The 144179-nt window shown below is 39.0% G+C and overlaps 2 protein-coding genes and 1 pseudogene across 15 annotated transcripts; 2 read left to right on the forward strand and 1 right to left on the reverse strand.

Moving 5' to 3' along the window:
- The first annotated feature begins 22084 nt into the window (after positions 1-22084).
- Positions 22085-59266, forward strand: LOC109674661 (H-2 class II histocompatibility antigen, E-S beta chain-like; annotated as a pseudogene).
- Positions 59267-71334: 12068 nt separating this feature from the next.
- LOC109674665 (H-2 class II histocompatibility antigen, E-D beta chain-like) lies at positions 71335-118371 on the forward strand. 14 transcript variants are annotated; one of them, XM_074082477.1, is made up of 12 exons: positions 71335-76900; positions 81034-81101; positions 83211-90354; positions 92451-92632; positions 98529-98719; positions 99629-99904; positions 100441-100517; positions 108840-109100; positions 110566-110847; positions 115951-116061; positions 116503-116526; positions 116833-118371. In XM_074082477.1, the coding sequence occupies exons 7-12, from the start codon at positions 100451-100453 to the stop codon at positions 116844-116846; spliced, it is 759 nt and encodes a 252-aa protein (XP_073938578.1). In that variant the 5' UTR covers positions 71335-76900; positions 81034-81101; positions 83211-90354; positions 92451-92632; positions 98529-98719; positions 99629-99904; positions 100441-100450; the 3' UTR covers positions 116847-118371. The 14 variants fall into 14 exon arrangements, 11 of the variants coding, with proteins under 11 accessions (XP_073938578.1, XP_073938576.1, XP_073938575.1 ...); XM_074082475.1 differs by having other exon boundaries at positions 83211-85366; positions 86058-92632; XM_074082474.1 differs by having other exon boundaries at positions 83211-83302; positions 84095-92632.
- Positions 118372-124149: 5778 nt separating this feature from the next.
- On the reverse strand, positions 124150-128072 carry LOC109674664 (HLA class II histocompatibility antigen, DR alpha chain). The gene is made up of 5 exons (XM_020151599.2): positions 127913-128072; positions 126454-126699; positions 125700-125981; positions 125291-125456; positions 124150-124637 (listed from the first exon to the last, which is right to left on the reverse strand). Exons 1-4 carry the CDS (start codon positions 127992-127994, stop codon positions 125302-125304), a joined length of 765 nt encoding a protein of 254 aa, XP_020007188.1. The 5' UTR covers positions 127995-128072; the 3' UTR covers positions 124150-124637; positions 125291-125301.
- Between the last annotated feature and the right edge of the window lie 16107 nt (positions 128073-144179).

Consider the following 144179-nt stretch of genomic DNA (forward strand, 5'->3'; position numbering starts at 1 on the left):
TGAACTACACCCCTGCCCTTCTCTGCACTTATTAAAAATCTGGGCTCTGAAGTATCACTGGCTCAGGGAGACATGAGAGTTTTATATCTTTCACTGCAGTGCTATCATGAGGGTTGTCAAGGGGGGAAAATGTTATGTTCAGAGTAGATCTGGATTACTAGTGTCCTCTGTGTTCTGCAGGATTCCTGAGCTGAAGTGAAGGTGATAGCAATGAAGGGAAGACCTCTCTTCCACTCTCTCCACATCAGGACTGTTGTGGGAGGTTGCTATCTGAGATACAGGACTCTGAGGCAATAAGCAGGAAGCAATGTTTTATTGTGCCAGCACAGACTCAGTGGACTCGTGTCCAAAGGCTGAGCACTGAGAACAAAGGGGTCTCACCTTATATACTCTTGCAAGCAGGTTACAGAAGCAAAAAGCAAGGTCTAATCCATATATGGTTATATTTAATTTTATTGGCTACTTTATCCTAGAGCTATGTGACTTTCTCCTCCCTAGTGCTACGTGACCTTCCTCATGTTTAAATTTCTCAGGTTTTATGTCTCTTCTATGCCATCACTACCTCCCTGCTACTTTCTCAGAACTCAGGCCTAGTCTGTTTTCTTCTGATTCCCCGCCCTGCTACATCATTCCCCACTTTGATGTTCAGACCCACTTAGGGTCAAAGAGCATCATCTTTATTTAGGGGTTTGTATTTTTATAGCATTATTATATGTGTGACCTTTTTTTAAATAATGGCTTTTATAATACTTTGATAAACCACAGCACCAGGGGAACCAGGCAGGGCAATATTAAGCATGTTTTTAGAATTAGGCCTATTGTCTCTATCAAGGTTTTGAATCCACCTCTGGCAGAAAACCATCCTCCAAACAGGTCATTGGGATCCCATCCTCTCCAAGTCTGGATGGGGATATGGGCAAGTTTTTTTAATTTTGTCTGTGATCCCATTTATAACCTTTTTTATCATTAATTTGTAAGTAGCAGTTGTTTAGGTTAAATGTTTTATAAACTTTTTTCCTCAGAAGCAAGCAAATAGTCTAAAGCCAAGTGGTTCTGATAGATGGCATTGCACATCTTACTGCTTTGTTTTGTCAGCAAATTGAGGGCTCTTGCAGTTTCATTAGTTATAATTTTAACAATAGCCTGCAAACTGATGATGCAGTTGAGCATCTATAGAGAGGCACAATAGCCCCAGGACCGTCTTTTGCCCAGGTGGCAGGACCATAGTACTGGATGATTTACTCAGGAGGCCATTTGTCATCTTTTTTCCAAGCCAATGGTCTCCCATGGTGGTCCCCCCACAAACATAGCATGAAGTGACATTTAGTGTCTGGGCTGTAGACTCAGCCAGTGAGAGGAACAAGTTTTTAGCTTTGGCAGAGATGGAAGATTTACTTTTCATCTCCTTATAAAAGGAATGAAAAACTTGTTATGAGGAATTCTCATGGGTAACAGTTACTAATTTGAGGTGTATCAGACTCTCAGAGTCAAGACTTTTTATCTACTTTTATATTAATTACTTTTCCCTGTGTTTAATCAGATGTCTTAAGTACAGTGGAATTTACAAGGTTACAGGCACCACTGGTGTAGTTAGGGGCAGCTTTCCCCTTGTGAAGGGGGTGTATTTGATCCTCTGTTAAACCAGATCAGTAACAATAAACATTATTATGCATCCTGCCCAAAAGAGATAGAAGAGAGAAAATAAAAACCTTTCACCATGAGAGCAATCAGTCGGGGACGTTTCTGCCAAGCCTATGGTGAAGACTAGGGTGAGAACTAGAGCAGCAGATACAGACAAGGGGTGACAATGCATTGCAGTGAGATAAATGAGGTTAAAAACAACCTGTTTGTTCTGTTGGAGATTTGACTCTGCGTGTGTATAGATTAGTCAGCTTCCAGTGGTGACTAGCACAGGGCTGTCATTCCATTGTTCTTGGTCCTCTGTTGTTTCCTGCGAAGTGGAGTCCTGCTGAGGGAGGGTGCGCAAGTTCCAGAGGGTGGTCTTACGTGGTGAAGCCAGATCAGGGATGCACTCCCACTGGAGAGAAGCTGGCTTGAGTTCACTGTGGTGGACCCAAGGAGCTATCACTGCTAATTTAACTATGGTGGGAGTAGACAAGATAACAACAAAAGGGCCACTCCAATGGGGTTTTTAATGGTTGGACATTTTAGTTTTAGGTTTTTTTTCATTCAGACAGTATTTTTTTTTAACTGAGTAGAATTACCTTGGCAACAATATACTATTAGTATATATGCCCAAGAAAACTCATTGTTTAAAAAAAGTTAAAACCACCATCTTAAGAATTAAAGGACATGTTTAGAGCCAGTAAAAATAGTTATTTTTTTTCTCTATTTAAGTAGAAGACCCTGTCTAAAAATATGAGTTTGTGTCTAGAAGGGCATTAATGCCAGATAGCCACACATGCGTAAGAACCATTTCTTTAATCCTCTTGGTCTTGGTTATTTTTGAGAGGTTTGGCACCAATGACTCCATTGGAACTTTGATGGCATTCCCCCCTTTGTCTCCAAACTGTCTCTGAGCAGTCTCTTCTGAAGATCTGTCTTCCATCCAAGTATTAACCAGGCCCAACCCCGCTTAGCTTCTGAGATCAGATGAGATTGGGTGCGTTCAGGGTGGTGTGGTTGTAGACTGAAGATCTTTCTTGATTGGTCATCATCAGGATTTGCTTTTTCCTGATTTTGTTTGCTTGGTTGGTCTTGGTCCCATGTCAGGGTGGGGGGAAATAACGAGCAGGTCAGGTGGGAGTCAGTGCTAACTAGACCCTTTTGGCCAAATTTAAGCAACAAAGAGGCTTAGAAGGAGTGGCTCTTAGGGAGCGGCCTTCTAGACAAAGATAATACAAAACAATCATCCTTTTTTTTTGGCAGTACTGGTGTTTGAACTCAGGGCCTCACGCTTACTAGACAGGTGCTCTACCACTTGAGCCATTCCACCAGCCCAACAATACAAAACAAAATCTAACAAAAGCAGGTGTCTAAAAAGCTAACCTGCTAAACAAATAAGTAGTTATTAGAGTCATTTTTTTATGGACTTGATTGTAAATGCCCCAGAAGGATCAGAACTGTAATGACAAAAAACTTAAAGAGTCATGGTTAAAATGTTGATGGACAATTTAGCAACTAACAGAACAGTATATCAGTACCATTAACTTTTTAAAACCATGTTTATCTAAATGTTGTATTTTAGAAGGCTTGATATACTTGAAAAACATAAATACAGGAACGAGCAACAGCATCACAACTCTATAGAGGTTATATATACATATTAGCTTAGTTGTTCTTTAAGTAAAACCTTAGATTTTTTATCAGTCGTAGGGGGAAAGAACAGTTTTAGTAAGCCCAAATAGCCCAGTCACAGACACATATAGGGTACCAACTGTATTAGAATCACCCAAGACAACAGTTGTTTAACCATGAGGTCATCTAGAAAATTTTATAAAAATTTATAATAAGAGGCATGGAAGGGGCAGAGAGATGGCTCAAACACCAGTACAGGGTTTATTGTTTAGGCAGGAGCCCTGTGGAGGGAGACCCCTGCAAGAGACCTAGAACCCATTGCCATACAGAGGCTTAGGCTAGAATATAGGGAGGCTAGTGGAAAAGTACCAGGAAAGTCACTAAGGGATATTGTTGCTGGACAACCAAGAAAGATAAGTTGTAGTTAGGTCACTGTCTGCCCAACTGTCCTTGGCATCTATCCAGGGAGATAAAGGTAGGCCATCTGTAAGGGGGAGGGGGTCTAGACCTAACCTGGCTGTCCTCATTGTTAACCCCTACATAAATTAACTCCTAAATGAACATGACTCGGTTAACTTAGTAGTTAAAACCCTGACAAAAGTCACCAGAGAACACAAGTAAATATTTATGGGGACTGAGTGTTAGGAAACATAGTGGCCAAGAATCATGTCTCAGATGTTGATAAGGATCACATCCCAGATTTTGACGTTATCAGATGGCTCATGACATACAGCAGGATCCCACCAACCTGTAGTCAATGGAGCCCCCCCTAAAAGAACTGGCCCAATCTGGCTATCCCATGGCAAAAATTCCCTCCATCCAACATCTGAAAGGAGTAGGATTTACACATTTACTCTGTTGAGTCTAATAAAAACTGGAGGTTTGACTTCCAGTGTATTGCTCTTTTTGAGGTTTTTTTTTTTTAATCCTATCTGGAGGGTGCACTTTGGCTTTACATAAGTAAATCTATCTCAATCCTTATATCAGTGCAGCAGTACTCCCTGTGTTCAGCTGCCTCTTGCTTTTCTGTGTTTTAATAAACTCTTGCTGTCTTGCAAATGTATGGATTATCCTGTTGCACCAAAAATTCCCTGACAATTATCTTGACAAAACAAAAACTATTTTAAGGCAATTTTTAAAATAAATGTTATCAAGAACAATACAATATTTTAAAGATAGCCTTGTTGTTATGAGCTTAGAGAATTAAGTTTTTCATTTAACATCAGTACATTAAATTTTGACCTTACAAAACCTTTAATGTAACTCTAAGATTTTAGTCAACTTTATCACTTACATAACCATCTATAAGCTCCACACTTTATCACTTACATAACCATCTATAAGCTCCACTCTTTTATGACAACTTATTTTGTATCCCCTGGGGGAGCTTGTCTTTATTTTTATTTTATCTAAAAGTATTTTTTTTACCTTTTATTTTTTAAAAAGCATATCCTTAATACCTTTTATATATTTTTGCTACTCATTGAAAATAACTCACAAAATCATTAATTTAGAGCCTTACATTTGTATAAAAAAACAAGAAAGCAAGCAACCTTGAAATTATTTTTGTATAAAAGCAAGTTATAGGGGGGTGGAGGGAAAGGAAGAGGGTAGGGGGGGAGGGAGGAGTGACCCAATCATTGTATGCACATATGAATAAAGGAAATAAAACACACACACACACACACACACACACACACACACACACGTGCTCATTCATTTACTGCCATTAAATAATAACTATGATTTTCTTTAAAAAAAAAGCAAGTTATAAAAAGTCCATTTGTTAATAGACCCATGTATTATAAGGAAGAATTAAATTCCAGATTGTATTTATGGCAGAATGAAACATGCAAAGTTCATTTCTTTAATTACCCAAATTCTAAGACTTTTGCTGCAAGCTATGCCCCGCCCCTTTTTTTTTCTTTTCTTTTTTTTCCTCCTCTGGTCTGAGCTGGAGTGTTAACCTCTGAATGCCTGTATCTTAGTGAACCCTGATTGAAATAAGTTTGATAACCTGTGTTTTTAAAAAGTAGCAGCAGAACAAAGTAATAATTTTTACAATGACTCTATAATAAGAACTGTTCTCAAGATGTTTACATATTTATGTGTAAAAGCCTAATCATTTTATAACAGATCTTTAAAATAAATACCCTGTTTTTTTGTTACCTTGAGTATCATATTAACCTTATAGCAGCAGTTTAAGAACCATTTTGAAGATGCTTACACATACATACACACTGTGAGCACAACATTAGATGGATGCATAAACTGACCAGTCATTAGCAAGGGAAACATAAGCATCTCATGACTGTCTCAATAACAGACCAAACCTACTGCACCAACCAGTTTTTTTTTTAAACCAGCAACAGTTAAAGTCGTTTCATTTTTTTACCCTTTAGGTAGATTTTCCCTGATTATGCTCCCTAGAAGTAAAGGTACCAGCAAGCTCAGTATTTCTAGCATATTTTAATAATCCTAATTTTTTAATTTACTTTTTATTTTTAAGACATAAAAGCTTAACAGAAGGAGTGTATTAAACCTTTCATCCTTTTCTATCTCCAAACATTTCATGACATTTTCCTTTTTTTCTCTTTCTCTCCTAATTTCTCTCCTTTTTCCCCCTCTCTCTTCTTTCTCTTTCTCTCTTCATCCACGAAGACCTCATCCCAATTTTGTTTTCATTTCTCCACTTCTCTTTCTCTACATTCACAACCCTTCTGCGACATTCCTTTTCTTTCAAGTCAGACCAGATCTTATGTGTCAGTGGAAGTCCATCCTTCATGTGTTAATTTTTGTAAGGGCTCAGTTAGTGCTGAGCCTCAGTCTCCTTCAGGATGCCCATTAAATTGCTACCTGAATTTAAGTAAACAACAGAGTCTGGTTTTTGAAGACCATTTTTAGCTTCTTGGCTTTTCCCATTCTCTTGGGTGTTAGGTTTTTTTTTTTTTTAAAAAAACAATTACTCTGTAAACGTTATAAACTTCATTAACCACAGTTTTATCTAGTGACCTTTCCTAGAGCCATCCTACACCCAAAGCAGGCCAATCTTCTTCACAAAGGACCTTTAGCTTGTTAGGAGTTAGCTCCGTAGTTTCCATTAAATCCCTTTTTAAAGTTATTAATCATACACTCCAAGGGAGTGTTTTTACTCTGATTTCCACACATCTCCTCCTGTTACCAGACTGCCAAACAGACACAGAGTGGGAGAGAACTCCTCACTCACTTCGCAGCTGGGCTGCATCTCAGCTTGCATTTTCATACACTCTCATACAGCACCATACTTCCATACTGCTCCCTGGACCAGAGAGACATGGTTGCACCCCAAAAATGGAAGTTACTAGGATGTCCCATTGGCAGGTGATCAAGCTCTCCTTCTGCCTCCTGGGGCAGGCCTGAATTCAAACCCAAGTTCTTACCGGTCTGATTAGCGGTGCTCCCTTCCCTTGCTGGTTCCTGTGCCTCATGGGTTCCATTGTGCATCCGAGGCCCTCACACCAACTCGCCAGGAGGATGAATACCCCTCTGGATCAAGCTGTCTGTTGACACCTGGTGCAATCTCCTCCTGGTGATAACTCACCATCTCCACAATCCCGGATAATGAGCCCCCAAGAAATGTTGCAGGAGTTTGCTAGCTGAGATACAGGACTCTTGAGGCAATTACCAGGAAACAAGGTTTTATTGTGCCATCACAGACTCAGTGGACTTGTGTCCAAAGGCTGAGCCTTGAGAACAAAGGGGTCTCACCTTATATACTCTTGCAAGCAGGTTACAGAAGCAAAGCAAGGTCTAATCCATATAAGGTTATATTTAATTTTATTGGCTACTTTATCCTAGAGCTATGTGACTTTCCCCTCCCTAGTGCTACGTGACCTTCCTCATGTTTAGATTTCTCAGGTTTTATCTCTCTGCTATGCCATCACTACCTCCCAGCTACTTTCTCAGGACTCAGTTCTAGTCTGTTTTCTTTTGATCCTCCTCCCTGCTACATGACAAGACTTCCTGCTTGGCTCTCATTCTTCCACAGTGAGGGTGGGTTCTCAGGACCTGGCTCCTTCCTGGTTCAGTGACTCTATAGAATATGTCCTCAGATGGTTTTGATAGCCCCTGTCCCATCCTGGAAGCCCCAGTACAGACCTTAGCACCTTCTCTTCATTCTCCCTGACCCCCTTTTCATCTAACCCTTACTGCCTTTCATGCATGTGAACTTATCTTGTGCCACATTGCTTTGCTACAGTTTTTTCAAATAACCATGGTATGAAACATTACCTGCTTCACAGAGTTTTAAGGACAAGATGTTGAAAAAAGAAAATGTCATGGGAGGATAGCATCAAATTGTAAAATTCTTTTCATTTATTTATGGGAAATATGTTAGGTAATGCATATGTTTCACTTCTCAATTGAGATAATTTTAAGAATCAAAATTTAAAAGATAATGCCTGAAACCTCAGAACAGACTTATAAAAATGTATATGACGAAAAAGCACATGATTGAATCAAGTTAGAAATGTTAACCAAAGCATTTTTGGTCGCTTCCCCAAAATATTGTGTAACTATAACTGCAAGTCAGTGTCTGAATCTAAACTCCATAGAATTCCCTCATAGGCTACTATAAAGCAGTTGTTTGGTTTTCAGAAAAAGGGATGTGAACCAGTTGAGAAGCTGAAGTTACTGCTCTTGTGTTCCACCAGAAGAGCCTCAAATTTAGGTCAAATCAAAAAGCAAATAATCAATTAAGTTTGAGTAATATTTTACTGTAATTTCTCTGCTGTCAGAGACAGCTGCTACTTATAAGGAATTGAGAATTGGTATCAACCATATTTTAAGTTTTCTTATGCATAATTCTTGCAAAGTATACTTTCTTATTGGATTTGATATGCTGGCATTGATGTCAGCATTTGATATGATAGCATTGCAATGAAAATTGCAAATTTTCTCTGACTTTGTTCCCTGAAATGAAGAAATGAATTGTCTCAATTTATTTGAGACTGTGGTGTGCCAGTATGTGATAGAATTAAAAATATGGCACAAATACACCAATGAAGATGGTTTCTGTTGAGAATAGTAGGAAATGCAGTATAATTGACTTTATTTTTTTTTATTTTTTTTTTATTTTTTAGATACTGTATTCTTTATTATCAAGAATAAAAGCCATTTGTCTTTAAAATTGTCCTTAGTGAAGCAATAAAATGTTTTTTTTTCAAATCATCACCCTTGATCTCACATATCCTCAAGAAAGACTGAGTTACAACTTTATATAGTTTTTTTCTTTCCATTGAATCTTAAGCACTGTGCCATGTGTTATTAAAAATACTATGTGATAGAATTTTCTCTAAGAAGTTTAGAATCTAATTGGGAATAGAGAACTGTATAAAAATAGTGATACTCAACAGCAAGTGTGGGACTATGCTGTGTAAAAACTTAAAATTGAAAGAGGTGGTTTTGTAAGACATTGAATTCCAAATAGACTTTGAAGTGATAGAATTTGAGTAAGACAGAAGACAAGGCATTCCTAGTGAGATGAGTAGAACACAAAGGCTTTACAAATGAGATCGAAATGGAGCAACAGACAACTGGCCTAATGTTGAATTGCAGACAGTAAGATTCATTACTACAGCGGAGTCAACTTGGAGGAGTTTAAAGCTAAGTCAGGGAGTTTATATTCAAAAGATAGTGAATAAGCAATTATCACTAAGTTTTTATACGGAGATTATCTGGTTAAGCTTTTTTTAAACCTTGCCTTTCTGCAGTAGTGTAGGGAATTCGATAAATGAACATCTATGTTAGGCTACTCTGAGGACTTAACAGCTAAACCTGTGGTTTCTCACTTATGAAAATAGGCACTAGGTTTTGTTTTGTTTTTATCCTGTAAGCTTCATGAGAACAGAGATGTATTTATCTTGTTCACCTCAATATTTCTAGCATCTCTTTGATTGTTCTTCTGTGTATTCCACTTACTCCGTTTTTCTTTAGTTGTTGAGATGGGCCTTTTATGATCTTTTTTTTTTTTTTTCATTTTTCTTTTATTATTCATATGTGCATACAAGGCTTGGTTCATTTCTCCCCCCTGCCCCCACCCCCTCCCTTACCACCCACTCCACTCCCTCCCGCTCCCCCCCTCAATACCCACTCATTATACTGTAACTCATTATTGCCACAGCATCTGGCTCCAAGGTAGAGCATCTACAGGCTGCTCAGTCAGCAGGTCAGTGACATGTCCAGTGATCCTGGATCTTCATAGCTCATTCCTTAATCATTCACAGCATGTCAGCTTGCCTGAGTTGGCAGAAGAACACTTACTGTTACATATTCTCACAACTTCTAAAGGCAGGAAAAGGAAACTGTTGATTGTGCACCTGCTTAAGAAGCTTAAAGCTCTGTGCCAAACCTCAAAATGGAAAAAAAAAATGATGGATGCTATAGAAAAGAATAATGTTAGGGTAAGGAAATGATACCTCATGATGCCACTACACTGTTAGCATTTTTATTTAACTTCTCATGAAGAGTTACAGATTCATGATAGGCATTCTGAATCATTTTCAGGCTTTTTGAAACATTGAATATTTTGTGCCAGTCATTCATAGGTTTTGTTTTTTTCTTTTCTTTTTGGTAATGGCATGGGATTTGAACTCAGGGCCTTGTGTTTGCTAGGCGAACACTTTACCAATTGAGCCACCTCCAGCCTTTTTTGTTCTCCCCAATTTTTCTTGGAGACACTGAGGTTTGAATTCAGGGCCTCATGCTTGCTAGGCAGGCGTTCTTATCACCTGAGCTACTCTGCCAGCTGAGTCATCCTGAGAATGAAACAAAACACTGAGAAAGATTGTTTGTTTTTGTACTTAATATGATGCCATGGAATTTTATAAGAAGATAAGTTGTCCAGTTATATTTTTGAAAAAACTAGAATGAAGTACTTTCTTAATAAAATACTAAGACTTATTATCCTGTACTCTAAAGATGCTTCTGTTATTCATTCATCGTTGATTCAATACAATAGCAAAACAGAGGACAATTTAGATCCAAGCAGTTCTGATTTGGTTTGAGATACATGGAGAGGTGGGTGATGTGGGACACGTGTACAGTCCCAGCTACTCAGGAAACTGAGGTAGGATATTGACAGTATGAGGCCAGCAAGCGGTCATGGGAAGTGTCAGCCTCCCTGAAAATCAAACCAAGGCAAGAGGGTTGGGGGTGTGGCTCGAGTGGTAGTTGCCTAGCAAGTTCTAGGCCCTGAGTTGAAACCCCAGTACCACACCCACACCAAAGCAAAAACCACTTGGAAAGTTTCAAGATGTTGATATCCTATATTACTAACTCAACAAAACAGATCTCTGACTATTAAATTCATACATAAAAAGAAGGTTTAAAAGTTCAAAACTCAGTTCCACACACACACCCAAAAAGAAAGAATAAAGAGGTCTGTCAAAGCCAAATCTAGAAGATACAAAGAAAAATAATTTTAAATGTTTGGAAAAAATTATAAATTTCTTTGCATGGAGAAAAATAACAAAATTGAAACAAATACTTGAAGCTCAGGAAACACTATGAAAAACACGAAGATTTTCTGCTGACATTTTTTGTGTGGCAGTAAGGTTTGAATTTAGGGCCTTATGCTGGCTATGCAGGAACTTTACCACTTGAGCTATTTTGCCAACCCTGTTTTCTATTTGGTATTTTTGAAATAGAGTCTTGTGAACTATTTCCTAACCTGTTCTATGCTAAGGGCTGCACATGTGGAGCTCTGGGGGGTGAATGAGAGGCTCGCCTCACCCATCCATGCCTGTCCCAGGATTTAAGCTGCTTCTCTAAGGGGCTGGGGATGCATGGCCTCTCTGGCCATGCAGCTGCCTGGGCCTGGTCAGAGAACCAGACGCGCGATCTCCACACAGTGGCATTTTTGCGAGAACCAATCATGCAAAAAAAGGAGAGCGGAGCGGGGGAGAAGAAAAGGGGGAAGGGCACTGCCGCTAAATGTGGCCCTGTCTACTGGCGATGTGAACCACGAGTCTCAGAGCAAGCTAGGGGCTTTTCCTGGAGTTATGGGACTCAGGGACCATTGTCCCAGCGTGAGGGTCCTACACCACCCAACTCATGGGTGGTGTTTGGTTCTGAAATACCAGGTGGAGGGGCAGAGGGCCAGAGCACATAGAGTGATGAGTTAGGAGAAAAGAAATCATAAAAATAGAATCTCCAGGTGGCCCTTTAACTCCTGCCTGGCTGGCCACAAATGTTAATGGCAAAATACTTCCAGAAGATCTTGGTCCTTGCTCTCTGGTGTGGCAGTAGCCAAGCAGAACACTTGGATGTAAGTGGAGTTTATTAAAAATTAGGGAAGGGAAATACAGGTGGAAACTGGGCCGCAGAGAGTGTGGTTCTCTTCTGCAGGTGCTTTAAAAACCTACTTTAACCTGTGGTAGGGGAAGAGCCAAGTGGTTCCCCTTCAATAAGCAATGAGTGTGGAGGTGCATGGTTAGTTCCCCCTACAGCTGAGGGTGGTCGAGCTGTCCCTGGGCCAGGCCTACGTAACTTACACACACAGATGATATTAAGTTATATATTTTCTGTGAGTCCCAAACTTTCCCTAATTCTAGCCTGCCTCACTTATGTAAGGAAAATAAACCAATTTATTGTTCTGTGTCTTGCTGAACTGCAGAGACCATTTTAGGGGAAATTTCATTATTGCTCATAATGCACCTGAATGCTCTATGGCAAAGAGTCACGTAAGAACCATTGTATAGAATGGATTCCTGTTACGCATTAGTCTTTCCATATATTTAACACTGCAGACGTTTAGCATTTCTGACAGTTCTCATGCCTCCCTTCTGCTGTGGTAATAAGAGAGTACTTTTTTGCTGGTTAATGCTGCAGCCATTTTTTGTTAAAAGCGCCTTGTTTTTTGAGCTATACATGCTGGCAGCATGTCCTTTTCAGCCAGATCATCTGAGAAGATCTAGAAGGTTTTATTCTTGAGTCCTGCCACAGGTATGCCAAAGATTCCTCAGGGTAAACATATCAGAAGTAGTGTAGGGGAAAACCAAAGGTCAGGAAGACCAATAAGGATTTTCTGATTGTTCTGCAGACATTGTAAACAATCAGATTTTCTCAAATACACACAAAAAATTATGCTCTGAAAAAGCTTTACCATGCTAAGTTGCCTTCTCTTTAATTCTTTCAATATTTCAATAAAATGCTGCTTATTGATGAAGCATTAGTAAATTCTTTTGTGATCATTTGCACTGACCATGAGTTCCTAGTTTAAAAATCCCAGTTGTGAATGAAATCTGACTGGGAGAGGTGGCCTGGAGAGAAAGTGTCAGTGAGATGAGAAAGTTGAGTCTCCTGCCCTGACTCAGGGCTACTATTGGCTCTACTGGATGCTCACTCCAACTCCAACTGAACCTGTGGGAAATAATCATTCCTCCGTGTTGAATGTGCCGAGAATGGAATTGGAAGGAACGATGTAGGAAGCTACTGTGGTTAACAAAATGAAGGCTTTGCTGAAGAAAGCAACTCTGGAATTTGGAAAGTGACTTGTGTATTGTAATACAGTCTGCCAGGATAGATTACAAAGGACAAGTTTCATTTCAATATATTTTGGTTTAAGCCCATAGTTCTGCTGAACCTACTAATAGAATCAAAAAGCAAAATAACCTATGGATATGTTGGTGTTTTGTTTGTTTGTTTTTGGAAGTTCTGGGGTTCAAGCTCAGGGCCTCATGCTTACTGTGTAGGTGGTCTACCACTTAAGCCACACCCACAGACCCTTTAAAAAAATATTTCATTTTTAATTAGTATACATTAATAGTACAAGGGGGTTTTGTGGTGAGAATTCCATGCATGTGTGCTTTATACATTGAACAAGTTCACACTATCCTTTATATTCCCTTATCCCTCTTCCACCTTTCCCCTTTCCAGTGTTGGGTTTTATTGAGTTATTTTCATATGCATATACAGATATAGATGTAGGTACAGGTTTATGCAAATATATATGTAACATGCTTTTATCCTCCCTACCCCTCAGTACCTTTTGCTTCTTCTGCAGACAGTGCCCCTTTTACATTAGTATTCTATTATTGTTGTTATCATCATCATTTTTGGTCAGGATTCCACAAATGAGTAAAACATGAGATATTTGGCTTTTTGAGATTAGTTTATCTTCTCTACATGATGACCTTCGGTTTCATCCATTTTTCTGAAAGTGACATAATTTCATTTTTCCTTTTGACTGAATAGTACACCATAATATGTGTTTAGATATATGTGTGTATGTATATATATATCAATTATCATAATCCATTAATCCATTTTTGAGCTCCTCAACTGATTAAACTACTTGCTTATAGTTTCCTTCTTTTTTTTTGTGGTGCTGGGATTTTGAACTTATGGCTTTATGCTAGGTAGGCAGAAATTGCTTGCCTCTACTGGAAAGAGCTGTAATAAACATGGCATGTAGGTATCTCTCTTGTGTATTGACTTACACTCTGTTGGACATATGTCCAGAAGAGTGCTTGGGAGGGTCACAAGGTAGGAATGTTTTTGTGTTTGATGAACCACCATGCAATGGGTACCCTAGTTTGCATGCCCACGACACTGTCTGAAGGTTCCTTTTCTGCCTGCACGTTAACCAGCATTTGTTGTTGCTAGTTTTCTTGTTGATGGCCATTCTGAATGAGGTGAGATGAAATCTTAGTGTACTGGCTAAGGAGGTTGAACATTTCTTCATGTATTTATTAGTGATTTATATTACAGTTGGATAGTGAGAACTGTCCAATTCATTGGCTTGTTTATTGGCTTATTTGTTCTTTTGCTGTTTAACTTTTTGGTGGGGAGCAGTACTAAGATTTGAACTCAAGGCCTCACATTTGCTAGTTGGTCGCATTACCATGTCAGCCACTCCAACAGCCTTGCTGTTCAAGTTTTGAGCTTTTAGTATATTCTGCATATTAAACCTTTACTGTTGAATAGCTGGTGAGGATTTTCTCCCATTTTCTAAGTTTTTTCTCGATTTTGATAATTGTTTCCTTTGATGTGCAGAAGCATTTTAATTTGATGCAATCCCATTTGTCTATTTTAGCTCTTATTTCTTGGGTAATTGGAATCTTGTTAAGAAAATAATCACCTATGCCTTTATATCTTTCAGCGTTTTCCCTAAGTTTTCCTGTAGTAGTTTCAAAGTTTGGGATCTTACATTAAGATCTTTGATTCGTTTGGAGTTGTTTTTCATATAAGGTGAAAGATAAGAGTCTAGCTTCACTCTTCTGCATGTGGATAACTGGTTTCCCCATCACCATTTGTTGAAAAGACTGTCTTTTCTCCAATGCATGTTTTTGGCTCCTTTATATAAAATCAGGTGGCTATAGCTGTGTGGGTTTATTTCTAGTCCTTCTATTCTGTTCCATTGGTCATTGTGTCTGTCTTTGTGCAGTCCCGTGCTGTATTTATTACTATGGCTTCAAAGAATAATTTGAATCCTGCATGCTAATAGCTCCAGCATTGCTTTTTTTGGTCAGGATTACTTTTGCATTTCAGTTTCTTTTATGCTTCCATATGAATTTTAGGAATGAATTTTCTATGTCTGCAACAATGACATTAGGATTTTGATGGGCATTGCATTGAGTCTGTAGATTGATTTTGGTAGTATAGCCAGTTTCACATTTTTAATTCTGCCAATTCATGAGCATGGGAAGTCTTCCATCTTCAATTGTCTTCTTCAGTTTTTTTTTTTTCTTCAAGGCTTCATTGAAGGGGACTTCTGACTTTTTAGTTTGGTTTATGCTATTTAAATTTCTTGAGATTATTGTGAATGGATTTGTTTTTCTCATTACTTTCTATGCCTGTTCATTGTTGGTGGTAGAAAAGCTATTGTTTTCAGTATGTTAATTTTGTATACTCCTGCTTTGCCAAGATACTAGTCAGATCTAGGAGTTTTTTTGGTTGATCTTTAGGATCTATAGGGTCATATCATCTGCCAAAAAGGATAATTTGACTTCTTCCTTCCCTATGACTCCCTTTTATTACTTTCCCTTGCCTTATTTCTCTGATTAGGAATTTTAATGTTATATTAAATTAGAGTGTGGAGAGTGGACTTCCTTGCCTCATTACTGACTTTAGAGGAAATGATTTCAGGTTTTCCCCATATAATGTGATATTGGCTTTAGATTTATCATATATAGCCTTTATTATGTTGAGGTATGTTTGTTCTATTCCTCGCTTATTCAGAATTTTTTTTAAATGAGGAATGGATGTTGAATTTTGTGAAAGGTCTTTTGCATTAACTGATAGGATCATGTGGGTTTTTTTCCCCTGGTTTTTGTTTCCTTGCTGCAATCTATTAATTTATTTGTGTATGTTGTACCATTCTTGAATCCCTCGAATGAAACCACTTGATCATGGTGTGTGATCTTTTCAGTTAGACCATTTTTGCTTTGGCATTTCAGAGAAGGTCTTATATGTTCACTTTTTGCCTGTGGTTAACTTCTGAGCACTACCTTCCTATTAATGCCTCCCAGGGACCTGGGATTACAGGACTACACCACCATGCCCTGGCAACATTATGTTTTTGAATTCTTAATTAGTTACTTTAAAATAGTTCTTTCAGAGGTGGGTATGTAGCTCAGGTATAGATTGTTTGCCTAGGTGTGAGGATGTCAGTTCCATTCCTAGCAATGGCAGAACAAATACAAAAAAAATCCTTTTTCTTTCAAATACAAAGTCTTTTGCCTAGCAAGTACAAGGCATAGGATTGTTCCATAGCCAAACTAAAACAAAACAAATAATCAAACAAACACCCCCAAAAAATCCAACAGAAACAAAACCTATTAAAGATATCACATCATCAATTATAAAGTCTTGGAAAGTCTATTTCTGTTACAATGTAATTACATTATTTGTTTCTAAGCGGTTCTTTAGAAATAGGATAAAATTTTAAGAACATGACAGTCATCTATGATTAAGAGTGTGGCTAAGGAGAAATATAAGTGTTAGATTGTTTTGCATCCTTACTATTTCATAATGGAGGATTTTCTCTCCTTTCTTGTTCATTGCATAAGTATAACAGTGAAGAAGGAAGGCAAGAATTTTCTCATAGGACTACCACATTGATGGTTAGTGTTCTGTGTTCTTTCCAGTGCTGGTGTTTAGAAAGGGTCGCTCTGATACACTTGTAATTAAGCACTCAGAGTATAATGTAATTTTGTCTTTGATGTTTTAAAAATTTGAAGTCAGACAAGGAAGGCTCACTTGGAAGTTAGGAACAAGCGATGATCAGCGTGTGGATGGAAGAAGAACAGAAATAACTAAGGGTGGTGATTGAATCCATCACAGATGCATCCTGCTTCTACCAGGAGTAGGATGTGAATTGTAGAAGGCAGCAGGCCAGGTGTCAAAGTTTCAAAATGTATTGCTTTGCAATGAGTCTTAATGCATAGTAGATGAAGTACTCTGTGATCAGGGGACATCTTCAGACTAGTTATATAATAAGTTGTAGCACTGTTGCCATTTTTTTGTTTCCCAGTTGTACCCTAAGAGAGATTGTTTGGACTGGAGACTAGGGAGCAGGTGAGGGAACCAATGGCCCAGAATCAATCTTAGCTTGGTCTGACAGGTAGGTTTTAGCAACTTTCTAAATTCAGCTCTTTACTTGCAAGAATCTAAAGCGATGAATCTAGTGATGGGAAATCCTTTAAGAAAACAGAAAGCACCTTAGTGGTGGTGACTGTTATAATGTGAGAGAATTTGAAAACTAGAAAATGAATGAATGAGAAAACAGAACTAAGTTACATGTCACAAGTTTGTTATTCAATAGCTAGATACCATTTCTATTATACTCTGAGACTGAGAGGGTCTTTGGAAGGGAAATAAGGTCCAGCCAACAACCACCCAAAAGGACAAAAAGGAAGCCTTCCAAGTCTTTTTGAGTCTGATAAACATTCTGCTATTCTGATGGCTGTTGTATCAGATGAAAGCATCCTGGTCCCCTGTGCATTCTACCAGTATCCAGCTACTCTAAACCATCCTGCCCAGTTGATGAGACATCCTTCCCTACTGCAGGTTCTGCCAGGCCCTCCACCTCTCATCTTCTTTCACGTCTGTCAAATGAATTTGCACTAGCTTATGTTGGGATCCCCATTTTGCTTCAGAGTTGACTTTGTAAGCTAATCCCCTGTCCTGTCCTTTTCAGGGAAACTCTACTATTATATACAACTTCTTATCCTACCCATTTATTGAAGATGATAAATCTTAAACCTCTGAGAATCTGGGACATTGGATCACATGATCAAGCTGAGTGATCTTTTTATTTTACTTCTCTGAGTGTAATCTTTCTGGTTTCTTAAGCTTCATGGTGTGAAATTCCTCCCCCTATTTACCTGCCCCTCATTCCTTTAATATGGGAGACTCACCAGGAAAGTTAAGTCTCAAGTGTAATTGATTTCAGCAAAGACAGCTGGCCTTTTTAACATGGGAAGAAACTTGTTAACTCAGTTTCTTCATCCGTAAAATGAAAGCATTGGAGTCTGATCTTTAATAAAATTTTACAATTTTGGTAGTTTAGGCATAAATATTTCTGATACTGTAAAATTCTATCCTTTGATCTGTTCTGTTACATCACCTTACGTTGTCTTGTTAAGTTTCTTTGCACAGAATAAGTGCTACTGGATGACCATGTTTCCAAAAAAAAAAAAAAAGAACCTGTAGGCTCCAGACCTCTGTTCCTCTCCAGTGAGACAAGATGATCAAACTTGCACCACATCATGCTCAGAAACCTGAAATAGTGGTAAGGACTATACTTTGAAATTAAGAATTTGGGGGTCTCCGTTATACATAATAAGAAGGACATTAGTGCAAGGACTTGGGTGTTACTGCATAAGATGAATGCAAATCTTATCATTTTTGGAGGACTGTAACAAAGGCAATGAAGAAAATTGCTCAAGGAGGTAGAATTGCTACTCAGCAGGTGCACAAAATTATATAAAGTGTTACCATATATTCAAGGGAATAAAGTGATAAAATAAGTCTAATATTGTTATCAATATTATTTTGAGAAATCAAGCATGAGTTTGAACTTATGAGCATATAAAAGTTGTTTCAGTCAAGAATGTAGCATTTGGGTTGGTAGTGTGACTCACACAAATGTCCTGCACAGCAAGTGTGAGGACCTGAGCTTGAACTCCAGTACCAAAAATCTTTTAAAAATTAAGAAAGAATCTGCCATGTATAAGCCAGGTATTCTTATAAAAACTCCCATCATTATACCCTCTGAATCAATAGGGATACAAGTGGTACTGAACTTACTGAGCTGAAGTAAGCAATAAAAATCTTATGTGAAAAACGTTAAGAAGACATTCCTGATGAAAAAATAAAATTCTCAAAAACTCAATATATTCATTAGAGCATAGTGGCTGTCATGTCTCCTGAAATATTGAAGTATGTAAACAATAACTGCTTATCAGAACTGAGATGGATTATAAACTTATGTAGAACTTTTTATACGTAATTGTCTCATTAACTTTATTCTGTATCTGAAAGATTACACATATTAGCATATTGTGTGATAATTGTCTAAAGTAGAATTATATATTTGAAATTATATGATTAAATTCAATGGTTTAATTCATAGTTCTCTATGCTTTCCTGTTTCCTGAACATTCAATGCTTTATTCTGTTCTCATGTCAAAGCAAAGCAAGTGAAGAAATAATAGATGGACATATCTTCAATGAAAGGAGAGAATTGTAATGGGAACTAGAAGGGACTGAAAACAGTTTCTGACAATATATTAATGATTCTAAGGCAAAGACAAGTGAAAGTCTGAATTGGAGTTCTTTACAGATTCGCAGTCCCTATGTACTTTGATGTAGACAGTGGCCTTAACATGTTATTAAGTTGAACACTGTGCAAAGTTACTTTTGAGACCTTAATTCCACATGGATGGCTTCCTTTTGGCTCATTACCTGAATATATTCTGGAGGTGCCACTGAAATCAGTGAGAGCTTCAGGAGACAAACTTGGAACACACTTATATTCAGGTAAGTGACTCAGGAACTTTGAGTTTCTTTTAACTTATATCAGAAGTGTCCCTAACAACAAGGAAGACAGATTCTGCTCCCTAATCAACAGTTCTAATTCAGACATATCATCAGTAGCCAGGGGATCCTGGTTCTTGAGGTGTCCACAAAAATCTCAGGATTTTCCACAAATGAAATTCCTGAAAGACTGCAGTACCTTCATTTAACTGTGAGAAGCTGTGCAATTTCCCCCTCCTGTATACTACCAAGTTGTGGAATAGTGAGGGCAAGACTAAAGTTGTTCTAACTTGCCATCATCTTCCCTCCCCAACCCTTTATTCCTAAACACCACACTATATGCAGCTGTCCAAAGGGCACTGTCTTCAAGGGAAATGTCAGTGCTTCTACAATGCTGGAACTTGTAAATGCATCACTGACCAGCACAGAGATGACTCACCATAGTAGCTCAGTTAAAGTGTTTTTCAAATACAACTGGATCAAATTTTAAAATACTAAATTCGAGCAATGACTTAAAGAGGGAAAGTCTAAGTTTCAGCAGAGCACTTTCATACTGAAATTCTGACCATCAACTGATGCTGCTACTCACTGCTAATGCTGATTGATTTTCTCACACTCTGATTACCCAACCAGCATCAAAGCAATAAATACCATGCTTCTTATTATTTTGGATGTGAGTGGAGAAGAGTCAGTGAGCCTTGTCTTGTCAGGCTTCCATTCTCTCTTGTTCTCCAGCATGATATATTTGTGGCTCTCCAGAGACCACTGCATGGCAGATTTGACAGTAATACTGATGGTCTTTTGCCTTTCCCTGGTTTTTCACATAAGTGCAGAACTTAGGTGCTGAGCTACTTTTTTGTGGGAGCAAAAAGGGAGTCAATTTTGCCATTGTTTCTAGAGTCCTTTGGCTCTTAAATTATTTCCTCACAATAATGGGTGTGTATCCTATCTATGAGATGTGCATATTGGGACTCTAAATAGTCCATTTATTCTCAGTTCTTCTCTAGTGAAACCTCTCCAATATTACAGGACATTCCCTAAGGTTCTTGAGAGCACTTAGAAACATGATGTTAAAATAATTCCCCATTCATCACTACCCTTGCTTGTGCAGTGATTCTCCAGAACACTTTTATGAGGATTCAAAAGAATTAGAAAGGTCTCTCCTACAATTGCTTATGTTTTGCCCTTAAAATCCCACGATATTAGTTTCTTTAATGTACTTGGATTACCTCGAGGTGTCATCTGATGTCTTCTCTCTGACTTACTCAACCCTAATGTTTATGTGGCCTGTAACTGTGTGTTGCATGTGATCTGATGTAAGGTGGAATGAGCGCTCCAGTATCCTCCTTTGAAAAGCATCCTGCTGCTGAAGTATAGACTCTAATACTTAGAATGATCTCATACATAATGAATATCTATGGGTTATTCTTTGGTTCTTAAAGTACTAAAGGCATATGATGAAAATTTTTGAAAGCATAATATTCTATGAATCTATATGAATCTTTCTATACTATCATTTTGTCTACTTTGTAGAAGTTTCAAGAGGGAAGCAAGTTATAGAGGATATATTATATGAAATTCTGCCTTGTGACCCCAAAATAGTAAAATATTAGGAATTCCGTATTTGCAAAAGTATACAGATGAGCAGTGGTTAGAGAGAATGTGCATGTTAATAACACCCCCTTGTGCTGAAAGCCAATAATTCAAAGATACTCATTGTCCCACAGATCTACGTTAGATTTAATAGGTCTTCTGCATGCCCTCCCTTAGAGTTATGATTTTTGTGGTTATATTTAGTCTACAAAAGAGAGACTTGCATGGAAGCTATGACACAAGGCATAAAACATATACTTAATCATTTCCAAGAAATTTTACATGGAGTATATGTAATAGTTAAATGCTAGGACACCATAGCCAGATTTCTCAATTTCTAAGACTTGTTTGACCTGTCATGACTATGTGACTGTGGACAGGTGACTTAGCCCCTCTTTGCTTTAGTTTAAATGTAAATCAAGGAAGAAATTATCTACTTCATAGTTACTTTGAGGGTTAGAAGATATTATCTACTCATAGAGTTGTTTTGAGAGTTCGAAGAGAATGTGCACAAATCACTAGGGATAACGCCTGCCATGGTACACTTCCGTGCAGGCTGTTATCATTCACCCAGCCATGGGTTACCACACATGCTGTCTCCAAAATACTCTTGGTACACTGCCTAGTGCTAGCTGTCATCCTTTGGAGATGATTTCAGTAGCCTTCAAATGTGTCACTTTTCTTTGAGCTTTGCTTTCTTATTTATCAAACCATTCTCTATTGTCAGTGATGTCTCCATACATATGCAGATACCAAACTACATTTTTGAAACTTGAACTGCTTTGGAATCAAAATTTTTGATTTTACAAAAGTAATAGTTCCTGTTAAAGCCGATTTATTAGTTATTACCTTTGTATTAAACTCCAGCAACTGAATTCTTCAGAAAGCTGTAGGTTGTTAGGTCTCTTTAAACTGCAGTAAGCATAGAATTTAAAAACTTTTTTGCACCTCTTCCTTATGGAACAATAATCTTAGTCATAATATTTCAATGCAGATGTTATACTGGGGAACATTAAAAGCTCAAGCCTTATCAACAAGGCGGTTGTCACCTGTAATCCCTACTACAGGGAGGCAGAAGTAGGAGGATCCAGGTCTGAGGCCAATCTGAGCAAAAAAGTATGAGATACTATCTAAAAAATAATTAAAGCAAAAAGGGCTGGAGGCATGGCTCAAATTGTAGACCACTTGCCTAGTAAGCACAAGATCCTGAGTTCAAATCATAGTATTGTAAGTAAAAGAAAAAATAAAAGCCCAAACCTCCCTTATCTGGCCCCATTTCATTTAGGTTGTCCTCCTGTTCCATTGATAGATCTAGACTTCTCTTCTGACATGTCTCATTCCTGGATAATTTCTGGAATGTTTGGCTTTGTCTCTCACTTTCACGAATTTAAGCTATAGGAGGAGAGTGGTGGTGTCTTCTTTTCCTTCTTTGGATGTCAAAGGCAGCACAGGCTTGTGTCAGGTCAGCACTAAGGGAGATTTCACAGAATGCTCCAGATGGGTCCTGTTTAAGGAAAGGGTGAAGAGCTGTAGCTATGAGAGTCAGGAGTCAGGAGTGGGGTCTTTCCCCTAGAGGCTCCAGCAGAAGGTGGTGCAGGCAGTGGTGAGGGGCAAATCTTGGTCTGGCTCCTACTTGTTGGTCTCCTGCCCAGCACTGAGGGGAAACGGTCCCTAATGGCAAAGATACAGAGGGGTGTCCCCACCCCATGGGCTTCCTCTGTCTCTGCAATATGAACGATGAACCTGTAGGGAGAGATGTTCAGTCTTTCTGGTAAAATGGAGAGCTTTTTCTGCATTGAGCACCAATCCTTTTTTTCTCCTTTTATGGGTCCTTCATGGCAATTGTCAACTGTCACGCACTGCCATGTGTGTCATGCGTGCAGATGGCATCATGTGAAGGTAGAGGACGTCTGGGTCACTCTGGCAGCCATCTTAGGTTCAGCAGGTTTGGACTCCTGAAGAGAACTTGATCCTTCAAGCACTCAGTCCTCAAAGATAAGCAAGATTAGAGCCAGTAACAGTTCCTGTTTCCACAGCATGTTTCTTGGAGCAAGTTAAAACATGAACGTTACTTCTCCAATGGGATGAAGCGGGTGCGGGGGCAGTACCTGGTGAGATATGTTCGCTTCGACAGTGACTTGGGGCAGTACAAGGTGGTGACCAAGCTGGGGCGGGCAGATGCTGAGTACTGGAACAGCCAGAAGGACTGCGTGGCGCAGAAACGGGCTGCAGTGGACAGGTTCTGCATATACAACCACAGGATTGGCGAGAGCTTCACTGTGCAGAGGAGAGGTGAGCCTGGTGTGTGTGTGTGTGTGTGTGTGTGTGTGTGTGTGTGTGTGTGTGTGTGTGTGTGTGTGTGTGTGTGTTGACCTCTGTGGAGAATAAGAGTGAGTGGTAATTTCGGGAAAGAGAAATTTAGTTAATGTGCTTGGGGTGAAGGTTTCAGATAGGAGAGATGAGGGCTGAAAATGGCTAGGGACAGTGTAGGGAGGTTGGTCACACATTGTCCTCGATATTCACTGTTCTTAATCTTGAAGTAATCCCTGAAATAAAAGTGTGCTGTGTTGTTTCCATAAACAATTCATTGAGAATACAGTGTCAGACTAATTTTCATGTGTGAATCTGAGGGTGGGTAGGTAAGGTTGTGTCCTGTGAGGCACCTCTGACCTTAGGTTTCTTTATGTTTAAATTTCCTGCTATTTTTTTTCATTTGCTATTTTAGTGTATTTTTACATAGTTGAAGTAATAGTGTACTGGCCTTAAAATTATTATTTTTAATTTTTATTATCATATTATTGTTGCATTGGTGGTACATTGTGACATTTACAAAATGCTGATAATAATTAAATTCACCCCCTCCATCATCATTCTCCTTATCCCCTTTCCTGTTTCTTAGAATAGTTTCACCAGGTCGCATTTTTCCTTTTTCATACATAAGTACATGGAATTTCCACCATACTTACCTCCTTCACCCTTTCTTTATAGCCTCACCCCTCCCACTGGTATCAGCCCCTAGACAGGACCTGTTTTACCTTCTTGTCCTTCATTTTTGAAAAAATATTTTTACTTAAGATAGAAATGCAGGAAGTTTCATTATGACATTTCCATGCATATCTGTATTATATCCAGAATTAGTTCATCCTCTCCATTTTTCTGCTTTCTACCTTAGTCACCTTCTTATGGAGATTTCAACAGATTTAAATATTCTGTATTGATTCTTGTATAAAGGATACATAAACCATATTCACCTTCTTTTTTCTTTTACCCTTCCCCTTCTGTTAGTGCTCTCTCCTTACTATGACCTGTTTTTCATTTTTGTCCTTCCTTATTTAGGTGTCTATTTGTTGTTCAGTGGAATTTTTGTCATGGTATTACACTTACTGTACATGCGTTGTACTTAAGTCAGTGTAACCCGTCTCTACTGCACTTTCTCACTCTTTCCCCCATCCTGGTTAACAGATTTCAGCATGTTTCATTGTGTCTTGTTCCTACACATATGTGATGTATTTCATTATTATTTGCTATTTTTCTTTCCTTCTTTTCCTACTCCCTAGTCTCTACAAGTCCCACTTTTGGGTTCATGTTCTGTATATATTTGTATGTATATGTAATATTATTTGTATTTGTATTGGGCCTATATTCTACATATGAGAGAAAACATTCAGCCTTTGACTTTCTGAATCTGGCAAATATCACTTAAGATGATGTTCTCCAGTTCCATCCATTAACCTGCAAATGACAAAACTTCATTCTTCTTTATGGCTGAATTAAATTCCATTGCATATAAATATCACATTTTCTTAATTCATTCATCAGTTCTAGGCATCTTGGTCATTTCTATATCTTAGTTATGAATAATGTTGCAATAAACATGGTTGTGCAGGTGTCTTTATTACAACCTCAGTTACATTCCTTTGGGTATATCACAGGAGTGGCATTGCTAAATCATATGGTAATTCTATTTTTAGTTTTTTGAAGAACTTAAATACTGTTTTCTGTAGTGGCTGTACTAATTTACATTCCCACCAACAATGTATGAGGATTTCTTTTTCCCCACATCTTCACCAACATTTGTTGTTGTTTGTGTTCTTGATGACAACCATTCTAAAAGGAGTGAAATGGAATTTTAAAAATCTTTTTATTTTTTTAATTAGGATGTATTCATTGATCAGGGGGTATTCATTGTGGCAATTCTGAATAGCCTTACATTGAACATTGATTAGATTTCCCTCCCCTTCTTGACCCCACCCAACCTTACTTAAAGCAATTGCAAGAGGTTTCATAATTCTATTTTGTATATGTGTATGAAGTCCATCAATCATATTCCCTCACCTCCATCTTCTTCATTCACCCTCCTCCATCCCACAGGTGCCCCCCACATGCTGTACCTATTTTACAGTCCTGTTTTTCATTATTAATTCCCAAGTTGGTGTTCAAAGGGGATTCTTGCTATGAGTATACTTTACTTTGGACAGTTCAACCCCTTCCATTACTGTCCTTTATCCCTTTCCTCCCAACCCTCATTATTCAACAGTTTTCAGTACCTGTCCTACTCCTTACCTCCACAGATGTTATGTATTTTGGTATTGTTCACACTCTATCATTGTATTTTCCTTTCCCTCCTCCCCCAAGTTTCATAGAGAGTTCCACTATTACAAACATGTTCTACATACAAGTTTGTATGTGATCATGTTTGTTTTTGTGTATTTGTTTCTATTTTGCTTATTTGTTTATCATTTGTGTATTTGTTTATTTTTTGTTTATCTATCTTTCTGAACGTGGCTTCCTTCACTTTAACATGATGTCCTCCAATTGTCCTTCCAATCACATTGTATCATTCTTCCTTATGGCTGAATGAAATGCCACTGTATATATATATATACATATATATATATATATGATATGCCACATTTTCTTGATCCATTCATCAGTTGTAGAGTATCTGGGTTGTTTCCATAGCTTGGCTATTGTGAACAGTGCTGTGATAAACATGGGAGTGCAAGTGTCTCTTTTGTATTCTGACTTACATTCCTTAGAATGCATACCCAGGAGCTGTATCATTAAATCATATGGCAGTTCTGTTTTTAGTTTTTAAGGAATCTTCATACTGCTTTCCATAATGGTTGTACTAATTTGCATTCCCAACAATGGTGCATAAGGGTTTCTGTTTCACTGCATCCTCTCCAGCATTTGTTGTAGTTTTTGCTCTTGAAGATGGCCATTCTAACTGGGGTGAAATGAAATCTTAGTGCTGTTTGATTTACATTTCCTTGATAGCCAGGCAAGTTGCACACTTCTTTATGTATTTATTGACTATTTTTTACCTTTTCTTTTGAAAATTCCCTATTCAATTCATGTGCCATTTCTTATTGGGATGTTGATTCTTTGGAGGCTGAGTTTTTTTTAGTTCCCTGTAGATTCTGTGTAGTCCCTTATCAGATGAATAGCTGATAAAGATTTTCTCCCATTCTGTGGACAGTCTCTTAAGTCTACTGATTGTTTGTTTTGCTGTGTGGAAGCTCTTCAGTTTCATGTAGTTCTATTTGTTCATTCTTTCTCTTAGTTACAAAGCCATTAGTGTTCTGTTTAGGAAGTCACTGTCTATGCCTATCTGTTCCAGTGTATTTCCTACTACTTTCTGTAATTATTTCAAAGACCTTACATTAAGGTCTTTGATCCACTTTTAGTTGATATTGATATAGGGGTGAAAGTCAGGGGTCTAGTTTCAATCTTCTATATGTGAATATCCAGTTTTTCCAGCAACATTTGTTGAAGAGGCTATCTTTTCTCCATCATGTGCTTTGGGCTCCTTTGTTGAAAATCAGTTGGCTGTAGCTGTTTTGGTTTATGTCTGGGTCTTTTATTCTATTTCATTGGTCTTCAAGTCTGTTTTTGTGCCAATATCATGCTGTTTTTATTGTTATTGCCCTGTAGTATAGTTTGAAGCCAGGTGTTGTGACAACTCCAGCATTGGACTTTTTGCTCAGAATTGCTGTGGCTATTTGAGGTCTTTTGTGTTTTCATATTAATTTTAGGGTTGACTTTTCTATCTGTGTGAAGAATGTTACTGGAATTTTGATAGGGATTGTACTGAATATGTAGATTGTTTTTGTCAGTATAACCATTTTTACAATGTTGATTCTGCCAATCCATGAGCATGGGAGATCTGTGCATCTTCTGATGTCTTCTTTAATTTCTTTCTTCACTGATTTATAGTTTTCATTGAAAAGGTCTTGGGTTTCCTACAATTAATTTATTCCTAGGTATTTTTTGAAGCTATTTTAAACAGGGTTGTTTCCTTGATTTCTTTCTCAGTCTGTTCATTGTTGGCATATAGGAAGGGTACTGATTTCTGTATATTAATTTTGTATCCTGCTACTTTGACAAAAGAATATGATTTCTAAGATTATTTGTGTGGAGTTTTTAGGGTCTTTCAGGTTTCAGATCATATCATCTGCAAACAGGGAAAGTTTGGCTTCTTCCTTCCTTACTTGAATCTGTTTTATTTCTTGCTCTTGTCTTATTGCCCTGGCTATAATTCCAAAATTATATTGAATAGGAGTAGGGGAAAGTGGGCATCCTTGTTTCCTTCCTGATTTTAGTGGAAATGGTTTCAGTTGTTCTCCATTTAGTACAAGGATGGCTATAGGCTTGTTGTATATAGCCTTTATTATCCTGCGGGACATTCCTTCTATTCCTCGTTTTTTCAGGGTTTTTCTCATTAAAGGGCGCTGAATTTTGTCAAAGGCTTTTTCTGCATCTTTTGATCATATGATCATGTGATTTTTGTCCTTACTTCTGTTTATATGTTGTATTACATTTATAGATTTGCATATGTTGAACTGTCTTTGCAGTTTATGTTGTATGATCTTTTCAATGTGGTGTTGAATCGGTTTGCCAGTATTTTGGTGTGAATTTTATCATCTGTATTCATTACAGATTTAGATAATTGGTTTCCTTTTTTTTTGTTGCATCTTTGTTGGGTTTTGAAATGAGTGTAATACTGGCTTCAAATATTTGTGTGACTAACGGACTCATTTTGCCAAATGTTTCTTTTTTTGAGATAAGTGTCTTCTTTAAGATATCCTTGGTCAGTTCCCAGAATATAGTAGCAATCATTTGTGGAAGCATGCAAGGTCAGAGAGAAAAACCTACTTTTTAAAAACCTGTATGTTGCAGCCAATGGAGGGATTATAAAGCTTAAAAGAGAGAAAGTCGTGCCTATGTGTTTTTAATCAAGTTCTTTACTAATACAGTGTTTATCTCTGAATTTCTGGCTCCTGTTTCTTAAGCTTCATTTTTCCTGCTTTATTCTGCCTCACTTAAACATGGAACCTTCAAATATAAGAGGTCAATGTACACTAAAAACATGTTTCTCAGTTTTCATTTTCTATTTACTTTATTTCTAAGTTTCTCAACATTTTTCAAATTTATTGGCCTAAAGTTTTCACCATAATAAGAATTATCTATTATTTCTTACACACTCTGGCCAAGCCCTTTACCACTGAGCTATAGCTAGCCCCAAGAATTATCTATTATTTCTATCTCTGGGGTTCTACTGTTTTCTAAGTGATTTTAAGTATTCTCTGTTCTGTAAGATTTTTTTAATACTTTGTTGATATTTGAATCAGCACTTTCTCCAGTTTGTGGTACATATTATGCTTTTTAATATTTATTTCCATGTTAAGTATGTAAATGTTTTATTTAGTGAAATATGTGGCAAAATTCTTTGTAGTAATTTCCCATCAATCTTTAAATCTATCATTTTTTGTGGCATTGTGAAAATGCTTCCCTTCAGATTTCCCCTTCTAAAAACATGCATTTATTGAGGTTATAGTGAGAGAATGTCCTAGGCATAGCCGGGCCTCAGTGTCAGCTGCTAAAGAGGGACAGTTGTGACAGAATAGACATATGTGTTTTGTCAAGGAGGATCTTAGTGGGTGTAAAAGTATGACCATTTTAAGGAATGACTTCCCTTGCTGCTTCTCCCTTTATACCTTCAGCACTTCTGCTTCTTCTGGGACTCAGTTCTCAGCCTAGAGAATCAGTTCTGTCAGTCCTGAGACCCAGGGTGGAACTCTTTGTGGTATCTTAAGGTGTGAGTGTGTAGAGGTGGAATTCCTGCAATTCCACACTCCACCTACCCTTCCACTCCGTTGTTGTTCCCAGTTTATCCATACTACTTTGACTTCTCTCCGAGGAAATAATAATGATAAATAATAAATAAATATGCTAAGTTCTAGTTACTGCTTTACATATTGTAGGTGTATGAATCTCATATAATCATAAGAGGTAAATGAGAAACACTATCCGCCTTATATTTGAGAAATTTGGGGCACGAAGATATACAAAAACTCTCTGCAGTTGTACCACAGAGGCAGAGCCTGAATTTGAACCTAGGCAGTCAGGCTGCAGAAATTATACCTCTAGTTAATAACCTATATGCTTTGGAAAGATTTTTATACACTTTAATTCAGAAATGAATAATCATCAAGCTAGGAAAAGCAACAAAAATACATACATAAGCATGTATGAAAATAGAATAATTAAGCTCTTTAAAAATTGTGCAAAAAAGAAAAGATATGGATAAGAAAGTATAATAGAGGGTGAATATGATCAAAGTACATTATATGCATGTATGAGAATACCACAATAAAGCCCCTTTGTACAATTAATATATGCTAATAAAAATATTAACAATTATTTAAAAAATCCTTTCTTCAACATCTCTCAAATATAATAGGTCCTTGTAGTAGGAATTAAATGCAGAGTTCATGACAGTGGCTCCTGTAAGGCTTCATGGCCAACTCTGAGTGTACCTGTGTAACAGGTACTCAAAAGCTGTTTTTGATGAAAAGGTCGGACTCCTTACTTGAGCCCAGGAATTTACTGAACGCAGCATAAAAACTGGCATCACTGTCTCCAGTTTGCATCTGTCTCCTTTACTCAGTCTCTCTCTTGTAATCACCTGGGGTTCCAGGAAGGACAGGGCTAGGGAGATAACATCTTTACAGGTAAATTACCCACAAGGAAAGGAATAGCAGAGCCTCTGCAGGATAGACCACTTGACCAGTTTTGAGACAGTGACCACCTGTGGCTGCCAGCTAAGCCCTCCTATTACCATCTAACACACCTGTGACTGGCACTACTTAATAATTACACCACCTCTCCCCATGTCCTGAATTCTTCCTCTTCTAGTAAAACCTAAAGGAAAAGTCTGTATGGGAAAGATGGATTGAAATGCATATCCTTCCCCATCCAACTGCCTGCCTATGCCAGTCAATTAAATTTTCTTTCTCTGACATCCCCCATTACTTGTTTCTTTATTGGGCATATTGAGGCAAAATGGAAGACCTGACCTATGGAACCCAAGAGTTTAGGCCTAGGACAAATACTCCTGCAATAACTGGAGCCCCGACGCATAAGACTTGGCTCTGGTCACCATGTTTAACTAAATTAAAATGAAATTATGTCATAAGTAGAAAAATGGAAAGACGAATTTATTTGCAGCATTGGCCAAATCTGGGAAGAAAGATATTCTGAATCCATCTTGCCTAGCCCACAACAAAGATACAACATATAGAAAAGCTGATGAAAGTCAGGAAATATGTATACATAAATTTAATTGTGGGCCCCAGGTACCAGAATTGGGAGGTAAACATTCTCCTGGCTACAGTTTCTTTCTTTCTTTTTTTATTGTTGTGCTTGGGGTACATTGTGACATTTACAAAAGTTCTTACAATCTTTCATATATATCATAGTTGAATTCATCCCCTCCATCATTCTCCTTTATCCTCCCTCCTTCCATTCCTGGAATAGCTCCAACAGGTTCATTTTTCCATTTACATACATTCCTAGACAGTATTTGCACCATACTTTCCCCACATCCTCCCCTCTCTGACTGGTACCAATTCTCCAGACAGGATCTGGTCTGCCCTCCTGTTGTCTGATATTGCAAAAAAAAAAAAAAAAGACATGTTTGCTTATTGAAGATAGCTATACAGGGAGTTTCCTTGTGACATTTCCATATAAATATATGTAAAACCTGAATTGGGGTCATCTCTATTTTATCCTTCCACCTTAGTCCCTTTCCTGTGGTGATTTCAGCAAGTTTAAAAATTCTATATTCAGAAGTATAGGAAGGATATCAACCATTTTCACCTTAACCTCCTTATTTTACCCTCCCTCTCTCATATGTGACCTCTCTTTAGTGTGACCTGGTTTTCATAACATTGCTGTATTTATATTAGGCCTATACTGCACATACAAAAGAAAGCATACAGCTTTTCTCTTAAGATGATGTTTTCCCATTCCATCCATTTACCTGCAAATGACAAAATTTCACTCTTTACAGCTGAATAAAATTTCATTGTATATAAACACCACATTTTCTTAATCCATTCTCAGTAGTGGGGCATCTTGGCTGTTTCCATAGCTTAGCTATTGTGAATAATGCTGCAATAAACATGAGTGTGCAGATGCCTTTATTATAACCTGTTTTACATTCCTTTGGGTATCTCCCCAGGAGTGGTATTGCTAAATCATATGGCAGTTCTATTTTAAATTTTTGTTTTCCATTATGGTTGTACTAATTATATTCCCATCAACAGTGTATAAGGGTTCCTTTTTCCCCATATCCTTGCCACCATTTTTTGTTTGTGTTCTGGATGGTAGCCATTCTAACAGGAGTGAAGTAGAATCTTAACATGGTTTTGATTTGCATTTCCTTTATGGCCAGGAATGTTGAGCATTTCTTCATGTACTCTTTGGCCATTTGGATTTCTTCCTTTGGAGAAGCTCTGTTCAGTTCATTTGCCCATTTCTTCATTGGCTCATTGATTTTTGGGAGAGTTTAGTTTTTTGAGTTATCTGTATATTCTGATTATTAATCCCTTGTCAGATGTATATCTGGCTAAGATTTTCTTCTATTCTCTTGGAATTCAATTCAATTTCTCTTCAATTTGGTGGTCATATCTTTTATTGTACAGAAGGTTTTTAATTTCACATAGTCCCATTTGTTAATCCTTTTTCTTAGTTGCTGAGCCATTTGGGTTCTATTTAGAAAGGCATTGCTTATGCCTACTAACTTCAGTGTATCCCCTGCTCTTTCCTACACTAGCTTCAAAGTTTCATGTCTTATATTAAGGTTCTTAGTTGGTTGGCCATTTTCATTGTCAGCATAGAATTTCCAGTATAGGGCTGGTCCTGAAAAAGAATTTTAATTCCTTGAATTTCTAGGGTCCTCATGCATAAGTAGACCTGCAGGGACTTGAACCTTGTTTTAGAAGTGGCAGAAAGGTAGGTGATGGAACAGGATCACTATATCTTCCTGACTTAATTTCTCTGTCTTTTCTCAACTAGTTGAGTCCAAGGTGACTGTGTATCCCTCAAAAACACAAAGCCCTGCAGCACCACAATATCCTGGTCTGCTCTGTGAGTAGGTTCTACCCCGGCCACATTGAAGTCACATGGTTCTGGAATGGCCAAGAGGAAGAGGCTGGAGTTGTGTCCACAGGCCTGCTGCAGAATGGAGACTGGACCTTCCAGACCCTGGTGATGTTGGAAACAGTTCCTTAGAATGGGGAGGTTTATACCTGCCAGGTGGAGCACCCAAGCCTGATGAACGCTGTCACAATAGAGTGGAGTGAGTAAGAAAGTGCATGACCTTATAGATTCCACACATACTATGAAAGGACCTGGTTTTCTCCTGAGTGGCAGGTTTTTCTCCCTACACTGATTTCATTTATTCCACATCCCTCCTTCAGTTCAGGTCACTGGGGCTGGCCCTGTAATGTTTCTACAAATATCAGTGGCCCCTGGGGAGGCAATTATGTCTATCAGTCACTGTTTTTTAAGTTTCTTGTGACATTACAGTCATGGTCACCCTTTGGCCCTGCCTCCAGACTCTGTTCCACAAGTGGGCGTGTGTTTTTGTTGCTCCTGCTCTGTGTGGTTCATTGTGATCTGAGATGAGCAGCAATGCAGGGTCCTTCCTGATGTGAGGGAAGTCCAGTCTTAACTCTGCCTTTTATTAGCTGTCATCCCTCACAAGCTCTGTAACCTCACTGAGTTCCAGATCAACCCCCTCCCACACACACATCAGATGATATTTCAGGCTGTGATATTTGTAGGCCAGAAAGTGACCATGCGGAGAGGAGTGATCTGGCCAAGAGATTCATTGCTGGCCTCGCAAGGAGCGAGCCATGTGGGAGAGAGAGAGGGAGCCACCAGAGTGAGAGAGAGAAGGGCAGGGGCTTAAATACCCCTCAGTGAGACTTGGCATGATCTGATTGGTTAAGATCATATGATTCATGCTGATTGGAGGAAGGGGCAGAAGGGAAATTTAAGCTAAACATGAGGCAGGACCGTGACCTTGGGAAACAGAAACTTAAGGGTGTAGTAAGAACCGAAACCTATCGGCGCCATTATTGCCAACATTCCTCCCTTTTTGTTTGTTTAAGGAAGGGGGGCGTTGTGTTCACTCTGACTTCTTCAAGCTGGCAAGGGGCGGCGTAGGGGAAGGGAGAGTTAGTTGGCAAACAGCGTTGGGGCGGTGAGTCTCATGATGGCGTACACCCAGGCTCCAAAAATGAAAATTTCTTCCTCTCTGAAGTTTGGTGAAGGTCCCTTGTAGCCAAAAGTCATAGAGAGTCTTGAGCCAATCCTCTGGGCTCCATATGGCGGGTATTAACCATCTGTCTTCACGTAGGGAGTCGAGGAATTGTAGCAGGCATTCTATGAGGGGTTCTTGATGTTTATAACCCGATGTCCTGGTACGGTCCATTGTCGGTATCTTCTGGATGTGTTAGTAGGGGTTGGTATCCTTGAAGGAGAAGCTGGTTAAAGGTATGGTTACAGGTTTTGTTGACCTGAGTTCATAGAAACTTTTATAGACAAGGTAGGAGGGTGCAAAAGGCGATTAGCATGAGTACAGGTCCGAGGAGGGGTAAGAGCCAAACAACAAGAGGGGAGTGTAGTAGGTCTGTCAGGCTAGTCTTTGTGGGTTTTCTTAGGAGTTCCTTGGCCAAGTCTGTTCACTTTTTGGTCTCTTTAGCTGCCTCCTGCTGGCAGGGGGTGTTGAATGGGGCAGGATCCTCAGGCTCCTGTGTCCTGGTGGGGGCCCTCAGAGCAGTCCTCTGGACAGTTTTGGAGAGGGTGGTATCCCTGGAGGTACAGCTGGTTAAATTTTTGATTAGCAATAGCAGACATGCAGTATGATACAAGGGAGGAAGCTTAAGAATAGGACAGCAAGAAGAAACTTAGACATTAGGATGGGCATTGACCAGGAGAACACTGTGAAATGTTGTTCCCTAGACAATTTCAAGAGTCCTCCAATTCCCTTCTCCATTTTTCTAATTGTTTCTTGAGAGGTGCTGCCATTGGGGGAACCCATTGAGCTTGACAGCAGTGGGTGTCATGAGAATGACCAGATGAGGGCTGGTCCATCGAAGTCCCAATGGAGCGGGTAGAAGATCCTTTTTGGAGAACAAGATGCCCTGGTTTAACAGAAATTGTTATAGGGTGGGGCAGGATCTGGTTTGCATGCTCTCTGAGAAGTTCCCTGAGAAGGCAGGTAGTCAGCCAGAGGAGCAGAGTCTGTTGGAGGCAAGTTTTCTAAGAGAAAAGGGTGGCCGTAAATTATCTAAGACCCAAATAGGAATATTAGGAGGAGCATAAAAAGGTGTCTGCTCAGGGACTGCATACCTAGGGATCTAAATTCTGCAAAATCCTATAACTGCCAGGAAAGCTGTAAGCTGTCTTATGGTAAGGGGGTTGGGAAACAGAAGATTGGGTTGATGCATTTATGACTCAGGGAGTGAGTCTGTCCCTTTAAGGCCACACCTAGGTAGGTGACCTGTGGGAGGCAGGGGCTGTCAGGATTTAAATGTAACACTCTTGGATAAAAGAGAACTTTAGCTCATTATTTTATATAAATTGACACTTTTAACTTTTTAAATATTTGTACCATATTTAGATAAAGTATAGCATAACACTGTTACAAGGTGGTCATTTAAGACACATAAGCAAATATGTAAATGAACTCTGACTTAATAGTACTTAAAGCTTGATAAGATCAGCAGAAAACACAAATAATTTCTTTGATAAAATCTTTCTTTGTAATGGTTTTTTGTAGATGTTACTCAGAGCAGAACAATATTAAGATAACCTTGTTATTTCATAGACATAGAGGATATGATTTTAGTTTGACATGACCCTAAAAATCTTTTAGGCAACTCTTAGATTATATTCAACTTTAACTTTATCATACACCGAAGCTTTTATTATACATTTTTCAAACTTACTCAGACCTTCATACAACATACTAAACCCTTTGATGGTTTGTCCTTATCCTTCCTATTTGAAACAATCTTTAGGACAAACCCTTCTTTACAAAATCCCTTTTCATCCAAAAAACCATCCTTTTTCCTTTAACTTCTCAAAAAATACATTTATTACCTATCTATATCCTTTCCAGTTGTTTACTTTGTAACTTGTATTTTAAAATTAACTTTTATAAGAATTTTAAATTTATTATAGGTGCTGGAGCAACTAATTAGTAGCCCTTATTGTTTTAAGGAATAGGCATAAGGACTCATCATCCCTCAGGCTTGAGGGGATATTGTTTTGGGTGTGGAAACTGTGAGGGATTTTTGAGTTTTATTTGAATAGAGAGGGCAGTCCTGGCTCACCCTACACTCATTTCATCAGTCCACACTATGGAATCTATTTGTTCCTGAAGGAGGGGGCAGCAGAGATAGCTGCCTGGGGGGGAGGAGAATTTGAGCTTTTAATTGAGATAGTAAATCCTGTCCCAGCAGGGACACTGGAGTTTCAGGTACTGTGAGGAAAGAGTGACAGAAGAGGAGGTCTCTCCAAGAGCAATCCAGAGGCCAAGTAAACTAGTGCTCTGGGGGCTAGCCAGATTTGCCCCGAATGACAACCTTTGTCATTGGATTGGGGACCCAGGAGAAAAAGGTAAAACAGAGAAATGGGCTCCACTGTCTAGGAGGAAAATTACCTTTTGTTTTTCTGCCATTATGGTTCCTCAACATTGATGCCAAGAAGTGGAGTGTGGACAGGAGGCTGGGACCCATCAATCCATAGGAGGTGGCACCTTGCCTTCCATCTGGTGACAGGGGCACTTAGACCTCCAGTGGTTACCCTTGCAGAGGGCAGGGTCCCGGTTGGGGGCAGGGCTGTCTCCCAGGCTGTCCCCCCTTAAGCATTCTCTGCAGAAGTGCCCCTCCTGTCCACCATGGTAGCAAGTTCAGGATACATGCCCCAGTTGGGTGGGGCCCTCTCTGAGAGCAGCAATGAGGCCATGGTGTCTCTTATCTTTTTCTCTCCTGTTAATAAGTTCCCGGACATACAGACATAGCTATAAATACAGACATGTCTAGCTGTATTACTTGGTTCAGTGACTTTTCCCTTCAGCCACAGTCTGAGTTTTTTATGAATATTTGGGGCTGACTGTTAGAAATTTATCTTTGAGGAGAACCTCTCTCACCTGTAACTCTGAGTCCACCATGGTATGCTTTCTGATAGTGTCCTTAATATGCTGTAGAAAGGTAAGAGGATTTTTTTTTAGGTTGTTGCTGTAAAGTTGTTATTTTACATTGACACCTGACACTCTGGAGAGCAAGTCTCTGAACTGTTCTGGGCCTCAGTTTCCTCACTTGAAGAATGAGGGATCTGGTCTAGGTTAAACTACATTTTTCCACTATGAGATGCTGAAGTGACATAAATGCCACTTATCTTCTTTACCATTTTTAAATTTTTTTAGTAATACTGGGGAATTGAACCCAGGGCTTTGCACATGCTGGGTGGACATTCTCCCATTGAGCTAATTCCTCAGCCCCAAATATTATTATTATTATTTTTTACTTTGGCTGTACTGGGTTTGAACTCAGGACTTTATGCTTGTAAAGCGGCACTCTACTGCTTGAGCCATATAGTCATTTCCAACCTGAGTGGCCTGGGCCAGAACCCATTGCTTTTCTAATGAGACAAGAGTCTGGTCTAGTAGAAGCATAATATTCTTTCATGTCAGTTGAAAGGTTTGGATCACAGAGATAAAGGCTTGAATGTATTTGTCTGGGCATCAGTACAGCTGTTTAGATGTTTTTAAATTTCCCTTAGATCTGATAACTGGAAGGGGATATATGACTTGCCCTCTTCCTACCATTGCCTGTTGAAGAAGGAAGCACTCGTTAAGAGGTTCTGAGTATTGGGGTGGCTTAGAAGGTAGAAATTTGTATAGGGGACATCAGTTTACTTTTTTTTACTTTTATAGAAAAGGTCTAATTGGAGTATGGTATTGTAATTTAAGGAACCCTGTGAAGGCCACTTCTCTTGGTCACCCAAGGCATACTGAGGCTGACCTTAGTACAAAGCTTCCAACATCTACCAGCCAGAAGACTGGAAGATGCAGGTCCCATCTAGAAAGATCAAAACATTAGGATCCTGTCTTTTAGCTAACAGCAGGCAGCCTCTTTAATAAAGGCTACCTTTTAAACAAAGAAAACATTTGTAAAGTTAGAGAAGGGCATTCAGAGGGCATTTCAGGCCAATAACAGTACCATACGGGATAGCTAGTGTTAATATTTGGAGGGAAAAATTTATGTTGAAGCCAAAGGTATAGAAAATTCTAAATGAGAAGTTTAGAGACCACAGTAATGTCTATTTTGTTACTTCTGGAACTATAACCTTGAGCTAACAATTGGCTTACAAGGGCTGGGTCTGATGTCCTGAGGTGTGATGTGGGGCTAGGAGCAGGGCTTGTGCAAGGCACCACTCCCTCCACACACACCTGGGACAAATGACCCTGACTGCCTAGGCCTGATCCTGTGGCCTGTCTCCCTTACCCCCTTCCTGTGTACTCTGCGTGCGTTTATTCTAGGGGAAGTGGCAGCGGGCCACAGCCATCACCACAAGTGGCTGGCGACCCAGGATGTACTGTGTCCTCTCTATGGATTTTCTTAGCTATGGCAGGCATTTTTGCTGTGTCCAGGAGCTGGCATCCTGGGCACAGTTGCACCTGTTTGCTTTCCCTCCTCCCCTTGTGGGGGTGGAGTTACTGCATGAGCATGGCAGCTGCAGTTTTTTGTAAGCGCTTTTTGTAAAGCATCTGACTTAAAGTTACTTTAGACTGAGAAGCCTGGCAAGCTAGTTGGAATAACTTAAGTCATAAGGTACCATGCTACAAGTTTTTCATGGGAGGCAGGGTCCCTGTAAGCCCAAGGAGGGGAAGGCAGACAGAGACAAAAGACACATGGTAAGACCATGGAGGAGGCAGAAAAGGTGTGCTGACATCTTAGGTAAGGGAGGGGAAGGCAGAGCCTGGAGGCATGACACACGCTTATGGGATTAGCCATCACCTGTGTCTCTAGGTTGCTCCATTGACTGGTACTGGCACACTTTAAGCAAAATGAAACCTCCACTCTTCGATCGCTGTCTCAGGACAAAGGGACATTAGATGGGAGGGGGAAGAGAAGCAGTTGTCAGATGCCATAATCAAATAGGACTCCACCAATGTAGCATGAGGCATACCTGAATAAATCCAGGGCTTGGTCTCAGCCCACAGGAAGGGAGCATGAGCTCTCCCAGAGCTGGAACTGCCTTGAGGCCAGAATTGGCAAGGAGTGGCTTGCTTAACTCCATGATGGGGAAAGTTTTTCAAGAAGACAGGAGGAGATAGGTATGGTAAGCAGTGCAAGAAATCTGTTTACATGGGGAAGGAGGAGGTTTGGGAGAGGAATTGGCTGATTTAGAAACTGGTTTACAGGCTAATAAAATCTACACAGGGGAACAGAAAGTACAGAGGGAGGGTTTGAGGGCAAGAAGCACATGTTTTGGCTTGCAGGTGGTGCAGAAGGCCGGATTTAGATGGAGGTATGAAAAGCCTGGGCATGTGGAATCTCTCCCCATCGTCCCAATCGCTCACAGTAGTTATATGTCCCATAAAAGGTTGGAATCTAAAGACCCAAAAAGGGGCAGTGACTTTGGTTGTCTAAAGGATAAGTGGGCCAGATCTGAGTGCAAAAGCAGATCAAATTTTTGGTTTTATATCTGGGGTCAAACCCAAGGTGTCCAAGTTATTGAGGAGGCATCTCAGTGGGGAGTCAGACAGCAAAGAGGATGTGGAGGCCCCCATTGTGGGACCCGGTCCCAGAGGGTGATAATGGAAGGATATTATGAATCGCGGGGTGTCCCCACATAGCTCAAATATCTGAGAACAGTACAAGGTGCACGAGAATCAGCCGTCATTGAGTTCTAGTGGCTTGTAGGGCCAAAAGGCCAAGGGCTGTGGGTCACCCAGCACCAGGCTTTCTGGCAGACAGAGAGCACGAGAAATAGACCCAAGCCTAGGATGAGAGGGAGGGGAACCCCTCTACTGTCTGAGCCCCAAAGATAGCCAAAAAAGGGGGAAATGCTTAAACCCCAGAGACACTGAAGAGAGAGACTGCAAAGGGAGCCCAATAAGGGTAGGTGGACTCACCAAAGAATATACAGTGCTGGATGCTAGTGAGGACGATCAGGAGGATGAGTCCTGGCCAGTCGTGTCCTCAGGGTGGTTGTGGGTTGAGTCGGAATTGGACTCAATTTCCCCACTGGGATTAGTGGGGAAACCCGATCCGAGTCACAGCACCAAATGTAGGCCCCAAAGTGACCACATGGAGAGGAGTGGTCTGGCCAAGAGATTCTTTATTGCCTGCTCAGCAGGAGCGAGCGGCATGGGAGAGATAGAGGGAGCCGTGAGAGCAAGAGAGAGAAGGGCAGGAGCTTAAATACCCCTCGGTGAGACTTGGCACAATCTGATTGGTTAAGATCATATGATTCATGCTGATTGGAGGAAGGGGCAGTAGGGAAATTTAAGCTAAACGTGAGGCAGGACCTTGACCTTGGGAAACAGAAACTTAAGGGTGCAGTAAGAACCAAAACCTATCGGCGCCATTATTGCCAACAACATTTAAATAAGCTCATTGTGTGAATCTTGTGGCTGATCAAGACTTTGATCTTTGTTTCTAGGAATGACTGAACCTAATTCTTCTAATGCAGGCCTCCTCCTCTGTGTCAAACTCTGAATCTCAGTGTCTAAATGAAGAAAAGTTGGATTTGGGGTAAAAACTCCTAATCCTGCCTTCTATTTTCAGGGGCACAGTCTGGATCTGGAAAGGGCAAGATGTTGAGTAGAGTTGGGGGCTTTGTGCTGGGTCTGCTCTTCCTTGGGTTGGGGCTGCTCATCTACTTCAGGAATGCAAAAGGTAAGAAAGCTATTGGTGGCTTAGACTTTTCGGGGGGAGGAGGGGGAGAAATGTGGCTTTGCTGAGGTTAGTTCTGAGGATATCAGTGGCCATGTGAGAAGACTTCATTTCCTTAGGCAACCTCAGATTTAAAAGAAATTATTAAAGCCACTGTCTATGGTTATTATGTTGAAGTCTAAAGGTTTGTTGCTTATAAAGTAAGGAAATATTAAAGAGATGTTAGTTTGAGAACATGCGATAGTAAGAGCCAATTATTACTGGCTTTGTGAGACAGGAGCTTTCTGCATCAGCACTCCCACTGTTTGTTCTCTATTCTCTTCATGGCTCATGTGGTTTATGGTGTTAGAGAAATCTCAGGTGGCAGAACTGAGGTTGGAGACATTCCGTTCTGGGACATATTGTCTTCATATATTTGTCTTCTCTTCTCTTTTGCAGGTCACTCTGGACTTCATCCAACAGGTAATGTCCTCTAGTCCTCTTTCAGAGGTAGAATTGCTTTCCCTCCAACACATGAAATGAGGCAGAGATACTGGGAAAGGCTTTGAATCCAAATTTCTGATAAGTCAGAACATTCGTCTCTGAAACTCATTTGTTTCTTTCATTTGTTTTGTGTTCTTGTGGTCCAGGCAATCAAACTGAGGGCCCATCCATGTAAGGCAAGTGATGTACCACTGCACTATCTCCTAGTCCTTCTCTGCAGTTAATAAAAATCTATGCTCTGAAGTAGCATTGGCTCAGGAAGACTTGATTTTTTTTGTCTTCTTACTTTACTGCTATCATGAGAGGCCTGAAGGGCAGAAAAATTCCACATTCAGAGTTCATTCTGAAAACACCACTGTCCTGTCTTCTGTAGGACTCCTGTGGTGAAGTGAAAGTGAGGGCACTGAGGAAGAACCTCTGTCCCTATCTTTCCATATCATGAAAATGCTTCCTGCTTGGCTTTCATACTTCCACAGTGAGAGTGCATTCTCAGTCCTGGATCCTGCCTAGATCAATGACTCTAGAGAATATGTCCACAGGGATGCTTTCCTCAGCTCTCCCAGTTTTGAAAACCCCAGTAGATTCTGCAGCACCTCTTCCTTCTCTCTTGGTCCCTTTTGCAATTCAACCATTACTACCTCCTGTGTATCTGAACTCACCTTGTGCCATAATACTTAGCTATATTTTTTGTCATATAAATGTGGTAAAACATTCTATGCTTCACACAGTTTGAAGGACAAGATATTGAAAAGAAAAAATACAAAGGAAGGATTGCCCATCCGGTTAGTTAAACTCACGTTTGTTAACCAATTTCCCTCTTATAACTATCTAAATCCACTTCTTATTAATTCTGTTGCTCCTGAGACAGTACCAGGCATATGTTAGTACTGTAAGAATTTGCTTCTACATTAGCTTTAATATTCAACTAGGTACAAGAAACAGTGCATACAAGTTTAGAGTAGGTGGAATCTACCTACTCTATAGTCTCCATAGTCAGAGGCTATCTAAGGAGAATGATGAAGGGTATGAATTTAACTATGATATATTGTAAGAACTTTTGTCAATGCCACAGTGTACCCCCAGTACAACAATAAAAAATGATAAAAAAGAGCGTATCTATACTTCTATTGACAAACGAGAGCAGAGTAAGGAATATAAACTGTAATAGGCCCTGATGGAAACTACATGAATATAAGATAGGCTGTTTCATATTACCAAAAGTGGATTATCCATTGTTTAAAGAAAGGGCTGGGTTCCAGTGGCTCATGCCTATAATCCTAGCTACTCATGAGGCTGAAATCAGGATGATTGTGGTTTGAAGCCAGCCCAGGAAAACAGTTCATGAGACCCTATCTTGAAAAAACCCATCACAAATAAAGGGCTGTTGGAGTAGCTCAAGGTGTAGGCCCTGATTTCAAATGCCAGTACTCCTCCCACCCAAAAAAAGTAGGATAGCTCCAATATCTGGACACTAACAAATGAAGTAGGTTCACAACTCATTTTAACCTTATCACCTCAAAACTGCTAAGATGATGGTCCCAGGTCTTCCTAAACAGTGGCAACTAGACTAGAATCTGCTAAATAACTGGCTTCTCAGTGCACATCATGGTTCTTCCTGCTATCATTAACACACAAATGACAGAAAATATCAATCTTTTAAACAAAAACCACATAATGCATCTGAAAGTCCCACACATAAGTATGCTGTGAATTTTTAAAATCTGTTCATTAAGAACCTAAATATAAATAACAAGCATGAAAATACTAGTAATAAAACATGATGGTTTGGCCATTTTATTTTAGCCCTAATTTTGTGAATATATCTAATTTGTTAAGTGTAAAAAAGCAAAAGCAATATCCCAGAAGAATGACAATGACCAGGAAATTCAGACTGTGGCTACTCATGACACTCTTGTACACTAGGAAAAACTCTACAGTAGCACTGACTTTCTTCCTCCTATGGACTTTGAAAAGTACTGAAAATAGGAGACCCTCAAGAGGTAGCCCATGAGACAGCACCAGTCCCACTAGATGGCACCATCTCCCTCCAGCAAGTCACTCTGCTCTCTGAGCAACAAGTGCTGACACTACTCTTGATGTTAGCAAAACTGAAAGCTGTCATCAACACATTGATATCCTTACTGGGAAATTATGACCCACAACAAAAAATTCAAAGCAGGAGAAGAGTTTACCCAAATGCAAGCATTCTATTCTAGCACCATGGCTCCCTCCTGCTCCCATTTCAAATCAGTGGCTGGAGGGGTACAATCTCTTGCAGGTAAGAGAAGTTATACAAAATGGATATTTTCTTTTCCTCTTCCTATCTCTACAAACTACATGCTAATTTAGTTTTCTTTCAGCTTTCTTTGCTGCAGAGAACAATACTTTCCTGCTAGTCCTTGAATAACATATTTATTATAGTAAATATCCTTGCCATAATGAAAGTATCAAAATAATATACAATTAATGGCATAAAAACAACTAGACATAAAAAAGGAGGGATTGCATCATATTTAAAATGATGCAAAATAGGTTAAATTAATATATATATGACTTTTACTTGTCAATTAAAATAATTTTTAGGAATCTTCAAAAATGCCAACACAGTGCCTATAAAGCTCAGAACAGATTTGTTGCAATTTAAACAAAGAAAAAGCACATGATTGAAACAAGGTAAAAAAATAAATCAAAGCTTTTTTAGGCCCTTCTTTAAAACATTGTGTAACTATCACTGCAAGTTAGTGTCTGGATCTAAACTCCACAGATTTCCCTCACATGCTACTATGAGCAAGTTGTGTGGGCTTCAGAGAAAGGAAAGTGAATTAGTTGAGAAGTTGAAGGTTCTGCTCTTGTGATCCATCTGAAGAATCAATTTCAAATTTAAGTCAAATCAAAAAGCAATTAATCAGTTGTTTATTGGAGTAATATCATTTGAATGCAATTCCTCTAGTGTCCAAGATAGCTCCGATTTTAAGGAAATTCACAATTTGTATTAGGCATATTTAAGTTATTTTATGTATAATTCTTGCAAAGCAGATTTTCCTATTGGAATTTGATAAGCAAGTATTGATGTCCGTTCTGCTTGATCCCAATGTTGCAAATTTACTCTGCCCTATTCCCTCAAATGAAGAAATGAATTGTCTTATTTTGGTCTGTGGCATGAAATTATTAAGGAGTTGTTATGAGTATTATGTTTGATGTGTATTAAGCATATTGAAAATTATATAAAAATGTAATACACTGTAAAACCTACATGAAAATAATATTGTGTGCACTTGAAAGCCCTATGATGTAAACACATACCATATGGTGCCTGATATGCAAATCAGCCAACCCTAAGCTGGTGCTAATATGCAAATGAAGCAACCCTAAGGTGGCTCTGATAAACTGCTACTCTACAGATACAACTCCACTCACCACAAGACCATCGCCACTTTCTCCCGATCGACAACACGCATCACGTCGGTCAAGAGCAGACTGGGATGAGGTGGACCCAGACTCTCTGCATGGCCTGTCGGATCCCTGGGCATCCTGGAGGTGTATCGAGACTGAGAACTAGGCAGCCGCCAGCAGACTAAGATCACCTCGCAAGGTGAGCACAGTTTCGGGAAGGCTGAGGCTCTATCAGCTGTCAGGTTGTAACTCCCTGCAATAAAGTGTGTGTATGAGCAACTTAGTTCCTGCCTAAGTTAATTTATTTAGTGCCCGACTGATGGTTAACTTTACACTGTCACCTGCTCATGACAGGAGTATTAATAAATCTGGCACAAATATTGCAATAAGAATGGTTTCTGCTGAGAATAGCAGGAAACCTAGTATAATTAAGTTTAGTTTTCTATTGTTGTTCTCTTGCATTGTTTCTGATCAGAAGATTTCCAAGTTCTTTGTTTCCTGAATGGAAGCAAGCAAGCAAGACACGTGGATATAGTAAGGGAGGTAATAGAGTTTATTAAGTGTAAATGGAACACATCACAAGAAAAAAAAGGTGGCCTCCTCTAGCTAGGTGGGCCAGGTGGAAGGGATAAGCCATAAGCAAAGAGAGAGAGAGTTCTGTCTGTTTCAAGGTGTTTAAAACCATACTAACCTATGGGAGGGGAAAAACCTGGGCAGTTCCAGATCAGCAATAATGAGTAGGTGGGGAGGGATTTGGGCAGTCTCTGGGCGAGGGTGATGGATCACTCTGAACATATTTGCAATTGAAAAGGAGTCCTTGTAATTGAATGGGAGGTTCAGAGAGAGAGAGAGAGAATCCAATCTGATATATAATATGTTAAGTCATATATGTTTAAGAGTCCAGTCTTTCCCTATTTTCTAGCCTGCATCAGTATAACTCATTATCATCCATGGAAGTCAGATTCAAGGTGCTGCATCTCCAGGGCTGCTCGGTTCAGCAGGCCAGTGACATCTCCAATGATCCTGGAACAACATATATAATCCTTTACTCATTCACAGCATGTAGGTGTTTATGAGAGGCTCGAAGGACACCTGCTACCACTTCAGTTTACATAATCTCTTAATAAATTTCTAAAGGCAGGAAAAGAAACTCTTTTTTATGGTGTGCTTCTGTAAGGAGCAGATAAATGTCTTCTAGATTTCCCGGTAGACCCACCTCCTTGCACATGGAAAGGACCATAAGATCACCATGGCAAGCTTACAAATATCCTACCCTGTGTATATGTGTATATGTTACTGGAGGACTGATGAGGAGACTCCCATGGCTTCTAAGTTTCCACACAAAATCACAGGTTCTTGAGATCCACAGACATGAAAATCATTTCAAGGTATCTCACAACAAGAAGTCTTACAAGGTGGATGTTTTAGAAAGGATTTATTTTAGTATAATAGGATAAAGAAGTATGGACAAGGTGGTGGTGGACAAGAGAGGGGAACAGTTCCTGTTCCCCATGCAGGAAATGAGAACAGACTCAAAATGGTGGTTCAGTAACTGTGGTTTTATACTTTCCTGGGATGGGGGAATCCATATCATTCGAAGTCTAGCAACTCTAACCAAGGACCCAAGATGGGTGCTGTTTGTTACTGCAAAATATGGAGATGTTATCTTGGCTTATCCAAAACACAGGGACAATAGGTGAATTTTAGCATTTCCCTTTGCCAGACAAGTCTGTTATTCTACCCATTCAAGAATCATTGAAACTTGTTAACATCTCAAAGAGGAAGCTGGATGCTGGTAGCACCTTTAAGTCTGTCTTTTCATGTAAATTAACATGTAAAAGGAGATGGGAAGGGGCTCCTTGCTGTGACTTTTCAGTTTTTATTTCATAATTCCAATGTCTGAGTCTGGCCCTTTAAATATTTATTAAAATGGTATAATTTCCTTGTCTTCTCATCTATCTCTCCTGCCTCACATTTGGCCCTATGTCATGGGAAGGAAAGGAGCAAAATCTTACCTTTGTTGAAAGAAAGAAATGGTGGGGCCAAGAGGTTCTGATCCTTCTGAAACATTTATAGACAAGCCCAAGTCAGATATTCTTAAGTATTGGGGTCATTTTGTACTTTCCTTGTAAAACTTTATAACTGTTGTCTATTGACATCTTACAACACTTAAGATGCCAGCATATCCCCTGTAAAATAGACAAAATAAGACTTATTAAGTCTAGCCTAGGAGTTATTTTTTTATAAATCTTTTTACTTAATTTGGCTAGAAAGGTCTCAACAGCACTGACTTTAGATTTGACTAATGTGCTATTTCCCCTCCAAGAATGGACCAAATCAGACTTTCTGGAAGTGTTACATGCTGATGCAAATTGTTGCAGGACAAGGGTCCTTGTCTTTACAGGTCAGAGAACTGGCTTGTAAGGCAGATGATTGATGAGCCAAAGCTGGTATAAAAAATGGATTTCCTAGAGAGAAAGGAAAGACTACAGCTAGAGCATGCAGTGGAGCCCAGAAACAGGTAACTCTCTGCTCAGGTAAAGGCTGGGGTTTTTATAGACTTTTAAACTCTGGGTTAGGTGGATTCTTTTCATTGGCCATGGATTCATGGGCTTTCTTAGATGAACTGGTTTGTTTGCCCCTTATTGCTGGAGAGGGGGGGTAGCAAGGTAGCAATCATGAGAGCATGTTGCTCATCAGCCCTGTGGCAGATCTGTCAAACCCTGTATGTACTCTTTAGGATGCAGAAATGTAGATTTATAACTCCTTCTCAGGATGCAGGAATGCAGTGCTCTCCATGGGGAATGGGATACTCACTCATCTGCCTTAGATTTCCAGACCCAACAAATCCCCACTCTGAGACAAGTACCCAATTGCTGTTGGGGAGAGGGGCAATGACTCATCTAGCTGCTTCGTGCTGACAATGGGGTGACCGGGGGGGGGAGGTTGATATGAAAAGTGGTACTTGTCTCAGTGGTTGACCCATGTAGTCTCCAGGGACCCCCAATAGAACAGGATGGAGGGCTCATGCATAGGCAGAGGTGAGTATTCCTTGACTAAGAGCTGGAGTTTGATCCATTGGATCTGTTGAGATATGAATCTGGAGAGAGCATTTGTTATGCAAGACCCAAATAGGAATATTAGTAGGAGCATAAAAAGGGGTCTGGCAAGGGCTGCATATCTAGGGATCCAGATTCTTCTGCAAAATTCTGTAACTCCCAAGAAAGCTCTAAGCTGCTTTATGGTCTGAGGTAGGGTGAGGGGAAGAGAGGATTGGGTCACATAGCTCATAACTAAGGCAGTCAGTCTGTCCCTTTAAAACCACACTTAGGTAGGTGACCTGAGGGAGGCATAATTGAACCTTTTCCTTAGAGACTTTGTATCCCTGGGAGGTCAGAAAGGTTAAAGGGACTCAGTTGCCTTGCAGATAATGGGCTCTGTGACTCCATACAGAAGAAAGTAATCAACATATTGAAGAAGGGTGGCTTCTGGGTAGTGTCAATCTAATAAGTCTCTGGTTAGGGCCTGTCCAAAAAGATAAGGGCTGTCTTTAAACCTTTGTGGCAAAATTGTCCAAATTAGTTGTTAACTGTCAGGATGCAGAAGAATGCAAAAGAAAGTGATCTTTAAATCTAATACAGAGTAATATTGGGCTTTTCTGGGTATTTGAGCCAATAGAGTATGCGGATTGGGAACAATTGGGTAGAAGGGAATGACTGCTTCATTAATGAGCTGGAGGTCTTGAACCAACCTCTATTTGTTTGGTCCCTTGCCAGTAATAGGAGAATTATAGAGGCTAGAACAACTAATTAGTAGCCCTTTTTTTAAAGGAATTTATGATAGGTAAGAGGCCTCTTTGTACCTCAGTCTTAAGGGGATACTGATTTTGGTGTGGAAACTGTGAGGGATCTTTGAGTTTTATTTGAATTGGGGGTGCTGTTCTGGCTCACCCTACAGTCATTCCATCAGTCCACACTGTGGGATCTACTTATTCCTGAAGAAGAGGGCAGCAGAGATAGTCTACTGGGAGGAGTAGAGTTTGAGCCTTTAGTTGAGATAGTAAATCTCATCCCAATAGGGGCACTGGAGTTTCAGGAACTATGAGAAAAGAGTGACAGAAGTGGAGATCTCCCAAGAGCAGACCAGAGGCCAGGAAAAATAGCATTCTAAGGGCTGTCCAGAAATGCTCTGGATGACAACCTTGTTATTGGACCAGGGACCGGGAGAGAATGGTAAGACAGAGAAATGAGCTCCACTGTCTAGGAGGAAAATGACCTTTCACTTCTCTACCATTATGGTTACCTGAGGCTCCTCAGCATTGATGCTAAGAAGTGGATCCTGGACAGGAGGCCTCAGGAACTATCAGTCCATAGGAGGTGGCACCCTGCCTTCCATCTGGAGACAGGGGCACTTTGACTTCCAGTGGTTACCTTTGCAGAGAGGGCAGGGTCCTGGCGAGGGAGAGCCCAGGGCTGTCTCTTGGGCTCTCCCCCTTTTGGGCATTCTCTGCACGAGTGCTCCTCCTGTCCACAATGGTAGTGAGCTTGGGATGTAGGCCCAGTCAGGTGGGGCACTCCCTGGGAGCTGCAATGAGGTCATGGTGTCTTCTATCCTTTTCTTTCTTTTTAGAAATGTCCCAGTTATAGCAGACAGACATGGAAAGATGCATTAGTTGGTCCAATGATTTTTTTCTTCAGCCACAGACTTTTGGAGTTTTCTATGGATATCTGGGACTGACTGAGTTAGAAATTTATCTTTGAGGAGAACCTCCCCCTCCTGTGACTCTGGATCCACTATGGTATGCTTTCTGATAGCGTCCTTAAGATGCTGTAGAAAGGTAAGGGGTTTTTCATCAGGACCTTGCTGTACTACAGTCACATGGGAATAGTTTAGGTGACTTTGGCCCTTTTTAGCCCTTCCACTAGAAGATGGATGAAGTGGCATCGATGCTATTCATCCTCCTCACCATTTTGATTCCAATGTGGATCTGCCAAAGGGACTGCCTGTGCCCTGTGGGTATTTGCACATTTATTCCCTCATTTTCAGGTGCCATGGGTTTTGGAGCATTGTAGATGGAAATCATCCCCAACCTGAGTGGCCTGGGCCAGGACCCATTGCTTTTCTAATGAGGAAAGAGTCTGGTCTAGTAGAAGCATAATATCCTTCCATGCCAATTCAAAGTTTTGGATCACAGAGATAAAGGCTTGGATGTATTGGTCTGGGGCATCAGTATAGCTACCCAGATTTTTTTTACTCTGCCTTAGATTTGATATCTGGAAGGGGGCATAGACTCACTATCTTCCTACCACTGCCTGTTGAAGGGGAAGCATCCATCAGGAGGATCTGAATATTGGGGTGTCTTTGAGGGTAGGGCAGAGTGTGGAGCATTAGGGACAGGGGCCTTGTCACTGGTAAGGGACTTTTCTAGTCTTCCTTCCCCATGTTTATCCTGTGGCTTACAAAGAATGGCCAGTGTTTGAGTATATAGATAGCAGTTATTGAGCCATTTTGGGTGGTCTCTGAGATAAAATAAAAGCTGTGTATAGGGGACCTTAGTCCACGTTTTTCCCCTTTTACAGAAAAGGTCTAATTGGAGTATGGTATTGTAATTTAAGGAACCCTGTACAGGTCACTTCTTTTGGTCACCTAAGGGATACTGAAGTCAAGCCTCAGTACAAAGAAAGATGAAGGTTTTTTTTTTTCTTGAGATTCAAGGTCCTTCCAATGTTTCAATAGATAGGCCAGTGGAGATCACTTGGGTACCGAGCCCAGAAGACTGGAAGGGGCAGTTCCCATCTACATGAACCACAACAACAACAAACGACTGGGTCAGTTCCCCTCTTGTTGAAGTCCCAATTGGGAATTGACCTAATGAGAGCAGGTGTCCCTGTCTTGTGACTTTCTTCACCATCCATCACCAGGACCAGAGAAAGTTACTGCATCAAATTAAGCCACCTGACCAGTGCAGTGAGAGGAAAACTCTAGGATCCTGCCTTTTTGCCAGAAGCAGGTAGCTTCTTTAAAGGGATGCCTGTAAGGTTAAAGAAGTGTATTCAAAGGGGTCCCAGGGCAATCACAGTACCACAAGGGATGACTAGTACTAATATTTGGAGGGAAAAATTTTTATGCTGAGGCCAAAGTATAGGAAATTTTAAATGAGAATTTTAGATGACCACACTAATACCCATTTTGCTGTTCCTGGAAGGTGACATTAGTGCCTGTTTTTTTTTTTTTGTGGGGGGACCATAACTTTGAGATAAGAATTGGCTGCAAGGGCTCAGTTGATCAGGCCTGAGGTGTGAAGTGAGGCTGGGAACACCACCCCTCTCACTCCCAGGATGAGCGGCCCTGTCTGTCCAGGCCTGATCCTGTGGCCTGTGGCCCCTTCCCCATGTACACGTGCCTGTGCACATTTATTTCTCTTCTCATCCCTTTTAGGGGGGTGGCAGTGGGTCACAGCTGCCACCATATATGGCTGGTGGCTTTCGGTGCGTGCTGGGCCCTTTTTATGTATTCTCTTAGCTTTGGCAGGCATTACCGCTGTGCCCGGGGGCTGGCATCCCTGTGCCTGAGTGCGTCTGTTTGTTTTTCCTCTTCTCCTTGTGGGGGCAGAGTTAGGCATGTGTGGCCCAGCTGCAGTTTTTCTGAAGGTGCCTTGCCTCCGTCAGCGCCCAGCGGCTGATTTAAAGTTGCCGTGGACTGAGGGGCATGACAAAACTAGGTGTGGAAGTAACTTAAGAAAGTCATAAGTTACCATGGTATGAGTTTTCCATGGGAGGGTAGGGTCCCAGTAAGCACAAGGAGGGTAAGGCAGATGGGGATGAAGGAGAAGGCAGTGGGAAAAGACAAAAAGTCATCAGGTGCCACACCCAGTAAGGTCTCTTCCAATGTAGCATGAGGCATACCCAAATAAAACCCAGGTTTGGTCTTGGCCCACAGAGAGGGAGCAAAAGCACCTCCAGAGCCAGAATTGCCATGAGGCCAAAGTTGGTTAGGAGCTGTTGGTTTGATACCATGACAGGAAATCCCTCAGGAAGACAGGAACACAGAGAGAGATAGGGTGAGCAGCACAAGGAAGTTTGCTTTTGCTTAGTCCTCAGCAGGGGGTTTCCCCCAGAAGGAGCATCCAGCAGGGTACTGGCCACTCACAGTCACACCTTAGGCATGCCCCTGGTGGTTTGGCACTCAAGTCATACCGACCTTGGTCCAGAAGAAATGTCCCTTCATGCATCACCAAAATGTTATGTGCTGGTGTGAAGTGGGCTGGTGTCGAGGGTCCTTGGCTTTACAGGCCAATCAGCTTATAAAACAGCTGACTGATGAACCAAAACTCTGGTATATGAAGTAGGATTTATTAGAGAGAATGGAAAGGCCACAGCTAGAGCATGCAATGGAGCCCGGAAACTGGTACCTCCCTGCTCAGGTAAAGGCTGGGGTTTTTATGGACTTTTAAACTCTGGGTTAGGTAGGTTCTTTTCATTGCCCATGGATTCATAGGCTTTCCTAGATGAACTGGTCTGTTTGCCCCTTATTGTGGGAGGGGAAACAATCTTGATGAGCATGTTGCTCATCAGCCCTGTGGCAGATCTAGCAGACCCTGTATCTCCTCTTTAGGATGCAGAAATGCAGATTTACAACTCCCTATCAGGATGTAGGAATGCAGGTTAGTAACTCCTTCTCAGGATGTAGGAATGCAGTGCTCTCCATGGGGTATGGGATACTCACTCATCTGCCTTAGATCTCCAGACACAAAAGAAGAAAGCTACTTCTGGTGATGAGGAACCAAATTGGCAAATCAGCAAAATCTTCAGAAGCAACTGTTCAGAGAAACAGCTTAAGAGGACTACAATTTAAAGGACTACATAAATGAGGTGACTTCCTCCAGATGTAGATGGAGTCAATTATGCCAGACCTCTAAAAGTAACCAAAGCCAAGAGAGTTTTTTTAAATGGGTGGTTCTTATGCATGTGCTCTTCTGGTATTAATGCCTTCTAGGCTCTGGCTGCAGGTAAACTCATGCCTTTGGCCAGGGCCTTCTGTTTAAGCAGAAGCAGTTTGACTCTTTCTCCTATCTCCAGGTATGCCCTTTCAATAATTCACACTTATAGGGTTCCTTACTATCTCTTGTTTTCTACCTTGTAATGGTGTTTAACTTCTGCTTAGAGATACCATGAGTCTTCTTTCTGCATAGAACTGATTTCTGTTGATATTTACCCTCTAATTGTACTGTCCCTGGTACACTTGCCCCTGGTACAGCTGGCCCCTAATGTATATATTACCTCCAAACAATCAATTAACTGCCCCACTATGGTGGTGGTCTAAAAAAAAAGGACCATTCAATGGTTAGGGCTAGCCATAGGTATAGACACCAGTAGACTTTTTAAAATTAATAATTAGATCCTTTGACAGATTAAAAAAAATTATAGGCTTTGTCTTTTTCTTAGAAATATGGTGGTGTTTACATATCTTAAGACTTAAAATTGTACATTCTGACTTCAGCACCTGGCAGGACCCCTTCTTGTGCTCCTATCAGTGCTCATGTTTGGACCATGCCTTCTAAAATGGTAAACCAGGTTTATCTCTTCCAGGTTAAAAGCCTTTAGGATCCAAATAATGAGGGAACAGGGCTATCAATCTCTGCAGATGAATGAGATCTCTATGAGCAACCTTGATTGTGCTGGACAAAATTTGGACAATGGGAGTCACCTGGTGTCCAAATGACCCCTAAGGCAGAGAAGTAGGAGAGAAAATTTCTCCTTGTAGGTAGGGTCTTCTGCCCCTTGATGGCTGAAGCACATTAAGAAGAAGAGAACACCAGTCCCTCAGCAACCCCAAAAAGATTTTTTTTTGGATTTTGTCTCTCACGGAGAAGTTGAGGCAAACTAAGATAGGAAAAGTTTGGGACTCTTAAAATATATCTGACTTAACATTCATTGTATTTCAAGTTAAACATTCTTGTCTTTCTCTGAGCCTTCTTTTCAAATGCAATTATGTATATGTTATTTACAACCTGGTTCAGGGACAATTCAAACCAGTGCCACCTTAGCCCAGGGACCACCCATACCCTTTCTATTCATTGATTACTGGTGACTAGGAATCACCTTCCCATGAGTTGCATAGGATTTAAAACCAGCCACGGTTAGGGTACCTACCTGGCAAGTGTGAGCCATGAGTTCAAACACCAGTACCACCAAAAAGAAAAGACATAGAAGAAAGTTACAAAGACAATGGCTGTCACTATTTGAGCAAGAAAAAATGAAACTAAACTAAATAAGTGAATGGGAAAAAAAATCTTACTTTTTAAAAAATTTTTATTTTATTTATATGTGCATACATTGTTTGGGTCATTTCTCCCTTCTTTCCCCTGCCCTCTCCCTCCCCCGCCCCCTGCTCCCTCCCTCACCCCCCCAACCCCTAGCTACCAGGCAGAAACTATTCTGCCCTTATCTCTAATTTTGTTGAAGAGAGAGTATAAGCAATAATAGGAAGGAACAAGGGTTTTTGCTAGTTGAGATAAGGATAGCTATACAGGGAGTTGACATGGCATTGATTTCCTGTGCATGTGTGTTACCTTCTAGGTTAATTTTTCTTGATCTAACCTTTTCTCTAGTTCCTGGTCCCCTTCTCCTATTGGCCTCTGTTGCTTTAAAGTGTCTGCTTTATTTTCTCTGCATTGAGGGCAACAAACGCTATCTAGTTTTTTGGGTGTCTTACCTATCCTTATACCTTCCTTGTGTGTTCTCACTTTATCATGTGATCAAAGTCCAATCCCCTTGTTGTGTTTGCCCTTGATCTAATGTCCGCATATGAGAGAGAACATACGATTTTTGGTCTTTTGGACCAGGCTAACTTCACTCAGAATGATGTTCTCTAATTCCATCTATCTACCAGCAAATGATAACATTTCATTTTTCTTCATGGCTGCATAAAATTCCATTGTGTATAGATACCAAATTTTCTTGATCCATTCATCAGTAGGGGGGCATCTTGGCTGTTTCCATAACTTGGCTATTGTGAATATCCCCAAGAGTTGTATTGCTGGATCAAATGGTAGATCAATGTTTAGCTTTTTAAGTAGCCTCCAAATTTTTTTCCAGAGTGGTTGTACTAGTTTACATTCCCACCAGTAGTGTAAGAGGGTTCCTTTTTCCCTGCATCCTTGCCAACACCTGTTGTTGGTGTTGCTAATGATGGCTATTCTAACAGGGGTGAGGTGGAATCTTAGTGTGGTTTTAATTTGCATTTCCTTTATTGCTAGAGATGGTGAGCATTTTTTCATGTGTTTTTTGGGCATTTTAATTTCTTCTTTTGAGAAAGTTCTGTTTAGTTCACTTGCCCATTTCTTTATTGGTTCATTAGTTTTGGGAGAATTTAGTTTTTTAAGTTCCTATTTATTATCCTTTATTTTTTCAGTCCCAGTGTTAGAATTAAGATCCTTGAATTCTAATCCCACTTGACCACTTGAGTGTGTTCCCATACCTTTTTACTTTATTTTTTAAGTAGGGTCTCACATGCTTGATTGGGGCCAGTCTACGACCCAAACATTCCTACCTACCGCCTCCTACATAGCTGGGATCACAGGCAGGTGCCACCATCCCCATGGATAATCAATGTATAGTGGGGTCTTGATAACTTTTTATGGAGATTGTCCTTGAACCTCAATCCTCCCCATTTCTGCCTTCTGACTACCTCAAATTAAAGCTTGAACTACCACACCTGGATAAAATCTTGCTTTTAAAGTCTTCAAAGAGGTATCAATATAAAGAAGACCTCACATTCCAAAAATAGACAAGTTCTGCTTAAGTGAGTAAGGGCAAGTGTCCACTCTCATTCCCTGGGTCAGCTGCTGAGGATTAACACTGGCAGAACATGGGGCCTGGCACTGAGAGGGAGATTGTGATGGGCAAAGACCAACCAGCAAAGGTTAAATAGCTCTGTGGGATTATGGGATGGACTGAAGTCTGTAGAGGTCCTAATAGAACACATGTCTATAGCAACTAATGACACAAGATAGCAAATTGCTCTAGGTCTGGCAGACATTTTTTGAAGAGCTAAGTAGGTGGCCAAGTTTGTGGAAACTTGTTCCAGGACCAGGTGTTATTTTCTAGCTAGCAGTCACATTGGCAAAAATGAACTCCCTTTTTCTCCAGGGAGCTCTTAATCTCAAAAGTTTCTGAATTAGCAAGAGCAGACTAGATTCTGCAATGTTCTCTGACTTCCTTTTTGGGAAAATTTGCACAGTAGCAATTTCCAACACTTTTTGGTTAGAAACTTTATGGAGAACTCAGGCATTTTTCATTCCAACTTCATTGATGTTATAACAGTAACATCTGCCAGAAGTGTGCCAAATATTCCTGCATGCCACAAACTTCTGCCAGCATATGGCCTGTGTGAACATTCTAGAACCCATCTAGAATTTTACAACTTGTTGCAGAGTTTAAATACTTAACAAAGATAGCTATGCTGTATTTCACAGAAAGGACAACTCCAGGTTCCCTTAGTCCACCCTCCAGTGTTTGCCAAGACGGTAGCTCAGAAAGTTTGTTTCTAAGAGTCTCAAGTCACGTGGCTTGTGAAATGTAAGTGCAAACACCATGGTCAAGGTGAATGATCCCACAATTAATATCTGTAAGAACATTGAAGAAAATGCTGATAAGGCAAAAAATTTAGTATTTGACTTGGTTCATAGAAGGAAAATGAACCAATTGACTGCTATGTGTCTGGCTGAGATGCAGAAACCATTTTTAGTATGGAGTCTTGTCACACTTTTGTATTTTTCATATAGTTAGGACTGGAAGACTTCACATTTCTAATGGTTCTCATTGTTAGAAAGTACTTCTCATTATTAGTACTACTTCACTGGTTAATAATGGGATGATTTTTTAATTAACTTGAGCCTCATTGTAATTTTAAAATATGGGTAGACTTCTCTAAATTCCTCCTGTTTAAGTTCAGTTCCCAAATTTTGAGCTACATGTACTGATGGGTGTCTTCTTCAGCCAGATCACCTTTAGAATGTCTAGACTCCTGTATCGTGCCATGGGTATTCCAAAGGTTTCTATGGTTAAGCCTATGAAAGATGGCTTAGAGAAAGAGCAAAGGGGGGAAAAGAGCAGTAAGGGTTTCTCTGATTGTTCAGCAGACATTTTTAACAACAAAACAGAAGTGTAATTTCTTCACATGCACACTAAGACTATTATGCTTTGAAAAGCTGACAGTGCTAATGTGCCTCCTCTTTATTCTTTCAGTCATTCAATAAAATGCTGCTTATTGGTACAACTTGAGTAAACTTTTTATGTTAATTTGAATTGCCCATGATTTTCTGGTTTAAAAATCCCAATTATAAATGAAATCTTACTGCACTGGGGGTGAGAGGTGTGGCACGGAGAAAAAGTGTCAGGGAGGTGAGTATCTTAAATCTTCTGGTGTGATTCAGGGCTACTATTGGGTCTACTCAATTCTCGCTCCAACTGCAACAGAACCTGTGGGAAATCATTATTCCTCTGCGTTGGATATGTTAAAAATGGAATTGGTGGAAACAGACTTTCTTAAATGCTGCTAATAAAATGAAGGCTTTGCTGCAAAGAGAAAACCAGGAATTTGGAAAGGGACTTAATATTACAACGAGTCTGCAAGTATAGGAAAGTGATGATACATTTCAATACATTTTGGTTTAAGCCTCTAGCTGCACTCAACCAACAAACCCAACCAAAAAGCAAAATAACACATAGGTATGTTTCATTCAAAATGTGAATATTAGATCTTTTTTTCACTAATGGTGTTTGAACTCAGGGTCTCATACTTGCTAGGCAGGTACACTTTAGCCACTCCTCCAGGCCATGAATATTAGATTTTTTTTGGCAGCACTGAAATTGGAATTCAGGATCTCATGCTTTCTAAGTAGTCGCTTTATTACTTGAGCCACACCTCCAGCTCTTTTAAAAGATTTTTAAAAGATTAAAATATTTCATATGCTAATAAATTAAAAAAATTAATTGTATTTCTAAATTACTATATATAAATAGTACAAGGGGGTGTCATTGTCATAATTCCATATGTGCATATGGTATACTTTGGACAAGCTTATACTCTCTGTTATATTTCCTTACCTAACACTTCTGTTTGGTTTCATTATGCTTTCTTCATATATATATGTATATATATATATATATATATATATATATATATATATATCTGCTCTTTACACCTCAGTGTCCTTCCCTTTCCTTCTTCCTTATCCCTCTGATTCCCCAGGACAATCCCACATATACATACATGTCCCATTATTATTATCATCAGCATTTTATGTCGTTTCCACAAATAAGATAAAAACGTCATATTTGGCTTATCTCACTCAACATGATGATCTTCCGTTCCATTCATTTTGCTGCAAATGACATATTTCATTTTCCTTTATGGCTGAATAATACTCCATGGTGTATATGTGTGTTTGAGTATATCTATATCTACATATGTATATCAATCTATACACATATAATGTAATTTTTACTGATTTGTAAGGGTTTGCTCTGCATTTTGGATCTCAGTTTTTCAAACATAACTTGCGTCTTTTTCTGATTTTATCATTTACCATTAAGATATATAGAAGTTTTAAAGTATGATTTACTGAAATTTGTCAAGCCTTATTTTTATATTTATATTTTATTATTCTTTTCTACCTCTGAAGTTAGTAGTTTGTCTAGAAGATCTATCTACTGATGAACTTGGGGTACTGAAATCTCCATTATGAGATGTGAACACTTATTACCCTTTATGTCCAACAGGTTATTTTTATTATCAGCATATAATACTTGTAGAGGGGGTACATTGTGATATTTGCACATGTGCCTACAATATATCTTAATTATATTCACCCCCTTCTCCACTTCTTTGTACAATTTCAACAGGTTTCATTATCCTATTTTAATACATGACTGCAAAAATACATCCACCTTTCCTAATGCCCTTTCCTCTCTCACTGGTATCCACCCCCAGAAAAGACCTGATTTTACACTCTTGGTCTTCATTTTTAAAAAGTATATAGTGACAGTCCAAAGGGGTTTGTCTTGGCATTTCAGACATGTATATATCCAGCTTTAATTAGATTAACCCTCCCCAGAATACTTACTCTTCCTCTTTTCACCTGCTTCCCTATTATTCAACAGCTTACAGAGCATTACTTTATATTTATATTCATATGTAGATGGGATGTTTCAATATTTTTTACTCTCTAACATTCTCTTTCAAAGGACATTTTTGTAACTGGTTCTAGAGATTGGTTATGTTCCTTAATATTTAGTAGGTAAAAGAATTTAAATGCAGCAATTTTGTGAATATTTTGAAATTTCATTTGAGTCTCCTCTCTCCACAAAGCAGATATTCAATAATATTTGTTGAGTAATGAAAGAGAAGTATTAGTTTATTTCAGAACTTTACTATTTGGTAATGGAGGATATTTCTCTTCTTTCTTATTCATTGCATTACTAAAATAAAAAGGAAGAAAGAACACTTACTCACAGTCCTATCACATCAATTAGTATTTTGTGCTCCTGTCCAGTGCTGGTCTTTGTAAACACATTTTGATACACTTGTAAGCAGTCACTCAAAGCAAAATGTAATTTTGTCTTTGGTATTTTTAAATTTTGCAGCCAAACAAGGAAGCTAGGAGCAAGTGATGATATGGTGTGTGGAAGAAAAGAAGACCAGCAATAACTAAGAGTGGTGGTTGAAGCCATTCTCATTGCACTGCCTTCCTGTCCTCAAGCCAGTCTCCTGCCACTAGGAGTATGGTGGTGAGTTGTGGAAGGCAGCAGGCCAGGTGTCAAAGTTTCAAAATGTATTGTTTTGCAGTTTGCCTTATCTCACAGTAGATGAAAGTCTGTGATCAGGGGAAGCCTTCAGACTGGTTATATTGCATCTTGCCATTTTGTTGTTCTCCAGTTATGCCCATCGAGCAGTTGTCTGAACTGGAGACTGTGGTACAGCAGCCAACATCAATCTTAGGTTGATCTGACAGGTAAACTTTAGCAACTTTCTAAATTCAGCTTTGTACTTGCAAGAATCAAAAGGAATGGATCTAGTGATGGGAAATTCTTTAAGAAAATAGAAAACAACTTAGTGATGACTGTAAAAATATGAAAGAAGTTGCAGTATAGAAAATAAATGCAAAAAAAGAACTGGATTGTGAACCATAGTTTTTTATTCAAAGTAATTTGTGATTTGAAGAAAAAATTTCCAGTAGTCATTCTGTCATCTTCCATGGAATTCAAAACATTTCCTTTTGTGATTACAAATTAACCATGGCTCAAACCATTTTTTATTAACTGGTTCCTTTTTTCTAATTTGGAAATCTTACTAGACTCCTGAAAGACTGCACATATGTCAACATATTGTGTGATAATTGTCTCAGGCTGGTTCAAATTGTAAGAGCACCTGCTTAGCAAGTGTGAGGCCCCAAATTCAAATCCCAGTGCTGCCAAAAAACAAACAAACAAAATCAGGATAATTGTCTAAAAGTAGAATTATATATTTGAAATTAAATTAAATAATTTAATTCATAGTTCTCTATGCTTTTCTATTTCCTGAACATTCTACACTGTTAACTGACTGCTGCTGGCAGAGTGGCTCAAGTGATAGAGTACCTGCCTAGCAAGCATGAGGCCCTGAGTTCAAACCCTAGTGCCACATGCACACACACAAAAAATACCCTCAAAAAACCAAGAAAATCTCCTACTGGTACACTGACAAACTGAGTTTCTTTTAGCTTATCAGAAGTGTCCCTAACAACAAAGAAGTACAGGTTCTACTCCCCGATCAACAGTTCTAATTCAGTCACATCATTGGTGGCTGGGAATTCTGGTCTTTGTGGTGTCCACAGAAGCTCACCGTTCTCCACAACAGAAATTCCTAAAGATTGCAGTACCTTCATTCAACTGTGAAAAGTAAAGTAATTTCCCCAATCTATACTACCAAGTAATGAATAGTGAGGACAAAACTAAAGTTATCCTAACTAGCATTTATCTTCTCTCCCCACTCTTTATTCCTAAACACCACACCATATGCAGCTGTTTAAAGAGCACTGTCTTCAAGGGACAGGCCAGTGCTCCTACAATCCTGGAACTTGTGAATGCATCACTGACCAGCACAGAGATGACTCACCATGGTAGACCAGTTAAAGTGTTTCAGAAACAAGTGAATCAAATTTTAAAATACTAAATTTGAGCAATGACTTAAAGAGGGTAATTCTAAGTTTCAGCAGATTACTTTCATACTGAAATTCTGACTGTCAACTGATGATGCTACTCACTGCTGATGCTGATTGGTTTCCCACACTGAGCTTACCCAATTCAGCACCAAAAAAATGAATACCTTGGTTCTCATTATTTTGGATGTGGGTAGAGAAGGGTCAGTGAGGCTTGTTTTCTTTTCTGGCTCCCATTCTTGCCTGTTCTCCAGCATTGTATGTCTGTGGCTTGCCAGAGGCCTCTGCATGGGGATCTGACAGAGATTCTGATGGTCCTTTGCCCTCCATTGGCTTTGTCCAGGGACACTTCATGTAAGTCACAAGTAAGGTACTGAGCTACTGTGAGTGGAGGAATGAAGTGTGTTAATTTTGTCTTCATTCCTAGGCTGCATCCTTTCAACATTGTGGATACATACATTTATCCTTTGGATCTTAATGTCTTTCCACAAAATAAGAGATTATGAATGTGTATCCTCTCTATGAGAAGTGCACATTGGGACTGTATATAGGCCATTATTCTCAGTTCCCCTCCAATGAAACTGCTCCAATATTACAAGCATCCATGAGGTTTTTGAGAGGCCTTAGAAAAATGTTACAATAATTCCCCATGTATCCCTTCACTTTTTTGTGCAGTGTTACTCCAGAAAAACGATATGAGGAGTCAAAAGGAATTAGAAGGGTCTCGCCTACAATACCCCAAATCCTTTGATGCTGGTACTTCTGTAATGTGCTTAGAATACTTAGATGTGTCCTCTGTTGTCCTATCTCTTTTTTCCTCAGCCTTAATGTTTATGCAGCCCGTATTTGTGTGTTCATGTTCTAATGTAAGATAGGGTGAGTGCTCCAGTAGCCTCCTGTGGAAAGCATCCTGTGGCTGAAGTACAGACCCTTAATATTTAGATGATCTCATGCATAATGAGTATCTATGGGGTTATGCTTTGGTGCCTTAAAGTACTAAAGGCATATGATAAAAATTTTTGAAAGCATAATACTCTATGAATCTACTTGAATCTTTCTATACTATCACTTTTTTCTACATTGTCAGAGACTTCAAGAAGATAAGCAAGTTATAGAGGGTATATTATATAAAATTCCACTTTATAAGTCCAAAAGAGTTTAATATTTGGAATTTCTTGTGTGTCAAATTATACACGAGTAGAGATACAAAGAGGATGTGCATGTTGATAACATGTCATAGTGCTGAAATCCAAGTGTACTCATTGTCCTACAGATTTATGTCAGATTTTATCAGCCTTCATCATGCCCTCTCTTTTCTTCAATTAGCCATATCTGGCTTCCTTTACCTTCACCTGCTCCTTATTCTTTCCTTATGCATGTATTACCATGATTGAAAATACCTGGACTCTGCTCAGGTACTCAGCAATGGAAGAGCTCCATGAAACAACAAAAATTTCCCGCTTCCTGGGACACACAGCCCTCTTGCCTCAGCCTCCCAATTGCAGGGATTGTAGGCATGGGCCACCAAACCTATTATTCCTGTTCCTTACAATCACAGTTTCCTTTTCTGTGAATACTTATAATTAGAAGAAAGATTAAAAGTAAGTTTGTCTAAATTTCTCACAGCAAAAGGGAGACATGCTATATGCCATTCAAACAAAAATGTGTGGAACTAGAACCCCACTTCCTTTCAAAGATCTCCGCAATGATCCCTAGTTGTTTCCTTTAGGTCATAGATATTTTCTGAGCAAGTGTTGTTCTCTGGGATCTGTCCTACACTCTGATGATTTTAGTGCATAAGATAAAATTGGCCTCTATTCCCATGGAACTCACCTAACAATGAGGAAGAAAGACAAAAACCAAATAAAAAGAAAACAAAGAGAGAGCAGTCAGTTCTCTGAAGCAAGGACATCAGAGTGGTGGAACACAGGGAAGTAGATGCCACTGTTCAAGCACCAAGCTACTTTCTCTGAACAGGTGAGTTTACATGAGAGCTGAATATTGAGAAGACAGCCTGGTGAGAACCCAAGGGAAAAGTATCAATTGAGAGAGAATAGGGATAGGCTGGTGTGTAGCAAGATGTGTACTGCTTTAGGGACATGAAGAAGACTAAAATGGCTGAATTATAATGAGGCAGGTGTGGGTGGGGTGGCATAAGATAAGGTAGGGTTAAAGAAATTCAGTACCCCTATCCTTGTAGGCCCTGAGAACCAAGGTAAGGAATAGCTGATTTAAACAGATATGTGATGTTGTGAAGAATTATAAGAACTGACAATTTATATTCAATTGCAAACAGAATTACAGGTGCTATGTGGAAGCAGGCAGACCATGCAGGAACACAGATCTGTAAGGAAGACGAGCTGTTGCTTCAAGTAGTGCAGTTATGGTAGAGTCAGTGATAAAGCTAGAGAGTTTGGGGCAGGTTTTTGTATAAGCTATTAATGGATTAAATGTATGTTGGGTCAGAATATCAAGCTTTACCCTAAGGATTATGTCTTAAGTCTATAGGTAAATGGTGTGGTATTTAGGGATACGGAGAAGACCAAGGGAGACATGAAAATACAGGTTTTGTTTAAGTCTAAGATGATTTTTGTACATTTATGTGGAACACTAAAGCAGTCACTTGAATATAAGAGAATAGAGGCTAGGGTTGTAAGGATATTTGTTGGCATCACTGGAAAAGTATTGTGCTAAATTTTACAGAAACACCAAAGAGGTTACTCAAGGATAAAGACTGTATGAAGAGAACAAAAACAGGGACAAGGCCAGCAAAGGAGACTGTGAAGCATGACCAGTGATATTGGAGGAAAACCAAGGTTATGTGACTCATGGAAGTCAAGGAAATGACCTTTTCCCAAGGAGGAGGATATGGCTATTGGAAGTGAGATACCAGAGTTGAGGAAAGAAGACACGACAGAGAAGTGAGCACCAGGTTCTGAGGATTTGACCTTTGTAGTCAGTGGAATATCCAGGACTAAAACCGGGTTGGACTGTTTGAAGAGTGAAAGTGAGGAAGTGAAGGCTGGAGTAGAGATGACTAGAGTGATTCACCAAAGGGAAGGACTGTACTGTGGAACCATGAGGCCACTTAAACTAAAATAATACATTAGGGAGCCTGAAAACAAGTTAAAAATGTGAGAAGCAGACAGAGATGGTCAGAACTTCTGAAGGGAAGGCCCTGTACCCTAAGTCATGCAAAAATTTATTCTCCACACAGTCATTACAGCTCAGTAACTCAGAATACACCAGTTTTTACCCTACTGATGAGAATGCAGTGATGAGCAAAACAAACCAGCTTATCAGTGTGGAGCACTGTCACATTGCACAGGCCTGTGCATTTTGGCATGGCATTCCAATAACTGTGCTGTCACTTCTGAAGCATTCACAAGTATATACACCTATGGAATATAAAACTCAAAGCATTTATGTAACCACACAGCATCACATGTTAACATGCCTTTATAGTAACCATTCTATCATTTCTGAAGCATTCAAAAGCATCTATATTATGAAATCTAAAACTCGTATCATTTAAGCCACTTGCCTAGTGTCACACAGTGTCAGAACCAAGATTACACACAAATCAGAGTGGAACGCCTCTCCATTCTGTATCAGTATATCAGTTCCAGTATTATGTGTTTCAGAATTACGTGTTTTAGAATATCTGTATCTGTTTTTATAACGACATATTCAAGAGAAAGGAAAATGAAAGGCTTGAAAATCAGGCATAAATATGTTGAATAAAATTGGTAGAGTTTCTACATAGAATTTATGTATTAACTAAATTATTGTGTGAAGGACACGAGATGACAAAGTGTGCTGAGGACACAACATGAGATAAGCACAACTAAGCAATTCAAAAAGGTACTGGAATTTTACCTGATGGGATGGTTAATAACATTTGTTAGTCACCCTCCATCACTTGAAAAATTACCTGAGATAAACGAGCTATGATGCAGAGAGGTTTGTCCTGGCTCATGTGTCAGTCCATGATCAGTTGGTCCCATTGCTTTGGGGGTTGTGGTGAGGGAGTATGTTAAGATGGGGTGTTTTGTGGGGAAAACTACTCACCCTATGGCATCCAGGAGGTTGAGAGAAATGCAGAGAGAGAGACAGAGAGAGAGAGAGAGAGAGATAGAGAGATTGGGTTCCAGTTTAAGGGCACACAACAGTGACCTAACTTCTTCCTCACACTAGACCCTACCTCTGATATATTCCACCACCTTCCAATAGGTTCATAACTGGTACAGGGACTACTGGGCACACTTATCCTAACCATATCATTCTTTTTAGCAGGGGGGGAGAAATAAACCAAGCCTTGTATGCACATATGAATAATAAAAGAAAAATGAAAAAAAAATAGTTTTACAGTATTTTTGAAATAACATTCATTAATATAATGTTTCATTGAGATAATTCCATACATGTGTACAGTGAACTTTGACGTTCACCCCCTCCACTACATTTCCATTCTCCCTCCCACATTTTTTTCAAACAGCCAAACCATACGTTTCTTAAAAGCTGCAGAGAAATTAAAATGATTGGGAATAGTCTGGTTTAAGGGATTTTTATTTCACTCTTAATCAATAAATCAGATGGAGACTTTCAGGGTAGGTATGACACAAGGTAAAAAAGTATATTAAATATGTCCAAAAACTTTTATATGGAGTATATGTAATGGTTAAATGCTAGGACACTGTAGTCAGATTTCCCGATTTCTCAGGCTTGCTTGACCTGTCATGTACCATGTGACTGTGGGCAAGTGATTTAGGCCCTCTTTAATTTAATTTAAATGTAAAATGAGGAGGATAGTCTCTACTTCACTGAGTTGTGTTGATGGTTGGAGGAAGCAATGCGTATGAAGCATTAGGGACAATGCCTGCCATGATGCATGCTTACTTCTGTGCAGGCTAATACACCCTCCCCCTCCATCCACACATGCTGTCTCAAATAGCTCTCAGTGCCACTGCCTACTGCCAGCTGTCATCATCTCAGTAGCCTCTAAATCCATCAACTTTCTCCCAGTTTTGCCTTCTTAATTTATCACAACCGTTCTCTACACTGTCATCAGTGATATAGCAAACGATGCACAGATACACAGCTCAATTTGTGAAACTCAAAGTGCTTTGGAAATTGGCATTCTGGATTTTAGAAAACTAATAGTTCCTTTCTGAAATAATCCTGTAATGTTTTCAGTGGGATAAAGGCAAAACCCTATAATTAAATTTGCCAAAATTTCTCTATCTCAATCTGTGAACACCTATGCAGGAAGAAAGGATTATTTCCCTTGGGAGCATAAAGACAAAAAATAGTATTCTATAGATTTTTATAATAACAAATTTATAAATGAAGTTTTTGTTAAAGACAAATAGAATTTTATAGATTTTCATAATAACAAAATTATAAATGTAATAGTAGAATAAACATAGAATGACATTTAGTACATATTCTTAAGAAAAACTTCAGCAATACAGTAAAACTTCAAACATACATGTGGCTCATATTAAGCTAGCCCTAAGCAAATACATAACCATATCCAACATCTCTGAGGGGGATGAACTCCAAATCATAGATACATCAGGATAACTATAGTTATTGTAACAAGTTGTTAGGTAAGATCCACATTGGTGAAGCAGCAGACCCCAGGTTTCCCTTTAAGGACTTTCTAGTGTCCTTGCAGTGTCTCAGCCATGTCTCTGAGGAAACTCTGAGGAGGCTGCGCTTACCTCTGGCTCCATGGTAAATGCTCATTGTTCAGGGCTGCTAGCTAGGTGATCCCCTATTCTCATCTTGTCATCTTTAGTCATCTTCCCCTCTGCTCTAACTGTCCCCAGTATCATGTTCTCTCCCAGGGAAGTTTTGTATCTTGCATTGCACTGCCTAGACCCACCATGCAGTTTATGTTCCACTGGCCAATAATGCTGTTTCACTAATTTAAACTCCAGAATTGGGACCAGGTATTGCTTTTCCCTCTTTGGATTACTAATGGCAGCATAGGCCTGTGTCAGGGTCAAAACTAAAGGAGATTTCACAAACTGTTCCAGATGAGTCCTGTTTAAGGAAAGGGTAAAGAGCTGTCGCCATGAGAGTCAGGAGTGGGGTCTTTTCCCTAGAGTTGGTTCAGGCAGTGGTGTGGGGCAAATCTTTGTCCAGTTCCTACTTGTTGGTCCCCGGAGGCTGTGGGTTCCTAATGGCAATGGATCAGAGGAGTGCCTCAGTCCCATGGGCTTCCTCTGCCTCTTGAGATGAAAGATGAAACCATGGGGTGCTGATTTTTGGGGAGGTGACCAGATTATGGGTGTCCCTGTCAGTCTCTTCTGATTGGTATATGACAGGATTGTCTATAACCAATTTTTGATCCCAAACTGGGTCATTTTTTCCCTTTTGCAATTGTGGAACCAATAGGGGAAGTGGACAATACAATCGCAATTCCTCTGTAGCATCCTTTGAGGGCTGAGAATTACAGATACAGGATGAAAGGAATAGGGGGAGAGACAGGCTAATAAAGGGGGAAATTGTCAGTCTTTCTGGGAAAAGGTGGAGTTTTCCCTGCATTTGAGCACCAATCCTCTTCTCTCCTTTTATGGGTCCTTCATGGCCATTGTTAGTGTCATGCACTGCTCTTTGTGTCATGCGTACAGTGACGTTATGTGAAGGTAGAGGATGGTCTGGGTCACTCTGTCAGCCATCTTAGGTTCAGCAAGTTTGGGCTTCCAAAGATCTTGATCCTTCAGGTACCCTGTTTTCAAAGATAAACACGAGTAGAGCCAATAACAGTTCCTGGTCCTGCACACTTCTTTGAGGATGTTAAGCATGAGTGTCATTTCTCCAATGGGACAGAGAGGGTGCGGTTCCTAGAGAGACACATCTATAACCAGGAGGAGTTCCTGATCTTCAACAGTGAAGTGGGAGAGTACAAGGCAGTGATCAAGCTGTGGTGGCCAGAGACCAAGTCCTAGAACTTCCAGAAGAACATCCTGGAACAGAAGCAGGCCAATGTGGACATGTACTATAAATATAGATACAGGACTGGTGAGATCTTCACTGTGCAGAGGAGAGGTGAGCACAGGGTATGCATGGCCAGGGAGAGAAGGAGGGACCTGTGTGTGTGCGTTGTGTGTGTGTGTTGGAAGGGGTGTATCTCTGAGATGATAATGATCCTGAGGAGAATGCAGGTGTGTGTGAGTATTGGAGGCCCCTAGGAGAGGAGGGATAAGGGTGGTAGGAGGTGGCATCAAGGACTCTTGGTGACCTTAGCGGTAACTAAGTGGAAGAGAAATTTAGTTGTCTGTGGTTGGATTGAAGGTTCAGGGAAAGAAAGAATGGAGAGGTATAGATGGCTAGAAACACGGTGAGGAGGCTAGTCACACACTGCCCTTGGCATATGCTCTTCTTAATTGAAACCATCCCAGAAATAAAAGTGTCCTGTGTTGTTTGCCTAAACAATTCATTGAGGTAAAGTATCAGGCCAATTTGCATGTGCGAGTCTGATGGGGGTGGGGTGGGGAGGGGATTAGGTTGTTACCTGTGAGGCACCTGTGACATTTCTTAGAGTTTTTAATATCTAAATTTTCTAAGGATCTGGGCGGTTTCTTTAGGTTGGGTTGGGTGATTGGCAGTTACTCTGTACATGCACTTAAGCTAAGTCTTAAGTACTTTAATTACATGCATGGGAAGTGATCAATATTTATGTTTTAAGTAAAGGATTTGCAATTGAAAAAAGTGCTAGCTGGAGTACTGGTGGCTCATGCCTGTAATGTTTAGGTGACTTTAGGTGACTCTCAGGAGGCAGAGATCAGGAGGATCACAATTTGAAGTCAGCCCAGGCAAATAATTCAAGAGACCCTATCTCAAAAAAAACCATCACAAAAAAGGGCTGGTGGAATGGCTCAAGGTGTATGCCCTGAGTTCAAACCCCAGTACTGCAAACAGAAAAGAAAAGAGCTCTACCACTAGGAAAGGTCACATGACACCTAAGTCTCAATGTTTTAATTTTCTTTCCCTTTTTAACCTGCCTCAACATCATCACAGAAGAGAATTTAAATATAATTCTAATTAGATATGAAGTGTATAAACATTTTATTTAGCAAGCAGAGAAGCAGATAAACAAAGCACTTCCCAGTACACTGGAGAGTGGCTTAAGAGGTATAATGCCTGCCTAGCAAGTGTGAGGCCCTGAATTCAAACACCAGTGCCACCAAAAAACAAATAAAACAAAACAACAGACTGGAGATGTGGAAACATGAATAAGAAGCAAGCCAAGCCCTTGGTATAAGGCATATTTATAAGGTTCAAGTCAGCCTAGGGGGTCTATAGGAAAGTTTAGCATTGATGTCTACCTTTGTCTTTGCATCAGAGAAAGAATAATTCAGAAAAGGCACAAAAATATAGTGGAAATGATAGTAAAATTTATTAGGAGAAGAGTACAGTTTCAATAGACTGAAAGCAGATCAATTTCTAGAGTGAGAACCACAGTAGCAGCTTTTGGGACTGGAATTTTATTGAGGAATTCCTTGTCCTAGATCCATTTACTCTCTAGGATGCAGGCTATGGTCCTGAGTCTTTGTCTATTGAATTAAAGATATTACCTATGCAAAATTCTCAACCCTTGGTTTATTTGTGTGAAATTCTCAGCCCCAGGCCTAGCTGAAGTTTAGGGTCTGGCTTATTCTTCAGTAAAGAAAGGACTGAACTTTAGTTGAGTGGTACTTTAAAAACCTCCTGTGATATCCTCTGCCCTTGATGCTACTTTGATCTTAACCTATATTGATCACCCACAGAATTGAGAAGTTTAATTACAATGATAAACTTCTCTCATCTCTGTGCATGCTGGCTTGTTAAACATTTGCTGTGTCAACCCTCCTTTAATTGTATCTTATGTTTTAGGAACAGATAAATTGGGGATTACCAGAGACAAAATTTCCTTAATTGACATAGCTTATATAAGTTTGAGAATTTATCAGGTTTAAATTTGCCTTAGAATAAGTGTTCCCCTCTGTTCTAGTACATCCAAAACTTCTTGCTGTTACGCTATTTTGACATTATCAATTGTGCCCTGAGATACCAAGCCCAATTAGTTTAATAAATTTGAGTAATTGTATCACAGATGTCTATTTTCCCTAAGCATCTGTAAACAAAAGATAGGTTTCATCAGCTGTTCCTTCTAACCCAGGAATTTTTCCTGAAGGTGATTTTTGTCTGTTTTGCAAACACTTGTGTGAACAAAGAAGTCATTTTGTTATTGGGAATCACTGTTCTCAGAAGAAAGATTTGCTTTCCCTCCAAAATGAGGGAAATGAGGAAGAGATATTGGGAAAGGCTTTGGATCCAAATTTCTGATAAGGCTGAAAATCCCACTGAACATTTGACTCTGAAATTTGTTTCTTTCATTTTGTTTTTTGCGCTTTGTGTTCTTATGGTCCAGCCAATCAAACTGAGGGCCTGTCCATGTAAGGCAAGTACTCTATCCCTAACTACAGTCCTTCTCTGCACTTAATAAAAATCTATGCTCTGAAGTAGCATTGGCTCCTGGGGACTTGAGAGGTTTTTTTCTCCTTTTATTGCAGTGCTATCATGGAAGACCTCAAGAGGGAAAAAAAAAAAAAAGTCATGTTTAGAGTTAGATCTGCAAACACCACTGTTCCCTGTTTTCTGCAGGACTCCTGAGTTGAAGTGAAGGTAACAGCTCTGAAGGAAGAACCTCTGTTCTTGTCTCTCCATGCCCTGAAAACACTTCCTGCGTGGTTCTCATTCTTCCACAGTGACAGTGAGTTCTCAGGACCTGGCTCCCTCTTAGACCAGTGACTCTATAGAGTGTGTCCACTGCAATGGTTCCCATGCTGTACTACTCAGCCCCAGTAGAGACTTTTGTACCTTCTCTTCATTCTTTCCTGGCATCCTTTACATTCAACCTGTACTACCTCCTATGCATCTGAAGTCACCTTGTATCATGATACTTTCCTACCTTTTTGTCAAATAAACATGGAATAAAACATTATATGCTTCATATAAGATATGGAAAAGAGAAAATATAAAGGAAGGATAGCATCATACTACAAAAACTATTTTTCATTTATGTATGAAAAGCATGTGAGATAATTCATGTATTAATTAGGTCAAATTAACATATATATATATGATTTTTACTTGTCAATTAAAGTAATTTTTAAGAATCATCAAAATTGACAACACATGCCTAAAAGTTCAGAACTAAATTACATCAATTTAAACATGTTTGAAACAAACTAGGAAAATAAATTAAAGCTTTTTTTGGGCCCTTGTCTAAAACATCGCACAACTATAACTGCTAGACAGTGTCTGGATCTAAACTCCATAGACTTCCCTCATACACTGCTATAAAGTAGTTGTCTGGGTTTCAAAGAAAGAGATGTGAATTAGTTGAAAGTGGATGGTTCTGCTCTTGTCTTCCATCTGAAGGGTCAGTTTCGAATTAAGTCAAATCAAAAAGAAACAATTAGTTCAGTTTATTGGAATAATATCATTTGAATGCAATTTCTCTACTGTCTGAGACAGTTCCTATTTTTAAGGAAATTAATAATTTGTGTTAGGAATATTTTAAGCTATTTTATGTATAATTCTTGCATTGCAGATTTTCCTATTGGAATTTGATAAGCAGATATTGATGTCCATTCTGCTAGATCCCAGTGTTGCAAATTTACTCTGCCCTTATTCTCTCAAATGAAGAAATGAATTGTCTTATTTGGGACTGTGGCATGAAATATTAGGGAAATTAAAAAATCTGGCCCAAATATTGCAATGAAGATTGTTTCTGTTGAGAATAGCAAGAAGTCTTGTATAATTAAGTTTAGTTTTCTGTTGTTGTCCTCTTATGTTGTCTCTGATCAGAAGATTTCCAAATTCTTTGTGTCTGACATGGAAGCATCCAAACAAGTGGATGTAGTAAAGGAGGTAATATTAAAGGTAAAGAGAATGCATCACAAGAAGCAATGGTGGTCTCATCTCACAAGGTGGATCAGGTGGAAGGGAAAAGACAGAAGCAGAGAGAGTTCTGTCTGTTTCAAGGTGTTTAAAACCCCGATAACCTGTAGGAGTGGAAAAACACAGACAATTCCAGATCATCAATAATTGGTAAGTGGGGAGGGAGTTGAGCAGTCCCTGGGCTAGGGTGATGGATCACTGTGCATATTTGCAATTGAAAAGGCTCCCTTGCAATTGAATGAAAGGTTCAGAAAGAGAGGAAAAATGTTCAATCTGAAATGCAATTTGCTAAGTCATATATGTTTAAGAGTCCCAATCTAATCCTATTTTCTAGCCTGCTTCACTATAACTCTTTATCATCCACAACAGCTGGGCTTCAAGGTGCATCGAGGGCTGCTTTATTTAGCAGGCCACTGACCTCTCCAATGATCCTGGAACTTCATAGGTCATCCCTTTCTTTTTCACAGCATGTCAGCTTCCCTGGGAGGTTAAAAGGATACCAGCTGCCATTTCAGGTGATATATTTTTATTTTGTAGAGTGTGAACAACTCTCTTGGAGTTCACTTTGCAGGAAAGATTATAAAAAGGACATCATTTGAATAGGTTGATCAAATTCTCAACTGTCCATACACCTAGAATGACTGGGCAGTGTACTAGTGGAATATCAACATAGCAGTTTGAAAAATAATCTGAACTTTTCTTGTACTAGATATATAAGTACATACTTTGCCACAGTATAATTGATACAAGATCTAAATCAAAGAGAAATAAAAAGAAATTCTTCCTCTACAATATTAATGGACAGGTCAAAGAGAGTTCTAGCTCCTTTGTCTTTGAATCCTCCATGAAAAATGTTCTGGTTCTAAAGTAAAAGTACACTGCTACAGGATTATAACACCCAGGCAAATTGAGTTACAGAATGGCACTAGGAAGAAAGGGAAGTCCTGTCTTCTGACTCAGTGCCATGCTGTACAAATGGCTTTCCTCAAATTCCCCATGGAGAATGTCACTGAGAGCTTACTGAGAAGGAATCAGGGAAGCCTACTGAATTCTTTTATTTAGATGGCACTGGGGTTTGAACTCAGGGCCTCATACTTGCTAGGCAGGCATTCTTAACCACTTGAGCCACTTCACCAGCCCTTTTTCTGTGATGGATGTTTTCTTTTTTGAGATAGGGTCTCCTGATCTATTTCAGGACTGGTTTTGAACTCCGATCCTCCTGATCTCTGCCTCCTGAGTAGCTAGGATTATAGGCATAGCCACCAGTGCTCAGCAAGTCTGCTGAATTCTAACACGGCCTTTAAATAGCACAATCTTCTGTAGAGGACATATACCTTCCACAGAAAGAAGAAATTGTGCTATCTATCCATTTTGTGTATCCATTTTTTGCTTTGATGAAGAGACTAGTAAGCTGCTTCTCACTTTGATTTCCACATTAGTGCTGGTTACTTTATGAAAAATTCTGAAAATATCCTGAGTCCACTTGGAAACATGGCAGACATTCTAGGCTAACTGTGGCTTGCTGATTGCTACAAATGCCCATTTTCCAAACATGGCTTGCAGACATGCAGCCTTACTATAAGAGACTCTCATTCTCTATTGATAGGAGTAAAGCCATAAGAAATGCCTCAGATTTGAACCTGCCTGTGGTTCAAGAAAACGTGTGCTTCTCTGTTCACCTGCTGTGTCTAAGTGCTGTGATTTATTTCCCATGGTAATCAACCTGTGGTCTCATGCATCAAGAGAAAGGCAGAAAGATATTGGTCACAGGAGACAGTGTTTAATTTGATATGTAAAATACATTTTTGAGATCTCAATGACAGCATATTGACCAGTGGATATTTCTATATCACAGAGAGTAAATTTCAAGTGTTCTCACCACTGCAATTAAGTATGTGAGTTGATGGATACATCAATTAGTTTGTTTTGGTGTTCCATATTGTATGTATCTATCAACTATCACTGTACTCCATAAAAATATGCTATGGCTGTTTGTTAATTAAATAACCAATGAACAATAACCAGATTTATAAATTAATTTCAAATTTTTTAAGTAATTTGAAAAAATTCAGAGAACCATGCTGGGTGTAGTGGTACATACCTGCAATCCCAGCTACTAGGGAGGCAAAGATGTGAAGATCACAAGTTCCCTGGGTAGCCTGGGCAAATTAAGTGACACCCTATCTTGAAAACAAAATAAGAATATGGGCTGGGCATATGTACCTCAAATGGTAGTGTGCTTGCTAGATTGATCCCAGATTCTGGGATCAATTCCAATACTGAAATTTAAAAAAATTAAAAAGCACTGAATGTGGAATGACTGTACTGGTAACTATTTTCTTTGAGAAACCAATCCAGCTGCCTTTCCCTCAGGAGTCAGCTCTCATTTGACATCTCTCCCTGAGCAGAAATTGAGAGGTTGGCTTCTCTCTTCTCACTTTCACCAGACTTTCAGCCCAGAAAAAATTCATAGGATTGACTGTTTGCTGGCCTCTGCCACACTCTTTTACCTGAGCTGTCCTATATTGAATTAATATTGAAGAAGAGTGGGAGATCATAATATTTAAAACAACCCATATCATTGTTACTCATAAGTACACACAACCTATAGAATTTATTCATAGTGATTATCCCATTCTTCAAAAAATTTGTCTGATTTGTAAGTTGGAAGTCACATTTATATGAAGTAGTTTTGCAGATGATCACTTCAATTGTATTTCAGCATGAGGTTGAAATGCATTGCTTTCCTGTGCCATCACTTTTATCCTATGATACTCCTCTTTGCTTTCTGAGATTGTCACATTTCACAATCAGTTTCTAAATAAGCTATGATTTTGTATTTATCTATTTGCTGGTTGTGACTGCATAACTGTTAATATTTCTAAATTATCATTGGGGTCTAGGGATATAGTTTCTTCTCAGGTTCTGATACAGTAGTGATTCTTCCAAAAAGGTGAACTTTACACATTAATAGAAATATACTTCAAAGTAAAGTTAGATACCATTTTTAATCTACACTGAGATTGAGAAAGTCTTAGCAAGGGAAGTAGGATCTGGTCAACAACCACCCAGGAAGGCAAAAGGGAAGCCTTCAAAATTGTTTTTAGTCCGATAAACATCTTACTATTCTGATGGCTGTTAAATCAGATAAAAGCATCCTATTCTCCTGTGTCTTCTACTCATATTCAGCTACTGTATAAGCCACCTTGCCCAGCTGATGAGATTCGCTCTTATACTGGAGGTTCTGCCAGGCCCTCTACCTTGAATCTTTTCTTCCAATTCTACCAAATGATAATAGCCAGAGCCTTTTGTGCTAGCACCCTTTGGAATCCACACTTTGGAATCCCCTCTCTGTTCTGTCCCATCCAGAGAAAATCTATGATTATGTACATCTTCTTATCCTACTGATTAACTGGTGTGATAAATCTTGAATCCCTGGGAATTCAAGATTTCTCCCCTATACAGTTGCCTCTGAATCTTTTTATCTGACAGATTAAGGACCTGCAGGCTCCAGATCTCTGACCCTCTCTGGTAAGAGACAAGGTGATCAAATCGCACTATATGATGCTTAGAAATCTGAAATAGTCATCAAGAGCCATAGTTTGAAATTAGGAATTTTGGGGTCACTGTTATCCATAACTAGATGGACATGGGTGTCACTGCATAGGTTAAATGCAAATCTGGTCATTTCCAAAGGAGGGTAACAAAGGCATGAGGGAAATTTTGAAGAAGGTAATTGCTACTCTGCAGTTGCACAAAATTATTTAAAATGCTGCCTTGTACTCAATGGAATAAAGTGATACGATAATTTTAATATTAGTATCATTGTTATATTGAGAAATTGAGCAAGAGCTTGTGGAATTTGGAATCACAAAACTTATTTCAATCAAGAATGTAGCATTAGGGCTGGTAGTGTGGCTCATGTAAATTTCCTGCCTAGCAAGTGTGAGTACCTCTGAGTTCAAACCCTAGTACCACCAAAAAAATTTTTAAAAATAAAAAATCTGCCATATTCTAACCTAGTATCCTTACCTATCATTATATACTCTGAATCAGTAGGTATACAAATGGTACTTAGCATACTGAGCTGAAGTAAGCAATAAAAACCTTATTGTAAAAAGGCATGAAGGCATTCCTGATTAAAAAATATAATTCTCAAAAACCACTAAATAAATTTTAGGGACATTTATCATAGCATGGTGACTGTTGTGCCTCCTGAAATATTAAGGTATGTAAACAATGATTGCTTATCAGAACTGTGATGGATTATAAACTTATGCAGAATTTTTATACATAATTGTCTCATTAAGTATATTTTGAATCTGCAAGGTTACATATATAAACATATTATGTGATAATTATCTAAAAGTAGAATTATATATTTGAAATTCTATGATTATATTAAATGATTTAATTCATAGTTTTCTATGCTTTTCTATTTCCTGAACATTCTATGCTGTATTCTGTAGCAGTCTGTTCTTATGTCAATCATTAGGCAAGGCAGGTGAAAGAATATTTGATGGACACTTCCTCAATGAAATAAGAGAATCATAATGGAAATCAGGATTAAGGGATTGAAAAATATTCCTGACAATACATTAATGGTTTTAAGGCAGAGATGTGTCAAAGGCTGAGTTTGAGTACTTTACAGATGTCTTAGCCTCTGCATACTGTGATTCAGACAGTGGCTTTCCCATGTTATTAGGTTAAGCACTGTGCAAAGTTACTTTTAAGACTCTTGTCCCACATGGATGGCCTCCTTTCAGTCCATTGCCTGTGTGTATTCTGGAGGGACCATTGAAATCAGTGATAGCATCAGGAGACAAACTTGAAACAGGAGACAAACTTTTATTCAGTTAACTGACTGATGACCTTTGAGTTTCTTTTAGCTTATCAGAGGTATCCCTAACAACAAAGAAGCACAGATTCCACTCCCCGATCAACAGCTCTAATTCAGTCATATCATCAGTGGCCAGGGATTCTGGTCTTTGTGGTGTCCACAGAAGCTCAGCATTCTCCACAATTGAAATTCCTAAAGATTATAATACCTTCATTCAACTGTGAAAAGTGCAGTAATTTCTCCCAGTGTACACTACCAAGTTGTGGAAGAATGAGGACAAGACTAAAATTGTCCTGACTTGCAGTTGTCTTCCCCCCACCCCTTTATTCCTAACACCATGCCATATGCAGCTGTCCAAAGAGCACTGTGTTCAAGTTAGAGGCAAATGCTCCTACACTGCTGATACTTATGAATGCATCACTGGCCAGCACAGAGATGACTCACCATGGTGGCACAGTCAAAGGGTTTCAGATGCAACAGGACCAAACTTTGAAAATACTAAATTCAAACAATGACTTATAGAGGGGAATTCTAAGCTTCAGCAGAGCACTTTCTTATAGAAATTCTGACTGTCAACTGATGATGCTAGTCAAGGCTGATGCTGATTGGTTTTCCCACACTCTGATTACCCAACCCAGCATCAAAGCAATGAATATCTTGCTTCTCATTATTTTGGATGTGGATGAGGAAGGGTCAGAGTTTTCATTCAGTGAGGCTTATTTTCATTTCATCAGTTTTTATTCTTTGAGCCAAAGAAGTCTGACTCCCATCCTCTTCTGTTTTGTAGCATGGTGTGTCTGTGGCTTGCCAGAGGACCCCATATGGCAGATCTGACAGTGATATTGATGGTCCTTTTCCTTTCCCTTGCTTTGTCCATGGACAGGCCATGTAAGTACACAGTTCAGGTGCTGAGCTACTGTGAGTAGGGTAAGGAAGGTAGTTAACTTTTGGTCCTTTATGGCAATTGTCAACTGTTGCACATTGGGGTGTGTGTGTGTGTGTGTGTGTGTATGTGTGTCATGCCTGCAGATGGCATTAAATACAGGTAAAGGATGTCTGGGTCACTCTGGCATCCATGTTAGGTCCATTTGGTCTGGGTCCTGAAAAGAAACTTGATCCTTCAAGCACCTAGTCCTCAAAGATAAACAAGATTAGAGCAAATAACAGTTTCTTTTCCCTCAGCACATTTCTTGGGGTGTGGAGAGCAGATTATAGAAAGCCTGTAAGAGCTGGACACAAGCAAGGCGAGATGCAGCTCACCTGCTTTTCCTAGATTGGTGCAGCCCCTGAAGCAGAACAGCTGTTTCTAAGTTGTTTTCATTCAGAGAAGCAGGAACACAGGTTTCTCCTGTTACAATGTCACGCCCCTCCCTGAGCGCTTCTGCTCCACCCTGTTTACTGCTGTTTATAAAAGACCGCTGAAGGAGGAAGAGGAGCTTTTTTGGTTTGGTCTTTATACCTTTAGCTTTTGCTTGGGGCTTTTGCCTTTTGCTTTGGCCTGGGTTTTTGGTGTGGGATGCTTTTGGAAGGGAATAAATTGCTAAAGGGAAATTGCTGAAGGGGAAAGAATGGCTAAAGAGGGGTTGATAGAAAGTTGCACCGAGAACTTTACCACAGGCCTTAGAAAAGCTAAGCTAAAGAAAGAACTTTATACACAGGCCTTAGAAAAGCTAAGCTAAAGAAAAGCCAAAGAAAGAACTTTATAGTGCAAGTCTAAGGATCGAGAAGGCGCAGTTGTTTGCAAGTCTGAGCACCCAGGCTTTAAGAAAGCTAAAGAGAGATGGGACAATGCAAGCCTGGGAGCGAAAGACTTTAAGAGTGATTAAGCTAAAGATAAGCTAAAAGAAAACATGGGGCAGAGCAAGTCTAAGGAAAAGTTTTAAGCAAGGTTTTAAAGAACTTCAAGGAGTAAGGACTTAAAGAATAAAGACAGAGAAAAGAAGCAATGTGAGTTGGGTGTCTCCACCGGAGTGCCCAACACACCTGATCCCACTTTCTATCTATCCTGTGTCTTTTCTGAATCTCCAGTCGCCCCCAGTTAAGCCCCGTTAGGTTCAATAATAACCAGGAGCAAGAGCAAAAGCTCGCTCTAACAAAGGAGGGAGCAAGAAAACAGTGCCCCATCCATTGGGGTACGTTAAATCTGAGTGTCACTTCTCCAATGGGACGGAGCAGGTGCAGTTCCTGGAGAGACTCATCTATAACCAGGAAGAATATTCATGGTTTGTGGGAGAGTACAGGGCAGTGACCGAGCTGGGCCAGCTCACAGCTCGCTACTTTTGTTGTGGCAATATAGTCAGATGAGAAACCAAGCAACGCTCAGAGGAGTGGAGAATTCAGATTTTATTTTTACACCAGCGGGCTCAGATGTGTACCTGTGTATGAGCACTGAACAAAGGATTTATAGGATATTTAAAAGACAGTGCAGGGCATGAGGTTACAAGGAATGTGCTCTCCCATCAATTAGAGGCTACTAGTGGATTAGACCTAAGGTTTAGATAAGAACTGCAGGGGAGTCCTGCTTTGGAAAGTTTATTTACAAGTGGAGACTAAGGAACGGGGGAATGAGTGTTTATCTCTGCATGGTGCCCTTTACCTTGATCCTGAACTTTTTGCATGGCTCTAATGGGCAATTCCTCATGTTTTACAGCTCTGTCTGAGGTTACAGCTTTTAATTGACATCTTACCATGTTTTACGACCCTGTTTCAAGGCTATCTTCCTCTTCACTTTAACAGCCAGAAGGACATCCTGGAGTGGAAGCTAACCAATGTGAACACACACTGCAGATATAATTACAGAGTTATGGAGACCTTCATTTTGCAGAGGAGAGTTGGGCATGGGGTGGGAACATCTAAGGGGAGAGGGAGGGATGTGGAGAAAGAGAGAGACTGACTAACTAGGTCCAGGGTAAGTGTGTGAGATTGTGAAGGAACAGACACATCATCCGAGTGCACTATGAGTATTGAGTGTGTCCTGTGGAGTATGTGATAGTTTGAGATGGAGTGAGTCTGTCTCTCTGTGTTTGTGTTTGAAGGAGTGTACCCCTAAGGTGACAGTGACCCAGGCGAATTGCAGGTGTGTGTGAGTAGGGGAGGGCCTGGGAAAGGAAGGAGGTGACTTCAAGGGCTCTTAGTAACCTCTGTGCAGAGTGCGGTGACAAATGAAAGTGGGGTGGCCATGGAGGAAACCTTACTTGGGGTGAATGGAAGAGAAATTTAGTTATCTGTGGTTTAGATGAAGGTTTAGGAAAGGAGAGATGAGGGCTGTAAATGCTAGGGATCATGTGAGGAGGCTGGTCACACACTGTCCTTGGCATATATTCTTCTTGACCTTTTTTGAAGCCATCCTTGAAATAAAAAGTGTGCTGCATTGTTTGCATAAGCAATTCATTGAGAATAAAGAATCAGGATAATTTGTATGTGTGAGTCTCAGGGTGGGTGGGTGGGGTTGTGACCTGTGAGGCATCTCTGATCTTTCTTAGGATTTTTTTAGATCTAAATTCCCCACTGTTTTTTGTTTTTTGTTTTTTTTTACTACCTTAATGTATTTTTACAGTTGAAATGATAGTGTACAGGCCTCTTTCATTTATCATTTTGTTAATTACCATAATTGTGTTAAAATTTTCATGGTAATAGTATTTAAGTAGTTGCATATTATTTCTGTGTATAATTGCAACCCAATTCAACCTACATTCCCTTTTCTAGATTTTTTTTTCCAGAACTGCCAAATACAATAGACCCTTGATATGAGGAAAGGAAATTTGCTTCCTGGATCCCTATCCCCAAATGTTCAAGTCCTTTATACAGTGGCCTAGAATATTTTAAGTCATCTGTAGTTTACTCATATTGCTACCTCTTCTCCCAGTCCAAATGCCTGGATTTGGGGTCCTGTTTGGATTCTGCTACCCACTCATACCAGGAATAAGAGAAAAATGATGAAAGTAGAAATGAATTTATCCATCACAGCTTGACCAAGCCAGAATGTATGCAATGTTCCTTCCATAAACCCACAAAGGTGTCACAATTTATAGGAGGGTAGAACAAAAGCCAGGAAATAAATATACATGTGCAGCTTTCCTTAGACTGTGTGCTTTGGGTCCAACAGAAAGACTTCTGATTCTGATTTTGTGACGTTTATCCAAAGTCTTCCTAAAGAGCATAACCACAACCTATGGTGCCAATCTTGTGGCATGGGTATGGTATTCACTGCACATGTGCCAAACAAGTTTGTGACATCACAGAAAATAATTTAAGGATGAGTCTAGTTAGGTGAGAAGTTTATAGAAGTTTTACTTAGCAGAAAAGAAATGAGGGAGACAAAGCATGCCCCAACAGACTGGAGATGTGGACACATGAGAAACACTCCAAGTCCTTTGTATAAGGCATATTTATAAGGCTCAAGTCAGTCCTAGGGATCTATTAAAAGTTTAGCACAGGTATCTACCTCAGTCCTTGGGTCTTGCAAAAGACTTCTGGCAAGACACAAAATTATGGTTAAAAAAATAGCAAAGTGTATTAGAGAATTGATAGATTTCAATAGATTGAAAGTAGCTCCATCTCTAGAGGTTGACATTACAGTATCAGTTTGTGGAACAGGAATATTTATTAAGGAATGCCCAGCCAAGGTCCATCTGATCCCTAGGATGTGTAGCCTATGAGCCTGGGTCTTTATCGTGTTAAATTGATGTAATTACCTGTGTGAAATTCCTAGTCCCAAGCCTACCTGATGTTTAGGGTCTGGCTTATTCTTCAGTAAAAAAAGGATAGAGCTTTAGGTGAGTGGCAACTTAAAAGGATCCTGTTATATCCCCTGGCCTTCATCGGCTACTTTGATCTTAACCTATATTGGTCACCCTCAGAATTGGGAAGTTTAATTACAATGATTTTCTACATCTTGTGGCCGCTGCTCATGTCTGCCTGCTATCTATCACAGGCACCTCCTTACCTCTGTGCATGCTTTTACTTTTGGATCAGTTGGCTTATTAATCATTTGTTGTAACTCTCCTTTAATTGTATCTTAGGTTTTTGGAACTGATAGATTTGGGATTCCCAGAGAACAAGTCTCCTTAACTGACATAGCTGATACAAGGTAAGGATTTGCCACATTTAAATTTGCCTTAGGATATATGCTCCCCTTTGTTCTAGACTTCTGGTACACTAAAAAAATTTCTTGTGTTATGCTGTTTTGACAATTATCAAGTGAGCCCAGATACATTGAGTTTTCTCATTTTAATGTGTTTGATTCATAGTGATATAGATGTCTATTTCCCTTGAGCATCTCTTTAAACAAAGGAGGAAGGAGTCTCATCAAATGTCAACCCTGGTGTTTTTCTATTATTGGATGGGTAGTCTCTGGAAACTCTTGTCAGAAGACTCCTAAGTTCTTGTGTGGAAAGAATCCAAGCATGATGTGGGAACGCAGCAATATTTATTAAAAGTGAGGGAAAGTTGTCATGGAGAAAGCAGTGATGGCTCTGATTAAGTGGGGTGGAAGCATGTGTGCCTTTATTTAAGAAAGCTAGCAAATAATTAAATACATCTGTGTAGGGAAGAAGACACAAGGAAACGTGTTGAAAACTGTTAAACAATACAGGATAGGGGAAAAGGGTGAGGAAGTGCAGTGGAGGGGGTTTACATTGTCTTAAACACAATGCATGTACAGGTATAAAACCAAGGCAAAAATCTCTTTGATTGATGAACGGACATCTAAACAATGAAGAACAAGAATGAAAAACAGGTCATGTTAGGATGCTAACAAGAGGGGGAGGGTAAAAGAAAGAAGTAAAGGTGAATGTGGTTAATGTACTACACATACAAGAATGAACATAAACTTTTAAAACCTGTTAAATTATCATAAGAGGACTAAGGTAGAAAGGAGAAAAATGGAGGGGATGAACCAATTCGGAATACATTATATGTATACATGAAAATGTCATAATGAAACTCTGTGTAGATCTTAAAAATCTTTTTTTTTTTTCGAAAATGGAGAACAGGAAGGTAAAATAGTTTCTGTCTGGGGGTTGGTACCAGTGGGAGGGAGGAGGATATAAGTAAAGGTTGTTGGAGGGTGAATATGGTGGAAATATTACATAGTCATGTATGAAAATGGAAAAAATGAGACCTGTTGAAACTATTCTAAGAATGGGGCAGGGGATAAAGGGGAATGATGGAAGGGGTGAATTTAACTAAACTATATTATAAGCATTTTTTAAACATCACAGTGTACCCAGTACATAATAATATAATAATAATAAAACTTTTTTTAAAAAGCCTTTTATAAATTCACCCTTAAGATGATTTTGTCTGTTTTGCAAACACTTGTGTGACCAAAGAAGTCACTTTATGAACTGTCTCTTTTTCCAGGATAAGTGTCTTTCTTTATGATATTTTTTGTTTTTACTGTTCCAGCGTATGGAGGGAGAAATTGAGTTTAAAGAAAAGAAAGTAGTGCCTGTGTGCCTTTAATAAAGGTCTTCGTTAATACAATGTGTATCTCTGAATTTCTGGCTCCTGTTTCTCGTGCCTCATTTTTTCCTGCTCTATCCTGCCTCACTCAGACAAGCAACCTGGTAATACAGGGTGTCAATGTACTCTAAAAACATTTCTCAGTTTTTGTTTTGTATTTCCTTTATTTCTAAGTTTCTCAAATATTTTTCACATTATCCCAAGTTTTCACCACTCTAAGAATATTAATTCTCTCTCATCTCTGAGGTTCTACTATTTTTCTAAGTGACTTTATGGATTGTCTGTGCGGTAAGACGTTTCATAATTTGTTGATATTTGGTTCAGAATTTTCTCCAGTTTGTGGTTCATATTTTGGTTTTGTTTACTACTTTCCATGTTAAGAATACAAACATTTTGTTTAGGAAATATTCTGCAAAATAGTGATGATTTATCATCAATCTTTAAATCTATCACTTCTGTGATATTGTAAAAATGTTTCCCCTCAGATTTTTCTTTCTAAAAAATTATAATTATTGAGTTTGATAGTAAGGGAAGGCCCCAGGCACAAAGCACACATATTAATGAGTCACCAATCTGGCCTGGCTTCCAATGTCACTTGAGAGAAAGGGATATTTATGCAGGATAGCGATTCTAGTGATAGACCTGGGTGTTTTGTTAAGAAAGATTTTCAGTAGGTATAAAGGTAAGTCATGCCTTAAAGACATGACTTCCCTTCATGCTTTCTCTCCCTCAGCACTCCTGCTTTTCCTAGGACTCAATTCTCAGCCTAGAGAATCAGCTCTGTTGTCCTGAGTCCCAGGGCGGAGTCCTTTGTGGCATCTGAAGGTGTGAGTGTGTGGAGGTGGCATTCCCTGGGTTCCACATGCCACCTCTATTTTCACTTTCCTATAATTCCCAGTTTATCCATACTACTTTGGCTTCTCCCAGAGGAAATAAGAATAATACGTAAGCTATTATTTCACATATTATAGGTGTATGAATTCTCATGCAACCCTAGAGGTAAATTAGGGTATGAAGGAATGCAAAAACTCTGCAGGTGTACCACAAAGAGGCAGACCCTCGATTTGAACCTGGACAGTCTGGCTCCAGAAACCAAACTTCTAAATGATTTTTAAACATTTAATTTAGTAAAGAATAATTATTTCATGCAATGAAATGTATATATTTAAATATATACATGTATGAAAATAAAATAATGAAACTCATTAAAATTGTGGAAAAAAAAGTAAAGGCAGGATAAGAAAAAGTAATTCTGGTTGAATATGATCCAAGTACAAAATACGTATTATGGAAATACCACAATGAAACCCCTTTTACAATAAATACACAGTAATAAAAATGTTAATCATTTTAAAAACAAAACTTTCCTCAATATTTCTCAAACTTAATGAGTCCTTGCTGTAGGGATTAAATTCAGGACTCATGACACAGGCTCCACTTAGACCCCATGGCCAGCTGTCAGTGTATCTGTGTAACAGGTACTCAAAGGGGCTTTTGCTGAAAAGCACAGACTCTCTACTTGGGCTGGGAGTTAATTTAATGCAGCATAAAATATTCATACCCCTGTCTCCATTTTGCATCTATCTCCTTTACCCTGAGACTCCCTTGCTCTCCTAGAATCACATTGGATTCCAAGAAGGATAGGACTGATGAGAAGCACTGAGGAGACATGGTTACAAGTAAAACTACCACCAAGGAAAGAAATAACAGAGCCTCTTCAGGACTGACTGACCACCTGCTAGGCAGCAATGACTCTTATTGTAACAAGACCTCACCTGACCAATCCTGAGACGGTGGCCTCTTGTGGCTGCTACCTTAAGACCAGCTATTGCTACCTAAACATACCTGTGACTGGAACTTTTTAATATTTATGCCTATCCCTGGCCTAAATTTGTTCTCTTCTATTTAAATCTACAGCAAAACTCTGCAGAGGAGATGAGTTGAAATGCATACCCTTCCTCTTCCAGTAGACTGTCCATGCCCTGCCAATTAAATTTCCTTCTCTGACATCCACCATTACTCTCTGGGCATATTGGGGTGAATGGCCAGACCTGACTTATGAAACCCAGAAGTTTAGGTCTAGGGCCTAAAACTCCTGCAACAAATGGAGCACCGACACACAAAGCATGGCTCTGGGTCCAAATGTTCACCAAAATTGAGAAAATAGCATAATATGTGTAAAAAATGGAAAAGTGAATTTATTTACAGTATTGGCCAAAACTGGGGAGAAAGACATTCTCAGTCTATCTTTCTTAGCCCACAGCAGTGACATAACTTCTGAGAAAACTGAAATAAAACCAAGAAATGTATACCTATGCATTATTTATATAATTAACACAACATTATCATGGTCCCCTAGCTACCCAGGGATTTGTGGGAGATAGTTTTTCTTCTGTCCTCGGAGCTTTTGGGGTGGGTCATATTCACTGTCAGCATGAAATTTCCAGTTGTGAGCTAGAGCTCTGAAAGTATTTCAATTCCTTGAATTCTTAAGCCTCCTTTTGCTTAAGGAGGCTTGCAAGGATTTGAGCCTGGGTTTGAACAGAGGCATAAAGGTAGGTGACCAAGGAGGATTACTCTGCCTGCCTTCCTTTTCTCTCCTAGTTGAGCCTAAGGCCAGTGTGTACCCCTCAAAGACCAGTTCCTGCAGCACCACAACCTCTGGGTCTGCTCTGTGAGTGGGTTCTACCCAGGCCACATTGAAGACATCATTCCTGAGTGACCAGGAGGAGGAGGAGGAGGCCAGAATTGTGTCCATAGGCCTGCTCCAGAATGGAGACTGGGACTTCCAGACCCTGGTGATGTTGGAAACAGTTCCTCAGAGTGGGGAGGTTTACACCTGTCAGGTGGAGCACCCAAGCCTGAAGATCCCTGTCACAGTGGAGTGGAGTGAGTGAGAAGCTCCCTAACATACAGATTCCACACATGACATGAAAAAAGGAGACCTGCCTTACTCCTGAGTGCCAGGTTTCTGTCCCTGACAAAATTTCAGATTTCTCTTCCTACATTGGCTTTTCATTTATTTCATGTTTTCTTCTTCTGCAGGGGTCACTGGGGGTGTCCCTGTGATATTTTTTACAAACACCTATGCCCCCCCTGGGGAAGCAATTATGTCTATGAGACACTGTTTTGAAGTTACCTGTGACCACATAGATCATGATTACCTCCTTTGAGCTGACTCCAGCCTCAGAGCTAGGCCTGTGTTTTTGCTGCTGCTGCTCTGGATTACTCACTGTGATTTGAGAAGAGCAACAACTCAGGGTCCTGCCTAACATAAGAGAAGTACAATCTCAGCTCTGCCTTTCATTAGCTGTCATGTTTCCTGAGCTCTGTAATCTCTCTGAGTTCCGGGCTCCCCACATGACAAGTGACATTTCAGGGCTATAATATTTAAATAAGTCCATTGTGTGAATATTGTGTCTGCTCAGTGTGACTTAATTCTCTAAGTCCAGGAATGGCAAAACCTAGTTCTTCTAATGTGGGCTTCTTTTTCTGTATCAAAGTTGTGAATCTCAGGGTCTCAATGAGGTGAGAAGAATTTGTTGTAGAAATCACTCACCTTGCTGGCTTCTACTTTCAGGGGCACAGTCTGGATCTGCACAGAGCAGGTGCTGAGTGGAGCCAGAGGCTTTGTGCTAGGTCTGCTGTTTCTCGAGGTGGGGATGTTCATCAAGTTCAGGAATCCAAAAGGGAAGAAACCTGTTGGTGCCTGAGACTCATGATATATAAACATTTCTGGAAGAAGGAATATGGCTTTGCTGAGGTTAATCCTTAGTGTATCAGTGGCCTTGTGTAAAGCCTTTTTTTCCTCGGGTGCCTTCAAATTTCAAAGAAATTCTAAAACCAATGGCTTATGGTTAATATGTTGAAGCATAAGGTGTTGTGTCTTATAGAGATAAGAAAAGGTTCAGGAAATGCTAGTTTGAGAACTGAATCAATAAAAGCCACTTGCCACTGGATTTGTGTAAAAGAAGCTTCTTGGGTTACCTGATCCCAGTGTGTGCTCTACTGTCTGCCTGGCTGGTGTGGATTGTGGTGTCAGAGAAATGACAGGTAGCAGATCTGAGGCTGGGGACATTTTGTTTGGGGACAGATTTCCTTTTGTGTAATGAAGTGCTTCTTACCTATTTTCAGGGTACTCTGGATGTTGGCCAACAGGTAACACCCTTTAATCTTTTCTGACAGGAAGATTTTCTTTCCCTTCAAAAGATAACAAGACATAGGGCAGAAATCCTGGGAAAGATTTAGACCCAAATTTCTGATCAAGCAAAAGTGTGCACTGAAACTTGTTCTCTGTACCTTTTGTTGCTTGTTCTTTTATTTTTTTGGTATTTATGTGCTTTGTGTTTTTGTGGTCCAGGCAATCAAACTGAGGTCCTGTTCATGTAAGCCAGGTGCTCTACCACTACACTACACCCCTGCTCTTCTCTGCACTTCATAAAAGTTGGACTATGAAGTAGCACTGGCTCAAGGAGACTTGAGAGTTTTTATTTACTTATTGTAGTGCTATCATGGAAGTCTTCAAGAGGGGAAAAAGTTGCATTCAGAGGTAGGTCTAGAAATGACACTGTCCTCTGCAGGACTCCTCAGCTGAAGGGAAGGTGACAGCACCAAAGGAAGGACCACTGTCCCTGCCTCTCCATGTCATAGCAACACTTCTGGCTTGACTCTCACTCTCCCACAGTGAGAGTACATTCTAAGGGTCTGGCTTTCTCCTGGTTCAGTGACTCTACAGGATATGTCCACAGTGATGACTTCGTCAGCCCCTGTCCCATCCTGGAAGCCCCAGTAGAGACTTTAGCACCTTCTCTTCATTCTCCTCTGACACCATTTGCATCTAACCCCCATTCTGAGTGACAAAAAAAAATACACCACTATCGCCACTACCCAATCTCGAGCAATCTTTGAAAATTCTGAAACGTCATGAGAAAATCAAAAGGACCCAGGAGCTCAAAATTTCCAACCAAAAACTTATCCTGAAATGTGTAAATCTCAATGTAGAAACACAAGCGTCATGAAAGAACAAGGAAAAAATATTACCTTCAAAAGCCAATACTTCCATAATAAAGGATTTGAACAATAGTGGAGTGGATGAGTTTTCAAATAATGACCTCAAAAGAAATGGTGAGTGATCAAAGAAATTAAAAAGGGTATATATACAAAGAGGGTTCAGACAGCTGGATGAACTCAAACAGCTGAATGAAATAAGGAAAGTATTAAATAAATTCAATAAAGATAAAGAGCCTCCCCCCCAAAATCAAATTGAAAATTTGGAAATAAAAAATTCAATAACCAAATGAAAATCTCAGTTGCAAGTCTCGCAATAAAATAGAACAAGTAGAAAATAAAATGTCAGGAATTGAAGATAAAGTAAAGAAATTAGATCAATCAGACAAAGACAAAGAAAAAAGTATGAAGAAAATAAAAAGTGAACATGCAAGAGCTCTGAGATTCATGCCTATGAATCTTGGGCATTGAAGGAGAAGAGGTGAAAGCTAAAGGTATAGACAATATATTCAATAAAATAACAGTAGGAAGCTTCCCAAATCTTAACAAAGAAAGGGTCATCAAGGTAGAGGAGGCTTTCAGAATACCACCCAGGCAAGATCAGAAAAAACACCCCTATACATATTATACTTAAAAAATTAAATAGACATAACAAAGAATGTTGAAACCTGCAGAAGAGAAGTGACAAGTCACACATAAACACAAACCCATCAGAATAGCAGCAGATTTCTCAACACAAACTCTACAAGCAAGGAGGGCATAGAGTGATATATCCAAAACCCCAAAAGAAAATAACTGTTGACCTAGATTACTGCATCTAATAGGGCTATCCTATATAATTGAAAGAGGAAAAAAACCTTCCAGGATAAACAGAAGCTAAAGGAATTCATGACCACAAGACCAACATTGCAGAAGATATAAAAGGAATTTTACACACAGAAGAGGAAGATAAGCACAGTCAGGAATATATAGGAAAGAATAAATTCCACAAGATGAGTAGATTAGTAAATGAGGATTAGGAAAGAGCAAACATCAAAAAACCCACCAAATGACAGAAAATACTACATACTTTTTAAATATAACACTGAATGTTAAGGGTTAAGACTGTGGTTCAAAAACCAAACAAAATAAAACAAAAACTCCTCTATTTTCTCAACTTGGGGGGAAAATATTTTGCATAATTTTTGAATTAGCATTTTTCTGATCATTGGAGATTTGGGACAAAATTTTATATTTATCCACTCTGGGACATTCTCCTTTGTAAAGACCAGTCTTTGCCCGGTTTTCTGTTGGCTTTTGGTTTCTGGTTTATGGATTAGTTAATAATTTCATATAAAAATCTGTTTTGTGTTTTCTAAGTCTTTGAGATTCAAGTATTTCTTTCAATTCTGTTATTTTCTCCATGTAAAGAAATTTATAAATTTTTCCAAACTTTAAAATTTATTTTTCTTTAATAATTTGTCTCCCTTGGTCAGAATTCTTAAAATCATTCTTATTAACAATGCTATTGTGGCATGGTTTACATTCCACAACCACACTGTTTGTATGAAAAATGTTGTTATTTCAGTAAATTAATACATTTAATCAACTATCACCATATTGTACTTTCAGGAAATTTCCATCACTACCAACAATTTCTTTATATAGTTAATTCCAATCCTTGCCCCACACCATATACAACATCTGTTGTCTGTGTGCCCACACTGACCTCTATACAACTTCATGTAAATGGAGTCACTGTCAGCACAGCATTATCTGTAGGAAACTGGAGCTGAAAAAGAATGTTTCAGTTCTTTGAAATCCTAGGGGCCCTTTGTATGAGGAGTCCTGAAAGGAGTTTAGCCTGGATTTGAATAGAGGCAGATAGCAGTTGACCAAGAAGGATTATTTTGCCTTCCTGGATTAATTTTCTCAGGCTTTTCTTCCCTAGTTGAGTCTAAGGAGTCCATGTACCTGACAAAGACTCAGCCCCTACAGCACTACGACCTCCTGGTCTTCTCCACGAGTGTATTCTACCCAAGCCTCATTGAAGTCAGATGGTTCTGGAATGGCCAGGAGGTAGAGGCTGGGGTTATGTCCATATACCTGCTCCAGAATGGGCCTTCCAGACCCTGATGATGTTGGAAACAGTTCTTCAGAGAGGAGAGGCTTACACCTGCCAGGTGAAGCACCCAAACATGATAAGCTCTGTCACAGTGGAATGGAGTGAATGAGAAGCTGCCTGACCTTATAAATTCTTCATCTGACATGAAGGGGACCTGGCTTATACCTGCATGCCACATTTCTGTCTGTAAGCCATATTTGCAGGCTTCTATCCCTATGTGTATTTTCATTATTCCATGTTCTGTCCTTCAGCACAGGTCACTGGAGTGGGGGTGGAGGCACTAGTGATGTTTCTACAAACACCTGTGCCTGTGGGGAAGCAATTATGCTGCTCACTCACGGTTTTGAACTTTCTTGTGGCATTGCTGGCCATGGTCACCCTGTTGGTCTGGCTCCAGACTCTGCCTCAGGTCTGGGCTTGTGTTGCTGCTGCTGCTGCTGCTGCAGGTGGTTCATTGTGATCTGAGAAGAGGCAATGCAAGGTCCTTCCGGTGTGAGGGAAGTCCAGACTCAGTTCTGGCTTTCATTAGCTGTCACCCTGTGAGCTCTGTAACCTCACTGAGATCCAGACAAGCCACACATCATGTGATATCTCAGTGCTGTGGTATTTATATAAATTCAATGTGTGAACCTTGTAGCTATCATTGTAATTGTTTTTTATTCTCAGTTTCCAGGAATGGCAAAATCCAGCTCTTTAGCAAAGGTGTCTTCCCCCCAGTCCTAAAGCTCTGAATCTTAGGCTCTCAATGAAGAAAAGCTGATTTGAGGTAAAAGTCACTCACCCTGGCTCCTCCTTTCAAGGGCACAGTCTGGATCTGCTCAGAGAAAGATGAAGTGGAGCTGGGGGCTTTGTGCTGGGTCTGCTCTTCCTTGGTTTGGGGCTGTTCATCTATTGCAGGAATCCAAAAGCTAAAGAACCTGTTGATGGCTAAGACTCATTGTCCTTAGACTTTTTGGGGCCATCAGTTCTCAGGATATCAGTGACCATGTGATAGCCTTTCTTTCAGGTGATCTCAGATTTCAAGTAGTTTCTAAAACCAACTGCCAGTGGCTACTGTCTTATAACCTAAGGGGTTGTGAGTTATACAGGTAAGAGAAAGGTTAAGAACCTGTAACAAATGAAAATAACACTACTTATTACTTGGTTTATGTGACAGAAGCTTCCTGTGTCATCTGTGCCCAGTTTGTGCTCTACTTTGCCTGTCTGGTGTGAGTTCTGGTGTTAGAAAAATCTCAGGTGGCAACCTGGGGACATTTTTAGGGGGGACAAATTGGCCTCAATGCATTCAAGTATCTGTCTTTCTGTCTCTCTTGTAGGACACTCTAGACTTCAGCATATGTGTAATGTCCTTTAGTCCTCTTTCAGAAATAGATTTGCATTCTCTACAATAGAAGACAAGACATGAGATAGGAATACTGGGAAAGACTTTGAATCCAAATTTCCTATCAGGCAGAAATTTGAACTAAACCTTGTTCTCTGCATTTATTTTTTTTTCCCCTCCTGCCCTCTCTGCACTTTTTTTGTTGGGTTTTTTTTGTTGTTGTCATTGGAAATGGCATTGTCCTCTGTCTCCTGCAGGATCCCTGAGCTGAAGTAAAGGTGACAGCACTGAATGAGGACCTCTGTCTCTTCTTCTCCATGTCATAAAATCACTTCTTGATGGCTCTCCTTTGAGTATGTTCTCAGGACTTGGTTCCCTCCTGGTTCAGTGACCTTATTCATCATGTCCTCCTTGGTGGCTTCCTCAGTCCCTATCCCTGACTTGGAAGCTTCAGCAGAGACTGCAGCACATTCTCTTCCTTCTCTCCTGGCACCCTTTGCATTCAATTTTTACTGCATCACATACATCTGAAGTCCCTTTGTGCCACATGAGTTTCCTACATTTTCCACAAATAAACATGGAGTAAAAAATCATCTGATTCATACAGTTTCAAAGATAAGAAATAGAAGAAAGAGGATCATATTATAACCAAGGTTTTCATGTATGTATGATGTTAATGCATATGTGAAATAGGTCAAGTTAATATATAATCTGTTTTCTTTCACTAAGTGCAGTTTTTGAAGTTCATCAGGCTTGTAGCATATATCATCATTTTGTGCCTTAGAATATGTTACATTTGTTGAATGCTATTACATTGAATGGATGCCACACATTGTGTCTATCCGTTTACTAGTTGTTGGATACTTGGATTGTTTTCAGATTTTGGCTGCAATCATTAGTGCAACTCTGAACATTGGCACACCTAGTTTTATGAGGACCATTTTCACTTACAAGGAGTAAAATTGATCATTCTTGGGCAAATGGTTTTTAAATTATTTATAAAATTACCATGTGTTTTCCAGAGTTGTTGTAATATTGTACCTTCCCAACAGCAATGCATCAAGGTTTAGAAAGGCCTTTGTCTTCGAAGTAACTATAATAATGATTTTGATAGTAATAGAAACACTAACACCTGGTTTGCTAATTGTATACTTTCTTTTCATGTTTCAGACTTATCCATCAGGGATCCAGATTCATTTTGTTGAAAGTATTGAGTGTGTAATACATCTTACCAAGATCCTGAAACTATTCATTGTGTATTAAACTAAATATCAGCTGCTTGGGCTTCAGGTTTTAGCCTCAGTTCTACTAGTATATTTAATCAACAATGAATGAATAGCAAAATGTGCTTATTAAAATACATACATAATATGTTTTATTGTTTTATAAAGCTACTCATACATTATTATCCTTTTTTTCCCAAAAAATATTTCCTGGAAAACATATTTTCCTTATGAAATTATAGTACAGAAAGGAATATCAATTTATGTCTGTGAAATGGCTTCAAGAAGCATTCTGAGATATCCTAAAATTAATTACAGACCCAGAGGGAGAAGAGATACGAGAAGTTAATCGGTTAACAACTGTGAGGGAAGCCATCAAAAAGACTGCTTACGCTGATATCCTGACTTAAATCCAGTTTGGCCGACCACCAGGGCCACATCACCTTGTTTACATGTGAATTTCTCTAGACCATAAATTCCAAGCAATCCTGAAACAACAGGTAATTCTCCTTATGGATTATCCTTCAACCACTAAGCTTTCTTTCCTCTTTTCATGATATACAGCTTCTCTTCTCCATAGCCAATGTAGGTTTTGCTCAAACAGAGCATTCCTTCCCCAACATTCATAGAAATATTCTTAGCTATTTCTCTGGCAGACATTTTACAACCACTACCTAGAGTGCTGTTGGTAGTTCGCTGAAAGTTACCCATGATCAGTCCTTTATTTTAGCTAGTTCTAAAATGACTCAACAAAGTCCTTTTTCAGAGATCCTTGGTCTCAAAAATTTTGCTTTTAGCAACACCAGCCTAGATTGTACCATACTGTCTAGTTTCATGCTGAGAAAATTTGCAGTCATTTTTCTAACATGCCTTGGTTAGAAAACTTATGGAAAGTTCAGGTATATTTCCTTATTTGTAAGAAATTTTATATTTTAACTTTCTAGGTATTATAATGGTTATCTGTCAGTGGTATTCCATAGATTCCTGCTTTCCATAAATTTTTTTTGGACCCATCTAAAATACATCTCAAAATTTATCCCATTCTTCTTAATTTTCCATTTGTTTGAATATAGATTTTCAAAGTAGTCCCACACCATCCCCTGTAGTTCATTGGTACTTAATGTAATATCTACCTTTTCACCTCTAATTTTATTAAGTTGGGTCTTTCCCTTCCTCCTTTCAGTTATATTGGCTAATATATCATATTTATCTTTGCGAGAACCACATTTTGTCTCATTGATTTTTGCCTAGTTTTTTTTTGTCTCTTTTCATTATTAATAATCTTTATTATTTCTTTCTATCTGCTGATTTTGAGTTTGGCTCATTCTCGTTTTTCTAGGAGTTTGAGGTATATCATTTGATGCTTTATTTGAGTTTTTTTTTTAATGTAGACACTCAGAGATATGATCTTTCCTCTTATCACTACCTTTGCTGTAGCCTGAAGACTCTGGTAGGTTGCATTTTTATTTTCATTAGATTCTACAAGCTTTTAAATTTCCCTTTTATTTCTTCAACGATCTACTGATCATCCAGCAATGTTTTGTTTTGTCTGTCTGTTTGACTATTTTCAGTGTTTCTTTTGCTATTAAATTCTAGTTTTATTCTATTATGGTCTGACAGATACAGGGAGTTATTTCAATTTTCTTATATTTGCTAAGACTTACTTTTGCCCAATGATATGATCTGTTTTGGAGAGTATTCTATGGTCTCTTGAGAAGAATGTGTATCATGCAGCTGCTGGATGAAGTACTCTATAGAAGTCTGTTGAGTCCATTTGATCTAAACTGTCATTTATATTTGAGGTTTCTTTGTTGGTCTTTTGTCTAGATGACTTATCTACTGGTAAGAATGGTATATTGGAGTCTACCACTGTTATCCTACTACTTGTAAGGCAGTAGTTTTGTTTAAGAAAGTTAGGAGCATAGACATTTGGGGCATACATGTTAACAATTGTTATTTCCTCTTATTTCCTTTATTAATATTAAATGACCTTCTTGTCTGTTCCAATTTTGGTTTGAAGTCTTCCTTATCATATATGAGTGTTGCTACTCCTGCCTGTTTTTGGGGTCAATTGACCCCAAAGATCTTTGTCTACCCTTTCACTCTAAGTCAGTGTTTTTGTCAGTGATATGCATTTCTTGTAGGCAACAATTGGTCAGGTCTTGCTTTTTGATCTAATCCACTATTCTATATCTTTTGATTGGATAAATGAGACTGTTAGTGTTTAATGTTAATATTGAAAGGTATATAGTAATTTCTGCCATTTTGTTGGAGGTTTTTGGTTGTGCTTAATTCTTTTCTGTCCTTCATTTGCATATGTACTTCTCTGGTGAGACCTATTTTTCCCCTATTTTCATGGTTACATTTATTTTCCTCTTCTGTGTGCAGTGCTAATTTAGTGTTCATAAATTGCTTTAGTTTTTATAATGGAAAGTTTTTATTTCTCCTATAGTTGTGAATAATACTTTTGCTGGATAGATAATCTAGGTTGGCAGTTTTCTTTCAGGAGTTGAAATACATTGTTCCATTTCCTCCTTGCTATTAAGGTTTCTGTTGAGAAATCTGATGTTATGAATTTGCCTTTATATTTGACCTGCTGCTTCTCTTTTACAGCTTTCAATGTTCTTTCCTTGTTATGCCCACTTAATGTTTTAAGTATTATATGTCTTGTCTGTTTATTGGCCTGTACCTGAATGGTTGTGTTGTTCTCAGGATTTGGGAAACTTACTTTTATTATTTTATTGAACACAACATTTTTTCTATTTCCTTAGCTTGCACCTCTTTTTCTATGTTCATGATTCATAGGTTTGGTCTTTTAGTAATGTCCCAGAGATCTTGCATGTTCCATTCATTCTCTCTCTCTTTTTCCTTTCGTTGTTTTTTCATCTGATTGTTCTAACACATTCACCTTGTCTTCAAGCTCTGATATTCTGTCTTCCATTTGATTCACTCTACTAGAGATACTTGCCACTAAATTTTTTATTTAACTTATTGAACTTTTCATTTCCAGAATTTTAGTTTGATTCTTTTCAGGATTTCTGTACCTTTTATTGAATTCCTCTTTCACATCCTGCTACTTTTCCTTATTTCTTTCAGCTGTTTATTTGTATTCTATTTGAATTCATTTATCTTTTTTATACATGTCTTCTTTCTTTTCATTGATCATTCTTATAATCATGCTTTTTGGGTTCTTTGGGCTTTTATTCATCTTCACTATCCTTAGTGTCTGTTCTGTGGGGTAGTTGACCTCTGAGGACTCCATATTGCCTTTATGTTTCTATGTGTTTTCATATTTCTTGTGGTTAGGCATTGAGATTTATGCTTCTGAGGTCAATATTGCTGGTTGAAAACTGTAATCAACCAGTGGTCTGCGGTTGGAGTATTCTCAGTGTTCAGGCAAGACTGTGTAATTGTAGGGCTGCAGTGTAGTTTCTTACCACTAGACAGGGGGATAGTTCTGTAGGCAAGCTTTTGTTCATGTGTCCAAGGCAGAAGGCCTGGTTCCCACCACCACTGGAGTAAAGGAGAAGTAGCAGGAGTCCCTTGTGTTTCCTTGTGAGTGATATGGGGAGTGAGATGCACTCTCTCTTATGGTAGCTGTGGATATAGATCAGCAATGTATACACAGAAAGGGAAAAAACAACACTAATGGCAGCAAAATGAAATAATTTCTTGTATCTTATCAGATCATAATGAAATCAAACTAGAAATTAATAGCAAGAGGAAATACAGAAATTATACAAACACATGGAAAGTGAATAATAAATACACTTTTGAATGATGTGGGTCATTGAAAAAAAGTTAAGGGGGAAATAAAAATTTCTAGAGTCAAATAAAGATTGATATACAACACCAAAACCTGTGGCTACAGCAATACAGTACTTAGAGGGAAGCTTATAGCTATGAGTGCCTACACTAAAAAAAATCAGATATATCTTATTAGTAGCCTAATGATACACTTGATTGTCTTAGAAAATGCAAGAACAAGACAAACCCAAAATTAGTATAAGGAAAGAAATAAAGATCAGGGTGTAAAATAATGAAATGGAAATTAAAAACAGTATAAAGAATCAATGTAACAAGAGTTTGTTCTTTGAAAAGATGAACAAGATTGACAAACTCTTAACCAAACTAACCAAAAGAAAGAGAAGACACAAATAAAGAAAATTAGACATGAAAAGGAATATTACAACAAATATCACTGAAATCCACATGGCCATTAGAGGATATTTGAGAACTTAAATTCTAGTAAATTGGAAAATCTAGAAGAAAGAAATAAATTTCTAGATACCTACCAAATCAAACAAGGGGATATAAATAACCTAAACAGATCAATAACAAGCAATGTGACTGAAGAAATAATAAAGAGTCTCACCAAAAAGAAAAGCCCAGGACTGGATGAATTCACTGTTGAATTCACTCTAAAGAACAACTAGCACCAGTACTCATCAAAATATTCCATCATATACAAAGGGAGGGAGTGCTACCAAGTTCATTCCATGAAAGTTGTAGTATGCTGCTATGAAAACAAGATAAGATCATGGCAAAAAAGAAAACTGTAGAACAATATCCTTGAACATAGAAGCAAAATCCTCAATTTAATCCTTGCAAACCAAATTCAAAGACACATTAAGAAGAACATACACCATGGTCACATTGGTTTCATTACAGGCATGTAAATCAATAAAAGTAACACAGTACACAAATAGACTCAAGGACAAAAATCACAGGATCATCCCAATAGATGCAGAAAAACCTTTTGGCAAAATTCAATATGCCTTCATGATAAAAATCCCTGAGGAAACTAGGAATAGAAGAAATGAACCTCAACATAATAAAGGCTGTATAGGATAAACCTATAGCCAACATTGTACAAAATGGGGAAAACTGAAAGCATTTCCTCTAAACTAAGGAAGGAGAAAGGGGTGCCCATTCTCTCCATTATTACTACATATGGTATTTTATTTTTAAAGGAATAAGGCAAAAAAAAAGAAAATTGACAGAAGTATGATACTCATATTTTCAGATATGAATTCATACATAAAGACCATAGATATTATACAAGAAAATTCTTGGATCTGATAAACAGTTTCAGGAACATAACAGGACACAATTCAATATACAAAAATCAGTAGTTTTTCTATGTACCAATAACAAACATGTTGTAGAAAAAATCAGCAAACAAAATCTCATCCACAGTATGAATTTTGAGGATCTAAAAAATACTAGGAATAAACCTAAGAAGTTGAAAGATCTCTAAATTAAAAACTATAACACATTTAAGAAAGAAGTTGAAGAAGTCACTATAAGATGGAAAGACACCCCATATTCATGTGAATCACCAGAATTAGTATTTTGAAACTGGCTGTACTCCAAAAAGCAAAGAGGGACTATTTGGGAGAAGAAATGGATGGATATGAAAATACATGATATACATGTGTGAAAATGTCATAATGAAACCCAATATTTTGTACAATTAATATCAGCTAATAAGCCAGGCGATGGCCTCATGCCTGTAAATCTTCCTACTTATGAGGCTGAGAGTGGGAGGATTGTGTCTTGAGGCCAGCCCAGGCAAATAGTTCATGAGACCCCATCTCCAAAATAACCAGAGCAAAATGGACTGGAGGTGTGGCTCAAGATCCTCCTGTCTCCATCTCTGAAGTGCTCTTTTATGTCCTCTCTTCCAATATCTAGCTTCTGGGTGTCTCCAAGCATCCAAAATTGAACTTCAGTGTTTTTCCTTAATAATCCACCTTACTGAGAAGCTGTTCTCTTGTTCAGTTTCAAGTTCCGGAGCAGCTATGGAGTTCTGCTTGCTGTGAATCTACCATCTCAGGTTACAAGAGTGTTACAATTTATTTCATGTAAAAATAAATGGCTTCAGTGCACTAAGGTCAGAGACTGTAGCAAACTTCTGTATTGATAACCCCAGTCTTCCGGAGACCAATTTAGCTGCCTTTTCCTCAGGAAATCAGCTCTCAGCTGACACCTCACAGATATTGAGAGGAAGACATCTCCTCTTGCTTTCAGTGAAGAAGTTCAGTCCAGAAATAACCTCTAGGGTTAATGGTTGGTGACCTTCACTGCACTTTTTGCTTGAGCTGTCCTTATATTGAATTAATACTGAAGGAAAGTAGGAGATATATAATACTTACAGCAAAACACTTGTTACTTCTAAATTTGTACAACAGGCAAAATTTAGTTCACAGATGTTGGACTATTCCTTTTAAAAGTAAATTTATATGATTTGTAAATTTGTTCTACTTTATTTGAACAAATTTTGATAGTGTTCTGTTTAATTGAGATTCTGTTTGTTCTTGACTTATAGTTGCTTTCCTTTGCCATCCCTTTTATCCTATAATTCTCAGGCAAAGTTTAACTTTGTTTTCTTAGGTTACCACAAACCACAGTTACTAAGCTACGATTTTGCTGTCAGTCACACTAAATGTGATAATTCTTCTGGATGTAATTGTAAGCCTATCCATTGTACTGAATTATCATTGGAGTTTCCTCTGAAATGCAAGGATAATAGTGAACTGAATTCACTTCAACTTCCTACATTAATTAAAAAATTGTTTTCCAGAGTAAGTGGCACCCTATTTCTTTTCTGTTCTGAGGTATTCAAACTTTCTCTAATTACACTAACACACCTGAGATAATGACTGAAACCAATAGATTAGAATTAGGAATTTTGAAAACATGGTAGCATTCATAGCGAGAGAACTTATATGGAGGCATGGATGTCATTACATATGTTAAATGAAAAGTTTGTCATTTCCAGAGGCAGATAATGAAGGAGATGAGGGGTCTCTTTCGAAGGAACTAGAATTTCTGCACAATATATGCCTCAAATTATTAAAAAAGCTGCCATTCATAAAAAAAAGAGTAGCCTTAAAGGGATAAAAATAATTTTAATAGAAAAATTTCTTCAGAAATTGAATGTGAGGTAGTGTGATATAATAACTAAACTTCTGGTATTGGTAATGACACAAAACTCAGTTGCATCTAGAGTGTATCATTTGTTAACTTTGTATCCTTGCAAGAATTATTTAGTCCTATCATTTTAGTCTCTCTATGTGTAAAGAAGAGAGGGTAGAATTAAATAAAAATAGGATACATAAAAAGCCCTTAGAACAATTTTGATTGCAAAGTAAAAATGCACAAAACTCGTTTGATAAATTTTAGTAATTTTTATCACACCATGGCAAATTCTACCACTAGAAATAGTAAGACAGATAAAGGATGACTGCTTATCAGAACATATGAATTAGTACTGAATTCATATACATAGCTGTCCTTGAAAGTCCATTCTGAATTTGAGTCATTATATTTATTTACACCATTATAGTGTGTAATAATTATCTAACAGAATCATATTTGACAAATTACATGATTACGTTGTATGGTGTAAGGTATACATTATTCTTAGTATTTGATTTCCTGGACATTCTGTTATGCATTCATTAGCAAATTCTCTTTATATCTCTCCTTAGGATAAAGTAGGAGAACGGGAATAATGAAGAAACATATCCTATGTAAAATGAGGAAACCATAATAGGAACCAGGACTAAGGAATTAAACACTTTTTCACAGAAAATACAATTATCCTAAAGCAGAATTATTGTGTCAGAGGCTGGTTGGTTTTGAGTCAGCACAGATGGCTCACTACAGTGATCCAATTAAAGTGTTTCAGATGCAACTGGATCAAAACTTTGAAACACTAAATTACAACAATCCTTTCGTTAGTTCGAGAAGAATTAATCTAGAAGGTAACACACATGCACAGGAAATCAATGCAAGTCAACTCCCTGTATAGCTATCCTTAACTAGCAAAAACCCTGTTCCTTCCTATTGCTGTTTATACTCTCTCTTCACCAAAATTAGAGATAAGGGCAAAATAGTTTCTGCTGGGTAGCGAGGGGATGGGGGGGAGGGAAAAAGGCCTGGGGGGTAAGAGAGGGGGTGGGGGAAGGGGGGAGAAATGACCCAAACATTGTATGCACATATGAATAAAATAAAAATTAAAAAAAAAAATCCTTTCAGTGAAAAAATTTAGAAATTTCACAAGAAGACCATCATACTGAATCTCTGACCACCAACTGATGATGATATTCACCTCTGATGCTGATTGGTTCTTCAACACTGAGATTACCCAACCCAGTATCAAAACAATGAGCATCTAGGTTCTTAAATTATTTGGGAGGTGGATGGAGATAGGTCCTAGTTCTCATTTAGTAAGGCTTGTCTGCAGCTCTGGTACCCATCCTCTCCGGTTCTCTAACATGGTGTGTCTGTGGCTCCCCAGAGGCCCCTGCATGGCAGCTGTGACAGTGATACTGATGATGCTGAGCCCTCCTGTGGCTTTGGCCAGGGACACCCGACGTAAGTGCACACCTCAGGTGCTGAGCTACTGTGGGTGGGGGAAGAAAGGGAGCTAACTTCCTCATTTTAAGAAAAATTTTCTGTGGCCACTTATCTTTATCATATGACTCTCAAATTATTTCCACAGAAAATGGAGCCTGGAAGTTTGTTTGTCGTCTCTATGACACCTGTGTATGGGACCAACACATAGACCATTTCTTCCTAACTCCCTTCCAATGAAACCTCTCCAGACTTATATCACATTCCCTTAGGATATTGAGAGAACTTAGACATAGTGATGCTAAAATAATTTCCTATAATAGTTCTCTTAATAGTGTTGATATACCAGAAAAAAGTTTCTCTGAAAATTTAACGAGGAGTTGAGAGGAATTGGAAGATTCTCTTCCTAGAAGATTCTGTGTTATGTTCTCTCCGGGATCTGTGACCTGCCTGTGTCTAATGTGTGAAGATGTATCAAGAGGCATCCTCCATTACCTACCTTTTCTCCCCAAACTCCAATGTCTGTGAAGCCTGCATCCTGAGATGGAGGTGCTGTGATGGAAAATGGGATTAGTGTTCTCTTGAAAACCTGGGACTAGGTCATTTTAAAGAGCAGATATTTATTTCCTACAGTTCTAGATGCTGGGAAGTACAAAGTCCAGGGGTTAGCAACTAGTGTGTGCATGCTTGCTTTATGACCCCATGGAGGAAAAGTATTGGGGGGATGGAAGGAAAATAAAGAGGGAGTGGAGAGAGAGAGAGAGAGAGAGAGAGAGAGAGAGAGAGAGAGAGAGAGAGAGAGAGACTTGCTTTCATAACAAGAAAAATGGTAATGAACCAATGCCATAGCAAAAGTTAATCCACTCATTAGGATAAGGCCCTCATGATATCTCAAAATCGTTGCAATTAGGATTATGTTTTCAACATGAGAACTTTAGGGGACACATTCACACAATAGCATTAAGTCCCTAGCCCCCTGCCAAATTCATATCCTTCTCCTACACAAAATACATTCATTTCACACCAATAGTCCCTAAAGCATAATTCATTGTACTGTCAACTTGAAAGCCCAAAATCCAGACTCTCATCTAAATCACATATGGGTAAGACTCATGACATGATTCATCTTAAGGTGAATTTCCCTTCAACTGTGAGCAGATGAAATTTAATAAATTATCTCCTTCCAAAAAATGATGGGTCAAGCATAGGATAGATGTCCCCATTCTGAAAGGGAGAAGAAGGCAAGATGAAAGGGGTAGCTTACCCCAACTAATTCCAACAGGAAAAACAACAGCAATTCTTCAAGCTAGAGAATAATCTTCCTTGACTATATGACTCACATTGATCACTCTGGGAAGTGTTGCTCTCCTAGGGCTTTTCTGCCATTATGGCTTTGCTGGGCTCAGTTTACCCAGCAGATCTCAGTCTAGTATCTGAGCCTTTCTATTGTTAAGCCAGGCTGGAGTTTCATGTTGGTACCCCTACACTCAAGAGGAAAGAAAATGGAAAGGATCAGCATTCAGATATAAATACATAGAGTGAAATGATGGGGTTAGTGTTCTCTTGACATAAAACTTATGCATTGATTACAGCAGTGAGATTAATGATGTATGGATGAGGACATAACACGAGGTAACCAAATGTAATCATTTCAAAGAGACAGAAGAATTTTAAAAGATGGGGTGGTTAGTATTGTTGAAAGCTGCCAGGAAACTGAAATGATGACTAAAAATATTACACTAAATTCAGGAATATTGAGGTTATTGTTAACATTTAAATAATATGGAGACTTGCATGGCTGCTATGACACAAATTATACTTGATTGTGCCAAGAAAGGTAGACTTGGTTGTCTAACAAAAGGTTTGTTAATTTTGTTTATTCTTTCAAAAGATGAGCTCTTTATGTGACTTGACACTTTCCTATTCTTAGGATTCTCTCTCTCTCTCTCTCTCTCTCTATCTCTCTCTCTCTCTCCCTCTCCCTCCCTCCCTCTCTTGATAATCAAATCAAAACCAGGATCTTAAGCATGCTATAGGATTCTTGTGCTCTTGATACTTTAGCTTGGTGAGATCTAGTTTGGTTGAAACTAGTTGGTATCCTTTAAGTGCCTTGTATCTGGAATTATCTTTTATCTATTTCCTTTAAGACATTGAAAACCTATTTCACAAAATAATAATCAAAACTTTCCAATGTCTTTTTCCTTTTTTATATTCTTTAATTCCCATAATTTAAATATTTGTTTGCTCCGTGATGCCCTATATGCCTTTCTTTATTCTTTTCAATGCCTTTTCCCTTTGTTTTCATTTAAAAAAATCTTAGTTAATTCAAAAGACTTGTTCTCAAGTTGAGAAATTCTTCTGCTTTTTCTTGTCTGTTGTAGAAGCTGTTTATTGTATTTTTATCTCATTAATTGAAGTTTTAAGTTCCAAGTTTCTGATTGGCTCTTTTTATGATTTATATCTCTTTGGTCAATCTCTCATTCATATTCTGACCTATTTTTCTCATTTCTTCACATTATCTGTATTCTCTTGCATGTCACTGATTTTTCTTAATATCATTATTCTTTAGCCATTTTATAGATTTCCTTCCAATTGAGATCTATTTGTGGAGAACTATTAGTTATTTGGAGGTGTCATGCCTCTCTTTGCGTTTCTTATGCCCCTACATTGATGGCTGTGCAATTGTGTAATATTCTCTTCTTCTGATATTATTAGGTACCTTTTGTAAATTTTTTCATTTAGATGGACTGTAGGGTGTCAGTTGGGTAGGTATTTTGGGTTTGATTATAGGGGAACAAAAGTGTTGTCATTGGGTTATTTATTCATGATTGATGGATGTCAGCAATGTCTATAAATGCCACAATAGTCTGGACTGTGGTGGTCCATGAAAGTAGTTGCAAAATTTCCAGCAAATATAAGCTTCCAAAGTGTGTTTTCTAAGTCTTTAAAGAGATGACCTCTAACAACTTGTGGCTGCAGCTAGCACAGACTTAGTGGTGCAGGATATGGGGAAGGGCTATCCTCAGGTCCCTCAGTACAAGCACAAGTGACACCAAGGTAATATTAACATCAGTCACAGTCCCCAAGACACAGGATTTGAAGACCTTCCCCAGCACTCTCAGGATGAATGCAAGAGATGACTGGGCCTATGGCTCCAGAAGCCATAGTTGTAGAGCCAAAGAATTGGAGGGACCTTTCCCAGGCCCTTGAGATAGGCAGAGGTGATTCTGGGGATTATGGTACTGCTAACTATGGAACACAAAGGGGAACTTCCATAAATCCCTTGGTGCAATTGTGGTTGGTTCTTGGGATTGTAGCACTGTTAGCTACTTTCATGGAGCTGTGGGACCCAGATGGTACCTTCTTCAGGTCCCAAGGGACAAGCAAAAGTGGTATCAAGGCTTTTGGCATCAACATCTGTGGTCCCAAGTCTACAGGCTGTGGAGGAGACTTTCCCTAAGTTACTCAGGGGATATGCAAGTAACTTTTGGACTTCTGACACAGGTATTCACAATCCTGTGGGTGTAGGGCATGGAGAGACCTTCCATAAATCCAATAGGTTGAGCATGGATAATGTTAGGACTGTGGCTTAGGCATTTTAAGTTCTGGAGTTACAGGATGTGGATGTGAATATCCCTCAGCCACACATGGGAAGCTCTCGTAAGGACAAGGATTGTGGCCTTGGTAGCCACAGTCCTGACTGCAGGGCATGAATGGGACCTTCCCTTGTTCCCTAGGGACAGATGTGGATGATGTTCAGGCTTTTTGTACCAGCACTGCAGTCCCAAGGACATGGGCTGGGAAACGAAAACTTCCCTAGATCCTACTGAGCAAGTACAGGTGTTCTTAGGATTGGAGCCATTGGCAACTGCATTTCTGGAGTGGTGGGATGTACCTGGGACCTTTCCAAGCTCTTGATAAATGGGTACAAGTGAAGCCTTGGTAGCTACAGTCAGAACACGGTGGGTTGGGGGACAGAACTTAACTAGTTCCCAGGGGACACTTGGCTTATGGATATGATAGATATGGGTCTTGAAGTTGAAGGATGCTGAGGAGGCTATCTTCCACTTAGTGAGATGTGTACCAATCCAAGGCTTCTGCCAGTATCTAGGGCCCGCTGCTTGCCTCTAAACAAGATGTCCTCTAGCAGTGGCCGTTTTAGCAGTTCCAGTTCCAGGCACTGGTAAAGCCCAACATTAATTCCTTCTTTGGAACAGAGCAGTCTCTATTTGACCAGCCAGCTTCCCAGACTGTACTTAAAGCCTAGAAGGACTATCAGGTTCTCATGCAGTTAGGACTGCCTGTCTGCTGCTCTGATTGTGCTTGCTGGTGCTTTCCCACTTAACTTCCCAGCAGTTTCCAACCAAGGGGTGGGCGTGAAGTTACAATTCGCTTTATTCTCTTCTCTAGGTTGTCTTGGCAACTCTCTGGGCTGCTTAAAGTTCCCATCACTCACTTGTTGATTTCTAGACTTCTCCCTCAATCATGCTCCTCAAAATATAGTTATTCCCTTGTTGCCTTTGTATTCCTTTGTGGCAAAGTCACACAAGGACACCTGCATTCAGCCATTTTGGCTGCATTCTATCCAGAAAGTTTTGCATGAAGTGTGTGTAGTGATTATATCCTAGGGCACTACAGCTAGAGCTTCCCATTTCTGTCTAACACTTGCTTGACCTGTCATGAAATACTTGAAGGTGTAGAAGTCATTTAACCCCACCATGCTTTAATTGATTCAATTATAAAATGAGGAAGATAGTGTCTACTTCATAGAGTTGTTTTAAGGATTAAAAAGGTATGATATATGTAAAACATTAGGAACATTGCTGCCACACTGTTCATTCACTTCTTTGCAAACTATTATCATCATGTTCATTTATTTGTCCCATGGATGCTGATTTTAAAATAGCTCTCAAATCCCACTGCCACCTTCTATCTGCCTTGGTCCTAGCTATCATCATCTTGTACCTGGTTTATTCTAGTAACCTCCATACCTAGTTTTTCTTCCACTTTTGCCTTCTGGATCAAAATCATTCTCCATACTCTTTTCAGTTGTGTCTCAAAATATATATAGATCCACAATACCATTTCTGAAGCTGTTGAGGCCAGGTGTGCATTGAAACCTAAGGATTTGTACTTTAGAAAGTTAGTAGTTTGTTTGGGTGCAGTGCTTCACAGCTGTAATCCCAGCTTCTCAGGAGGCAGTTTGAGACCAGCCTGGACAAAAAGTTAGCAAGACCCTATCTCAATCAATAAGCCAGTCATGGTGGTACACACCTGTGATCCCAGCTACCTGTGAGGCCAAGGATAGGAGGATTGGATCTGAGGCTGGACTTAGGCAAAAGTGTGAGACCCTACTTGAAAAAATAATTAAACCAAAAAAAGGGCTGGGGCATGGATTAAGTGGTGGAATGCCAGTTTAGCATGCGAGAGGCCCTAAGTTCAACCTCAGTCCTGTAAAAAAAGTTAGCAGACCATTTCTAAACTGAACACTTTCAGTAGGATAAAGGCCAATAACTTGTGAATAAATACAATGTTTTTACATTTCAATCTAGGAATATCCATGCTTATGTTATAACAACAATAAACAGGTTCTATGGCACTTGTATAATAAAAATGGTAATTGAAATAGTGAAATAAATATAGAATAAATTCTAGTCTAATTTTTTTAAGAAAAATACTCAGTAATACTTCAAACTTACGTAAGGCTCACATTAAGCTAAAGCTAAGCTAATGCATAACCATACACATTATATCTGATGGCTGGAGGAACTCAGAATTGTAGATACGTCAGGGTCACTACTGTTATCATCAGCAGGCTGAGGTGGACATTCACGGTTTCAATGGATGAGATTCACACAGGTGAAGCAGCAGGCCCCCAGGTGCCCTGTAAGGACTTTGCAGTGTCCTTGCGGTGTCTCAGCCATGTCTCTGAGGACACCCTGAGGAGGCTGCATTTAACTTCTGGCTCCACCTGAATGCTCATTGTTCAAGGCTACCATGTAAATGATCTATGCCCATCATATCATTTTTTGGGAATGTTTTCATCTGTGCTGTCAAGGTCCCTACTACCATGTTCCTACCACTCAGATTATGCCCATCAGGTGCCTCATTGTCAATGCTCAGTATATTTTATGTCACATTCCTCTGACTTATTTAGATTTTATATGATAAACTTTTATCATATACTGAAAATTATATGACTCTCTTCTCAGTGATATGATTGTGTACATAATCTTCATCTGCTAACTTCTTTATAAATATGAGTATTACCTCAAATCTGCACCAAACATTCATTAAAGCTAGTTTATTATTCAATTCAATGTAACAAATAACTTCTTTCAGAAAGCTGTGGATTTTTAGGCCTCTTTTAACTGCAGTAAGCATAGAATTAAAGTATTTATACTCACTTTTTGTGGGACAGGACTCCTTAGTCACAATATTTTAACACAGATGTCATACTGGGAACATTAAAAGTCCAATTTTAACCCATTTTTAGTGAATATGATACCAAAGTTTATTAGGAAGGAAATTTAATACAATAGAATAATAGTAGGAAGAAGTAGGGGAAAAAGGGAGAAACATTTCCTGTTCCCCATAGAGGAAGGGGGTGCAAAGACTCCCCCAAATTTCACTTTTTGCAAGCAAGTCAGGAGTGTCAGGTGTAGAGCAATTGTATGGAGACAATAGATCCTTTTTCTAAATAAATTTTTATTAAGATATATTCATTTTGCAGGGGGGAATTCATAGTGACAATTTTGATTAGACTTATATTGTACATTGTTTACATTGCCCCCATCGTCTCTCCCCCTCAACCCCCTCCCCACCCCACTTAAAGCAATTGCAAGAGGTTTCTTAAGTCTGTCTCGTATAGGTATATGAAGTCCATCTACCATATACCATCACCTTAATTTTCTTCCTTCTTACAACCAGTTTGCCTATAATAAATTTAAGTCACTGATACAAAAAGTAGTTATTGGCCCAGTTAGACAATATGTCTTTGGTTTTCCATTTTGAAAAAAATAATGCACAATTTAGATATCCTGGATTTTGTCTTTTTCCAGTTACTGCCCTTTTGGTTTGGGCGGAGCATTATCACACCCAAGAATAGTCATGTTTTGGTTAATATCCACATTAGCTTTGATACTCTCTTGTGCATTCTGAATGGATTTTAGTAACTCAATGACTGTGTAGCTCTGTCTTTCCCATTAAACACATTTGTTCAGTACAAGAGTTTTCATCAGATAGTATATTGACACATTTTTCAATATAATTTGCAGCTGCCTCATATTTACCACTGACTTTTCCATCACTGAGCTTTTAGATTATTTATACTACTGGTTCTCACTCAGGGTCACCTCCCTTCCAGTTCCCACCAAGGGACATTCAGCAAATTATCTGGTCCTAGGTGTCAATAGTGCAGAAGTTGAAACTTTGGTTTATATTGTACTGCTTTTAAAATTTCTAGACTCATATATTTCATAATTGAATTATTTGTGGTTTGTTTTTGCTTGTTTCCTTACAAAACAAACAAAGCAAAATTAAACATCTGCATAAATTTACCACTTTCTTGTTGAACCAATTCAATCAATGAAAGTTCAAGATCTTCATTTTTCCTTTTTGCACCTTATGCAATGTTTTTCAAGTTTGCATGAGCTCGTGGTTTTCTCTGTTAACTTTCAGTAACTTGCTTTTGTGAGTCATAAGTAGTAAAGACTTCCATGATATTTTTCAGTAAGATGCCTCAAATGTCTATGGCTGTATTCTACATTCTGTACTAATGATAATGTTGGATGCTTGCATTTACTTGTGTCATTTTTAATCACAGGCTTTTTAAACCTCTTTTTGACATTATCTCTGTTCAATTAAATATAAACCAGAATACCATGCTGTGTGTATGTATGTTTCTATATATTGAAACACATGTGACTGGTTGACCCATAAGAGCTCTGAGATGGTTCCTGTTTAAGGAAAGAGTAAGAACTGTGTGCATGAGAGGTTGAGCAATGAATGTCTTTCAGCAGGAGATGGTAAAGGAGACCTTGAGGGACAAATTCTTGTCCAGCTCCTGCATGTGGTCGCTGGCCCAGTGCCAAGGTGGAGTAAGTCCTGAGTAGAGTAGGATCAGAGGAGTTTTTCTGCCCTATGTTGACTCCCTCTGTCTCAGGTAAATAAGAATGAACCTATGGGTGCCAGTAGTTAGGGTGGAGTGGGAGATGTTGCAGGTGAGCCGGTTGAGGGTGTCCTAGTGTCCTGTACTATGTCTCAGATCCCTGGGATTTTGCTCATCACTGAATCTCCTCCCAGGTGATTGGCCTATGACAGACTATGTTTCTGTTTCCACAGCACATTTCCTGGAGCAGTTGAAGGGCGAGTGTCATTTTTCCAATGGGCATGTGAGGAGTGTGACCAGATATGTCTACAACCGTGAAGAGTTTGTTCACTTCGATAGTGATGTGGGAGAGTTTCGTGCTGTGACCGAGCTGGGGAAGCCCATAGCCAAGGAGTTGAATAGTGAGAAGGACGTCCTGGATAATTATCGGGCTTCGGTGGACAGGTGCAGAAATGACTATGCGTTGGTTGATATACTCCTATTAAATCAGAGAGGTGAGCATGGGGTTGGGGGTGGCTAGGGTGCATATGGGAGGTTGTGAGTGTGTATATTTGTGTGTGTGTGAACCCTGGAGGTATCTCTGACCTTTCTGAGGCAAAAATTTCCTGCTTTCTTAGCATGTGTGTTTTTACACCATTGAAATGATTGTGAAACTGGTTTTTGGATTATAACTTTGCTACTTAACATGTTGAGATTGCTAATTTTGCATAATGCTTACAGGGTTTAAGTAGTGACATTCCTTAGACTTTTTTTTTCTTTTCAACAATGGCAAGTAGTTAACAACTTACATCTTTTTAATAGCTATTTCTTTGATTTCTGTGTGTTGAACATTAGTCACATTTATTGGGAATTGTCAGTACTGCTTTAAGAATCATCTATTGACTATAATCTCTATTAATTTTCTTAGTAGTTTATGGGGTTTCTATGCAGTAAGGTTATTAACACTGTTGTATTTGCTTCAGCATTTTCTCCAGTTCATGGTCTATATTTTTATTTTTATTACTTTCTATTCTAAGAATTTAAACATTTTTATTTAATGAAATTTCCTGCAAAATTGTTATTTTATCCTAATCTGTCCTGTGTCACTTTGCAATATTTGGAATTATTTTCACCTAACTTCTCCTTTAAATAAATGCTTTCATTGAGGTTGATAGTATGAGGAATTGCTCTGGTCACTAAGTTCACAAGATCCTGGCCTGGCATCAGGGGTCAGTTTAAAAGAGAGACAGATGTACAATGATAGCAATTCTAATAATAGATATACTTGTTTTGGGAAGGAAAGCGATGCATCAGCTGAGTGTAAATATAAGAAATTTTAAACTTTCCCTTTCCTAGGACTCCTGAGAGTTACTTCTGATTCCCAGGGTAGAACCCTTTCTGAGGCATTTTAAGATTTGTGGGCATTAAGTAACACGCTTAAGATCCATCCATACTTCTTTGAATTGTATTTTTCTCTCAAAGTAAATAAGGACAATAAATACCTAATACATATTGAGGGCTACATTCCAGTCATTTCTTTACACATTTGGGGTCCATCAATCCTTGTATGACCCTGTTTTATGTCAGTATTAATATCTTCCTTTATAGGTGAGAAAGTTGAGGTACAGAGAAATGTAAAACACTGTTCCAGAATCAACCAGTAAGAGGCAGAGTCCAGATTTAAACCTAAGCCATCCAGAAGTCACACTTTTAATTAGTATACTATATGTTTTGCAAAAATTTAAAAATATTTCATTTGACTAATGAACAATTATTTCAAACTATGATAAAAGCAAAGTTTTCTTCAATATTTGAAATTGAATGGGTTTCCTGCTGTTAGGAAATTGAATGGGTCTCCTGCCAAGCTTTGAGGAGGCCTGCAAAAAGTTTAGCCTGGGGGTGGAGGGAATCAAAAAGACAGGTGACCAAGAAGGATTACTATGCCTTCCTGACTTACTTTCTCTGGCTTTTTCCCCCTAGTTGAGCCTAAGGTGACTGTGTACCCCACAAAGACCCAACCTCTACAGCACCATAACCTGATGGTCTGCTCTGTGAGTGGATTCTACCCAGGTCAGATTGAAGTCAGATGGTTCCAGAATGGTCAGGAGGAGGAGGTTGGGGTTGTGTCCACAGGCCTGATCCAGAATGGAGACTGGACTTTCCAGATCCTGGTGATGTTGGAAACAGTTCCTGAGAGTGGAGAGGTTTATACTTGCCAGGTGGAGCACCCAAGCCTGAAGAACCCTGTCACAGTGGAGTGGAGTGAGTGAGAAGCTTCCTGTCCCTATGAATTCCTTACTTACCATGAAGGACACTTGGCTAAGTGTTGGTTTTTCCTCTCCCTACACAATATTTTCACTTGCTCCATGTTTTACTTTGCATCACTGGCAGTTATCCTGTGATAGTTTATGAAAACACTTTACTCTCTGGGTACGTATTTAAGCCAGCAGCCAACAGGGATGCTCTCCCTGTTTCGACTTTCTCATGATATTATGAGTCCATGTCATTGTGTTGATTCAGCTTGACATGGCCACAGTGATCTTCAGTAGTAATCTCCATGATTGCTCCAGAGTAACACAAGTCAGTTTTTCCTGCATAGTTTCCCAAAAAACTGTTTTCTGTAGAGAAAACCAGGAGAGTGATATGTTCAGCTTTACCACCAGACTCTGGAATCAGGAATGTGCCTGACTCTTTGATATTTGATTAACATAAATCAGGTGCATTTCAACTTGTATGAAGTCACTTTTGTCCTAATCAGTATATGAACCTTTCCTTTTGATCCAAATCATGGCTATCTATTTGTTCTTGGTGCTACCCAGGACCTCACTCTGTCAGTTAATAAATTTCATTCTGTGCAATACTAGATGGATATGCATTTCTTTCTTAGGTCTCATGGCACTTTGGTGCTGGTACACATTAAGACTGGCTTGTTATGGAACAGTTGTTGAGCTAGCCAGGAGGCTGAGGAAATGGGCAAGGAAAAGGAAGCATCTGCTAGACAAATCCTGGGTTGTCCATATAATTCTATTCAGTTAGAGATGGCCTGTATTAAATGCTTGCAGCCTGCTGTGTGACCATGAGGACACCCTAAAATTGCTGTTGGGTTTTGTAGCAGCTATTTGCTGAATTTCACTTATTCCACTGTGGTAAGGAAGGGCAACATCTTTCTGCTGCAATGGAACGGTCATAGTTGTGGGACATTTGGATGGCCAAAAATGCCCAGCTGGCATCAGAGGAGAAGATAAATGAGTTAGAAAAACAGTTTCAACTGGAAAGAGATATGCATCTCTCATTTATCCTCTTGCTGAGAAAGCAGAAAACCAAGAGACCAAGTTTGAAAACCTAGCTTTCTGCTTTGAGTAACTGGAAAAAGAAATGAAAGAGAAAACAGATGCAAGCTATTAACTTTCAATCAGAATTGGTTGCAAAGAATTGGAATCCCTGGGGAGGGGAGAGTGCGGGAAAACCTAAGATTGAAATGATAGAGGATAACCTCCCCCCTCCTGTGGGGAATCTTGCTTTTTCACTTAAATGTTAATGTAACACAAAACAAAGGCACAAAATATTCAGATGTGGGAAGGAGGCCTCCCCTGCAAGGAACTATGACTCTTTGAAAGTGTACTGCTGAAGAGTTGCTAGATATTGCAAAACCTTTTAAACAACTGCTCTATGAGAGTCTCACAGCCAGAGAAGATGCCATTTCTCTGGTGGGTAATGAAGCTAAGAAAATGGGTAATACTACTACTCACCCAGCCCTTAGGTAGTGCCTCCATTATGCCTACCAGATGAAAGGAAATCACCACCCTGTAGATTGTATCATTGTGGGCATGAGAGAGTCATGGCCAAATGAAGGGAATCTTCCAGAATAGGTATTCCCAGGGGGTACTTGAAGAAGCCCATGGTATTCTTCAGAAATTAGAATTTGACATGTGATTTATATCCAGGTATTTCTTGAGCCCAGTAAATCCATTTTTATGGGCAGAATGAAAAACAAACTGTCACAACATGCCCTTTGAGAATGGTGTGGCTCTTTTCTCTCCATCCTCAGCCCAGTTGTCCTACAGGATGCTTATGATATGGGCAAAGCTATTGCCAACATTGGAGTGCCTGAATGTGGCCAACACAGGGACTTCCCAGTCACAAAACCTGATAGGAAAAAGGGACAAATAAAATGGAAGAGAAAAGAAAGGGGGAGTGGTTCAGACAAGAAAGCAGATGTGACATGATTTTTTTCATGCTAGCATCTCCAAAGAAAAGAGGGAGAAATAACAATGTAATTTTGGTCACCTTATGGAAGGAACATCAGCCTTAAAACAACTCCAACAGTTCCTATTTGACTTTCTAAGAGAGGAAAAGAAAGAATTTTCATACCATAGCATTGCTGGCTATTTCACTTACATGAATAAGGGTCACATCAGAGTAAAGGGCTCTAGGATGTCCAGAGGCTTTATGTGGAACTCACAATTTACTGGTTCTCCATATTTGATACTAATCTTCCTGTCTGAAAACATTCTGGGGATAAATATTCTATTAGGAAAGACATTACAGTCATCTGTGGAAGAATTTAGACTCAAAGTTCAGGTAGTAAAGATAGTGTTGAGGGTGAAGCAAAATGGGACCCAGTTACCCTTCCTGTACCAGGAGCAAAGTAAATACCAAGCATAGAAGCTGCCAGGTGGATATGCTGAGATTGAAGAAACCATGAAAGAATTAGAGTTGCTTAGGTTTTTATGTCTTGCTCATAGCATTCTGCCTAGCCAATGAAAAAGCAGATGTAACTTGGACAGTGACTGAAGACATGCAGAATAATCAGTTTGTTGCCACTTGTAAGGAAAGGCAATGGACATTCCCTCTTATTTTACTAGATTTCATGGTATAGATGATATCATGCTAACTGGAGAAAATAATACTGTTACAGGACACAATAGAATAACTGTCTATGCACCTATATGCAAGAATATGGACTGTCAACCCCAATGAGACACAAGACTCTGGACTGATAATAAAATTCCTAAGGGTGGTGAGTCTGGTTGGATATGACCTATTTGATTCCAGTCCCAGTATGAGACACAGTGTAAATCTTCCTCACCTCCCATACAATGAAAGATGTATAGACTTCCACAGGGCTCTTGGTTTATTAGCTTTCATTCCTCATCTAGATCAATGCTTACACCCTCTACTATGGCTGATTCAGAAGGAAGCCACATGCCTGGGATGTACTTGAGAAAGAAGTAGCTGAAAATGCAGATTTCGATAGACCAAGTGCAGGCTCTGGGCACCCCTTTACCAGGTATGCCAATGTAGTCAGAGGTCGCCGGTACCGAAGATGGCATGAGTTGGGTTTTCTGGCAAGAATATGGATAAAGGGTAGGTTTTTCGGTCACAGATCTGTAAGGGAGCTGAAACTAGACACATGCCTCAGAACAGCAGTTTCTAGTAGTAACAATGACCTACTACAGGTGGAGCCAATGACTAAGACTACTGTGCTCAGCATGAACTGATCTCCCTATAAATGGGTGGGTGTATAGCTCAGACACCTACTCTAAATAAGAGGCATGTGTTTACACCACAATGTCCTCTCTACCTTATTGACCCCTGAGCTACAGATGGTGTTGGGCCTGGTTACCTATGAAACTACTCTCCCACCCTAGATGGCCACCCCGCCCAGTGCCTAGGACCTTACAAGTGCAAGATACGGTTGCCCCATACCTGGAAATGCTTGGTGTGCAGGTTAGTCCAGCAGGGGGAACTCAAGTATCTGACTGCTGCTGCAGTACAACTTGCCAATGATTGTATCTGATTTGAGACAGGAGAAAATCAGAGCAGCTAAGGAGAAGGCACCTCTAGGCTTCTGGTCAAAGTGAACATGATCTCTGTTAATCCTGTTGGACTCTAAACCTGAGCTTATGGTTTATTCCCTCTGTATCTCAGAGTGCTACAGTTGGCCCCCTGGTCTGGCATGCCATTTCACCATTGGTTTTAGGAATCACTCATGACTCCATCTTGTTGAACAACATGTGTGTTATGCTCCATCACACCAGCCATCAGCTGCTAGTGTGTCTTTCAGTAAAGATGATGCCACCACTATTGTTTTGCTAGATAATACAGATTTATCTTTACAATACCCCACTAAACATTCATTTTAACAGCAGTATTTTGCTGTTTTCTATGGAACCCATGCTGTTATAAAGACAAATGTGTATATATCCTTGATGTCACATGCCTTATGTCACATATGAAAATCCAAATCAAAGCCTTGTCTGATCCTGTCCCTTGTATAGGGACATTTTAAGTTTGGTTTGGTTCCTGATGAAAGAAATTGATTGTTATTATCATTTTCATAATTGTTCTGTCTCTTTTTGTACATCTGCTTCTGTTGTTGCTGTGGACTTTGCTTACAAATCAGACAGATGGCCTCACAACAAGCTTCCTACACAATGCTAACACCCTCTGTAGGTTCAGGGCATCTCAGAGAGGGGTGGGATATGAGATTGTAAGGGGAGGAATGTGCAGATTCATCTTGACATGATGCAGCCATCTTGAATGGAAGCTGGTATGATTGCCCCATAGTATCCCCAGTCAGTTTTTTCTGTATACATTCCCACAAAACTATAAATAAACAAAATCATTAGGGTGGTGTGAGGAACTTTAAAATTGGATCATGGTACCAGGAATGTGCTGAACTCTTCATACTAAAGATAAATGAGGTACATTCTGGCTTAGATAAAGTCACTTTTGTACTAGCTAACATGTAGTCCCCTCCTTCTGAGCCAAATTGCAGGAATCTTACTTGGTCTTGCTGCCACCAAGGACTACACATCTGTCATTAATTCCCACAATAAATTGTACTCTGCTGGAGTACAATACTAGATCGGCCTGCCTTTTCTCTTTGGTCTTATGGCATCTTGGGATTAGTCCTCAATCCCTCTAGTGGACTACTAGAGCCAGTTTGTTCTGGAGCACTCACCATCTTGCTCCTGGTTCTATACCTGGCTTTTAGGCTATTCTGCTCACTCTGAGTTGTTCTTTGTGACCTGAGAAGATGAGCAACACATGGGGCTTTCCTGACACCCAGGAGGTCCAATCTCAGCTTTGTCTTTTATCCAAGGCAAGCTCCTTGACCTCTCTGGGTCCCAGACTCTTCATATATCAGATGATATTTCAGGGATGTTACATGTAAATAAGTTTAAGGCCTGTATCTTATAGCTACTCAGTGTGATTTTTAAATGTCTAGTCTCAGAAATGAGAAATTCTAGCTCTTCAGATGTATGCTTTTTCTCCCAGCCTTAAAGCTCTGAATCTCTGGGTCTCAATAAAGGAAGTTGGATTTGGGACAAAAATCACTAAGCCTGGCTTCTTCTCCAGAGGTCCAGTCTGGATCTGCACAGAACAAGATGTTGAGTGGAGTCGTGGGCTTTGTGCTAGGTCTGCTCTTCCTTGGGGTCGGGCTGTTCATCTACTTCAGGAACCACAAAGGTAAGGTAAGCAACATCTTGGTGACTAAGACTTATGGTCCATAGATTTTTCTGGGGGAAGAAATATGGCTTTGCCGAGGTTAGTTCTCAGTGTTCCTCTGTGGAGGCTTTCTGTGCTTAGGTGACATCAGATTTTTTGAGAATTCAGAAATCAATAATTTGTGTTTACTATGTTGAAAACTAAGGAGTTATACAGATAGAATTATACAGATAAAAGAAAGGTTAATCAACCTGAGATATTGGTTCAAGAACTTGGAGCAAATGAAGGAGCTTTGTGTGATAGAAGTTTCCTTTGGTAACTGCTCCCAATTCTCTCCCCTCCCTGGTATGGGTAGTGATGTTAGAGAAATCTCAGGTGGCAGGTGTGAAGTTGGGGACATTTCATTCTGTGACAGATCTGCTACCATGTATTTAAGAATCTGTCTTTCCTTCTCTTTCCCAGGATATTCTGGACTTCGGCCAACAGGTAATGTCCTTTAGTCCTCTCTCAGAGATAGATCTGTTTTCCCTACAACAGATAATAGCAGTGACAGGAGATGAGACATAAAAAACAGGAAAGGCTTTGGGCCCAAATTTCTGATCAGGCATTTTGCACTAAACCTTCTTCTCTCTGCTAATACAAGGCCAGTGCTTTGAAGCAGCATTGGCTCAGGGAGATTTGAGCATATTTTTCTCTTCTTACTGCAGTGCTACCATAAGAGGTTCAGAGAGGGGACAAAAAGCCATATTCAGAGTTAAGTCTGGAAACACCATTATGCTCTGTCTTCTGCAGGACTCCTGAGCTGAAGTGAAGGTGACAGCACAGAAGGAAGGACCTCTGTTTCTGCCTCTTCATATCACAAAAACACCTCCTGTTTGACCCTCATTTTTCTACAGAGTGGGTTCCCAGGACCTGGATCCCTCCTGGGTCAGTGCCTTATTTATCATGTCCTCCCTTTGCCCCTGTCCCTGACTCAGAAGCCCCAGTACAGACTGCAGAACCTCCTCTTCCTTCTCTCCTGGCCCCTTTGCATTCAACCCTTGCTGTGTTCTTTGTCTGAACTTCTTTGTGCCACAGGACTTTCTTACATTTTTCCCAAATAAACATGGAGTGAAAAATCATGTAGTTCTAAAGATAAGAAATAGAGAAGAGAAAAGAGAAAGGAAGGATTTGCACCATATTATATGCATGGTTTTTATTTATGTATGGGACATGAGGTAAGGCGTATATTTAATAGGTCAATGTACACCATAAATATATACAATATTTAATTATCAATAAAAGCTTTAAAATATCAGATCAAAATGTAAAGGACAATCTCTAAAAACTCAGAACAGACATAACAATTGAGACAAAAAGCACATGATGGGAGACTAGCTAGGAAAGTAAATCAAATCTTTCTTTGACCCTTGTCTAAATACTGTACAATCAGTATATGGATCTAAATTCCATAAACCTCATTAAAAATGCTATTATAAAGTATCTTGTGTTTCAGAGTCAGACATGTGAATTGGTTGAGAAGACATGCAGTCTACTCTTCCATCTGAGGAGTTAATATCAAATATAAATCAAACCAAAAAAGCAAATAATCAATTCAGAAGTTTATTTCAAAGTAATAATCACTTGGACACAATTTCTCCATAGTCAGCTTATTTTATTTCAAAGCAAGCTTGAAATTCATATTATGAATGTTTTAAGTTACATTATGTATTGTTTGTGCACAGCATATTTTCCCATTGAAATTTGACTAGCTGATAGTGATTTGTTTTTCCCAGCATTGCCATGTTCAGTCTGGCTTTATTTTTCAAAACGTTTCTTATCTAATCTAAGACCTTAGCATTTACATATGAAGTTTAAATATAGTTTGATGATTCCATGTCCTGCTAAATGAATTGGAAGAGGTAAAATGACATAAAACAAGCAAGCACACAAAAAACTTGCCATCGTTTTCAATGACATTTTCCTGAGTACAGATTAGAGAAAACTGAGATCTGTAATACATGTAGTCTTACAGTCCCCAAACTGGGCATTTTCTCCATTTGTTTAGGTCTAGCATGTTTTCCCAGTGATGTTTTATAGTTTTTAGCATAAAAAAACTTCCTAATCTTTTGTTAGCTTTCCCCCTATATTTTTATGTATTTATCATACTATTCTGAGAGGTATCATTTTCTTGATTCCGTTTTTATTTGTTACTGTTAAAGCATGATATAATCCAGCAATGTTATTGATTTCACTTTTATTTGTCTTTAAAAACATGATATGATCCAGCCTTCACAGAGAACCACTGAGAACTAAGGCTATGTATTTGTCTGGCTTTTTACTTTCTAAGTATCTGATCAAATAAAGAGTAAATAATAATAATTTTGCCTTCTTTTATCTATTGTATTGCCATTTTAATTGCTTAACACCACACTTCTAGTACTCCAGATATCAAGGGGAAAGTTTAAAATATTTCACTACTGAGTCTGATGTGTGCAACAGGATAGCTGTCCTTTTATGGATCAGAGAAATTCCTTCTTATTACAACTTCCTAATAGAGCTTTTCTAAAACCAAAGCTTAAAGCCAGGTGCTAAATTCTGTCAAATGGTAGTTTATGATTCTATCTAGGCAGTCATATGCCCTTTTTTCCTTCTTTCAGTTAATGTGATTTGCATTAATTGATTCTCAAATGTGGAAACAAATTTGCATTTCTGAATAAGTTCCATTTTGTCATGATGTGATATCCTTTTTGTAAACCATTGAATTCGGTTTGCTAATATTTTCTTAACAATTTGGCATCTATGTTCCTAAGAGTGATTTTGTTATAGAGTCTGTATCCGATTTTAAGTACAAGGTGGTATGGATTTCATAAAGGTTGTTTTACATTTTTTGAAGTTTGCTTAAATTTAGGTTGTTTCTTCCTTAAAGATTTAAATATAGTTATTGAAGTGAGTTTATCTTGGGTTTTGTTGCATGAAAGACATTTACTTTCTGCATTACAGTTGAAATGTTTCACATTTTATGTTATATGTCAGCTTTATACACGGTATATTTTGAGTAATTTATCCATTACAAATTGATCCTTGTAAAGTAGTTCATCATATTTATTATATTTTGTGCTGTAAGAATATTGTTATCAAATAATGGTGCTGAAGCAAGTGGGTATCCATACCCAGAATTATGCCCACACAGCTACAAAGATGCCAAAAACATACATTGGAAAACTGGATATGCACATGCAGAAGACTGAAAATAGATCCTTATCTCTCACTCTGCAAAAAAATTAATTCAAAATGGATCAAAGACCTTAATGTAAGACCTGAAACTTTGAAACCACTATAGGAAAACAGGGAACCCCCTTAAAGATATGGGTATAGATAACAACTTTCTGCATATAACTTCAATTGCTCAGGAAATAAGAGCAAGTACTGACAAATGAAATTGTATCAAATTTACAGAGAAGGAAACAATTACCAGAATCAAGATACAACCTAAAGAATGGAAGAAAATATTTGCCAGCTATTTATCAGATAAAGGAATAATATCAAGAATATACAAATAGCTCCAAAAATTAAACACCAAAACTTCATTTAATGAATGAACAGGCAGTTCTCAAAAAGAAGAAATACAAATAGTTAATAAATACATGAAGAAATATTTAATATCTTTAGCCATAATGTCAATCCAGTCAGAATGACAGTCATCAAGAAAACAAAACAAATGCTATTGTGGTGGGGGAGCTTCTAGATTACCCTGTTGGTGGGAATGCAAATTAGTGCAGTCACTATGGAAATCAGTATGGAGGTTCCTCAAAAAACTAACAATAAATGTATTTCATGGTGCTGCAATATCACTCCTGGGCATATATATTTAAAGGAATCTAAATCTGCTGCATACAGTCAAGATAGCTGCACATCCATGTTTATAGCAGCACTATTCACAATAGTCACGATATGGAATCAGCCTAGGTGCTCACCAAATGATGAATAGATAAAGAAAATGTGGCATACATGCACAATGGAGTATTATTCAACCATAAGGAAAAATGGAAGTATGTCATGTCATTTGCAGGAAGATGGATGGAACTAGAGACCATTGTGCTAAGTGAAATAAGCCAGATTGAGAAGTATATATAACACATGTTCACTCTCATTTGCAGAATCAAGACCTAAAAAATGAATGATAGGCATATAAAATGGGGAGTGTTTGGGGGCATGGACCAGTGGGAAAGGATAATGGGGAGTGAATATGATGAAAGTATTTTATGCATATATATGAAAAATACAATGAGCCCTCTTAAAATTGTCTAAAAAGGAAAATAGGAAACAATAGTAGAGGGAGTGAATTTCATCAAACTACCCAGTATACATGTATGGAAATATCAGAATGAAATGCCTTTGTATAATTAATATATGCTAATAAAAATAAAAATGAAATAAGTAAAGTACAAAACCCCAAGCCAATCCAAAACTACCAAAAAGAAAGAAAGAAGGGAACTGATAAGTTTCACACTTTATACAAAAATTCACTCAAAATATATGGTGAGGTTAAATGTAAACCATGAAACTCTTTTTTTTTAATTATTCATTTATTCACATGTGCACACATTGTTTGGGTCATTTCTCCTGCCTGCCCCCTTCCCCCACCCTCTCCCCCCTCCCCTCACTTCCAGGCAGAACCTATTCTGCCCTTATCTCTAATTTTGTTGAAGAAAAGACATAAGCTAAAACACAAAAATCTTAAAGAAAATATAGGAGGAAATCTTCAGGTGCAAGGGCTAATGAAGAGTTCTTAAACATCAAAGCAAATATCTGCAAAACAAAAAACACCAAAAATTGGACTTTATAAAAATTAAACTTTTGTTCTATAAAATATCAGTTCCATGAAATATGGTTAAGAAGTGAAAAGGTAAGCTACAGTCAAGGAGGAAATACTTACAAACTACATGTATCACAGGGACATCTGATCTAGAATATGTAAAGAAGCATCAATACTCCACAGTAAAAAACTTTAATTACAAAGTGAGCAAAAGACATAGACATTTTACCAAAGAAGATGTCGATGGCAAATAAGAATATTGAATTATGTACCATCACTAGCCATTAGGGAAATGCCGATTATGAAAATGATGAAGTTATCACTGAACGACTACTAAAACAACTAAAATTTTAAAAACTAGCAATGTCAAATGAGGTGAGAATGGAGAAAACTGCATCTCTCCTTTCTCATGCATTGATGGTGGGAAAATAAAGTAGTGCAGTCTCTCTAGAAAATATTTTGGTAATTTCTTGAAAAATTAAATGTGTATTTGTCACATGACCTAGCAATTATTCTCCAGGACATTTATATCAGAGAACTGAAAACTCATGTTTGCATGAAAACTTATACAAATGTTCATAGTAGCTACATTTGTAGTAGGCCCAAACTAGAAACAGCAAAGATGTCCTTTGATAAGAGACTTAAGTATGGTATGGTATATATGTATATGTGTGTGTGTGTATACATGTATATATATATATATATATATGAGACAGAGAATCATTATAATAGTGAGTGAGTGTCTGAGGGGACTATGGAGAAGCAGGAGAGGGTGATAGAGAGTGAATAATATTGGAACACATTGAATCTGTGTATGAAGATAGTATAACAAAATTCACTGAAAGCTATTGAGGAATAGGGGAACAAAGCGATAAAAAGTAAGTAATAGGGAGTTAATCTGATTAAAGTATGATATATTCATGTGTGAAATACTAAGGCAAAGCCCTCTTGAACAATCAATATACACTTAAAAAATGGAAGGACAGGAAGTTAAAACAGGTCCTGTTTAGGGGAGGGTTCTAGTGGGTAGGGAAGGGTAGATGGAGAGGGTGAAGGAGAGTGAATATGGTCAATGTAATTGGAATATGTGTATGAAAATAGAATAATGAAACCTGTTGAAATTGTTCTAAGAAGTGGGCGAGAGGGAATAAGAGAGAATAGTGGAGGGGATGAATCTAATTAAGATACATTGTAAACACGTGTAAATATCACAGCGAACACCCCCCTGTATAACTAATACATGCTAATGAAAAAGTGACTTTCTGACTGAAATTCCAAATCTTCACAACACCAAAGGCTGGCAAGGATGTATCCCAGCAGGACTCTCATTCATTGCTAACACATGTAACATGGTGCAAACACTTTAGAAGACACTCTGGCAACTTGTTAAAAAGCTAAGCCTTCTCTTACAATATGCTCCAGGAATTACACTCCTGTATTTACTCAGAGGAGTGGATGACTTATATCTGCACAAAAACCTGAATGGATGGTTTTAACAGCTTGATTATAATTGCCCTGAATCAGAAGCAACCAAGATACCCTTTTTAAAAATTCATTTATTCGCATATGCATACATTGTTTGGGTCATTTCTCCCCCCTGCCCCCCTCCCCAGCCTCTCCTCCCCACCTCCCCCCACTTCCAGGCAAAACTTGTTCTGCCCTTATCTCTAATGTTTTTGAAATTTTGATAGGAAAGTAGGAAAACCATCATTCAGTGCAGCATTATTTGGCATTCAAGAGAAATAAGTTATCATGCTGTGAAAAGACATGGAAAACATTTATGTATATACATGCTGCTAAGTGAGAGAAGTCACCCTCAAAAATCTATTTTATGATTGCAATTTATATGATTGAAACATTCTGGAAAAGGCAAAACTATGGAGATTGTAAAGAGATTGGTGGTTGTGAGGGGCTCAGGGGGAGGAGGGAAAGGAAGAATAGGTGGACATCGCATTTTTTATGTCAGTGAGACTTCCTGTGTGATACTATAATGGTATTAGAACACGTAGAACTTTATAACACAGAGTGAACCCTAATGTAACTTGAGTTAATATATATCAATATTGATCAATCAATTGTAACAAATGTACCACACTAGTGCAATATGTTAATTATAGGAGAAACCAGATGGTGGGGGGGTCGTGCAAGGAAGGGATATGCTAGGATTCCCTGTACTTTTTCTGCATTTTTTATGAACTTTAAACTGCTCTAAAAAATAAAGTATACTAAAAATAGTTTTCTTACATTGGTGAATGAATTTAAATTTATTTACTTTTTTGTTTCATATTTGTCCAAGTTTTAGTGTATTCTCTATTGTATAACTGTTTATTTTGGAATTAATAAATGTAAAAAGATAAAGTACTAGCTGTACCTATTCCATTCTCAATATTCACAGGATTCTGCTTTGATTTTTTTCAATTGGTAGAGAAATCCATTTTCTATTAGTAAATCTAGGTTTGTGCTTGTACAGATATATTTGTTGTGTGTCCCTTAGATTTTTGTCATCAGGCTATAGAAGATTTGAGGAAAACAATGGAATTTACAATTTTTGAAATATTATTATCACTACCTATGCTTCTAATTATTTCACTTGCATTTTCTTTAATTTGCACAATCTAGTAAAAATTAACATCGATATTTTCATGAGGAATCTAAGGCAAAATTAAGGAAGGTGCCAGTGAATGTAAGTTAGTAAATGATGGCGTTGAGATGAAATCCAATCTAGTTCATTTTATTTGTCAGTTGTCACATAGTCATGAATAATAAATGTCTACGGTTGTGTTAGATTCTGGAAAACATTTTAGAAATAAATTTTGTCATAGTTTCATGAACAAATGATAGCTCAATGTATTTAAAATAGTCTTTCCTCTCATTTTAATGCTATGTTCTTTACCCAGTTTTTCCACTCAAGGGTGCATCTTCAAATATAAGATGGTTCCAAGAATAAGTTACATTATTCCTCTGGTAATGAAACAGACAGCGAAGACTATGTCTAACAACGGGTAATGCCAATAGTCAGTGTTCAATTTCATTATGTCTGGAATGGGTGATGTTGATAAACACATATATCCTATAATGTATGTGGTTCCTCTTTCATTCCTCTTCCCACTCTATGCCCATTGATCCCCTCCATCTGTCCCATTATTAAAGATTTGAGATTCACCCTACCGAAGATACAGATATGTCATTGACTTAGAAGCTCTAGTTCCATGTCTTAAAGATACATTCGACAGTCAGACATTTCAAGATGGAAGGACCACATATATTCCTCAGACACCCTCCCCTTCAGAACTGACTCAGCCACTGAAAACTCCACCACAAAATAGTTTATTGTATGTAGAAAAATCATAGTTGGAGAACTCTTAAGCACTAAGCACACAGAAGATTGTCTCCATGCAATGTTCAGAAAGTTCCATAACAGAGACAGAGTCCTATGGGATTTATCCCAGAGGAACTGAATGGTGATAATAAAATGATTGGAAATAGAGGGAAAACATATGCAGGAAGGAGTAATAGACAGTGAAGCTCAGCTGGATGTTAGGACACAGAGAGACTGGGGAAAGCATCACCACTCCTGATGTCTGGGTCTGGGAAGTACCGAGGATGGCTATTTTCACTGAGGTGAACAATTGGAATATTGCCAGCTTCAGAAAGCTTTTTGGTTTTTAATTTTTTTTTTTATTGTTGTGCTGGGTGGGGGTACGTTGTGGCATTAACAAAAGTTCTTATAATGTGTCAAATATATCATACTTGAAGCAGAAATTTCTTCATTCATCTTTTCTCTAAGAAAGGGTGTTACCTGTAGTGAGAGACATATAGTTACCAAAGAGTTTAAGATAAATATTCAGAAAACTTTCCTTCAGATTTCATCCCCTTCTCTCTTAATCATTTGACTTTGGAAAAATCTTTAAATATACACCTGACTTCTAGCATACATGACATTTCCAACATGAATTGTAAATCCTACTTTGCAAGGGTCTAGATCATTTTTAGATATCATAGCACTTTGAAGACTGAAGGATTAAAAACAAGCATTGCCCTTTAAGAGATTTACATTTCATTTTATACAATGAATCTACCCCAAGAAGCCAGGCTCTGGAAATGCTTATTTGCTGATGGTCTGCCTCAGGGAATATAAGCCAGGAAGTGCCTACCTCCTGAGACTTACTTTCCCAAATCACTGGGGTACAGTATTCTAACATGTACCAATCATCTTTGGAGCTAGAGATAATTTCCAAGACTGAAGGTATGGCCTAGGAGTATCTATAGAAGGGGATGACAGATCATGAAGCTTTGAAATACCAAATGATGCCAAGGTCTGATTTGTTTTAGCAAAGAAAAATCAAGAGGCACAATTTTTCCTACCCTGGGTATTATTACACGTCTTTTCTCCCCGCTGTTTTCCTCCCTCAGATACCTCCATATATGTTTCTTTGACCATGCCTCACCCACCTCCATGTGTCTCACAGAGGGCCTCGTCGTTGTGAAGCATTGCCTCTGTGTACACCCTTGATGATGAAGACAGTTCCAGTAATGATGCCCACCAGACCCACAATCAGGCCCAGGGCACACACCACATTCTCTGTAGTTTCTGGGAGAGGACTTCGCTCATCAAACTCTGGGGGAAAAATAAAACAGTAGATATAAATGTGTCAGGAGACATTTAGGACCAAATGTATTCAAACTATAGTTATTAATAGATTAAAGAAGAGGAAGACAGAATGATGTATCAAGGGATTAAAAAGTGGAGAAGGCTGGGTAATGGAAGAACACACGTATATGAATTACAGCTGAATTCTGAGGGTCGAGACACAAGCATCATAGTGGAAAATCTTAAAGAGGACTGAAGGATGTTCCATACCCCAGTGCTTGAGAAGAGGTTCATCAAAGCCCCAGTGCTCCACCTTGCAGTCATAGACATCTTCATTGGAGGGCACGAAGGGGAGATAGTGGAATTTGCGGAAAAGATGGTCTTTCCTGGGTAGGAAGACTGTTTCTGACACTCCTGTGGTGACAGGTTGTCCATTTCGAAGCCAGGTGACATTGACCACAGGAGGGGAGAATTTGTCGATGAAACAAATGAGGACATTAGGCTCCCCCAGTTCCACGGGGCTGTCAGAGAGCACAGTCACTTCTGGAGGAACTAAAGGATACATGACAAAAATTAACTTTCATTCGTTAGGCTTGCTCCTTTCCTCCTTTCCCTCCCACATTGACTTATGGTACAAATCTATCTAATGCCTCTAAGGCTAAGAACAGCAGTTGAAATTATGCCCTGTGAAGTCCATGCCACCTTCTCCCATATCTCACTCTGATACTCTAGATCCAATATCAAGGTATAAGATTGCCTTAAGGACTTAATTTCTTGCTTCCCCAGTGGACTTAGGGCAGTGACTTTTTTGAGTGTTCATAGATAACAGAAACAAGACTTGAGCACATCAAGGGAGGGCACAAAGTTACAAAAGTCTCTGGCATATGGCATGAGAATTTAGGGTTTGCTTGTGGTAAGGTAGACCTCTGGGAGGAAAAGTCACAATGATATCACACAAAATGCTTAAGTGTCTATTTTAAAGCTTTGCATTCCCACAACTAAGAATGAGCAGAGAGAAAGGTACCGTTGGTATTTGGAGTGTGGTTGGAGCGCTTTATCATGATGTCCAGGTTGGCTTTGTCCACAGCTATATTGGCCAAGGCACCCTGAGCCTCAAAGCTGGCAAACTGTCCAAATTCTTTTAGCCTCCATACTGTCTCCTGCTTTCCCAAATCCACATGAAAAATCTCATCTCCATCAAAATCAAACATAAACTCTCCTGATTGGTCAGGTGACAGATAGAACTCCGCCTGGATGATGGTATGTTCCTCTGAAAAGACAGGAAAAGGAGGGAGGGAATCAGGAGAGGAAGATGAAGAAGAAACCACATGCATTTCGGCAGGAGGTAATAGGGACTGGGACAAGTGGAACAGAGGAGGATAGAGCATTGGGATGGGTGAAAAATGATGTCTGAGTGATGGACATCTGCATTGAGCAAAGCTGTGAGGTAAAAAAATAAGGGGGGCTAGGATTAGACAGAGTAAACTGAAGGAGATGAGAGCTGAAAAATCCAGAGTCTTGTGAAGCTATTAATTGGTTCAAGGTTGCTAACTTGGAAATTATTTATCTTTTAGTAGTTCAGCAGCAGCCCCTAAAATGGCAATGTTCTCTCACTCTCTTTTACCCAGGTGTTAAATACTTTTCCACCAGAACTACAGAGCATCTCTTGCTCCCAATATTTTATTTTTAGAAGAGAAAAACATTGTTTCAAAAATTGAGTTGTGAACTGTGAATCAAATAAATCTAGAATTCTTACCCAGTTATTTACCTAGTGATCTAGAGCAGATCATTCTATCTACTTATGTGTGATTTTCCAATTATAGAGCTGCTATGATTTTGATTCTACTGTGGGTTTGAGATAAGGTAAGTAATTTCTTAGTATATCAACAGCCCTCTAACAAGCAATGTTCATATTGTATTTAAGGACTATATCCATGGACAAATAACTGGGGCCTGAGGCACCCAGGAAATTAAGATCTTAATCTTAAGACCTTATAGTATTTTAGAGCACCTATTTCCCTAGATCCCAAACCACACCATGCCAAAATTTTAGCTACATGTATTCAGCTAAGAACAGTGCTAAGAACTGCTCATGTTTTTTTCTCATTTACTATTAACAGAATTATAGTGAGGTTTCAAATTTTTAACTTTATCAATATTCCAGAAAGAAAATTAAAGTGCAAAGATAGAACTTGATAATGCCCATCACAAAATATTTCCCTCACTCCTTGCAAATTTGACTTACAGCAAGTCAGTGGTATTTATTAAAACCCAACTCAATTTTTTCCCACTAAACTAAATTTGACTTACTTTGTTTTATGAGGAGGAAAGGACTCCTCCAAAGTACAATTTTTATAGTTTCAGATTTAGACCCACATACTGCCTGTCACTTTTCTTTCACTCCAAAGATTATCTTGCAAATACATATAATTCTTTTCTCCAAAGCTTCATCCTGTCCTAGTTTTGATTGTCTTAGCACCTACCTTTGATAGCCCATGACTCCTGAAGGCTCATCAGGACAGCCATGAAGAAAAATCCTAACATCGGGACTCCATTTAAAGCCATTTCTTCTTGTGTATTTGGATGGGGACCAGAAGAAATCACAAGTGAATCAGACTAGAAAAGAATAAAAGAAAAGAGGACTCAAATTCAAATCAGTTGCACTGCAACCAATCAGAAAAGTCTTTTGAGATGACACATCTGTTGCTAGGGAAAGAGTTCTTGTAAAGGAACCAGATTAGGACATATGTTTAACATTAGACTCTCCACTTATTTATTATTTCAAGAAGCAAATTTCTTCAAGAAGTAAATTTTTAAGCAAATGAATGGGACAAAAAAAATCATGTATGAAATGGAAAAAATGAGACCAGGAGTGGGGAAAGGGGAGAATGATGGAGGGAGTGAATTCAACTATGATATATTGTATGAACTTTTGTAAATGTTACAGTGTACCCCCAGTACAAAAATAATACTATAATAAAAACATAAAGAAAGAAAAAAATCAAGTTTTTGAGAATGCTGTTTAATCACTCCCATACTTTTACATCCCAATCCAAGTTCTGGAGAGAGATATAACTAAAGTACATTAATGAGAATAAGTCAATGAAACATCCTAAAGTGAGAGCTAAATACAGATCATGCCTATGGGATGAGATAGCAGAGAAGAGTTCTTTTTTTTTAATTTTTCTTTTTTTAAGAGACAATGACTTAACAAAAGAGAAGCTAAACTGTCAGGCCATACAGAATGCCTCAATTTTGGCAGTATTTCAGTAGCAGCTTTACTTAAGAATCTCCTTATTTGGCTGGGCCTAGTGGTTCATGCCTATAATCTCAGCTACTTGGGATGTAGAGATAAGGAAGATGGGAGTTTGAGGCCAGGCCAGACAAAAGTTACTGAGACCCCTCTCAAGAATAAGCTAGAAGTAGTGGTGCATGCCTATCATGCCACCACATGGGAGGCCTAAATAGGATGGCAGTCCAGGCTAGCCTGAGCAAAACAATACCAGAAAACAAGACCCTATTCAAAACAGAGCTAAAGCAAAAAGAACTGGGGGTGTGCTCAAGTGGTGGAGCACCTGCCTAGCAAGTGTGAAGCTCTGAGTTCAAACCCCAATACCTCACAAAAACAGACTTGAAAACCAGTGGAATAGATTAGAAGACCTAGATATGAATCCACACAGCTACCCCCACCTAATTTTTGATGAAGGTGCCAGAAACATATGATAGAGAAAAGACAGACTCTTCAACAAATGTTTCAGGAAGAACTGAATATCTGTATATAGAAAACTGCAAGTAGATTCATATCTTTCATCCTGTACAAGTATCAACTCAAAGTAGATTAAAGACCCTAATATAAGACCTGAAACTTTGAAGCTAGTGTGGGAAAGAACTGGGAATACACTGGAACTTATATGTATAGGCAATAACTTCCTAAATAGAACTCAAATGGCTCAACAACTAAGAGAAAGGATTGACAAAGGGGACTGTATGAAATTTAAAAATCTCCTACACAACAAAAGACATGGTTACCAGATTAAAGAGGCCACCCACAGAATGGGAGAAAATCTTTGCCAGTTATACATCTGACAAGGGATTAGTAACCAGAATACAGGGAGCTCAAAAACTAAACTCCCCAAATCAATGAAGAAATGGGTAAATGAACTGAACAGAGCTTTTTCGAAGGAAGAAATCCAAATGGCCAAAAACCACATGAAGAAATATTCAACATCCTTGGTCATAAAGGAAATGCAAATCAAAACTACATTAAGATTCCACCTCGCTTCTGTTAGAATAGCTATCATGAAGAACACAAACGACAACAAATATTGGCAAGGATATGGGGAAAAAAGAACCCTCATACAATGTTGGTGGGAATGTAAATTAGCACAACCACTATGGTCAACAGTCTCCTCAAAAAACTAAAAATAGAACTGCCATATGATCCAGCAATACCACTCTTAGGGATATACCCGAAGGAATATGTCAAGTTAAAATAAACACACCTGCACACCCATGTTATTGCATAATTATTCACAATAGCTAAGCTATGGAAACAGCCAAGATGCCCCACAAATGATGAATGAATTAACAAAATGTAGTATTTATATAATGGAATTTTATTTAGTCATAAAGAAGAATGAAATTTTTTCATTTGCAGGTAAATGAGTGGAACTGGAGAACATCATATTAAGTGGAATTAGGCAGGTTCAGAAAGTCAAAAGCTGCATGTTTTCTCTCATATGTGCAATATAGGCCCAATACAAAGATAAGCAATATTATGAAAAATAGTTCACACTAAGGGGAGGTCACTAATGGAGAGGGAGGGTAAAAGAAGGAAGTTAAGGGAGTGAACATGTTGATGTACTTTCTTTACAAGTACAAATATAGAATTTTTAAACCTGTCAAAATCACCATAAAAGGGGAGCCAAAGAAAAAAGGAGAAAAATAGAGTGGATAAACTAATTCAGGTTATGATACATATACATGTAAATGTCACAGTGAAACTCTCTGTATAACTGTCTTATACAAACAAAAATGTCTTTGTTTTAAAAACAAAGAGCAGGAAGGTAAAACAGGTCCTGCCTGGGGTTTAGCACCAGTGGGAGGGGAAGGGTGTAGGAAGGTGAATATGCTGGAAATATTATGTACTCATTGTGAAGTGGAAAAATGAGACCCATTTTGAAACTATTTCAGGAATAGGGGAAGAGGGATAAAGGAGAATGATAAAGGGGATAATTTCAACTATGATATTTTGTAAGAATTTTTGTAAATGTCACAATATAGAACAATTTTCTTTTCTTAAAAAAGAGTCTGACTTCATGCCTAGGACAGCCTGGACCATGATCCCCACATTTGTACTTCCCTACGTGTGTGGGATGACAGGCTTACACCACCATACTAGCTCAGTTGTTTAAGATGGGGATTCATGAACATTTTTGCCTGGGCTGCCCTCAAACTGCCATCCTTTCAATCTTCATCTCCCAAGTAGCTAGGATTTTAGGCTTGAGCCACTATGCCTTGCTTTTGCTACTTTTTTTTTTAATAGATCAAATATTATATATGCTTGGCTTTGTACCTGGGCTCTCTATTGAATCACTTGCTCTGTTTATTTCTCACTGAAACTACAGTATCTATTACTATAGCTCTAATAAGTCTTGATACATGGTAATGATAATCCATTTACTTATTCTTTAGGAACATTGTGAACTGCTTTTGTTATCTTATTGCCATGTAAAGTTTGGAATCATTTATACCCATCTGCTACACATGAAAAAATAAAAACCTTGGAAATTTGGTTGGGATTACATTCTATCTATAGGCCTAATTTGGAAAGATCAACCTCTTTATGAAATTGAGTCTTACTATCCTTGAATATAGTATACCTCTAAAAGTTTCTGGTCATCATTAATATCTTTAAATAAATATTATATATATATATATATATATATATATATATATATATTTAAAACAAACCCCAGTACCACACACATGCATGCATACACAAATCTCCATATTGCTTCATCTTCTCCTCCAGTGTACTAGATCCCAAGACATACAACTCAGCCCAAGATCTCAGAATGCTTGGCATTATGCTATCTGCTACAGGATAAAGAGATTCTCCTGAGGGACACACCTTGTTTGGGAACACAGATCAGTAACAGTGAATAAATGGGGCAGAGCTTGTACTGGGAATGTGGAAGTTAATAACCCACAGGAGGACATTACCAGTCCTCCTCTCATATCAATAGATTATGAAAGCCTTTCTCCATCATACAACCATTAAAGTTCTAAGCCAAACATTATAGTTTGATGTTCTCCATAGAGAATACTGAAAGTTCAGAGTTTCTGAATCTCCTATTTCTGAAAATAGGGTGCAATAGAAAGGAAAATGTTAAACTGCACCTAGAAAGGACTACAATCCCAATGCTTCCAGTGAAGAGTCACCTGGCAGTGATGCAGCCTTTCAGATGGGGAGTCCATCATTTAGTGTTGGTCATGACACCACTGCTGAGGGTGGATTTTTAACTGTTGTGCCTTATCTTATGTCTTATCCTTCTACACAACTACCCTCACAAATTAGGAGGGAAAACATCCTATACACTGATCTCATCAAAGGGCTTTCAACATCTTCTGATATTAACTCTTACATTGCTAAGAGGAAACCATAGCTGTCCCAAACTTGTTTAGGTATACATTTCATGGAGGCAGTGGAATGGTCCAGATGATGGTCCTGCAGGATTAGACTGTGCTGAGATGCTGGGCCTATGATTTAGGCTTTTATTTCCCCATCTTTTAGAGACAAAACTAAGTAGTATAGTTTTTTGGTCTACCCTTTACTGCCATAGTGTCTTGTTGTTAAAATGTGCTTAATAAATGCATGGCAGTTTTAAAGACATTTTACATCATAAAGGCACCTTCAACCCAAAATGTTGCTCAGTAACTTATGATATTGTTCAGTACTCAACCACTGATTGGTTCTACTTGTGATGTTAGAAAAGACTTTCTGTTCCTCTTTTCTGTGGTAGGAAAGAAGTTCCTACTAGGTAAGCATTCATGGTTTCCTGTTCTCCCAAACTCTAGCTTTCTGTATGTTTCAGGGGATTTCTGAAGGCACCTGAATGACGTCGTCTTAGTGGCATTAAATGGTGAAGAGCTGCTGCACTGGTCAGAGGGTCAGGAAATAGAAATCAGTCGCAGAGTAAGTTGAGGACTTCCCACTAGAAGTGCTGAAGGGATATTATCTAGGCATTTCCTTCCCAACTCATGACACAAGAAAATTTTCTTGCTCTGTGTTACTTCTCCTAAGAGGGGCATAAGCTAGCCACTGAAATATAGCTCTATCAGAATGAAAACTGTGAATTGTTGATATGAGCAAATGTGCCAGGGTGGTGGGTTAAAGGGCTCTCCTAGCATGTCCTGTGTGAACAAAGGATACCATGTTCATGGGGTTCGTCCTTAACTTGGGTGGATGACAGGTTGAAAGTTTGATTCATTGTTTGAATGAATCCACCTGAAACCTGATATTTTAAAGATCTGAGTTTAAACATAAGGAAATTAAACCTTTTCTCTTGGGTAGTCTTTGTAAATAAGGAAATGCTAGGGTGTGTGCGCGTGCATGCACACATGTGAATATTTAGAAACTTTGCTTTTTATTAGATTATCAGAAATAATCATAGTAACTTTTTTTAACATGTACTCTGCATCTGGCAATATTTTAACCTTTAGGTTAGCATGTATCCCTGTGAAGGGATTAATTTCCACTTCACATAAAGAAATTACTCATTCCTGCATATATAAATGTTAGCTATCCTTTTTGACATTGTTCAGTCCATGATTAAAGAGAAGGCTAAAAGGGGCTTCACTTCCTACCCCTAGTGCAAGGGTGTCCTAGTCAGTTATTTTGCAGATGGCCACTGTGCAAGGAACAGGTACCCATGATTGTATGTCATACAGTCAGTTACCAAAGTTAACCATGTGTGAGAATCACTTGCAGGGTTGGTCAAAACAGATTGCTAGTCTACACCCAGAAATTCTGACAATTGTTCTCATGATGCTAGTGCTTCCAGTCCTGGAACAAACTTAATTTTATAAATACTTTATTGACATACAATTCAAATACCATAAATCACCTTCAAAATGTACCATTCACTGGATTTTACTACATTCAAAGAATTATGCATTTAGGATTATTCAGGATTATTATTATGTATCCTGTAATTATTCAGGAGCAGGAGGTACACTTTTTCTAAATTTTCAATCTGATTTTTGTTTATATATACATAATTAAATATCAAAACTATATTAAAAGGTAAGGATAGAGAAGTCTTATTACCTTCATCTCAGTTACTTCACTTCTTCTAGGTAAGCACTTTTATTTATTTATCAATGCATCCAGCATTTGTTTATATAAACATATATATATGTATATATATATACATATATATCTATAACATGTAGTCTTTCCATGTTTTCATACACTACAAAGGTAGTAAACTACAAACCTTGTTCTGCCCATTGCCTTTTATTCATATTTAGAAACTCTGAATCCATATTTCAGAATATTTTCCTGCTGGAAAACCACTGGAGCATTTGTAGTCAGATCTTTCTATAATTCCAGATTTTCTTGTCTGTTCTAAAAGGCACAAACTGAACCTAATAATTGAAACTGTTAAGGAAAAGATTAGTTTGAAAAATCACAAGAGGAATATTTATCTCTAACAGTGGCCCCATGTTTCCAATGAACAGTTTGATTCACTCATCCCATACTCCCTCCAGTTCCTCAGACAGTTCTGCAACTTGTTTTCAGAATTGCTTCCAACTCTGTCATCTTTCCACTCCAAAGCCATACAGATAATTAGTAAGTGCATGCCTTCGCCTCTTTTGGGCACTCTCCCAGAAATAGGGAATGATTTTAAGCAACCTTCCATGTAAGACAGAGTACAAAAACTGCGTCCTTAAATATAATGTTCTATTGCATGAGGTCTAAATGGTGGAACTTTATCAAGGCCTGGATGATTTTATAGAACTCAGATTGTGTTTGTGTGTATGTGTGTGTGTGTCTAGTGATATTTAGCATTTTTTCATATATTTGTTGGCCATTCATATGTCAATCTTTGAGAAGTATCTATTCAGATCATTCACCTATTTTTAAATTGGATAAACTGTTTTACTTTTAAAATTTTCAGTTTTTAACATATTCTGGATATTATCCTTCTGTCAGATGACTAACTGGCAAATATTTTCTTCCAAAGGGTTGTCTCTTCATTCTTTTGATAATTTTCTTTGCTCTGTGGAACTTTTAAATTTGATGATATCCATTTGTCAATTTTTTTGTTACCTGTGATTTTGGGGACCAATTCAGAAAAATCATTTCCTATCCAGAAGTGTTGAGGTTTTACCCCTATGTTTTCTTCTAGTAGCTTCAGAGTTTTAGGTCTGACATTAAGGTTTTTGATCCACCTTGAGTTGATTTTTGTACAATGTAGAGAGAGAAGTCAAGTTCCAGTCTTCTGCATGTGGATATCCAGTTTTCCCACCACCGTTTTTGAAGAGACTATCCTTTCTCCAAATTATGTTTTGTACCTTTATCAAGAATCTGATAGCTATAGATGAATGGGTTTATTTCTGGGATTTTTATTCTGTTTCATTGGTTTATGTATCTGTTTTTATGCTAATACCATGCTGTTTGGGTTAGTATGGCTCTGCAGTATGTGTTAAAATCAAAGCATCCAGATTTGCTGTTTTTGCTCATAGCTATTCGTGATCTTTCATGCTTCCATGTATATAAATTTTATAATTTTTTGGTGTAGTTTGTAAAGAATATCATTGGTATTATGATGGGCATTACATTAAATCTATAGATTGTTTTGGGCAATATGAACATTTGAATAATATTAATTCTTCCAATCCATGAATATGGAAAGTCTTCACAGTTTTCTGTCTTTTTCATTTTTTTCTTCAGTGTTTTGTAATTTTTATTGTCAAGATCTTTTAGTTTCTTAGTTTTTATTCCTAGTTATTTTATTTTTTGTGACTATTATGAATGGAATTGCTTCCATGTTTTCTTTCTTAGCAAATTTGTTATTGGTGTATAGAAAAGCTGCTATTTTTTTATGTTGTTTGTATCCTGCTGCTTTATTGAATTTGTTTATCAGTTCTATTTTTTAATTTTTGACTTATGATACTCTAATAATATGAGGGATTTCATTGTGATAATTCCACACATGTGTACAGTGTATCTGTTTTAATGGGGGTTTTAGGTTTTCCTATAGGTAGAATCAAATCATCTGCAAGCAGGGATAATTTGACGCCTCCTTTCCTATTTGTATGCCTTTTATTTCTTTCTGTTCCCTAGTTTCTCTGGCTAAAATTTCTAGTAATATTTCTCATTCTTGATCTTAAAGCAAATGCTTTCAGTATTCCTCCTTTAAGTATGATATTGGCTATGTGTTTGTTACATATACGCTTTATGTTGAGGTATGATCTTTCTGTACCTAACTTATTCAGGGATTTTATCATAATATGATGTTGAATTTTATCAAATGAATTTTCTACATCTATTGAGATGACCATATGACTTTTATCCTTCACTGAATTTATGTGATGGTTTATTGATTTGTTATGTTGAACCATCCTTGCATCTCTGAAATGGAACCAATTTGATCGTGGCATATGATCTTTTTGATATGCTGCTGAATTTTATTTGTTAGTATTTCACCTAAGGTTTTTCATCTAAGTTTATGAGGCATATTTTTGTCTATAGGTTTCCTTTATTTTTGTGTTTTCACAGAGAGTTGGGAAGGTTCCCTCCTTTCCAATTTTGTAGAATAGTTTGAGAGACACTGGTATTAGTTCTTTAGAATTTTGGTAAAAGTCAGCAGTAAAGCCATCTGCTTCTGGGTTTTTCCTTGCTGAGAGACTTTAATTATTGACTCAATCTCATTACTTGTTATTGTTTTATTTGGGTTTTTTGAATCCTCTTGGGTCAATTTTGGTAGGTCATGTGTGTTCAGATTTTTTTTTCTTCTAGATTATTCAATTTGTCAGCATTAGTTTTTTCAAGATAATCCCTAATGATATTTTGTACTTCTGTCATATCTATTGTAATGTCTCATTTCCTTTTCACCTATAATTTTATTGATTTGGGATTTTCCTCCTTATTTGCTAGTCTAGATAAAGGTTGGTCAGTTCTATTTGTCTTTTCAAAGAACTAATGCTTTGTTTAACTTATCTTTTGTCTGTTTCTCGACTGTATTTCATTTATTTTTTACTCTGGTCTTTATTATTTCTTCCTTCTTACGACCTTGGGTTATTTGAAATCTTTCTTTTTAAAAATGTAGGCATTCATCGCTAGGAGTTTCTCTTTGTACTGCTTTTGCTATATCCAATAGGTTTTGATATGTTTTGTTTCAAAAAAATTTTAATTCCATTGTGACTTCCTCAATGACCTCAACTTCACTCAAAAGTGTGTTGCTCAGTCTTCATGTATTTGTATAATTTCTAATGTTTCTCTTGCTTCTAATTTCATTCCACTATTCCATTGTAATAAAAAAGATATAGGATGTGATTTCAAGTTTTAAAAAATTGTTAATACTTGTTTTGTGGCCAAATACATGGTCTATTCTAGAGAATGTTCCATGCACTGGAAGAATGTATTCTGCAGCTGTTGGATGCAATGTTCTATAAATGTCCATTAAGTCTATTTGATCTATATTTCATTCAACTCTGATTTTTCTGTAGCTTTGATGAATGACTTGAAACCAAGTTTTAAATATTTTTTTTCTTTTTCAAGATAGTTTTGACTATTTTAAATCCCTTTTATTTCTACATATATTTTATCATTATTTTACAAAGATTGTGTTGAGGACAATTGGTATTAATTCTTCTAAAACCAAAACACTACATCTCTTCAAACATTTGGGACTTCATTAGTTTTTCTCATCAATGTTATATAATTTTCACTGCAGGGACATCATTCATCTTTTCACTTGATTCTCTAAGTGTTTTATGTTTTTATTGCTACTGTAATGGAACTCTTTTTTATTTTATATTCAATACTCTACTGCTGGCACACAGAATTACAGTTGTGCTTTGAATTTTGTCACTGTTAAATTCACACATTCTGGACATTTTTAATAGACTTCTCAAGTTTTATAGGCAAGCGATCGTGTTCTCCAGACTGATTCCCATTCTTTGTCAAATGGAGTCTGAGATTGTGTGAAGTCTGCTGGGTCCAAATCAATTTTTAAAATAACAATAATTTGAAATATAAGTCTAAAGTCTTAATGATTATTTTAAAAATTGTTTATCATACCAATTTTATGTTAAATTGTGACATAGTTAACTGTTTTGTAGATGATCATGAAACTAAATAGTCACCAATTATATCCATTTTCCAGTTTCTATCAACTTAGATAGTTAAGGTTTACTTTGGGGGTATAGTTTTCCTTTTTCCCTCTCAATGTGTAATTGCTCTTTGTTCTCCATGTGTCCACAAGTACATTTTGCCCTACTACTGAAAATACTGCATCCCAATCTCCTTCCAGCACATCCCTAAATGAAATATGAAACACTCCTTAAGTTCCATCTCATACACTCTCCTGCCATGAAGATTTCTTGACACCTTCAAAGTCATTGAATTATTATAATCGTAATGTCTATGCTTTATCCTCTCAAAACTGAGTATGATTTTGAGAGTAGACTTTGCAATTTTTTTAAGGTGTGCTTTTTAAAGAATGCTGGCAAGGATCAACAGGGAACTTAAGTTGAGGAAGCAGCCTTCTCTCCCTCTCCTTCCTCCCTCTCTCCCTGTCTCTCACCTAGCATGATTTAGTGCTGGAATTCTCCTGGAGTCCTTAGAAAACTGGTGACAACCATAGTTTTTCTACTCCTACCCCCATTCTATAGCTTTGGAACTGAGATTGCCACAAAATATAAAGACACAGTTTGAGAAAAGAAGAGATTGGATGTTGAAATTTAAAACATTTTGGAGCATAGCTCCATTGTCAGTCCCCCCACCCTCACCCCAGCCCATCAATTCCCCCAAGTCTATAGATCTTTGGACCACGGTTTTTGGACACATATGCCACTTACTGGTCATATGTGGAACTTCAATTATCTGTTTGGAAAAAGATGCACTTCAAAGAGATGCAACCATTTCCTGGCACTGAGAAGGGCAAAAGAAAGAGTCAAAAAAGTATGACCAGGCACATGGCTGCAAATGATGGAGGCAGATCAGTGTGTACTTTTTATTTTTAACCCTTCTTTCTTTCAACATTCAGTAGGTGGTCTTATTTCCATTATGAGACATGCCTATTTTTGTTAGACTGTATGTTCACTAGAACAAAGAATTGCCTCATTCTCCCACATTTAAATGTATGGGAGCTTCAAATACCATCAACCAGAATTTCTATTGACCTTTTTTCCTTCTTCCTTCCCTCATTCAATCTCTTCTTCTCTTTCTTTCCCCATCCTACCTCAATCCTTCCCACCCCCCCGAGATTTTTGGTGACCAATCTCTAATGTGGGAAGATTTTCATCTGGAACTGGGTGAGAATTCTTGGGCAATTACAATTGCTTTGCTCTAGTGGATGACTTTGAGGAATCACAATCTTCTTTGTTCTCATTGTGTGGGTAATTGTCTTTTTTCCCTGGGCTTTGGCCAGATGAAAATGTTGTGCTTCCCTTTGCTCTAAAGGGATATTTTTACAGACCCAAGTCATGGAGGTCTCAAGAGGAGAAACCCAATTTCATGCCTGGTATGTCTTCTGCTGAGGTCAAGGTGATGTTGCACAGGGAAGAGTATGTTGGGTGGAGAGCTAAGGCAGATGAGAGGGTACTCCATCCCCCCGTGGAGAGCAATATCATTCCTGAATCCTGAGAGGGAGTTGTAAACTGCATTTCTGCATCCTAAAGAAAAGATACAGGTCTGACAGATCTGCCACAGAGATGATGAGCAAAATGCTCTCAAGATTGTTTCCTGTCCCCCAATAAGGGGCAAACAAACCAGTTCACCTAAGAAAGCCTGTGAATCCACGGCCAATGAGAAAAATCCACTTAACCTAGAGTTATAACATCCACCTGAGAGCAAGCTACCAGTTTCAGGGCTCCACTGCACTGTGCTATCTGTAACCTTTCCTTTCTCTCTAATAACTCCTACTTCACATACCGGCTTTGGCCTGTGAAGGCAAGGACCCTCAACATTGGCCCACAGCACTTCAAACCAGCACATAACAGTTTAGTGACCACAAAGGGAAATTTCTCTTGGACCAAAGTCAGTATGACTTGAGCACCAAACCAACCAGGGCATACCCAAGGTGTGACTGTGACTGTCTAGCACCCTGCTGGATGGTCCTGCTGGGGGAAACCCCCTGCTGAAGACTAGGCAAAAGCAGACTTCCTTGTGCTGCTTGCCCTCTTTGTCTCTATTCCTGTCTTCCTGAGGGATTTTTCTGTCATGGTATCAAACCAACAGCTACTAGCCAACTTTGGCTTCACAGCAATTCTAGCTCTGGGGGTGCTTTTGCTCCCTCCCTGTGGGCTGAGACAGAACCTGGAGTTTATTCAGGTATGCCTTATGCTACATTGGAGGAAACCTGATTGGTTGTGGCACCTGATGACTTTTTGTCTTTTCCCACTTGTCAAATACCCCTTCTGCCGGAAGCAGTGACCTGAGAGTAGAGATTTTTTGTGGCTGACAGTGTTCCAGTATCACTTAGAGGGAGTGTCCTGGAAGCACACTTAATCGTTAATCCCTTGTGCATGTGTCCTGCCTACAGGCTCTGCCTTTCCCTCCCTTACCTAAGTTGTCAGGTCACCCCTTCTGCTCCCTCCCTGGTCCCCCCGCCATGTCCTTCATCTGTGCCTGCTTTCCCCTCTCTGGGCTTACTTGGACCCTGGCCTCCCATGGAAAACTTGTACCATGGTACCTTATGACTTTCTTAAATTACTCCCACACCTAGTTTTGTCATGCCCCTTGGTTCACAGAAACTTTAAAATCAGCTGCTGGGAGCCAGCGGAGACAAAGGCACCTGCAGAAAACCATGGCTGCACCACACACTCATGCCCTAACTCTGCTTCCACAAGGGGAGGAGGGAAAACAAACAGGTGTGCCTGTGCACAGGGATGTGGCCCTTGGGCACAGTGGTAATGTCTGCCATACTAAGGTAATCATAGAGAGAGCCCAGCAAGCACACAAAGCTGCCAGCCATACATGGGGAGACTACAACCTGTCACCACTCCCCAAAAAGGAATGAGAAGAAAAATAAGCGCATACAGACGTGTGTAAATGGGGGCAGGGGCGATGGGCCACAGGGTTGGGCCTGGGCAGACTGGATCGCTCATCCTGGGTGTGTGTGTGGGGCAGTGGCATTTTGCACAGGCCCTGCTCCCAGCCCCACCTCATGCCTCAAACCTAACCAACCCAATCCTTGGAGCTAATTCTTATCTAAGGTTATGGTCCCCAAAAGCACTAATATAACCTTCCAGGAACAGCAAAATGAGCATTGCTATGGACTCTAATCTTTTCATTTAAAATTTCCTACACTTTTGGCCTCAGCATAAAAATTTTTTCCTCCAAATATTAACACTAGTTGCCCCTTGTGGCACTGTGATTGTGCTGGGACCCCCTCTGAGTGTCCTTCTCTATCCTTACAGGCACCTCTCCAGGTGATGCATCCCTTTGTTAAAGAGGCTGCCTGCCTGCTTTTGGCTAAAAGCCAGGATCCTAGAGTTTTTCTCTCACTGTGTAGGTAAGGTGGCCTTTTCTGACCAGTCACTTCCTTTAGTCCTGGTCATGGATGGTGGAAAGAAGTCACAGACAGGGACAACTGCTCTTGTTAGTTAGGTCTAATCCCCAGTTAGGGTGCTGACAAAAGGGGAGTCTGAGAAGATCTTCTAGATGGGACCTCCCCTTCCAGTCTTCTGGCCTTGGTACACAAGTGGTCTCTGCTGGCCTGTCCATTGAAATGTTGGAAGGACCTTGACATTATTAATCTTAAGAATCTCTTTCTTTGTACAGAGGCTTGACCTCAGTATCCCTTAGATGACCAAGAGAAGTGACCTTCAGAGGGTTCCTAAAATTATAATACCATACTCCAGTTAGACCTTTTCTGTAAAAGGGAGGAAAAGTGGACTGAGGTCCACTATATACAGCTTTTCTTTTACCTCAAGACCACCCAGAATGGCTCCATAATTGCTATCTAGATACTCAAACACTGGCCTTTCTTTGTAAGTCACAGGATAAACATGGGGGAGAGGGACCAGAAAAGACCTTTACTAATGACAAGACCCCCATCTCTACTGCTCCACCCTCTGCCTTACCTTCTAAGCCACCCCAATATTCAGAACCTCCTAATGGATGTTTCCGCCTTCAACAGGCAATGGTAGGAAGAGGGCAAATCTATGTCCCCTTCCAGTTATCAGATCTAAGGGAGATTAAAAAAGATCTGGGTAGCTATACTGATGTCCCAGACCAATACATCCAAGCCTTTTCTCTGTGATCCAAACCTTTGAATTGGCATGGAAGGATATTATGTTTCTACTAGACCAGACTCTTTCCTCATTAGAAAAGCAATGGGTCCTGGCCCAGGACATTCAGGTTGGGGACAAATACCATCTACAATGAGCCCCAATACCCATGGCATCTGAAAGTGAGGGAATAAATGTGCCTATACCCACAGGGCACAGGCAATCTCCTTGAGAGATCCACATAGGGATCAAAATGGTGAAAAGGATGAATGACTCTGATGCCACTTCATCCATTTTATAGTGGAAGGGCTAAAAAGGGCCAAAGTCAAACCTCTAAACTATTCCCAGGTGGCTGTAGTACAACAAGGCCCTGAAGAAAACCTCCTTACCTTTCTACAGCATATTAAGGACGCTATCAGAAAGCACACCACAGTGGACCCACAGTCACAGGAGGGGGAGGTTCTCCTCAAAGATAAATTTCTAACTCAGTCAGTCCCAGATACCATAGAAAAACTCCAAAAGTCTGTGGCTGAAGAAGAAAAATCACTGGGCCAACTAATGCAACTATCCATGTCTGTATACTATAACTGGGATGTTACAAAAAAGAAAGAAAAGGATAAAAGACACCATGACCTCATTGCAGCTCTCATGGTGTGTCCCACTGGCCTGGGGCCTACATCCCAAGCTTGCTACCATTGTGGACAGGAGGAGCATTTCTGCAGAGAATGCCCAAAAGGGGGACAGCCTGGGAGACAACTCTGGCCCCCACTGGGACCCTTTCCTCTCTGCAAAGGTAACCTCTGGATGTCTAAGTGCCCCTGTCTCCAGATGGAAGGCAGGGTGCCACCTCCTATGGATTGATGGTCCTGGGTCCTCCTGTTCTAGGCTCCACTTCTTAACATTAAAGTTGAGGAGTCTTGGGTAGCAAGAATGGTAGAGAAGTGAAAGGTCATTTTCCTCCTAGATAGTGGAGTAGAGCTCATTTCTCTGTCTTACCATTCTCTCCTGGTCCCCAGTCCAATAACAAGATTATCATTCACAGCATATCTGGCCAGCCCCTAGTGCACTATTTTACTCAGCCTCTGGTCTGCTCTTGGGGAGACCTCCACTTCTGTCACTCTTTTCTCACAGTCCCTGAAACTCCAGTGCCCCTCCTGGGATGGGATGTACTATCTCAACTAAAAGCTCAAATCTACTTCCCCCAGGCAGCTATCTCTGCTGCTTCCTTCTTCAGGAACAAGTAAATCCCACAGTGTGGACTAATGGAATAACTGTAGGGTGAGTGAAAATGGCCCTCGTGATTCAAATAAAACTCAAAGATCCCTCACAGTTTCCACATCAAAAACAGTATTCCCTCAAGCCTGAGGGATGACGAGGCCTCTTACCTATCACAAATTCCTTAAAAAAAACAAGGGCTACTAATTAGTCACTCCAGCCCCTACAGTACTCCTACTCCTTCTGTCCACAAGGGACCAAACAAATGGAGGTTGGTTCAAGACCTCCAGCTCATTAATGAAGCAGTCATTCCCCTCCACCCAATTGTTCCCAATCTCTATACTCTATTGGCTCAAATACCCTAAAAGCCCATCATTACTCTGTACTAGACTTAAAGGACTCATTCTTTTGCATCCCTCTGCATCCTGATAGTCAGCCTCTGTTGGCCTTTGAGGACCTCACTAACCCTTCACAACAAACCTGTGGACAGTTTTGCCATGAGGGTTTAGAGACAGCCCTCATCTTTTTGGACAGGCCCTAACCAGAGACTTACTATGTTGGCACTACCCAGAGGCCACCCTTCTTCCATATGTTGATGACTTACTTCTGTGTGGAGCCACAAAGCCCCTCATCTCCAGGGTGAAAGAGTCCCTTTTAAAGTTTCTGGTCTCTCCGGGATACAAAGTCTCTAGGGAAAAGGCTCAATTATGCCTCCCTCAGGTTAACTACCTAGGCATGATCTTAAAGGGACAGACCCATTCCCTGAGTCATGAGCGGATTGACCCAATCCTCCGTTTCCCACTCCTCCAGACCATAAAGCAGCTTGGAACTTTCTTGGGAGTTACAAGATTTTGCAGACTCTGGATCCCTAGATATGCAGCCCTTGTCAGACTCCTTTTTATGCTCCTTCCAATATTCCTATTTGGGTCTTGTATAATAAATGCTCTCTCCAGATTCATATCACAACAGGTCCAACAGATCAAAGTCCAGCTCTTACTCAAGGAATACTCATCTCTGCCTGTGCATGAGCACTCCATCCCATTCTATTGGGGGCCCCTGGAGACTACA

This window comes from Castor canadensis, chromosome 8 (genome assembly GCF_047511655.1).
Source record: "Castor canadensis chromosome 8, mCasCan1.hap1v2, whole genome shotgun sequence".
Lineage (NCBI taxonomy): Eukaryota > Metazoa > Chordata > Mammalia > Rodentia > Castoridae > Castor > Castor canadensis.

Excerpts from the sequence above, each read along its gene's own strand:
- LOC109674665 (XM_074082469.1), top strand. The coding sequence starts at position 100,343 with ATGGAGATAGGTCCTAGTTCTCATTTAGTAAGGCTTGTCTGCAGCTCT. Across the intron at positions 109,101-110,565 it reads ACTCCTATTAAATCAGAGAG|TTGAGCCTAAGGTGACTGTG; the intron begins GTGAGCATGGGG and ends TTTTCCCCCTAG. Across the intron at positions 110,848-115,950 it reads CCCTGTCACAGTGGAGTGGA|AGGTCCAGTCTGGATCTGCA; the intron begins GTGAGTGAGAAG and ends CTTCTTCTCCAG.
- LOC109674664 (XM_020151599.2), bottom strand. The coding sequence starts at position 127,994 with ATGGCTTTAAATGGAGTCCCGATGTTAGGATTTTTCTTCATGGCTGTC. Across the intron at positions 125,982-126,453 it reads CCACACTCCAAATACCAACG|TTCCTCCAGAAGTGACTGTG; the intron begins GTACCTTTCTCT and ends TGTATCCTTTAG. Across the intron at positions 125,457-125,699 it reads ACCTCTTCTCAAGCACTGGG|AGTTTGATGAGCGAAGTCCT; the intron begins GTATGGAACATC and ends TTTTTCCCCCAG.